Source organism: Vigna unguiculata, chromosome 9 (genome assembly GCF_037176805.1).
Source record: "Vigna unguiculata cultivar grain cowpea cultivar isolate G323 ecotype 2 chromosome 9, ASM3717680v1, whole genome shotgun sequence".
In the NCBI taxonomy this organism is placed as follows: Eukaryota; Viridiplantae; Streptophyta; class Magnoliopsida; order Fabales; family Fabaceae; genus Vigna; species Vigna unguiculata.
Window position 1 is genome coordinate 46,823,438 of NC_140800.1, and position 144,179 is coordinate 46,967,616.

The following is a 144,179-nucleotide window of genomic DNA, read 5'->3' on the forward strand; positions in this document are numbered from 1 at the left end:
TGACTTAACTAAGACCTTTTTAAAAAAATAAATACAATTGAAACTTTTTCAAAAACGAGAACTAAGATGATGAGCATCCCAGTAATTAAATATTTTTAAACTAATAAAAAAACTTTTAGAAAGTTATAAAATAATAATATTTATAAAATAAAACTTCAATAATATATTTTTTGTTTATAAACTTGACATTTTAGAAATAAAATATCTAAACATCACTTAAAACATAATTTTTACTCTTATTTATCTTTTAAATCTTACAAATGTAACAGTAATTAATTAATTTCAATTTGGGCACCCCACTTTAGAGGTCAAAATGAATTTCAATCCGTGAGTCAATTCTCGTTAAATCACATGTTTGAGGGATTAGGTTGAAAAATATTTAGTTTTTTCAAAAGTGGGTTGAATTGAACCCGACTCATTTAACACATAGGTTAAACGGGTTCAAGTTGGGTTGAAGGTGGATTAATCCACTTAATGCACCAAATCCACCAACATTTTTTTACAATTTTTAATTTTTTTTTGTTATAATTATTTATTACTTTTAATTATATAGGTTTACAATTTCATATTTTTAAATGCTAGAATATTGTTCAATAATATTTGAATAGTTTGAATGATTAATTAATTTGTTTGTCAAGCTATATATATTGATACTTTAATCTTTAATTATTATTTTTATATAATATTTCGAGGATTAGGTGAACACTTTGATTTCACTATTCTAAAAAATAAATTAAGTCAATTCACTCTTATTGTGATGTAATAAATATATAAAATAAATTGTAAAACAAAAAATTATAAGCAAGTCAATCCACTAACCTACCAACCTGTGGTGGATCGGATCAGGTTACAAAATTTATGACTTATCAAAAGGTGAGTTGGTTGAACTGAACCTTTTTAATTCAATTTGTGATGAGCCAACCCGTGTGAGTTAGACCGACTAACTTTATAATCTTACTGAAATGATTTCATCTGTTTCATTCCAATTTATGTCTCACGAGTACGTATTATTATTGATCACCAAATTTAGAATACGGTATTTGTTATATTTTAACGAGGAAAGTTATCGAGGCTCGAAATTTATTAATCGTATAATTAGTTAGTTTGGCTTGAAATTTATTGTAATATTTCATCGTATTTTATCCGTGAGTGGATTCGATACAACATTTTTACCGAAGTCCTATTATATTTTTTGAACTATATATCTTCTAAGTACTTTATTTATGTTGGTTGTTAAATGGGCATAAAAAATTATGTTCAACCGGTATAAAAGATTCATCTAAGTTAGTGAGATATTATTAGTTTATACTTTATCGTATTTAGTAATTTTTTTAACAATATTATTTTATCACAAAGTTAAGTTCATCACTCGATAAAATTTAGTCTAGTGGTACTTGAAATAGTAACTAGTTGGTTGTTATTAGTTGAAAATTTTAAGATATGATGTTTATGAATTTGCTGATAATCCGTATCTAATATATAGTGTATACTAGTGGAGATTTGAGAGGAAATATAATGTAAAAAAACGTAATTATAAAGATGATGGAAGAAAAAAAAAAAGTGTGAGAGAAAGTAGTTTTTGAGAGAAAAGTTGAGAAGTGGTAATGGCGAGTATCTTGGTGACACGTCCTTAAAATAAAATAATTGAAGGGTCACTTTCGTGATTGCGGTGAAGAATTAATGTCGCCTTTGAAGTTTAGTGTTGTGGATGTATGTGTGTTATGTATATGTAATGTGGCTTTCAGCAGTCCGGGAAGCCACCATTAGGAAAGCTTTGCCTACCAAATAAGTATTATATTATTCTAATTCCCTTCCTAATTATTTTTGTTAATTTCTTAGGGTAAAGTGCCCCACATTTGGAATCCTTGTGAATCACGAGTTGGTCACTTTAGATTCCACACCAAGTCTCATTTTTAAAACAACTTAATAAAGTGGGAATTTTTTTTAGTTTTTATTAATTATGAATTCATTAAGCTATTAGCAGTATGTATTTATGAAAAGATTCTCCAAATTGTAATAAATTTATAACTTTGAACCCAAACAAAAGCACGAAAAAGTTGATAATATATTATAAAAAACTACATTATAACTTTAAAGTTTAAATCTGAATATGATGTTTATAATCTCTTATTATTTTGTTTATGATTAATTGATATTCAATCTTCACTTTATATTTTACAACAAAGAGAAAATATAACCCTTTTTTATTTAAAATATGTTTTATTTAAAAGAACAAAAAAAAATAGTCATTCAAAAACGTTAAAAAAAGAATATGACTGCTTCTTTAGTGCAAATTCTCCCCACACCGGTCATCTTCTTCACTAAAATTCTCATTTCAATGTCATCTTCCTTGTGATCAGAAATAAGAGTTTAAATCTTCGTAAAATTCTCTTTGAACCTACTTAAACAATTTCTTTATCCGCATAAGTTGAATATCTAACCTTTGTCTCCTTTTTCAGTTTGGGGTTTTAATTTCTACTTTGATCATGATCAAAGACTCATTCTTCTATGTGATTTCTTCATTTTGGCGCCATTGTGACACTGGCCACTAACTTGGTGTCGTTAGGTGTCACTTTGGGATTGTCAAGCGCTAACAAGTCAGTGGTTCCAGGGGTTGTAGTATTGAGCACCACTTCTCCAGCTTTGTGCGTCACCTTGTTTTCTACTCTGCGTGATCTTGAGAAAAATGAGGGTCACACTTCGTTAACCGTTGGATAAAACTGAAATTTTGACCGCACGTCCTAGGCACATGGATCTTTGATTTGACCGTTGGGATATTTGTTTTGAGGTATGTGGTTAGGGAAATGGTGTCACTTTTTTTAGGTATGTAATGAAAATATTGTAATAGAATATGATTGATGAGTTATGTATGATTGATGTTGGTATATTGAGACTTGACTTGATATGTTTTTTTGTATAATAGACGATTGAATTTGAGATAACATGAGGAAGATAAGGAAATTTCATGGAGAAATTTCTTTTGGTTGTAATTTAGTGTATGTATTGATATATAGATTTAAGTAAGGTTATATCCTAACATTCTAATGATTATTTAGACTCATATAAAGTATAATGGTTCATGTGATGATAATAGCAGGAGGTCCTAATTTAAGGTAGGATAATGACCTTAGATGACTATGAATTAACCTTGTGTGGGTAGGGTAAAACTCATTAGCAATGGCTTTGCAGGCAGTCAAGGTCATCACAAGTGCAAGTTTCAAGTGAATCCATTTTCATTAGATGTTTCTGGATAATTGAGTTAGAGTGTCATTCACGTCTAGTTAATACATGTAACTTGTATTGAAATGATTTTATTATTATTGACTTATTTAAAATTCACTAACTTACCCTTCTCCTTGTATCTTTGTATATTCATTTGTCTTCTTCCTTTATTATGATCACCATAATTAGTGTGAGCAGATGTTTAACTTAGATGTTAAAGATAGTACTACTACATAACATCCTTTTGAAAAATTCTTGTTCTTACAATCTTTGAATTTTTTTGTGTCCTTAAATATTTTGTATATCTTAGTCTTTGGATGATTATAATAGTTAATCTAATATACTCTTTTTTATTTGCTTGTTCATATTAACTTATGTAATATTTTATCTAATAGTTATTTCTTTTAAATAAGATGTTACATAAAAAAACTCAATAGTAAATATAATATTTTGATTTCTTTATAATTTTCCCATCATTCTACTTAATGTTAAATTTATTGTATCCTCCTAGATTTTTTTTATAAACATTAATTAAAACAATAAATGATTTAATAATGATACTTATTTAAAAAACAAGTAAAGTTTTGTCTCATTAATATTAGAGATAATTGTGGATGACAAAAACTTGTGCTTAATGTGTTTCTCATTTTCTTTCACTTTTTAATTTTGATTCTTTATGTTAAGTTTTCTCTAAATTAATTGGTTATGATTAATTTTATAAAATAATATTATATCTTAAAAAATATTATTTATTAAATTATATAATTGTATTAAATTCTATATATCCAAATGTTTATATCTAAAATTAAAAAATAAAATTGTTAATTTAAATTTAATTTTTTAAAGCATATCAAAATTGTCCATTAACTTAATATTGAATCCTATCTATAATTTCATGTAAATTAGAATGCAGATTAGATTGATAAAAATTTATTAAATTTTTTAGCATACATATCAATTAGATTACAGTTTTAATTTTGTTTTTTTAAATAATTCAAAATAATATTTTGATATGGTATAGGGTGAGACTTTACTTGGAATATCAAAAGCTACTATATTTACCTAATATTTATTTATAAGCGATTAGAATTTTAAATAATTAATTTTCTCTTCTTAGGATTTACAAACATAATTAAAATTTTAAATCAAATACACTTAATACAAATTATTCATTCCCAGATAGACATCTCACATGTCTTCGTATGTGTTTATGCAAGAACACAACATAATCATTACAGTCAAATTACACTACTATGAAGCTACACTCATTACAAAATACAAAATAAAATAGAAGTTATTATTTAAAATTTTACATGCATATATACAAAAGTCGTGTACACATATTCTAATAATTCAAATATTTCATTAACTTCTCGTCCAATGAATTCACGTCGAAAAATATATATTAATTAGACTAGCGTACACACAGATGTTGTTGTGTCTGTGTGTACACATTTTTTAAATATACTTAATATTATATTAGTAGGTAATGATAATGTAATATTATTAAGTTAATAAAAAATAAAAAATTAATTTATTAAAAATAAAGTGAAATATACCAAAAAAGATGAGATAATAAAGAAAAAGAGAAGAGTAGAGATAGACGATTTCATAAAAAAAATTATAAAAGTAACGGACAATTTTCAAAAATTTAATAAATAATTATATTTTAAAGGGTAAAATTGATATTTTAAAATGTGGACACAAAAGAGTGAATCCTCTTTATATATTGTTATAGATATAACATTAAATTATATATAAACTATAGTATATAATTAAAAAGTAAAATTTATTTTATTAAAGTGATTTTGTAAGATTGAGTTATGACTACACATATTATTTTAATATGATATCAAAATTATAAATATAAAATCTATTTTAGTCAATATTTAAGTTTGAGTCTTGCTAACCATTGCCCTAAAGATACTCGTTAAGAATAATTAATATACATTGGATCCTATAAAAGTACATAAATAAGTGTGGTATTAAATAAAATCTGATCTAATAACAATTAATGCACCTTTATTTTATTTAAAAGATAAAAATACTCATAAATATTATACAAATGTGTTTAATATTTTTTTAATGTTCACAAATAAAATTTAAAAACCAATTAAATAATAAAATACCTATATTTTAATGTTGCTAAAAATTAAATATAATTAAACATAAGAAATTTTAAATTAACAGAAAAACCAACAAAAAGAATAATGTCAAATATCAGAAAATTAAAAAAAAAAAATAACATAAGAAAGTTTAAAGTAGTATAAAAACCAACAAAAAAAGTAGTGTTCAAACATCTAAAATTTTTACAAAAAGAAACAAATTAAAGTGTTAATTTGAGATTTCATTGAATTTTTTTTTTTGCTTTTCAGTAGAGATTTTAAAAATTCTAAATTTTTTATTTTGTATCATAAAGTTATTGTCTAAAAATCTAAAATGATATTTTTGTCTTTATAAAATTTGTTATGTACATTTATACTATTTTAATTATTGTACTTAATTATTTCAACTTTCTATGTAGAAATGATGATACTAATACACATTAATTAGCCCTTAACCAGTGTCCTTAGGGCACTGATTAGCATTCTCCTTTAAGTTTATTGTGTCAGCCACTATCATGATTCTCTCGATTTTCATGCTTGATGTCATCATCATGAGCACTGGCAGAACTAGGATGTGACAGGGGAGCCACGGCTCCCCAATTTTTTTTTATATTTTATATATATATATATTTATATATTTTTTAAAATTATATTATATATTATTTATATTAAAATTATATTATGGAAAATTATAATAAAAGATAAAATAAAAAATTTTAATAGAGACATTAATTTATAAAAGAGATTAGGGTTTTTTTTTACTATAAGATCTTTCCATCATGTAAATTATCATGAAAGTCTGTGAAGAGAGATAAATACAAAGGTTGGGAAATAGAGGTTGGAAACACATAGATTGAGATTCATGTATACATTCTTGCATGATCTATCACAAATCAAGGTTAGTATCTTATTATGATTTATGTATGTTAGTTTATGATTCTTTTTAGGATGTTTCTTCCAAATTAAGTTTATCCCAAATTAATATAACCCCTAATTATGATTTTAGGGATTCTTTTATGAAATTGGTATGAACCCTAATTATAATTTTTCCTAAATTATTATAATCCTTAATTATGAAATTTAGGGATTTTGTGTTTTTCGCTACCTATGGTATTTTTTTTTAAGTTTTGAATTTATACAGTATTGCTTATTTAATTAAAATAGTATGAGTTTTGTTATGTTTTGCATTGTGATAATTGTGATTTGTGAATATAAATTTTATTTTTTCTAAATAGGTAAGAGGTGATAAATTTATATTAGAAAGATTATGATAAAAAGTAAAAAAATTGATTACTTTTTTTCAAAGAGGAAGGTTTGTGATGAAGATGAAAAAGAAATGCATTTACGTTAACTAAGCTTGAGAAATTTAATAAGAACCAAGAATTTAAGACAATATAAAACAAATCTCTAAAGTTATCAGAGTTACATATAATGAATTTAACAATTCAACAAAACGTGATCTGGAAAAAACGACATCAAATTTGACAATACCACCAAATGAAATTGATGAGATACGAATGCCTTATCTAAAATGGTATTCATGAATTGGTATCATGATATAATAGCGAATGATAGTAATATTTTTTTGAATTCTACTATTATATGTCTTTGTTATAAGAAGAGGAAATGAAGAGAAAAAAATAAATAGTTTTTCTTCTAAAAAAAATTATATATAACAAATCTAAGTTGGTCCCCCTATAATTTTAGTCCAAGTTCCACCACTGATCATGAGTACATGATGTTCTAGGGTGAAAATGTATTAGAGATCTTCATGAATTAAAAATAAGATCAAAGTATAATATATAAGTAGATATAAACCTTATCTTATTAAGTAGTTTTTATAGTGTTGAATTATACCTAAATTCACTACTTTAATAATTCATTACATTTACACACGTATTAATATAAACCACTTATGAATTAAACAAATCATATAAAAGATTACAACCTTTGCCATTTAAATAATATTTATCTTTCATGCATTAAAAATAAGTTTAAGACATTCAAAATCTGAAATTGATAAACTCTTTTTTAACTTCTTACCACCTAAGTTATTAATTTAAATACATAATAAATAATATATAATATATATAAATATTAATTTATAGAATGACTCCCAAAATTTATTTTATATTTCACCCATCTTTGTACCTATCCTTGAAATCTTGTGATACATATCTTTTGCCATGTTTTCCATCTTCTATTAAAGCTCAACCAAGCTCAATTAATATTTAACGTAATATTTTACCTACCCAAAAAAAATCTGTAACGTAATAGAATATCTGGTAACAAGTTGTTTGATGTTGATCCTTATTTGTGTTTATATAGAGAGAGAGAGAGAAAGGATTAGCTTAAGTGAAAGTGATCTCTATGAGTTGTCTGAGGAATCTTATTTCAACAAATCTCAGCAATAAAAATTATTCCCTTTCATTTTCAAAGAAACCAAAAACCACCCTTCTGTCTAGCTTGCAGAACCATGCCCAAGGTTTAACAACAGTTCTTATTTTGTTTAAGTTTCCCGTCAATTCATCCACCAATCAGATGGGATCAATTTTCTTTTCACGGTATCAACTTGGAATTCGGATGACGCGGTGCAGTATCATTAAAGCCTTTTTTTTTCGGGTTTAAATCTCAAAATTCTAAATACTTACTATAATTTCTTTCACACATTTTGCACAAAATTTGTACGACTGCCAAGTGGAACATGGAGAGGAAGTCTGCAGCTTCAAGCAATACCTTCTTCCCAAGGATCTCACATCAGACTGTTATCAGTAACCATTCACGGTCTTTCACTTTTTGTATTTATTTTATACATCTTTTCATGGAGTCTATATTGTTTATTGATCTTTTTGGTATTGTCTTCTACTAATATACTGTATTGGTATTTTAAATATATTTTTAATATATTTAAAAAAGTCAAAATAAATGATAATCAGTGCATTATGAAGACACATAAAAGAACAACACAAAAAACCCAGTAGAAAATTCAAATTCCTTTTCATCTCTCTTATGTTTAGTAATTATTCATCACATTTATATCTTTACCCCTTTATTTTCTCTTTATTACTCTCAACGTATGTACATTTCACATTTCACATTTCATCACCACTTTATAATTTAACCCATACACACACATTGCATTTGTCTACCTTGGTTTCAAAATTTGGTGAGCGAGCCCCTCCTACGTTATTCTAAGTTGTGGGTCCCAGTGGCCTTCTAGAAAATTTGCAGTTCTCTCCGGGTCATTAAATACAAGACTTTGATGAGCAGGTGAGCACTGTATAAGCTTAGTTCTCCATTCCTTTCCTGCTACCCCTGTCTCTCTTCTTCTTCATCTCACTCACTTACTCACTTTTCTCATCATGATCCTACTTCATCCCCATACATAGGATAATATAGGGGAGTTGAGTTAGTGGAAGAAAGATGGAATATGGAGGGTTCTCAGATATTTTTGCCCCAGAAACGGAGTTTATGGATGAGCTATTTGTAGAAGGATGCTGGGTGGAAGCAAGGGTTGGATGTGGAACGGAGGGTTCAAAGTGGAACAGGAGCATGGAGTCAAATGAGGCGCACATAATATTTGAGGAAGAATCGGAGGCGGAAAGTTTGATGGTGGGGAAGAGATGGTGGATTGGACCAAGGGGGAATCCGGGGCCATCTTCGTCTGTGAAGGAGAGATTAGTGGTTGCGGTTGGGTACTTGAAAGAATACGCCAACAACTCCAATATGGTGATTCAGGTATGGGTCCCCGCCCGGAGAGGATGTGAAGCAGGGATTCATCACCATCAGGATTACCCATACACCCTCGACTATACTAACAGTAACAATGGGGATGCAACAACACCCTTTCCGTTTCAGGAGGAGTGGCTTTCTCATCACTGCCCTCCCAACATTCGCTTCCTCCGAACTCACGACTACTCCCGCCTTCACCACTACGACCTACGTCCTGGATCTCTAGCCCTACCCGTCTTTCAGAGAGGCACTGGGATTTGTCTCGGTGTTATCGACATTCTCATGCCCAACAACGTCAACCAGGACCTTCACGGCCTTCAGGTTCAGAACATGATTCCACCAGCCATGACCGTGAAGGTACGTATGTACGTACGTGAATATTATATATTTTGATTGCGATTAATTATTATATATAAATGTATATATCAGGGTTTTGACGACTTATACCAAGGTGCATTGAACGAGATAGTACAAGTGTTGAGATGTGTGTGCAAGGCGCATGAGTTGCCTTTGGCTCTGACATGGGCTCCCTGCATCCAACAAGGAAAGACTGGATGCGGGCATTCAAACGATGAGAATTATGTGTCGACGGTGGATCCAGCAAGCTTTGTGGGAGATGTAGATGTATTGGGATTTGTGGAAGCCTGCTCTGACTACCACCTTTTGGGTGGTCAAGGAGTGGTTGGAACAGCCTTCACAACCGCCAAGCCTTGCTTTGCAAATGACATCACTGCCTTCACCAAGGCTGAATATCCTCTCGCACACCATGCAAACATGTTCGGCTTGCATGCTGCTCTCGCCATTCCTCTCCGGAGTGTCTCCGCTGATTTTGTCCTCGAGTTTTTCCTCCCCAAGGATTGTCATGACACCCAACACCAGAAGCAGATGCTCCACTCCTTGTCTATGCTCCTGCAGCAAGCTTGCCGGACTTTGCACGTTGTACTGGACAAGGAGGAGGAATTGGTTTCACATCATCACCATCATGATACCAACGAAATGGAATCATCATCCTGGATTGCACATATGATGGAGGCCCAACAGAAGGGGAAAGGTGTTTCCGTCTCTCTGGAATACCTCCAAGAGCCAAAACAAGAGTTCAAGGTCACAACCAACTGCAATGAACAGGTATTCTCGGACTTGGAAGGAACAGCCGGTGCTGCTGTCGTTGGCCGCCGTGGTGGCAGGAAATCAGGCGACAAGAGGCGAACCAAGGCGGAGAAGACTATCAGCTTGCCGGTTCTAAGACAATACTTTGCAGGAAGCCTAAAAGACGCTGCCAAGAGCATTGGGGGTACGTGGGAGTCACATACACGCACATTTCATCATTTTACTACTATAGTGTTGCTATTCATAATTGTCTTCTTCTGATTGATTGCAGTATGTCCTACCACTTTAAAAAGAATATGCAGACAGCATGGGATTACAAGGTGGCCTTCAAGGAAAATCAAGAAGGTGGGGCACTCCTTAAGGAAACTTCAACTTGTAATCGACTCCGTCCAGGGTGCCGAAGGTGCCATTCAAATTGGCTCCTTCTACACCAGTTTTCCAGAGTTGAGCTCTGCCAATGGTGTTTCGGAATCACCCACGATCAACAGTGATAATTCCAAGTTTTATTCCGAAAATGGGTTGTTTAACCAAGGAGTCACTTCCACTTCTCCTTTCAAATCCCCAACTTCATCTTGCAGTCAGACTTGTAACCCCAGTTTGAAGCAATCAACCACTCTGATCAACAGCAACAATAATAACAATCCTGACATTATTCTGATGTCAGATAAGCAATCACTAGTTGGCGCATCAGTGCAAGTCCACCATCCTCCAATTCCCATTCCCATTTCCATTCCCATTCAAAGCCTGGATGCTCTACCTCCCCTGCCCCAAACCAGCAGTGTCAGGAACATGGGCGGTGGTACTTTCAGGGTGAAAGCTACTTTTGGAGATGAAAAAATCCGTTTTAGCTTGCAACCAAATTGGGGATTCAGAGATTTGCAGATGGAGATTGCAAGACGTTTCAATCTGAAGGAGACGAGCAAAATTCAGGTGAAGTATTTGGACGATGCTCAAGAGTGGGTTCTTTTGACATGCGATGCAGATCTTGAGGAGTGTAAAGACATAAATAGATCATCTCAGAGCCGCACAGTTAGACTCTTCCTCTTTCATGCTTCCCCACTAAATCATTCAACTAATGCATTTGGCAGCACCAGCCCCACTTAACACCTTTTTCTGCTTTAAACTTTTACAATTTTTCACAACTTTCTTCCCTTATTTCTTATAAAAAAAGTACTATTTTGATGTGCGTTATTTATAAATATCATATAAGAAAAACTTTTAATTTAAAAAAATCTACATTAGATTCGTGTCTTTGTTAATAAAAATTTCCAAACTGATGATGGAGTTGCCTTTGACTTCTATCCCTATAAACAAGTAAGATAGTAATTGATATCGCTGTCGTTAGGCGATCAAATTACCACTACTTTAGCAATTTCAGTATTGCCAGTTTGTAGTGAAGAAAATAGTTAGGGTTAAAATAACCCTGAGTCGTCTCACAACGAATACAGAATTGATCTCAAATATTTGATTCTCAAAAATGCAATTTAAAACTAGCAACTATAAAAATAGGGGGGTTTTGATATGCAAAGAAAATGACACGGAAGATTGTAAACACAGTAATAGTAAATAGGTTAATTCCACTGCTTTTTCTAAATAAGATTCTTCATTGGTTATCTAGAGATTATTGTTAAATTAATTATTGTTGTTGATTTACAAATAAATCAATGTAAAGACTCAATTCATTTGTTGGCATCCTCACTTTTAATCAAAGTACAGTCTCAATTAAAAGTGAGAATTGTTTAGATTGTCCATAGTAAATTTAATCAAAGTACAGTCTCAATTAATTTTACTATGCCTAATCATGTCTATTCCTTTGTTTCTTTACCAAATAGAAAACTTAATTAATCAAAGTAAAGTCTTGACTAATTTTAGTTAAAGTAATTACCTCTAATCAAATTAAAGTCTCAATTATTGGCAAAAACTTATTTAATCAAATGAAAGTTTCTAAACAAAATCAAAGTAAAGTCTCAATTTAATTTAAAAACCTTTTAACTCATATGATTAGCATGTATGTAGATTTAAAATCATTATTTTCTATTCGATTAAGAAGCAAAGGACATAGATAAACAAAAACCACAACAATAATCAAAATAACAAAATATATAAATTCATAATCCATTTAAGAAATTACAGTGGAATCAACCCTAAAAGCTTAGCCCTCCATTGCTTTGATGGAATACATGATAATATGATGAAGGAAAATAAAAGAAAGAATGAGAGATGTGATGGAGATGGTATCTGCCAAAACCAGAGAGTTCTAAGTGTCTAAGCTGTCAGCTGTAAAATTGTCAGTCCCCCATTTCTGCTCCCTTAAGTCTCTTTATATAGGCTTCCACTGGACTTTGGACTTTATCTGTTAGTTGCCAAAATCTTTTATTTTTATTTAATTAATTAGCAACTTAATTTCTGTCCAATTTTCAATTCTGCCCCTCTCATTTAACCATATTTGCAGTTTTGACCAGTGTTGACTGCTGACTTTGACCAGTTGACCAGAGTTGACTAGTTGACCAGTTGACCAGAGTTGACCAGTTTGACTGTCCTATCAGATGCTGACACGTGGCAGTGCAGATTCTCTCTCAAGAATTAGGGTTTCTGCAGATGCAATGGAGATGGAGATGGCAATGACGGCTGACGGCGCGGTGGTTCATGGTGGTCCGACGGTGCGGCGCGTTTCCGGCGAGTTGCTTGCGCAGAATAGTTCGTGATTCCTGTAGGTGCAGGCGCTGGTGGCTCGCGGGAAGAAGATGGTGGCGCGCGGACGTCTCCATGGTTGTGCGCGAGGAAGAAGAACTCGCGGTGGCCGTGGTGGTGGATCGTGTGCGCTGCGCAGGTTCGCGCGACGGAGCTGTGGTGGTGTTGCGCGTGAAGTGGCTGAACGACGTAGCTCTTCCGCTGCTGCAGCGGTACAGATGGCGCGAGAAGATGAAGAATTCGCGGTGGCCGTGAATGGAGGAAGATGGTGGTGGCGCGGCGAGGAGATGTGTGTGCTGCAGAATCGTGGTGGTCGCGGAGCTCGATGGAGATGGTGGTGGCGTGGTGGATGCTCACGTTCGCTGCTGCCATGGAGAAGATGGTGCGTGAAGGCTGCTGTTGGAGGTGGCGGAACTCGTGCATTGGTGGCCGGAAAAGGTTGGCGGCGGCGGCTGTGTGGAGGGTGGAAGGAGAGGAGAAAATTAGGGTTAGGGTTTTGGGAGATGAAGATGATGACGTGGCAGCCTTCCATTGGACAGCTTGTTAGTGCAAGGATTGTTGCCACGTGGCTTGCTCTGGTTGGGTAATTTTAAGAGGTGGGGATTGCCACATGGCATGATCTGGTTGAGTGGAGTTTAAGTGGTAGGAGGGGTGCAACTTAGTGAAAACTGGGGGTGCAGAACAAGTTTTTGTGGTCCACTTGAGGGAGGAGTGTGCAAGTAAAAACTGGGGGTGCATTTAGCTCCTGATTTATTCTTTTTCAGAATTTCTTGATTTTGGACTTTTTTTGTAACTTTGAATATTTCAAAATCACATTATTAATTGACCAAAATTAAATTCCAGCTGCATTAACAAACGTTAAAATATCCAATAATATTTTATGCAACTAAAATCAATTTTTACGCCACTTTTACCAAACTTACTCAATAAATCCAATAATCACAGATCCTAATTAAATCAATCTTTAAGCACAGAAAGTTCAATTAAATCTCCAAATTTAAATATTAAATGAGGGCAAAAATTTGAACTCATCAGTAATTAAATGCTATATTGATTGTAGTGTTCATTTACCACATCGTTAGATATGTTGAGGCTCAAAACCCTTCATTACAATTTAGAACTACTAATTAAAGGCTAATTTTGAGATTTTCAAAAATAAAATATCCACTTTCAAAATTCACACACACATTAAAACACACAAGTCATAGTCAACTTCAAAATATATATATATATATATATATATATATATATATATATATATATATATATATATATTTTGTACAAATTATTTTAAATCTATTCTCAAACAAGATCTATATTAAAGCTAGCTTAGTGGTTGGCGTCACTCACGGGACATAATTAAATAATTTTTGCTATTTAATAACTATGTTACATTAAAAAAATTAATTTACATACTTTGTAAAAAATCAAAATATTGAAATTAAAATAAAATGAAAAATGCTTACGTTATTACTAACATGTTATGAAATTAAACCATTCACAAGTTTATAAATATATATATATATATATGTAAAGTAATATATAAATAAAAATATCTTTTAATTTTAATATATTTTACATCATCAAAATTGTTGTACATCCTTTCGAATACTTTCAAAATCTATAACAATATATAAAAAGGATTCCCTATTTTGTGTCCACATCTCACAATATCAATTTTATCCTTTAGAATATAATTATTTATTAAATCTTTTAGAATTAATGGTTATTTTTACTTATTTTCTATAAAATTGTTTATCTTTTTTTCTTTTTTTATTCATCAACAATTAATTTATCTATTCATTTCACTTTATTTTTAATAAATACAAATTTATTTTATATATTAACTTAATAACATTACACTGTTATCACCTATTAACATACAATCATTTAGAGCTGTCAAAATGGGTTGGAACTCGCGAGTCAACCTAGTTCACCATGGGTTCGGGTTGAGTTGAAATTTTTTTACAAATTTCAATACGGGTTGATTTTTGACCCGGCTTATCTGGGTTGAACCCGTGGTGAGCCGATTTGGCTCACAAATGCGCAGATAAAAGAGTTACACGAGTGTTTTTATTAAGTTGGGCTTTACATTTGGGTCATGTTAGGTTTTTTTTAACCAACACATAAATAATTTGTATTTTTTTTATTTTGGTTTTTATTTGGATTGTATTAAAGTTTATTTAGATTTTAATTAGATTTTATTGCCTAACATAAGTCTACAATGGATTTTTGACCCGGCTCATTTAGAACCCGACTTATCTGGGTTGAACCCGTGGTGAGCCGGGTTGGCTCACCAACCCTCAGATAAAAGAGTTACACAAGTGTTTTTATTAAGTTGGGCTTTACATTTGGGTCATGTTAGGTATTTTTTAACCAACACAAATAATTTGTATTTTTTTTTTTGGTTTTTATTTGGATTGTATTAAAGTTTATTTAGATTTTAATTAGAATTATAATTTAATTTTGAATTAAAATAAAATAAAATAAATTGTATTTTTTTTAATTAAGTGAACCCGTGAGCCAACCCGTTTAACCCGCTAACCCGTGGTGGGTCGGGTCGGGTTCGATTTTTTTTGGAAATCGGACCAGACCGAACCAAACAGAACCACACTAAATCGAAACGAACTGGACCAGACTGAACCGAACCGAACCGCACTAAACCGAATCAAACCGAACCACAATGAACCAAACCAGATCGAACCGAACCGGGACCGAACCAAATCGAACCGAATCGAACTGAATTGAAACTAACCAAATCGAACTGAACTGAACTGAACTGAACTGAACTTAAATACTTTTTACTTTTGCTGAATTTTAAAATTCCTTCAAAAAAAGAAGAGAAAAATTAAGGAAAAAATTTACACTTTCATAATTAGGCAAAACGAGAGTCGCTTTGTAATGTGCGTAAAAAATGTCATACCCAAAAGATTTTTCAGCACCAACACCACAATCGTGATGTCCCTCTTAAACAATTGAAACATAATGTTTTCCCCCAAATTAAATATAGCAAGTGTATAAACAATAACATAAACAAATACATTCAAAGGACAATCTTAAATTTGTTTGTATTCACCTTTCATGGAAATAACTATTTTGTCAAAGTGGAGAACATAGAGTTCTGAAATTGGTAAAAGCCTAAATATTTAAGAAAAATATTATAAGACGATGAAAAAAAAAGTTGAAATGGGAGTAGTGAAGCATTGAATATAAAAAAATGAGAAAAATGCAAAAGACATATAAGAGAAGGATAAAATGTTAGTTAGAGTTAAGGTTCAAAAAAAGAGATACCAATTGGGTGGGGTGTGAGGTGTTAGAATTGCACTGATGGTGGTAAGGTGGGATGACAAGAGAAAGGCGGCATGACCTTATATAGTAGTGACGGGGATGAGAAGCTTACGATCATTGTCTAAGTGGTGGTGATTGAATTAAAAAATGGAGTGTGTGTGGTGTTTAGGAGAAGAGGTCATCGAAGAAAAAGAAAAATGAGAAAATAAAATACATAATTCAATTAGTGAGCAGTTAACCGATAGAAGTTCATTTTTTTTAAATAAGCGATAAAAGAATACTGTTTAATTATAATTGATTTTTTTTACTTTAATATTTAATTTTATTATAAATAGTTTATTTTTTTATTACTTTAATATAATACAGATAATCATAGTTAAGTTTAGGTAGACTAATTGTTTTCATCTATAACAATATATAAAAAAGATACCCTCTTTTGTGTCCATATTTCTTTATTCCAATTTTACTCTTAATTATTATTTTAAAAACTAATTATTTTATAAATAGTTTACTTTTAACCATTATAAATAGATACCCTCTTTTGTCTTCAACAGTTCTTTTAAAAACTTCTCTTATGTACATATTTTATTTTTCCAATCTTACATTTAACAACTATTTTAAAAATTCATTATATATTCTTTATTAAACTGAACGGAACAACACTGAATCAAATTGAACTGAATCGAACCAGACCAGACCAAACCAAACCGAACCGAACAACACTGAACCGAATTGAACCAGACCGGATCGGATTAAACCGAATCGGACCGAATCGAACCGCATTGAATTGAACCAAACTGAATCGAACCTAATTACACTGAACCGAACTGAATCGAACCGAACTAAATCGAACCGAATTGAACCGAACTGAACCTAAATGAGCCGAATTGAACTGAATTGAATGGAACTGAACTGAAATACTCTTTAGTTTTGCTTAATTTTAAAACACCTTCAAAAAAGGAGGAGGAAATTTAAGCGAAAATTTTACACTTTCATAATTAATTAATATAAAGCAAAGGAGAGTCGCTTTTGTAATGTGCGTAAAAAATGTCACACCCAAAAACTTTTTGAACACCAACACCACAATCGTGAGGTCCCCTCTTAAACAATTGAAAAATAATGATTTTTCTCAGATTAGATATAACAAGTGTATAAACAATAACATAAACAAATTGTATACTTTTAATAAAAAAACATTTAAAGGACAAGCTTAAATTGGTGTGTATTCACCTTTCACACAAATAACTATTTTGTCAAAGTGGAAAACTTAGAGTTTCGAAATCGGTAAAAGCCTAGATATTTAAGAAAAGTATTATAAGACGATGAAAAAAAATGGTAAAATGGGAGTAATGAAGCAACGAGTATAAAAAAAATGAGAAAAATGTAAAAGACATATAAGAGAATGATAAAATGTTAGTTAGAGTTAAGGTCAAACAAAAACATATTAGTTGAGTAGGGTGTGAGGTGTTTAAATTACACTGAAGGTGGTAAGGTGAGATGACGAGAGCAAGGCGGCATGACCTTACATAATAGTGACGGAAATGAGAAGCTCACGATCATTGTCTCAATGGTGGTGATTGAATTAAAAAATGGACTGTGCGTGGTATTTAGGATAAGAGGTCATCGAAGAAAAATGAGAAAATAAAATACATAATTAAATTAGTGAGCAGTTAATAGATAGAAGTAAATTTTTTTTAAATAAACGATAAAACAATACTGTTTAATTTTATTATTATTTTTACTTTAATATTTAATTTTTTTATAACTTATATATTTTTATTTCAAATATTTTCACGGTTCAAATTGATGTTGATTTAAAAGTATAAAAAAAAAATTCAAACATATGCATCAATTTTTTTTCTATCAAATTATGATTTTTTAAAATTAAAGTATGATTTGTGCCATATATATTTAAGTCTGCCAAGAAAATAATTTATATACATTGATAAAAAATCTAAATGTTACATTATTTTAAGGGAACATTGTGTATACATTAGTTTTGACCGACTTTTGTGTCCATTCAATATATAAAGAGGATTCTCTCTTTTATATCCACTTTTCATTTTTCAATTTTATCCTTAATTATTATTTTAAAAATTAATTATTTTATAATTAATTTATCTTTAACTATTTTTTTTAAATCTCTTTTATTTTGACCATTATTCAAAAAAAACTCTTTTTTAACAATTATTCTATTTAATAACTATTTTAAAATTTATTATATATATTTTGAAAGTAAATATTATTAATCTTAACTCAAATTCTTATAAAAATTAAAAAAATGCGAACATACGGTGCATGTGTTTTCGCTAGAATTTTATAAAGTTTATAAGAGTCATATTTATTAATATTTTATTTAATTGTACAAATTTTTAAAATTGATAAATCTCTTTATATATAAATATAAATTATATAAAGTGAAGCTTTTTCTATTGGTCAAATACTTATTATAATCGATAATAAGTATTTTGTGTGTGTGTTTTGTTATACTAAATCTTTCGTTTAAACCACCGTGCTATTGGGAATATTTATTTTATTACCTTAAAATTAACTTCAAAATATTTAATTTATTCTTTTATAGAAAACATTTTCAAACCTTTATATTAATTAACATAGTAAAAGGATCATTTTACTTGAAACTAACCTTCTTTTAGAATTCTTTTTAATTAAATTTTTTCCTTAAAAATTAAATTTTAGTTACTAAGTCGACTAATTTAATAATATTCGAAATTAAACTGATTACTGCAAATTTCTCGAATCGAATAGCAATTATCAAAATCACGAACTAAATTTGATTTTTTACAAGGTCATGGATTAAATTAATAAGGAAAGCCAATTTCGGGACGATTAAAATGTTTACCGAACCGCACTCGGGGTTTTTTTAAAAGAAACAACTATATTACGTTCTAGTTAGGTACCATTCCCAAGAAACAATCTGCAAGCGTAGGGCAAAAAAAATCACTATTCACCAAGGTTGCAAACTCGAAGGTATGGATTATCCAAGGTAACATATTTGGACCAGTAAGATTTATATTTGGAAACAGCAAGATTTAACCATGGCTTGTAATTTCCATTGTAGTGAATGACAGCGCCATTCTCTATCTCTGTCAGGTTCAGAGCTGGGTCATAGCCAAGTCCCAAAACATGCCATCCTCGATCTAACGGATAGGTCAGATTATAAAAGGTGATTAGTCCGGGAGGTAAGGTTCCAAGCTTCCAGAGGGTTCTATCCTCATTCTGCAAACGATTAATTCTACATCAGAAAACAAGAAACAACTATAAATCTACATTTACAAAACAATAAACTTTATGGCTTTCCGGTATTTGAAATTGAGACCTGAACAACAAAATAAACATTGGCATGATGCACACATGAATCTTCAGGCAACTAACTTCATAAAACAATTTTCTGATTAATATATATAATGAACCTTAAAACAAGGAACAATATTAGTGAAATTTACCATGTCTTGCCACCGATGATAGATACCAGTAATGTTTCGTTTCTTCCACTCCTTCAAGTCAAAAATATTCATGCCAAATGCCCAGCCACACGCCTCAGGACTGAAGTTATTGGAAATCAGTGGATTACTGAAGTTTAGGTATTTATCAAACCTATGGAAGCTCTCCTTGCACGTTTCCACAGCACCATTCACCATACCTTTCAAATCAACTGACCAAAGAGGTGTCAAATCCCTCTGCACTACAATGTCATCATCCAAGAATAGAATTCTGTCTAATTTTGGATAAACTTCAGGAAGGTAGAACCTTAAGTGATTTAACATTGACAAGTATTTAGGATTTCTATATTTTAGATTGTCAGAACCAACAGATAAGGAGGAAGGATGATTAGCTTTAAAGTAATATTCCTTTATTCTTGCCGATTCAAGTTGACGTAGAACAGAACAATACGAGGAATTCAACCACTTGAAATCATCAATATTCTGAACTTCAATGGTTGCTCTAGAAGGAGGGTTGGTGAGAAACCACATTCTCATTGCTGCAAAATTCAATTTATCCGTGACTATATGGAACACATGTTTCTCTGGTTCCTTCGCATTTTGCACAGTAGAATTAACAACCACAGATGTAGCCAGCACATTATCAGAAAATATAGCATAATGGTAGAGAGATGGATCTTCAATCTTTTCTTTGTCAAGATTTCCTTTCTTATGATAGCCCTGCAGGTAATAATCCGCTGCAAGTTGCAGGGGAAGACAATGTAATGGTCTAGGCACAGTTTTTGCAGCCAGCTGAATCAAGAATGCACTCCTTTTCTTCTGTACATTGACTCTATCTTCGGTTGATTGAAGCATCACCCTTAATTTCCTTTCCACCAAAAGGCAGTCGTAAAGTTGGTCCTTTGCTATGGATAGAACATGACCCATAGCTTTTGCTCGATCAAGTGCTCTAGCAAATGTAATAAATTGTAACCTTGCATGAAAATTGGAAAAACCTAATAAGCTAGAGAAACAAGACCAAGGAAATACATAAATACCCAAGGTGAAGCTCTGTATCAGAACTGGCTTCTCCTATAGCACGTTGACTATCACTGGAATGCTTGAGAAGAGCTTCGTATAGAACAGTATTGTTCTTAGACTTTGCAATATTAGCATAGGCTTTGGCCATTATTATTTGATCACGCATGAGTTTCAGAGTTGAATCAGAGTTTGGGTTTTCATATTCTCTCCTCCATATACTATACTTTCCCTTGACAGTGGTATCAAATTCTTCAGTGTGTTTAATTGCTGCTGATACAATGTGATTGTTAGTTTCTCGGTTTTCTTGTGTAAGTTCAGCGGTACGAGCTTTCTTTCTTTCTTGCCGCATTACCTAGGGAATAGAAAAATATTAAAAAAACAACATGGAAACAAAAACTGAACAAGCATTCTTCCACTTGTCTCTATTCAGGGCAAGATTAGCCATTATCTGAGGGGACCAATCACAAAAACAAAATATTTGAGGGCACAAAACAATTAAATTTTAAGAGACGACACATAAAATTATACTACTGGACCAAAAGTTATAAAAATTTATATATAACATTTGTATGAGAAGTGCCATGCCTGTCCCTATTAATTTTTGTTTGCTTGAGTAGTGAAAGAGAAAACTAGATAATTACTTGACGTTTGATCTTCATTGGTGTCATTGACGAGGAATGGGGAACTTCAACTTTGTTTTCTTCAGGTTTACGTTCATCTATGGAGTGCTTGGGATTGTCTTCAATACTTGAATCGGTTGGAAACGATTCCACCGATTCCTGGATAATGAAAATTGCCAGTGTGTTAAAGGTTGTAGTTTGTCGGGGAAAAACCATTTTCAACAAGGATGAAAAATGGGAACACCAAACCATAGAGAAAAATAATACACACAAAGTTAACATGGTTAAAACCTCTTACCTATGTCCATGGAAACACTTTGATGAGGATTTACTATCTTAAATAAATATTGCAAGTTGTCAAGACAAACTTGAAAATGCATTTACCATACAATCCTATGCCTAGCACTCAAGATTTACAAGGAATGACGATACTTTCACTCACAAGATACCCTCTCACATCTCTTCCATCGGGGATTTTTCTCCCTTTAACTAGGGGCGGCTTTCGCCTCACAATAGCCTCCTTTTACAATAGTGTGGTGAATGGCTTTCCCGTCTTCTAAAGTGAATTATTGTTTGGAAATTTCATAACTGACATTCGCCACATAGTTTATGCAATCTGGCTAGTCCTTCCAAATTACAGATCGGCTTGAACAGAAAAAAAGAGGATGAATCAAACTAAAGTACCTGGGAGCTCTTTTGATACTCGCTGTTCCCATTAGTAGGGTTTTCCCAGATCCAGGAATCAGATAAATCCCTCATTTTCAACCTAGCAAGTCGAACATGGCCAGAAGTATCGCTGTATGTTGCAATTATATCAATGTCCTGCATAAAATCATTACTGACAATATAAGTTTATTTATGGATCCAGTCCCGTGGGTTTAAATAATGGGTTCGGGTAAAAAACCTTTTCATCGGGATTGAGGCGATTTCTAGTCGTGGAAATCTCGCGTTCCTGCGTACACAGCAGTAGATATAGATATTGAGGAAGACATGAAAATGGAGTAAATATAGATAAAGTAGATATTGATAAGATGAAGATCTGATATGAAAAGACCTTAGCACGATGACATTGGTCGCAATCATAGAGGGACGTGGAAGCTCTGTAGAAAAGAAGAAATGAGGATTGGGAGAAGAAAGGCAAAGACAAAAAAAAAAAAAAGGACAGTGGAGTTGTTACTTGGTTGTTGAAACGTCTGAAGAGTGCAGAACATGAAAGAGAAGCTGCGGAGAAGATTAATTGAAAGAGTTAGGTAGGAGGGGTTAGAAATTAGAGAGAGGGATAAAGATCGATACCATAAAGACGAAGAAAAGTAGCAGCGGACGCGGAGACATTCCGGGATTCAATCTTGAATAAGAAGTCTGTGTGTTACTCACTTCATTGCATCTTTTTATTTATTCCTCTCCTCTGCTGCCAAATTGCAATCACATCCTCCTTCCATTCACATTCGATCCACACCTCCTCTGCGCTCCTCGCTTCACCACTTATTCATCTTCCTGGTCCCCAAACAAGCCATAATTACAAAACAAAAAAGGGTAAACAATCTTAACTTGTTTTAATTCTTTATTAATTTCATTAATAATTAATATAATCTTTTATTTTTTATTTTTTTAAATTAATTACACAATAACATTAATCTTTTTAATATATACACATAATAACATATTAAACAGATTTTGAATTATTTTAACTAAATTCAAGTAAAATTAAAATATTAGTATTTATTTTACTAAACAAAACATAAAGATAAAAAATAATTTATTATGAGACCATAGAAAGGTGGAGGTGTGCAACTTACCGATATACGTGATTTATTTATAAGGACAAATAATATATGTAAATAATAATGACAAAAATAATTTAATATTATTAATTATTTATAATATATGTAAATAATAATTATATATATATATATATATATAATATAATAAATAATAATAATAATATCATCATAATGAAAATAATAATAATATTTTTTAATTTTAAATAATATTTTCATTTTCATTTTAACATCATTTCAATTATTTATATATAAATTTACATCATATTTATTCCAAAAATAAAATAATTATCATTTATTTTTATCTATTAAAATATTTATTTTAATTTAATCTCACTTATCACATTATACACAAATTTTTATCTCAAATTCACTCAAATCATACTCTATTTTTCTTAATTCAAGTACCATAATTTCCTTTTCTTTCCCTAAATCCATCCAATTACATCATATCCTCTGTCCAATCCAAATATACCATGAATTTAAAATAATTTCATTTTACTTTTATTAGATTGAAATGATAAAAAGAAATGAATAAAACTTCTCATTACGGTGGTCTTCATTAGATTCTGATGTAAAGTTTTTCTTAGACGATAACCAAAATCAAGGTATGTAACTTGTTTAAAGAATAATTTTGAAGAGCTTCAAACAATAACGTAAATATAATTTTAATCGATGAAGAGAGCAAGATGTAAGCCTTTTCTTTTGTGTTATGAAGCTGTGGGCCTGGCCCCTTCGTAGGCCCAAGGCCAGCCCACTAAGGAACCCCAATACCCCCCTCTCAGTTCACAGTTGCCCCTTGTCTCCCTTTTCAGAAACAGAGCTTCCTCTTGTCTCCCTCTACGAAGCAAAGTTCTGCTAGGGCACGTACCATCTTCCATCTCCAAGCTAGCCTAACCCATCAGGTACTCTAGGTAAGTTAAAACTCGGGATCTTTAGTCCGTTTCTCTCCTTCCCATTGTCTTGTACGTTGGTCTGGGTAGGGTTTAACTTTGTACTTGTGTTTCTGCCCTGGTTCCACGATTCTAGCTCACTTCCTTGGTTCTGGAGCTGCTATTTTCGTAGATTACGGGTCTGTTGTCTTTTGGTACTTAAAACAAGGTAAGGGAAGCTAGTTTTCTTCGTTTTTCGTTGTGAGTGCTTGTTTTCCTTTCTGTTGTTGCATAAAATGAGTTGGTAAATGTTTGTGCGTGTGTGGAAATCAAAAGTATGATGTTTGGTTGCTCGTTTCTGGGTTGCATGCGTAGAACAGTGGTGAGATCTGTTATTCTCGTCCAAGCGAGCTCGTCTCGCCTAGGCGAGAGTATCAGAGTGCTCACTGCCACGAGAACTCGCCTAGGCGACCAGTCCACGTTCTGAGCGACGCCCTGTCTCGCTCAGGCGAGGAGGTCTCGCCTGAGCGAGAATTCGTGAAGACCCCCTATTGCTTATCTCGCCTGGGCGAGAATCCGCTGCGTCAGTAAGGCCAGCGTCTCGCCTGAACGAGTTTGCGAATGTGTGACGTGTTTTCCTGACTGTTTGGGTGATTCATTGTATTTATTGGTTAGACTTTTTCCTCCTAAAAATGATGTACGTGATTATACTTGGGTGTTTGGATTTTTATGAACGAAATTGGCATGCTTGGTATGAGATTGATCATGAGTTTGTGGCTTCGTGATGTTTTAACATGAAAATTGGATGAATGACCAAAAAGAGGTGGGAATTGTATGAGAAACATGATTATGATGGTGAGATAGGCGTAATCCCATGAGTCCCATGGGGAGACTCCATGGTGGCGTGTAGTGTATATATTAAGATAAGGATTCAAGTAAGGATCGCATCCCGAAACTCTAAAGGGTCAGTGAGTCTCAGGTAGAGAAATCTGACCCAAGTGGTGAGAGTGGCGGGAGGCCCTAGTCTTTGGCAGGATAATGGCCTTAGACGCTTAAAGGCTAACCTTGTGAGTGGTAGGGTGAAACCCATTGGCAATGGCTCTGCAGAGCAGTAGAGGCCACCACAAGTGCAAGCGTCCAGTGAATCCAATCTTAGTATATGTATCCGGATAATTGAGTCATAGTGTCTTGCTTGTTTGCCATAACATGACTTATGTGTCTCTGTGTTGTAGGCCTGGGAATGTTTATGCACTTATTCTTTTACACTATGACAAGTTTCATGTTACACTAGCTTACCCTTGCATTTCTGTTTGTGTTCTGTTATGTTTTCTCTCTTGCGATGATCACCTTCTGGTGGGAGCAGATGAGAGGGAGGTTCGAGATGGATCCGGGAGACGCAGCAGTGCAACTTAGATCTTCTTGACTGGATGTCTTAGGAGTAGTTTCATGGCCATGAGGCCTTTTGTATTAGTTACCTTGAGGGCAACCCTTTTGCAAGACCGTTGAACTTTTAAATTTCCTTTTGCTTAGGACTATGTGGTATGCCTAAGTTTCCTTTGGAGTATTTCCGGATGACTATAATAGTTATCTTCCCTACGTTTTATGTTCATCTGAATGCTTCCTGTTATTATAACTGTGTGATATTTTATTTAGTAGTTTAATCTTATTAAAATGGGATGTCACACAAGAGAAAATAAAATATAATTTTAATTTTTTTAATCTATTTGATGGTCCATATCTAATTTCATATCCTTTTAAATCACAATTATTTGATTAAGAAACTGTGTAAAATTAAATTGCAAGGTGTACACGATAACTCATTATTTAAAACATGACACCTGTTAAAAACTCGTCCCTCGATGGTTTAGAAACTATCACAACATAAATATATACACACCTTGATTTAAGTACAGTTGCAATAAAAAAGTTTGCTGTTGTTTAAATCTCCTTGATTTCGGTCTCCAATTCTATTCCATTAGTCAATTTTTGAATTTTTTAATATTTTAAGCATTAAAATGATAGACTAAAATTATATTTTTGTGTTTTAATTTTTATAAAAATTCAATTAGATTTTAATTTTTATTTGATTCAATTTAATTATTTAATTTTAAAAATAATTCAATTAAGTTATTTTTGTTAAATTGACGTTAAATATTTTTAAAATTTATATATTAAATTGCTTTACCTAAAAAATAATATTAATTTGACCTAGTTGGATATTTTAAAAAACTATAAAACTAAATTGAACTAAATAAATACTAAAAATTTAATTAATCTTTTTTATAATAATCAAAGAATCAAAATAAGATTTTAGTCAAAACTATATTAGTTAAGAATAGTGGCGTATAATTGAGATGCAACATAAATATTTATTGTTTAAATATTAAACTTGAAAATAGAAAAAATAATAACTGTCAAATTTCATTTTACAAAATTCATTATTTTCCCCAAAACACTTTATACATTTTTATTAAGAATTTACTTATCCTTTCGTATATCATAATTCACCTTATTCCTACTATGAAGAGAACAAACATATTCGATCATAATTTCTTTTAGAAAATCTTTTTGTTTACTCTTTTTCTTATTAAAATGGTTAAATATTTATTGTTAATATAACTTAAAAAAAAATTACATCATAAATGATAGAGCTAATTTCAATTGGATAAGAATAAATGAATAAAACACAGGAAATATAGAACTGAATCAAAATAGTAGATTTTTTAAGTATTAACACCAAAATTCTAGAAAATAAAAATAAATATGACAGAGTATTAAAAATTAAAGAGACTCAAATTATAATCAAAAGGTAAAGTAATATAAAATATCCATTTATTCCAAGAATAAAAAGTTATTCACATCACCTAATTTTAGTTTAGGTTTAAATATATTTTTTGTCCTTATTTTCGTAGTGTTCGATGTGGATGGTCCTCATTTTATCAAATCTTTAAAATGATCATTATTTTCGTAGTGTTTATTGCGGATGATCCTCATTTTTTACCAAATGTTTAAAATGATTCTCATTTTCGCAATTCGTGATTAATTTAGTCATTTTCTATAATGCCGTTTAAATAGTAACGGAGCATTGTACAAATGACACGGTTTGTATTGCATTCTAGAGTTTTGAAAATGAATTATTAGACAGTTAGTCAGATCTTTTTCCTCCATTCCCAATTTGTGTTGTTGCAATTTTCTTTTTCCTACAATCCTATGTCACGGTTCATTCTTCTTTCTTTACCTCTAGGTTGTAACTTTTAGAGACAACAATGTTGTAACAATTTGCACAATGTTGGTGGTTCAACGAGAAATGGAGGATTAATCCTAATTTATAACCGTGGAGAAAACGTTACAACATTCCAACCACAAACAAACCCTAAAACATAATTATGAAAACCTTAATCCCAAGTGACGAAAAAATCACCTGTACTCGTCAATTCCTAATTGCAGCGCGACCTAATTAGAAATTTTTTGCCCCAAATTGAAGAGTTAACATTCATAATCCACTTGTACACTTAATATACCTCAATACAATATAATACAAACCGTGACACTTGTACAAATGAACAACTTCCGCAACATAAAAGGAAAAAAAAGTATTTAAACCTTTATTTTAAAACCTAAAACTAAAACTACCCGAGTTCGAAAAGTTAGGCAATTAGGTAATCGTTTATCGTCTGGGGATTGAGTTGACTGAAGGAGTTACAGGTACCTGAGCGCTATCCATAGAAATTGTTCTTACGTAATGTATCTGAAAAACCTGCTATATTGTAGCGTAGTAATTCAGTGTTTGTGCTATAGCAAATGGCGAAAATTTTCTGTGATTTTCGGTTCCTCCTCTTGGTTGCAGCTGGGATCTTCATCTATATCCAGGTGCTGCCCGTGTCTCTAACCCTAACTATGTTTTTCCGACGGTTCTGTTAATTTAACATGTTGTTTATGCTTGTTCAGATGAGGCTTTTCGCAACACAATCAGGATATGCTGATCGCCTAGCTGCAGCTGTAACTGAACTCCTCCGTTTCTCATATAAATCTATATTCGATATTTCCACGTCTAATATTTGGTGAGTCATTATTATCGTGGCTAATCCTTGTTTAACAGATTGAAGCTGAAAACCATTGTACAAGTCAAATGCGATCACTGATTGACCAGATTAGCTTGCAACAGGGACGAATTGTGGCCTTAGAAGGTTTGCTTTTTGTTAATTGTGGAATATCGTCCTGAATGGTTGCATGATTATTACTAAAATTTTCTCCTTCGGTCTACTCGTTGATGCTGGAGGGAAATATTGCAGTGATTAGGATATAGAAACCCTGTTAATTGATCGGGGTTCATGAATTTTCTCTGATGGCGTTTGCAATCCAGAATATTCAAGCTCATGAGTTGATTTGTGGCCTATGGCTCATCTATGAACATTATCTGACCGTTCTTGAATGTACACCCAATATCTGGTGACATTTTCTAGCTAGTAGTTTGGTTGCAATTCCTGCACTCGTTGGTAGAGTAGTATTACCCAACAATTACTCTGCTTTACGGGGAATAGGGTGGGGGGAGGACGATGAGGATTGAAAATAGTCAACAACACAGTGGACCAAATCATAGGTTGATTTACGGGGCTTTGAGTTGATGTTAATCCATTTAAACCTCTGCTAGTCTTGTTCAAAGTCAGAGGGAGGAGGTTCAGGACGGAGTCCAAGGGCATCATGACTCAATCTAGTGTCTTCCTTGCAGAAAATATGGACACTAGCTCAAAAGGGTGACAAGATAGGCCACTGCCAAGAGATGGAGAAGTATCAAATTTTTTAGAGCAGGATGGAGATTTGGTGGAAGCTTTCACTTGATAGGAGCATTCCGTGCACGATGGTCCTTCTGTGGGGAGGTTGAACCAAAGAATGTACCGTCTACTTGCTTTCCAATGTTGATGATATTATTGTTATAGCGAGCTCTTGTGAGCTATTTCAGTCTCTTATTAATCAACTAAGTAACAAATTTTCGCTATAATTTCTTGGTTCATTAGACTAGTTTTGGGGCATAGATCAAGTTACCTAAGAAATATTATGGATTCAAATTCTTCTCAGTGAACTTGGGATCATTTTTCTCCCACGGTATTATGTGATAACTGTAGGTCTTGCTTATAATCCTGTTGTACATGCTAGAACCAAATATATGGAGATTGACCAGTAATTTGTCCGAGAAAAAGTATTAGCCAAGCAGCAACTATCTGTTCAACATATTCCAGCTTAGGATCAATGGCAGATGCTTTGACAAAGCCACTTTCCCCAACTGGCTTTCTGTTCTTGAGTGACAAACTCAAAAGTGCTTGAGTCTCTTCTCAAAGAACAACCTACCACCTTGAGTTTGTGGGAGGTGTGTGAATATTGTATATAGGAGCAGTTATTCAACTGCCTCGTCTTGAACTATTTTTCAGTTAGCATTTTGTTAAAGTTAGTTAGTTTTGCCAACTATTGCCAGATGGATGCTAACTGTCACCGTTATTATTGTGTATCTTTGAGTATAAATTGTTCGTTGTATCTTTCTCTTATTCTCAAGAATAATAAGAATTATAGAGAGCTCTTTTCTCTCCTTCTCAATGTTTTCTGTTTCTTCTCTAATATTCAACATAACTTGAAGAGTAGTAGAAACAAGAAAGTAACAGATATAGTATGGACTTTTACATGGTCACAACAAGCACTGACTTGGATGAACAGAGATTTTCTTATGATCATCTTGTCAGGCATGTAGACGCTAGGATTACTAATCTTATGAATCATCATGGAGAGATTGCTCCCTGAAACACATTAAATGGATCCAATCTATACAGAACTTAATTAGGTTAATATGTAGGGACCATCTTAAAATTCAGTAGGTAGTAGGTTGTAATGGATAGTTTGGGTTAATGGATCAATGATTTCGTTGAAATCCTTAAAATGTGGTTCATTAGGCTACTTTGGAGTTAGATTCTACCTGGAAAAAATCATAAGGGGTGGGTATTATAGACAGATTTTGAGAGGCATAAACAATATGACTACTAGAAATAGAAAATGTGGATCATCAATTATTTACATTAGGAAATTGTTGTACAGATTCATCTGCCTAGTCTTAGTATTTGGGAGTGAATCCTTGGAAACATTCAGGAGATGTTTTTGGGGGATGTTATGGGAGTTACCACTGTTTTGGTTTTTCATTAATATTTTTGTTTCTTATTTTAGGCCTTTGGACCCTTTCTGTGACAAAAGAATGGTTCTCCTTAAGTAACAAAGTTTAATCGTTAAATATATGAGCCTATACTTATTAGTAGTTGTTTTGGATTACATGTTTATTTGATCTTTTGTCTCCTTTGCATATAATATTTTTATCAAATTATGGTTTTTTGTATTGGATTCTTTCAGAAGAGAGGAAACGTCGAGACCAAGAATGTGGACAAATGAAGTCTCTTGTACAAGATCTGGAAAGTATGTTATAATAAGTAATAAGATCTTTCTCTTTTTGGATGGTGGTAGTGGTAGTGTATATCTTTCTCAATCTCTTGTACTTAACATGTGATTGATGGGGTGTTTGAGCTTATATGTGCTTATGATGATGTCTTATTATCCTTCTTTAAACTCTTCTAGCTTATTACAATAAGCTGTAGAGTAGGGATGAAAATACGTGTATGTTTGATTATACCTGTTCCTTGTCTCCAAAGTAAAATTTCATACTTTATTGGTAAGAGATTAAGAGGACAACTTCAGTTGAGAGAAGTGATTGTGAATCTGGAGAATATTGAATGAATAAAGTCCATCAAAACCAACAACTTCTTGAAGAACTTTATTCATCCCTTGGGATTTGATAAGACACTTATCAAAATGAAATCCAAAAAAACTGAATTATCTTTGGCAAATTGACTAATACTTGAACGGTGTTTAGTAATGGAAGGGACACGTAACAAATTGTTTAGTTGAAGAGTAATATGTGAATCATAACCAGCACCATAAATACTTAAACCTGCACCATTGTTGATGAAAACTTGATATGGACCATCAAAATGTTGAAGCTGTTACTAACATGAAAGCTTGCACAGAGTATGATACCAAAGATGTATTGACATTTCCTTTAGATTAGACTTGATTAGCATTGCACTATGTGAGTATTGTTGTTAGTTAGGCTTGTTATAGGATTTACCCAAGTATTTGATATTTTATATAAATACAAACATATCTAGTTGTTCACCATGTCTGAAATTTTATAACAATCTAATGAGGTTTTTTTCTATATTAGATATCCAAGATACTTACTGTTTATGAATAAATATTTCAGGAAAAGACCTACAGAGGCTGACTGATAAAATGCAGGTTGAGCTGAATGTTTGACAATTTGCTGCTTCTTCTATTCTTTCTAGAGTTTATTCTATGATTCTTTGTGCTGCATGTTTTAGGTTCCGGTGGCTGCTGTTGTGATCATTGCATGTAATCGTGCTGATTACCTGGAGAGGACTATTAAGTCTGTGTTAAAGTATGCATCATAGTATAACATATTTGATTTATTAATCTTTTATACTTGATAATACAATTGAGAAGTATTGTGCTGAAACCTTGTGTTTCTGTGACAACACGAGTGGTTTATTTATATTGAGAAGATGAAGTCAATACAGTAACAAGTGGATTTGATTTCCTCCAATAATAAATGTATGATGCTAGAATAAATGACAAACGTTGCTAATAATACAAATATGATCTTGACATAAATAGGTATAAAGATACGATCTTTATTTTATAATTATACATGACCCCTTAAGCTGGAACATATATGTGCTGAGCTTGCTATAAGTGATTGGATCTCTGGTCCTTTTAGAGACTTGGCAAATATGTCTGCCAGTTGTTCACTAGAGTTGATAAATCTAGTGGTGATATCTAAGGTTATCAGACTCATGGGAGATCTGTAGACTGGACTTGTGGATGTGACTTGTAAGAGTCTACGTCATATGAGAAAATAAATGTAATACCATATACCTATTCAACATTCCAACACTATAATTAATTAAAATAGGAAACAATACTTCCATAATTATAAAATAACTAAGTTTAGTAGTGCATGACTATTATATAAGTTCAAACTACACCAAATGTAAAAGTTCATACAATTACAAAACATGAGTTATTAAGCTGATCACAATCAGATAACTAAAAATGGCAAACTGTCTTCAACTTTTTGTCTTCAATCCTCTAATGACATCATCTCCAAGATCATCATTTTCTTCTTCATAACCATCAAGCTCTTCCTCAACTAAAAAGTGCTCATCATCATTTGCATCAAAAACTGTATTATCAAGATCAAGTGTATCTGAAGTTGGATCAGTTGAACTTGCTCCAACTAAGTCAATATTCACTGTTACCTTGGCTGTGAGCTTGCTCAACCTCATCATTATCTCCCTCTTTAGTTATTCATTCATCACAAAACTCAATATCATCAAGGAAGTACAACACTGATTAAGGTCTTTTGTTTGGAACTGTTGGGCAAAATATTGGTTTAGGTGGACAACATCCTCCTTGTCACTACCTATGATAACAATGTCATCCACATATACAATAAGGTCCTTGAGGATTTTGTGGTAAAATAATGAATGATTAGTTTCAATTTGTATCATTCCAAAGTGCTGGACAACAGTACAAAAACGTTTGAACCATGCACAAGGTGATTTGCTTAAGGCCATAAAGGGATTAGCAAAGAGGAAATACCTTATTAGACAATTTCCCTAAGCAACAAAAACTCAAGAAATTGCTCCATGTATATTTCTTCATGAAGATCTTCATGGAGAAGTGCATTCTTGATATCAAGGTGTAGGAGAGTTCATTGACTAATCGTTATCATGGAGAAGAGAAGACAAATAGATGTCATTTTAATGACAAGAGATGAAGTATTGGCGTAATCTTCTCTGTAAATTTGTATATATTCCTTGGCAGTCCAACAAGATTTATAATGATCAATGTTACCTTCGAGGCCAATTTAAGTGTACAACTACTAACACCCAACAATTGTTTTTCCACCTGGAAGAGGACTCAACTCCCAAGTACCACTACTTTGGAGGGAATGCATCTCATCAATCATATCTTGTTGCCTATCAATAGTATGTCCATTGTGGTGACAATGTTCACATTTAAAATGATTTTTAGAATTTCTTGTGGTTAACACCCATATCTAGTGAGGCAAATGTAGAAGTGTCCTCAGCAGAAGATATATGTCTTTATTTATTTTGGAGTAGTGCAAAAGAGTTAGAAGTCATAGTAGGGATTATTGAGGATCCCATAATCTTATCATGTGTATCAACATGCTTGTGAGGCAAACCATACAAGGCTAACATCATAAAAGATATAATGTGGTCTTCAAGTTCCTTCTTTACATTTGTAGAAGGTGGTGGAATAGTTCAAGTGGAATAGTTCGACTTGTCTGTCTTCTCAATAGTAAGAGGATGGTTAGACAAGATGACAAAACATGTTCCGGATGTAGGGTTGGTGCTGGAATCCATTTTCAAAAACTGAAAAAAATACAAAAATAAATTTTGTTAGAGAAAAAGAAGATTGAGCCACTGAATTAGCTTCATTGTAGCTGGAACTACAAGGGTATAAGAACAAGGATAAGGCAACTTGGGTAAGAGGTTGTTGATCCTCAGTCCTTGGTGCATGTGCCGGTAAGAGAGACACAACTACACGGAGAACATGCTTGAGTGATGGCACATAGGCATGTTTCTTGTGCAGCTATTTGTATTGTTGCATAGATAGGTACAACATGATCCCAACAATGTGGTCGCCAAAGAAAGAAAATGTCATTGGAGAAGTCGTCAAAGATATAAAAAACAACCATTAGGAATAGTGAGTGAACCTGGAGAGAAACAAAAGGATTCACTAAGAATTTCCACCCAAAGACAGGGTCCATGGGAAAACACGGTTTTCCAGAGACTCTATGTGTGGTTGAACTATAAGGAAAAGGGTAGTATTGAGTTGAAATTGTTTGTTTCTATGACAACATGAGTCATTTATAAAAAGTGTGAAAACAAAATCAATACAATAGATATAGGAGATTTGCTTTTCTGTGTTACTAAGTATATGATACTAGAATAAATAATAAACATTACTGATAATACAAATATGATCTTGATATCTGTAATTATAAATATATGATCTTTATTTTATTATAACAACATTTTTGTTTTGTCCGTCTGAGCCACAATCTACTTATTTTTACAGATACCAAAGGCCTATTTCTTCAAGATTTCCTTTATTTGTATCTCAGGTATTTTATTTGTTTAGTGATATGGTTTCCACTTTGAAGGAGTTTCTTTTATCTCCATGAAATTATTCAAAAGTTGTCATTGTTATGCAAATGCAAAAACAACATTAACTGCTGATTGTGAACCAAAAGAAAATTAATACAACATAAATTGCTGATTGTTGTCCTTTTTATCTATTCAGGATGGATCAAATCCAGATGTTAAAAGTACGACTTTGAGCTATGATCAGTTATCTTATATGCAGGTATATGCATTTATGTAAATTAGCTGAACTTTGAAAATCAGATCAGTATTCCAAAGCCCAATTACATGTTGTGTTGTGCATATTAATGTGTGTAAACTGACAGTTAGCTATAGTTATGTTTATTTCCGCAAATTTGTTAATGGTCAATGATTAACTTGATTTTTATAATCATACTAAATTAAATTGGTATGGTTATTAAAATCCAGGAGCTAATAATATATTTCTTCAGTATTACTAATAAGATATTTGTGTGCGAGCCAGATGCCCTATTTCCTAAGCACTCTGTTTCTTTAGCCTAAATTGGATAATAGAAATACAGATGGGTTTCAATTCTTAGCATAGTGACGTTATAGAGATATAGAACAATCACTAAAATTATTCTGATCTCAATAATTTTAGATTTGTGGTTATTGACAGAGCTAATAGTTTGATAATGAAAAAACAGGTTCTCTGTACTAATAATATTAGTTTGATGCAGCACTTGGATTTTGAACCAGTTCAAACTGAACGACCAGGAGAGTTAATTGCTTACTACAAAATTGCACGTAAGAGTATTTTTCTGTTTTCCTGTGATGTGTTCTCTATTTGGAAGGAATATTCAATTGATACATTTATCAGGTCATTACAAGTGGGCTTTAGATCAGCTGTTCTACAAGCATAACTTCAGCCGAGTAATCATCCTTGAAGGTGAAATGTGCTATTATCTTTTCTACATTATGTATTTTTTTAATTCTTTTTATCATTAGTAAAAACGTGGAAGCTAATGCAACAACTATACAATGTCAGATGACATGGATATAGCTGCTGATTTCTTTGATTATTTTGAAGCTGCAGCAATGCTCCTTGACAAGGATAAGTATGTGCTCAATAAGGACAGAATGCTTAATTTAATTTTTTCTGATTTGTTATGCTAGTTTTATAAGACTTTGGGATTTCTGTTCATAATTAATCTATTCTAGGTCCATTATGGCTGTTTCCTCGTGGAATGATAATGGACAAAAGCAGTTTGTACATGATCCGTGTAAGTTTATTCATCTGTAGGTTTCATTAATTTTCTATCAATTATTTTCTAATTCATGTCTTGATTTGATATTGTAATAAATGTGTTCAGAATCGGATTTGAATACATTCTGAATTATGATCACAGGCTATTTTTTTACTTTCTAATATTTCTCCTTGATTGCAGCAGATTTGCTTTCCTTTTTAAAACTGGTTCTGTCTATAAATCAGCGGCCATATTATTCAAAGGGAACAAGAGAAATAATTTTTTTTTTTGTTTTTATAAATGGTTTAGAGCTTTGGCTTTGAGCCTCGCTATCTCCCAAGGTGAAAATTTCAATGACAGGTGCCAATTCATTTTTTTTGACACCCGCACGTGAAACTGTAACTCCACCTCTAGTGAATGATCGAGTGGACCCTTTAACTAGAGGTTTTGACACAGTGATGGAAACCCAGGGGAAATCTAGTATAGAAGCAAATGATTAATGCTTTGTGTACGGAAATTTTTAATTTCGTTTTTCATACAATAAATAATGCTGAGGTATTTCTGGGATTAAGCTTTTGAATTGGCAATGGTATTTCTGGGACCTCCTTGTCCACGGTTTGCCTATGGCTTCCAAGCCTTTGCCTTCTACGGTCACAATTTTCTTCTAAATTCACTTGAACTCTAAAAAATACTGGAATTCAATTCATATTTATTTGGTTTTTTCAACACATTAATAATTTTGCATGCATAGAAACGAGTTTGTAAACACGAGATCATCTACATGCACTGTTAACTTTTATCAACTATACACATTTCCCTGATTAACAAGATAAATCATATTCTTACATAAGATATCTCAGAAGATTACTGCTACCATTCTGATGAAATTTGTTTGATCTAATTTGCAGATGAACTTTATCGATCAGATTTCTTTCCTGGGTTAGGATGGATGCTGGCCAGATCTATATGGGATGAGTTATCACCAAAATGGCCTAGGGCATATCCTTGACATTTCAGTAATTATTCTTGTTTGTGTGTGCCATATTTGTCTTTTTTGGAGGATTCCAATGAAGAAATCTTGGTAGAAGTATTTATCACATAGGAATTATAATTCTTAGAATTTGGATTTAAAGCCTAATTTAATCCCTCAAAATCAGCTTGTATTATGACAACTATTCAAGCCTTATAAGGATTACATGTATTGTATATCTAATCAATATGGGATTTTACACGCTCCCTCATACCTAGAAGTTGTCATTTGGAGCATAGACAAATGCAATGACTTAATAACAGCACCCTGTTTGGCCTAGGAATAAACTCTTAGATTGGAAATCTTTACCATAATAAAACTAGGATAATTTTATACACTTTCTTAAAATTTGGGCATACAACATTATTCTAGAAAATTGACTTGTAAAATGAGGACTACCTAAAACTTTGAGAGGATTACATTGGTCTTATTTTTAGTTGAAATGAGATCTCAATACACACCTTCCCTAGGACTGGACATTTAGAGCATGAGCAAATGAGGATGATCCAATAATAGCATCCTATTACACCTAGACAGACTTTTGGAGGGCAGATAATATGAGTGGTCTGATAACAAGTCTAAGATAGGCTTTGATTTTATCCTAGAATTTGGATTTAAAGCTTAATTCAATCTCATTAACACCGCTTTAATAGGTGAGACTTGCCAGGCTAGCACAGACTACATAGCCTATTTCCAATGATTAGGCAACCTTGTTATTTGTAAATAGCCTACTAAGTGATTAGGCAACTTGAAAAAATAAACATTAAAGGAGTTCTTATCTTCTAAAATTAACCTTCCGGTTTCCAATGATTGTTTGCTAACCATACCATAGGAGTAAATGGACTGAACAATATCTGATTGTGCACCACTTCAAGGTTAAGTCAAAGTCCAGCTAGGGCAAGGGCCATGAATATCTGGTTGTGTTACTTGTAACACGTGTCTTGTAAAGGGCATTCGATTACCATCATATCTCTCAATTATAAGTGAGCAAGAGGGTGGTGACACCAACATTGCAGTGCTTTCTTGGTGACACCATCATATCTCTCAATTGTAAGTGAGCAAAAGGGCTAGCGCACAACCATCCTCTGTGAGTGTTAGGTATACGAAGCATGATGGGATATTATGATCATGAAGTTTTATTGAAATGTGTGTCTAACTTGACACATCGTTCTTTATTTTTATTGAAGTTATGCTGTAAATAAGGATACAATGAATGAATAAACTCCCAGATCTCTAGCTGCACATCTTTCTATATTTCTGTATTTACGTTGAATTAAATTACATATCTACAGGATCTAATTACTTTTTTCCTGTTTAATTTACAAGGCTTTGGGCTTTCCAAACACAATAGCTAGCTTTTGTAGTTTAGCTCTCCCAAGCCTAAGCTTTGTATTAGATTTCCTTATTTCGAAATCACACTTATTTAATTTCAGTAAATCTGTAGTTGTACATAAACTTTTCTTGACAAAATTTCACTTACTGGGATGACTGGTTGAGACTAAAAGAAAATCACAAAGGACGACAGTTTATCCGACCTGAAGTGTGCAGAACATATAATTTTGGTGAGCATGTAAGTTTGCTAATTGTACATAGAAGATTGATCTTTTATACCGGTTATTTATTTTCTGTAGAACCTTTGCAGGTATGCATCCTATATGAACCTCAGTTTAAAAAATATTTATTGATCTGGTGAAAACTAAAATAAATTTGTTCCATGGGATACACTGTGATTTTACTTGAAAGGTGCCTATTCTTTGTTAATAGGAATCTTGTCTTAAAAATTTTTCTTTACAGATGGTATGCATCCAGTAGTAATCTAGAGTAGGATGAATTTTTTATCTGTTGCATATTCATTGACTAAAGTTCATGATGATTCTTGATTATAATTTTCTTATGTTGGATATTTGCTTCTATATGATGTATTTCTAGAATTTTTGATGACAAAATTTACAGACATCTCTCCGCTATAAAAGGAGAATTGCATTTTCCTTAGTGTAGCTTATCCTTCCATTCACTAAAATGATTTATTTCCCATTTACTCTGAAATCCTTGTGATTGCGTTTTGTTCGTGCAAATTTAGAAGTCCTGTAATTATTACAGGGTTCTAGTTTGGGACAGTATTTTAAGCAATATCTGGAGCCAATCAAGCTGAATGATGTCAAGGTACTCACGCTTTATGAACAGTCTGAAATATGTTTCTTACTATTAGAATGATGCTAGTTTCCTTTGGGTTATTCGAAGGTTAACTGGAGATCAATGGATTTGAGCTATTTACTGGAGGTGAGATGCAGCATTGTGTTTTTGTCTGAGCATATACGCAAAGGAATGCTGTAATGCTATGTGGAAATTGTTTTGCCATTTTCAGGATAAGTATTCTATGCATTTTGCCAATACTGTTAAGAAAGCTACACCTGTCTATGGAGCTGGCGTGGTTCTAAAGGCATATAATATAGATGGTGATGTGCGTATCAAATATAGAGATCAGTCAGACTTTGAAAACATTGCTCGCCAATTTGGTATATTTCAAGAGTGGAAGGTAATTCAACTATGTTTGTTTTTAAGTTCACAAGGGCAATGCATCATAATATGCAATTGGAGCCCTGAATTTTAATGTCTGATTTCAATCTGCCTTGGCAGATTATACACTGGACTAGTTATAAAACTAAATCTCTCTAGTCTGAGTCCTGAATGACATTTGAAACAAAAATCCAGGTTAAAATTGTGTCCATACGTTTTAGAAGTCTGAGTTCTACGTCAGAAGTCAGGAATATTTATGGTAGTTATTTTCCCAATTGGATTAAATAAGGTATAAGGATTCCCTAGAAATTTCCATTCGTTTGGTATGTTTGTTGGTTGGGTAGGAAGGTGAATAGTAAATGTAGTGATTTGAATCAAAGCTTAAACTCATTTGGGTATACTTCTGTAGTTGAATATATTATTGGTTTCATAAGATCATTCACGTAGATAATATGTAGTGTATCCGGGCGTAACACAAACATATATATGTTTCCGTGTTTTTTCATGCCTTATTGATCTAATTTTGTCCTACATTTTCTCGTCGCATTCGTCCTGCATTCGTCCATTGCCAGGATGGAGTACCGAGGACAGCCTATAAAGGAGTAGTCGTTTTCAGACATCAAACTTCGCGACGTATATTCCTCATTGGTCCAGAGTCTTTGAAGCTACTTCAGATTGAAGAGTCTTAATGCTGGATGAGGAAGGAAAATACTGACAATGTAAGAGAGTAGTTGTTTTCAGATATCAACGGAAGTGTTGCGGAGTTATTGGTATTGAGCTTAAAGTGGCATAGGAAGAAGCTACGTTCTGTTTGCCGATGCATTCTTGAACAAAATTAGCGGCCATAGCGGGTATCTTGTAGAGACAGATTTTGTCTTATGATGGCTTGAGGTCCTCATGTATCCCTACTCTCCATTCATGTGACAGAAAAACGGAATGGTGAATGTTTATGTCAAAGCGACGTTGAAGAAGATCAATTTATTTTTATTTTTCATATATGTAGTTTGCTTTATTTGTAGAAGTTAAAAGAATGTGAGAACACTTTTGTGAGACAAAAACGCCTTTCCTTACTTTGTCATTTTTCATTGTGTGAGAGTTTGAACTTACGGCAACTCAGCCGTGGCACGAGATCAACGCTCTGCAGAGCAAAACCACAAATGAACTACGCAAGTCACATAGAGCGCCTAGAGGCGACCAGGAGCTTGAATTTGGCAGAAATTAAAATTTTTATGAATTATAATTTTTTTTATACTCTATTTTCTTGCATTTATGATGTTTTTACTTTTTCTCTACTAAAAAAATATATCAGTTTATATTTATAATTATTTAATAATATTTTGTATTATTTATAATATCTCATTTAATAATTTAAAATTATTAAACAAAATATTTTATAATTGATAATCATAAAGCATAGCATAGAATACTGGAATATAACTAATGATATAATAGCCTAAAATTATTAAATAAAACATTTCATAGCCTAAAATTATTAAACAACATTTTATAATTGATAATCATAAAACATAGAATAATGACATATAACTAATGATTTAATAGCCTAAAACTAATAAATATAATAAAGCATAGAATACTGATGTAACTAGTGTACTACACTTATCCATACAAGAGATACTAAAATACATATTTACACATAACAAAGTTGATGAACTAGAGTTTTTCAAAAGATATATGTACACAAGAATTTCCAAACATTAACTATATAGTTGCATCTTCTTCCTCTTTGACGAGTCCAGCTATTACTTCCTCTTCTGCTCACACCAATTAGGTGATAATTACAAATCAGAATACACAACAAACAAAACATAAAGAAAAAAAGGTAAGCTAATATACAAAAAAGCTTTAACCATATAAAGAATACAATCGTTTAAATCATACATAGTCAATCATAGCAATCATGAATGAACCCCATCCTATTTCATACAAAGACTTATAAATAACTCAATTATTCGGATACATGTATTGATATTGGATTTTGGCAAGTTGTGCACTTGTAGTGGCCTCTGCTGTTGTGTACTTGTAGTGGCCTCTACTGTTGTGCATTGCCAATGGGTTACAACCTACCACACATAAAGTTAGTCCGTTAACGTATTTAGCCAAGGTAAAGCCCTTAGACTAGGATCTCCTGCTCCTCTCACCACATACCCCATCCTTCTTTACTTGAGAATTGAATGGTTATTATAGCATCAAGATAACATCCAAATGAATCCATATACCAATGCATACACTACTATAAACCACTAATAATGCTCCTTGAATTAGTATCAACAAATCTCACATTAACCTCATATAACCAATCTCAATTTAATCTATACACCAACCATTTCCTAAGTAATACTTCGCATTTGCCACAACACACCAAAATTGAGCATAATAATGACTACTAAACTCTAATGCATTCACTCAACGAAATCATCCATTCGCTCAACGGGTGATGCCTACAATCCCACTCGTCTAGCAACTAGATAGCTACCTTGCGAATGTCACTGAAACTCACATAGGTAAATTTCTCCAAAATTCGTCCAACGAGTGTATTCTCGACCAACGACTATCTCTTACTTTGAATTCACTTAGTCAGCATATACTCGACCTGGGACTACCAAGTCAGTATGTCCTTGACTTTGGATTCGCTTAGTGAGTATATTATTTCTTAGCGACTACCAAGTCAGAAACTCCCTAACTTTGGATTTGCTCAACAAGCACACACATTCAACTAATGAGTTTGCAAAATTCTATAAAACCTGATTCTGCATAATTATGTCATTCCAGTCTAGTCTAAGTAGTCTAATAGCTATTATAGATGCCAAAAACATACCAAATTTAGTTTAACCACAATCATCAAATACCAATTTATCTCATACTCAATACCAAAAACATCCAATATTTATAAGCAAGCAAATTAGACCCAAATCTCAGTTTCACACATCACATATCATTTCACAATTCAAATACACAAGCAAAGCACAACACAATGATAAAGGTTACTAATTCAATGTTTTTACAATTTAAAAATGGAATAATTAGCTTTCCTTACCTAACTTATATAGTTCAAGAAGTACTAATCCCCCTTCAAGCTAATAGAGTGAACAACTTAACCTAGGACCAATACAAACATGATTAGGGTATACCATTAGAACCATTGATCAACAGAGACCTATAAAGATGACTTAGATACCGCATGAAAGTTAGAATCACTTACATGCACACATAATAACATTTGATCAAAAGAAAAAGGACAGAAAACCAACTTACTCAATTGGAGAAGAGAAATTGATCGGACAAAAGTGAAGAGCTCACAACAAGGATCACCCTAGTGGTCTCCAATCTTCAAAGAAATGAACGTAAGGTAAGAAAACCTAAAGAAAAGTAAAATGGCTCTAGAAAATGATTTTTAGAGGCATGATGAATTTATAAATAAAGAATTTCGTTTATAAAGTTTTTATTTATATTTTACTTTTTAATATTTAAATAATTAAGTATTATTGTTTTAAACATTTAATCAATCCTAACACACGATATTATATTTTCAAATTAAGCAACATTTATTTCCATTAAAAAATGTGTTAAATTATAATTTTTAAATATATTTTATTTTTTTAAAGTACAAGTAAAGTTAACATATCCAAACTATGAAATAAACAACGAAAAACATTTAAATAAAATAAATATAGATAATAAAATAAACAACGAAAAATATTTTATAATTTTATAATTTTATAACTTTATAATCTTATAAAAATTTATATTAATGCTTTGTATTATAATTTTATTTGAATTATATTTTAAAGTTAATTTTATTTATTTATGTTAATATTTAAAAAAAAAATAAAGATTAAATATATTTTTAGTTATTGAAATTGAATACAAGATTGAAATTAATTTTGTTCCAAAATTTTATAGTTTGATTTTTAAACTTCGAAATCCAACATCGTGAGTTTTTTTGTTACGTTAAATGATATTTTAAATTTGCACAAAATCTCTAAACAACCTCAAATATCATTTACCACCTCAAAAAACAAATTTACATATTTATATCTATTAATTTTAAAAGGTTATGATTTAACTATATAAAAATTTGGAACATTCCAATTTTTGTTTCTAAATTTGAAGACTAAAAATATATTTAATTCAAAAATTAATTTAGAATATTTAAAAATTTCTACAAAATATCCCTGAATATCAACAAATATATAAAATATTTCACAAATATTTTCCATATAAAAACCTAATAGCTAATAGGATAAATTTTCCTACCCTTACCCATCCCATTGCCTTAAGGAAATTGTGACAACTATAATCATCCATAAAATGTGAAAACAATTTTCTTTATAATCTTTTGAAAATAATATAAATTTCTATGAAATACAAATAATTTCTAAACAAGTTTAAGTAACTTCAATAAAAGAACATTTACCAATTAATTTACTTTTATATTAATTTTAACTTACGAAGAACTTATTTATCTTTTTATATATTAAAACTTTTAATGTAGTTTGTGAAGCTACAATTGTTGAAACCATCCCAAAATATTCTGGTCATCATACACCAGCCATCTTTGTCATATATTAGAGAAATCAAGTGATCATTAAAAAATTTCGACTACGGATAGCAGGGCAACTATGAAGTATAAACTTCCATAACTGAACCAGAAAACGAACGCTTTTCTTTACAGAAACAGAGTTTCTTGTTTCTCAATCTCAACCCACGGAAAAGAGAAAATAATAGAAAAAGAAAACTTTTAAACAGGGAAAATTTTCAAACAAAGCCGTAGATTAAAATAATTAGCGGTACCGTCAAAACTTTCAATTTATCTTTATCCTTAGGTCAGTTGTACTTTGGCATCCTCAACTTGTTTTGCTCCGACAGAGAAGAACTCAATGATGACTTCCAGTGGCATGCCCTTGGTTTCTGGAACTTTCAAAAAGACAAACACCCATGCTATGAAGCACACGACAGCATAAATACCAAATACACCAGAGAGGCCTACGGAATTGAGCATAACTGGCAGTGTGTAGGTGACAATGATATCACAGATCCAAAAGGTAAGAGCACAAATGGCAATGCAGAGACCACGAACTCGAGTGGGGAAGATCTCTGCACAAAGTATATTAGGAATTGGCCCAAATCCCATGACAAAGAAACAGAAATATACAATAACACTAATGGTTGAGATTGATGCATTTGCAGTTGTGCCCAAATCCACAAAACTCCCCAGGACTAGTATGATAAGAGATGCTATTAGAACGGGAATTGTACTAAGCAGCAAAGTCCTGCAGAAAGGAAAAAGCAGAGAGTATCACTAAGATGCATTGCAACTGAAAGAATACAAACAAGTACTGGGAGAGATATAAGTAATCACATTGCCAGGGCACTAAATGCACAAAGAGCGGATATTTCAGCACACACTAACTACTCACAGCTTACAAAGCAGTTACCTAAGTTACCTATTTCTCTATCTTCGGACACCTCTCAAATTATGAAGAAAACAACCAACTTTTTTGTATCTCTGATGGTCAGTTAAAATCCCCAAATTATTCTTGGCAACTGCAGTAATTACTAAATTTAAAGTACCCAACACCAGCATAACTTCAGCAATGAAAGAAACATTTATTCGTAGAGATAGCAATAACAAAGATATTTCATCAAACAACTTCATGAGAAAAGTATAAGTAAAATAACTAAAAGATGTTTCGTATTGGAACATGGAAATAGAATAAGTGAAAATTGCACCTTATACAGGAGGATGAAAAACAAAAAAATAAAAGAGGTATTGGGACCAGCAAAAATCTCATGAACATATTCAAGCTAGATACAATACAACAAAGAGCGAAGAAGTCAAAGCCACCTGTTATAGACATCTACACTACACTGAATGATTTTAGAAAAGCGCATGAAGTGGGGGGGGGGCATGCAATAGAAATAATATTTTCATATGAAAAACACCCAACAGCGACATCCACCCCTTTAAGCCTATTTCATATTATTTGATGAAGAAGCCAACAGAAAATGGTAACGGGGAGATGAATACCTTCTGCCAGATATATCCATGAGCCTCATGGCAACGGCTATACATGGAAGCATCAGCAAGGTTGTCACTGCACTAATAAGAAAGGATGAAGAAGTAGAACCAAGGCCTAGGTTTGAAAGAAGATAACCAACTCCTGCCTGCTCAAGAATTTGAGGTGTATAGTAGAGAACCCCATTTATGCCAGAGAACTGCATTGAAAGAGGATTTAAACAAGTCAAGCATAAGTTTTCACCAGTAGCAGAGCAAAGCATTATTGGTTGTTGACATTAAGATGTTAAAGATAAGTTAATGAATACTAGTTTATGAAGTAAATTAGACAATAGAGAGTGAATTTTTTGTTCCCATACTGAAAATATGTTTATCAATAATTATAATTTTGCAATTTTCCTTTTTTTCAAAATAGAACACGACAAGCATATGTATGGTATCAGACAACTTCCAAACCAAAACACATATTTTAGGAAAAGTTTTAGCTTGATTTAACAGATTACCTTAGCTTTGAAGTCAACAGAATCTTTTCTGCACTTAGGTAAAATCAGTAACATTTCAACCCATAAAGTAAAAGTTATTCAAGGACATTGAAGCAAATGATTCTTGTAAAGTTTTTACAAAGTTCTACTGGATTACATAGAATAATAAGAAATTTTTTGTATAATGTAGAAAGAACTTCAATCACTTTGTAATTTTCTTTTCCAGGCCATTGAAGATAGGAGTTCAATCAAGAGTTGAATAATAATCCAGCATGGCCAAATAAGTTTGGACACAATTTCATCCAAGTTGGATATATTATCATTATACCATTAACCCATATATGATGTATTTTTTTTTTTACATTATTAAAACGTACTCTTTTTAGCCTCAAATTCCAAAAATGTATGTTATCAACTAAAGATAATACGAATAATCTAGTTGTAGTGAACAAAAAAAGTGTTCCAACCTTGGCATTCACAATTTCATTTATCAAATAAATTTGTTTATTTATTTTTTTATCAAAACAGAACTGAAAAAGTATTTTTCAGATCCAGAAAAATTTTGCTCAAATCACTTTGATACTATTTCCTAACTTTACATTTGAAAAAGACTGATTTCATATTTAACATCTACTAAAACAATTTCATCCACAGAAGTCAAATAACATCTCAAATTTAAACTTTTCTTTTAAAAAAAGGCACTCTTCTAGTTGCTAAAGTAATTATGCTTAAAAAAATTAAAGATCTCAGTCACGGCAAAGCCCAATCAAACTCTTTAGCAGAAGCGCAAATAAACTGTATGGACACTGTTGAAAATGGAAAAGATAATTGCATGAGTTAGATACAAACGACTAACAGCTATTTATACTAATAATCTAGGTAAAGTACAAAGTAGCACGACTAGGACAAGACTACTAACCTCAGAAAATTCCTAAATCCTTAATACTCCTTATATCCTAACAAACACAATCGAGAGAGCATCTTACAAAATATATTCTTAAGCTGTGTGAAAAATTGCACAGGTGGAACAGAGTTATAGGTTGGCAATTAACCTGTCCTTGCATGTTCAGCATTTTTTAAGAAGGTAAACAAGATGAAAAAAGGCAACAGTAACCCCACTTGGATAGAACACAATGAATGTTTCATCAAAAGGCAACGAAAACAAAGTACTAAAATGCAACATTACAATAGATGGTTACAGCAAAAATGCAGATATTGAAAATATGGCATTACCTGCTGAAGAATTTGAAGTCCCACCCCCACCATCAAGGCATGCTTCACTCCAGGTTCAGAAAGGTCACTCCAGTTTGGCCCTTTTGCAGTTGTTTCAGATGGATGAATCATAGCTGGTCCAACTGGTCGCTGACGCATAACGTCCTTGTTATAAAGGGCTGGCTGACTCACCAAAGCAGCAGCCTGTACAGTCTCACCATCATTCGGTAAATCACCACCAGGGAGAGAAACCACAGAACCACGTAATCCAGGACCACCTTCTTGGTGTAAATATATTCTCTTGAAGCCACCCTCCTTGTTTCCATTTGGGTCTTCTCTTTCAGTCCATTTCCATGCTAGCTGCCAACCACTACCAATCCTGGTACTACCAGTGGGTTCTCCTGCATTTCCATGCAAAAGACTACCTTGCCTCGTGCTTGAAAGGTTGCTGTGAGCAGTTGGAGGTATGTCCTTATCCAGACTCGTTGTTTGACGTGAGATCAATGGACTCTGCAAATTGTCATCAGAATCACCGACAGCAGCATCAGAGACATAATCATCACCCTCTCTAGCAAAACTTTCTTCATCCCAATCTTCATTCCTAGGTTGATTTCCCCCAACACTAAACATACTCCCAAAGTGCGGAAAAAGTGTGCTTCGCATGCTTCCTGTTTCCGTGTGCTTCTCATGAACACTACCAAAGAGGGTCACTAGAGGGTCCACTAGACCACTTTGATTTGCCACGCTTCCCTTCCGAGATACAAGGCCGATGGAACTTTGTCCAGGTGCAGCAGGTCTAGCAACCCAGGACTGACCTTGTTCCGGTCCATACAACTTAATCTGATCTTTTTCTCTGTATGGGTCCTCTTCATCACCAAGTTCATCGACTGGCGTAATTATATACTCTTCTATGGCTGTATCACCTCCAACTCCAAGCCCCTCAACCAGTAAAGCCATTTCACCTGTCCATGCCCGATGACAATAATTAACGTAAAAATTATTAGACATACATCCAAAAGAAATTCACTCTTTCAAACACCATCATATTCATTAACATGATATAGTGATGGGGTGAATTTGTATTGGATGTTTGTGCAGAAACGTTCTATACTAATAGAGCATAAATTGAACTCGTACACACATTTGAATGTCTATACAAACCCCCCGTTCCCCCCCAACTCGCCTAATTTAAGAATGCACTAAATATTTATGATCATATTTACATGAAAAATAATCACTGACATAACTAACCATCGTTCAATATCAATTCCTGTTACCCATCACAAATGAACAGTGAAAAGATTATGGCAACTGGAACAGATCAGGCTAATAGAATATACATATCTAACCCAAAAGTGAACAGCTGAATGTCCAGCACACAACCAGCTAAGATCTGATTTGAACATCAAAGTAGTAGAACATGAAAAATTAAGGAAAAGCAAGTTAGTCATGAAGACTAAACAAGAAACTAACCGGAAACATCTTCCCTTCCACGAAGGCGCTGCAAAACCTTCTTGGCCTCAAGCATTCGGCCTTTACTAACAAGCCATCTCGGAGACTCAGGCAAGAAGAATAGTGCGAGTGCGAAGTAAACAAGAGAAGGGATTGAAAGAACACCCAACATGAGTCTCCAGCTTGGCGCCTTGGTCAGTGACATCCCAAACACCATACAATAGGATAAAAACATTCCCGCTGAACCAGTAAACTGTGGAAGTGTATTGAGTAATCCCCTAATCTCAGGAGGAGCTGTCTCAGATATGTAAAGAGGTACCAGGGTAACTGCCAGACCAATTCCCAAACCATCTAAAAGCCTTGCAAAGAGAAGGATATAAACATTTGGAGACCATAGCATCACAAGAGAACTAACAAAATAAAGGAGAGAGGAAATAATCAACATAGGACGTCGGCCTAGCAAGTCTGAAAGGGCTCCAGAGCATGTAGTAACCACGGTGGCACCAATAAGTGACATGGCCACAATTAGACCTTCAACTGTGGGTTGACTTTCTAATAGAAACTCCCTTTTTATATACAAGATAGATCCTGCATACGAACACAAATAAACCCAGTTGAATGATCATATGATGGGTAGATCAGCCAATTTTAATTCATCACACAGGAAAAAGAACAAAATCAATAAACCAAAAATTTAAAGAAAAAAGTTGAAAGTAACAGAAACAGACCTGCAATAGTCGCATTATCCCATCCTTGCAGTAAGTTACCGATGGCAGCAGCAACAGCAACAAGAACGGCCCCACTCATCGTTTCAATTCGTTTCGTAATCAATCAGGCTGAAAAGGCAAATAAGGAAGCCGCATGAATGACAGATCCAGAACGCAAACCCAATTTTACATTTCATACCTATGTAAGCTTGGCTTGAAGGGTGGGCGTTTGGAGTATCTGAGATGCAGAAAAGGACATGGGTCACTCACTCACTGCAACATGAATCGGATTTCTAACCTTTATTTTTTGTTTTTTATTCTTAAAACATAGAAAACCAATACTAGAGTGCAGTACTTGGAAAAAGGAAAGGGGCGTGTAGAAAACAGCACAAGTAGCGATTCTATTCGTGAGTCCCCTGTTTTTTTTGCAACAGAGGCTCGGCAGCGGACACCTGGCCTTCGACCTCTCTCACTACTCTCCACGTCATCGCCCTCCCCGATCGGAATCAGTTATGCTTCAAACAATCATCATCATTTACAAAATACAAAATACAGTTTGCACTTCAACGTCCTTTTCATAAAAATAATAAACCAAATTATCATTTTTTTTCCCATCGGGAGTAGCAATTATTATAGCCCACTGGCCTCCACACATATACATATCAATGCCTCAATAATAATATCAAAGGGGAAACCAATCACAAATTTTTAGAATTCAATCATAAATTTTTACATCGATTAATTATGGTACAACATAACATCAATATCAATTTTAAGGAGAGGTAAGAAGATAGATGGAGAAATTGATACTCGTATGATATGGAGACGTAGATAATCTTATAACTGAAGAAGATGATATTTATTATTATAAAGTGTTTTGATCAGTAAACCTCTTAAATACTGTACTTGAAAAAAAAAATTGGAGGCAGTTTAAGAATTAAGGGTGAACGAATATAATTTTTCTTTTCTATTTATGATCTTTTAACTACTTTATTTCAGATTTTGTTACATGTGAAAAGAGTCTATACGCTTATATGTATGATGTAATTTTATCGAGGTTAGGTGTAGTTCTCCATATTTTTTTTTTCTCAATAAAATCTTCATGTGATAGTTTAGACTCTATTCAAGTTTCCTATTTACACGATTTATATATAGCATTTGTGTCTTTCGTGATCAACTTGTCATCCTTTTTTATGGTTGTTGAAATGATAATCGTTGAGAAATTTGAATTTACTTAGCTTTGATCAGCATCTTTTAATTGTTCTTTATAATGAATAATGAATGTTTTGATAATTTTTTCAATTTCATTCTCCAAGTCTTCGAATTGTTTTTGTTGAGTTGAGACTCATTCTTTAAGAGAACTTGATTATTAGTCCTTTGATTTTGTTATTCTTTTCAACATTTAGAATTTACCTATCAAAGGAAACTTGTGTAGTATATTTATTTTAAAATATCTTGTTAGTATTTTAATATATGTTAATATCAATGAAGATCAATTTAATTGTTAGTTACATCAAATATTTTCATATATGCATGTAAAGTGACTATTTGATAAAAATATTTTGATTATCAATAATCAAATGAATCATTTCAAGTAATTTAATATCGCTTTCAAATAATATTAAATTGAGTTAATATTAAAAAAGCAATAACAAGCTAAAGGCAACTTATCCATAATGTGAGATTATGAAAAATTAAAATAAATAAAAATAAATAAATATAATTAAATAAATATTTTAAGTAAAATATAAAAAGGTTTAGTAATTATTTAATTAAAAAAATATTAGATATTATTAGATATCGTGACATATTCTTAAATATTGGTACATACTAATAAGTGATAATAAATTATTTTAAAAGTTATTATATGAGATATAATAGTTTATTAATTTAAGAGATTTATTTTATTTAAAAAATCTAAGAAATAAAATATTTAGTGAATAATTATTGAAGAGATATTAAATATATTTTCTGACTGCTGTAAAGTGGTAATTATAATATTAGTGGGTTATATATGATGGTTATTTTTTAAATAGATTTATTAAAAAGATATAATATTTATTATGTATGTGATTTTGGTTATATACAAGAAATTTAAAAATATTTTATAAGAAATAAAAATAGAAAAGTAAGGGGAAGATATATTTTATATTTTTATGGTTATTAGAAATATCATGTAAAATTTCTTAATAATATGTTGGATTTTAAGGGTGAGAGTGAAGTATGTATACATACATAATGAGTGAGAGTGATTGTTAAGCTTGGATGAAAAAGAATGCAATTGAGTATATTTGAAGGAAAGTAAGACTAAAATTCAAACATAGGGAGAAACTTTGAAGGTTTAATTACTAGAATTGTGACATCCCATTTAATAGAAAAAAAAATCTAATAAATAAAACATCATATAATATAAAATAGTAGAGTAATTGGGCAGAAAGTATATTAGAATCAACTATTACAGTCATCTAAAATATATTAAAATAGAAGTATTTTGGACGCAAAACAATGTCAAACACATCTTACAATATAAAACAGTTTCGCAAAAGATAGCTCAATAGAGCAAAGAAACACATATGGCGTTTTCAAAAGATGCTCGAAAGAGCAATAACTAATATGTGTAATCTAAATAGTAACATCTCCACCATCTTGATGATCACCAGGGACAGTGGCGGAACTTGGACAAAAAATTTAGGGGCGCCAAATTAAATTTGTTACATATAATTTTTTTTAGTTAGATTTTTTTTTCATTTTTTCTCTTCATTTCTTCGGCTTAAAACAAGTATACATAATAGTAGAATTCAAAAAAATATGACTATCATTCGTTATTATATCATGATATAAACCATGAATATCGTTTTGATAAGCCCTTCGTACCTCATCAATTTGATTTGGTGGGTATTGTCAAATTTGAGGACGTTTTTCCCAGATTGTATTCTAATGAATTTTTAAATTCATTATATGTAACCCTAGGAAATTTAGAGATTTTTTTTTCATTGGCTTGAATACTTGGTTCTCATGAAATTTCTTAAGTTTAGTTAATGTAGATTTTTTTTTTCATCTTATCACAAGCCTTCCTCTTTCAAACAAAAAAAAATCAATTATTTTACTCTTTATCATAATCTTTCTAATATAAATTTATCACCTCTCACCTATTTAGAAAAAGAAAATTTGTATTCAGAAATCACAACTATCATAGTGCAAAACATAACAAAATTCATATAACTTTAATTAAATAAGCAACACTATATAAATTCAAAACTTTAAAAAATTTACCATAGGCAACAAAAAACATAAAATCCCTAAATTTCATAATTAAGGGTTATAATAATTTGGGAAAATTTATAATTAAGGTTCATATAAATTTCATAAAACAATCCCTAAAATCAAAATTAGGATTTATACTCATTTGGAATAAACTTAATTTGGGAGAAACATCCTAAAAGGAATCATAAATTTAACATATATAAATTATAATAAGATACTAACCTTGATATGTGAGAGATCATCCGAGAATATATATACTTCAATTTCAATCTATGTGTTCCACAATCTCTGTTTTCTAATCTATCTCTTTGTATTTATGTCTTCTCACACATTTTCATGATAATTTACATTATGGAAAGTTCTTATAGATAGAAAAAAAACTCTAATCTCTTTTATAAATCAATGTCTCCATTAAACTTTTTATTTTATCTTTTATTATAATTTTTTATAATATAAACTTAATATAAATAATATATAAATATAATTTTAGAAAATAAATTTAAAAAATTTTAGGGGAGTCGTGGCTCCCCCTGTCATTGAGTAGGTCCGCCATTGACCAGGGGCTCTCTCATCTACTCATACCCAAAATTGGTGATCATTACAAAAAAAAAAATGCCACTAGAAAACAAATCACAAAGAGGAAAAGGGTAGGCTAGTGTTAATAATTTTAACAGATAAATAAGCAAATTATTAAGTACAAGCAACATGTGATAGCAAACAATAGAAGAACTTGATTATTTGGATACATGTAATGAAATTCGATTCACTAAAAACTTGCACTTGTGTGGCCTTTACTGCTTAATAGAGTTATTGCCAATTGGTTTCATCCTACCACACAAAAGGTTAGTCCATGATTATCTAAGGCCATTATCCTTCCAAAGACTAGGACATCTTGCTCCTCTCACTACATGAATCAATCTACTCTATGTGAGTTTGACTGATTCATTACAGTGTTAGGATGTAACCTTACTTTAATCCATAAGTCATTACATACACTACTTTATCACCAAGGTAATTTCTTCATGAAATTCTCACATACATCACATGATATCTTATATTAATTACCATCTCAAGTTTCCATCATTCTCGCTTAGGCTAGAAGGTCTCGCTCAAGCGACATGGTCCTCTCACTCAAACTAGAATCCTCTCACTTGAGCGAGAACTCAAACAGAAAGCATAGTGCACGCCTGGGAGTTCTTGCTTAAGCTAGACTTTCTCGCTTAAGCGACAACTCGTGCAGAAGAAAAATGTGAGTTCCTTCTATTCTCGCTTAGGCTAAAGGTTCTTTGCCTGAGTGAGAATAGTAGTTTCTCACTTGCTTACACATACAACACAAAAAATCCAAGGGCAACACAAACCACTTCACAATCCAAATAATGCATTCATCAATCCAGCAAATAAAACACCATCAAGAACTAAGACAAGCGATACATTTAAAAATCTAAAGAAAAACCTAGTTTCCCTTATAAGACTCGGGAAAATTAAATAAATAAATAAATATTTATTTCTTAAATGCGAGGGAAGGAATCCTTAAATTAATTAATGAGGAGAGTCATGACAAGGAGAAATGGTAGCTCAAGTGGTCGAGCATGTTGAGTGGTCTTAGGAGGACTTGAGTTTGATTCAATATGCATGAACGTATGATGTGTACTTTGTATCTATTTATGTGCATGCAATAGCAAGAAACATGTAATGGCTTGTTGGTTTTTGCTTGTTCTTGGTAAATAGGTGGGTATGAGTTTGAACCTTGGTTAGCACAAAATAGTGCTTTTTTACGTAGAAGTTATGGGAATATTGGAGGAGAAACTCCTAATTAATGGACAATGAATGACACTTAAATTATAAAATTCGTTTTTCATTAATTTGGTAAAATTCTTAAGTTAAAAATTTAATTCAAAAATGGAGAGAAGAGTATTGGTCAGGGTATTTTCGTGTGCCCAGGTTAGGAGAGTGTTTTAGACCACAAAACTAAATAAAAGAGAGCTAGTGAGTGTTCTAGTATTAGAGGCAAGGGTTGAACACATTCCGGATCACGAAGGAAATTCTAGAAGGGCTTTTGGAGCAAGAAAATCTAGGTAAGGGGAGCTGCATTATGTGCTACGTTGATTATGTGGTTTTATCATATGATGCATGCATGTGGTGCATGTTCTCTTTCAATTCGAGCTGAAAATTGCGTCTTTGGGTTTCTGTCCAAGAATCGTCTAACGATGTTTATGGACCGCCAGACGACTCATATTGTGAATGTCTGGTTTCTAAGTTTTTCCAGAGATCGCTTGGCGTCAATCAAGGACCGCCAGACGACACGTCTGGTTATCTTCATCTCTGAATATGTCCTCTTACATTTTGGTTGAGTGATTGATGCCATAAATTGGTGAATAAATATTATGTGCTGATGTATGAGAGTAATCGTTGTATGAATAATCATGAAGGTCATAAGGGTTCGAGGAAAAAATGGAATTGTGATACTTGGCATTTAATTGACGTAAAATTGCAATTGTATGAAAAACAAGATAGGTATGATTACTAGAAACATGAATAAATGTGGTTTACGGGCAATTGGGTGACTTAACGAGTGGTTTCGGGGATTTAGAGTTCTCGCAGGTGCAAAACCTGGATTTTGTCCTGAATCTTGTCTTGAATCCTGATGCACCATCTAGCAGAGGGTAGGAACTGCTAGGCGACGCGCTGAGAACAATAGTATTTTGTGTGGCGTATTGGTTGTGATCACTACAGCATTTAGTAGCTACTGCAACATTTGCCTAACTACATTTATTAAAAATGTTACTATTGATATAATATAGTTACATTTTCTTAAAATTGTTACTATAAAGAATATTAATATTAATATTGTAACACTTTTTAAAAATGTTACTGTACATATTACACTTTTTTCTATTTTTATTAACATTTGCATAATCACATCTACTAAAAATGTTACTATATATATCCTAATATTGCAACATGTTTCAAAAATGTTACTGTAAATAAATAAATATACTAAATAAATAAATATATTGTATAATATCAGTATTATCAGAAATTAATTAAAAATAAAATAATAATATCGCATCGTTAAGAAGTAATTAAAAATTATTTTCTAGTCATTTTAAATTTATTTTAGAAACTAAATTTTAATCAATAAAAATAATCAAAATAGAAACTAACTTTTAGTTTTTAATTATTGTATTATTAAAAAAATGATTTTTTAATCTTTATTGTATAAATATTTTGTTGACATATCATTTGATGAATGATTTTTAAGATTTATATTTACAAGAAATAAATTTATTTAAAATGTATTATAATTATAATGTAATCGTTCGGTATACGACCATGTATAATTAACTAGTGTATTAAAGAGTATATAAAATAGAATATCATTTCATATTTTTATTATAAAGGTTCGCTGTGAGAAGAACAAAACAAGTAGAGCAAAATTTACTTCTATACATACCACAGGAACAAAAACCTTTGTTGAAATACGATATGAAGAGGTTAAACTAATTACATAACTAATGTATTAATGGTTGTACCTTTTTTACACTAATATTTTTTTCTTTTGTATGGTGTAGATGATGAAAAATATTGATGGAAGAGAGCCATCTCGTGCAGAAATGTTCATCATGACACATAAGCCTAAAAATGAGGAAACCAAAGAGATTATTGTATGATGATCTCATTCATTATATATATTTTTATAATTAATAGTTTTGTTTAATAACAAGTTTAACTTTGTTTTTTTCTTTCCTTTTTTAGTCAAAGCTTGAGGATGCAATTTCTTCGCATTCAATAGAACCAGAGAAAAACTCAACCCGAGATGATGTATTTTCCCAAGTCTTTGGAAAAGATCGACATGGTTATGTGCGCACATATGGAAAAGGGGTTTCACCTTTCGATCTATGGGGATCTAACTCCCGAGTTGGAATACAAAAATTAATTGATGAAGTTCAAAGGAATGCTCAGGTTGAACTACAAAGCATGAAAAACAGAATGCAAGAGGAAATGGAAATAAAGCTAAAAGAGCAAGTGAAGGAGCAAGTGGAAACCAAACTAAAAGAGCAACTAGAAGCAATGAAAGTTGAGCTTCTAAACAACTTCAAAATCGCTTTTACTCAAATCCCAAGTTATGCTCCAGAAGTAATGGTTTCAAATTTGAATAAAGAGGAGGTGGACATTGAAGATGATCCAACATTGAAGATGATGGATAATGATGACAACATCTCTCATAAAGGTTTATTTATTTCATAGTAATAAATATTGATTTAGTATTAAATGTTTTGATCTTTGCATTGTTCCTTTGGTAGTTATTGAAGATCCTACAAGTGAGCTCCTAGAGAAAAATGCACATGCCTTGATCTTTCCATTCACTCATACTAGCCCCAGGAGAAAAAATGAAAAAGTGCATAAAACTAACACCAAGTTAACTAAGAGGTTATTATCATATTTTTTCTTTATTTTTCTTTTATATTATCTATCAATTAATTTTGTTAATAATATTTTGGAACATATCTTACTATTTCTTTTATCCAGGAAATTAGAAGATCTTAATGTTGAAATTGTCACACTTGATAAATATCTTAGCATTCTCAAACATCCATCCAATGCCTTTGAGCTTTTCTTGTAAGATCTAGTTCTCTTACAATAAGCTTATAATTTTATTCTTTTTGGTTTACTGACTTATAAATGATCACTATTACAGGCAAGAATTTGCAAACAACTATAAAGAAACAAAAGTTGATTTAGACAATTTTGAAAGGGTATGTAAACTTCAATACATTGATAAAGCTTCATTATTTGAATCACTTATTATTTAACATTTCATTTAAAAAATAGGTTAAGAAAAAAGCTGTTAAGGCATGGAATTCTCTGACAAAAAAAGTAAGTCCAAGCCTTTTATTCATCCTTAAGAAATTTAATATTAATTGAGCTTCTTATTTATGATATTTGAATCAGGAATTAGAGTCTTATTTCAATGCAGCAACTAAACTCAAAAGAAAATTACATTTGAGTACATTAAAGGAAAGGTTCTTCTTCTTCTTCATAACTTTAGTGTTGTTAACATTCTTGAATATCATGCCATAAGATGTTCTTATTATCCTCTTGAACATCATGCCAAAAGTAATTGTTGCAATCCATACATAGCCACTGCCCATCATTCCTAGCTTCTGAGCAATGGAAAAATGCTCAAACCAGTTTCAGGATTAACATCCCTCCATCTGTATAAGTAGTTTTTGTTTCCATTTTTGTTGTTATATTGATTGTTTGTTAATGAACTTTATCTAAGTAGTGTTGTTGAAGGAAAAGAAATAGGAAAAAGAGAGCGGAAACCTAAAATTCATTTTGACGGGACTGACGTAAAAATATTGAAACAAGAGAAATCTCACAAGTGTAAGTTTCCTCTAAGTCTTTTAGTAAATGATAGTAATAGTTTGATTAAAAACATTTATGTATTTGTTATACTAATTTATCAATTTTAATTATCTTTATATACAGTTGCTAAATGATGCACATACATTATTACATGCAATGAGTTGAAGAAGTGGTTTGAATAAGGTGTGAATGTTTTCTATTGGATACAATAAATTGTCACAAGATTCTGTTTTTTACAAATAGCTACTAGATCTGAAATAGGAAGAAACAAATTACAGTGTTGGATAAAAATGAACCAACTCTTCCTCGCCAACCTTGTCTTTTTGTCATTACTTTTATTATCTCATTGAAATATATTCCCCACTTTTAGTAATTAAACTAGTGGATAAATAATAATATTAATTGCAATAACTGAAATTGCTTTACTTGTTTATTTTGTGTGTGAAGCTTTCAAATTAATATGATTTTTTCTTTCATATCCATCAAAGTTCTCTGGTGCATAATGTGTAAACAGAAGTATATTGTTACAAGGGTGCACATTAACCCTAGTAGGCCATTAGTACTTATCACAGTTTCTGTTGAGTAGGCAGAGCAGCCAAACCTTCGAAAGAAATTAAAATGATTATACCATCCACTTGCATGAACACTTTAGAAGGAATTATCACTTGAATATCTTAAACTGTTCCACTTATTATTATTTATTAAACCAATATCACCAATTCTCTTCAAAATATGATCATATATTCGTATATATGATGATACTGTGATACCAACCATAGCTTTCATTTTGGATGCATCATGCATGAATGAGACCATGTTCATAATAAAAGTTATTGAAAACTGATTTCAGTGCTCTCTGCAAAATTCTCTTGCTTTCAGTGCCTACTGATTTTAAGTCTTTAACAGGTAATGATCGTAGGAAGTTCAACATCAAAAGATTCTGAATTAGGAAGATGATGAAGAATAAGACTGAAATTAAAGCTAATTCAGTATCATATCTCCAAGAAATTCTGAACTGTCAAAATAAAAATCCATGCATTAGTAACAGAAGAAGAGAAGGACAGTTCAATTTATGTTGATGGTTATTAAGATCATATTTTAAACTTGAGATTTTCCATGTTTTAGTTGAGGTATATTCTTTGATGTATTTACTTTTATTTTTAATGCAGAACATGATGATGTTGAGAATCTTAAAACTCTGGACAAAATTTAAACACTTCTTTCACCTGCTCTTAATTCTTGTTTATCTATTATGTTGAAATATAGTAAAAGATTTTTTCCGTTATTGAAGATGATATTTGCCTCTTTATACATATAGGAATTAATTTAGAAAAAGGACAAATTTTAATTTTACAAATTAAAAACGTAATTAATCCTACTGATCTGTAAAAATTAAAATCAAACTTTTTTAAGACTACAAGAGATCAATTAGTCAAAAGAAATGTTGGTGTGACTATTTAGTGACATTTTTATAATGTTACCTTAAAAAAAAATTATCACTAAATTTTTTTAGAAAAAATTTTAAAATGTCTCTTAATTTAAAAAAATGTTACCAATAATTTTTAGTAACATTTTTATAATGTCACTCATTTATAAAAAAATTATAACTAAAAGAATTTAGTAATATTTTTTATAATGTTACATTTTTATTAAATAAATGCTATTAAAATAATCTAGTAACATTTTTATAAATGCCTCAATTAATATGTAAAAATGTCACTAATATTTATTAGTAACATAGGGTATACGTAACATGTGGTATAATGTTACTAAACTATATTTGTAACATTTTTTACAATACAGTAACATTTTTTAAATGTTACTAAAGAATAAATATGTAGTAGTGGATGATTGTCGTTTGGGTTCTAATTTAGTTTGTTGGGATTTATGCTTGGTGTTCTATTATAAAATTGATCATTGTTATTGTAGGCAGTCTAATGCTATAAGCAGATGATGAAGTATGTTTGGATGCATGATAGACAAGGGGAGAGTGGAATGAGTCTAGACTATCAATTTACAGTTTATAATTTTTTTTAGGCTTAATTATCATTTTGGTCTCCTAATTTGTTGGATTGGTTCATTTTGGTCCCCTTGTTATTTTTTTGTTCAATTTGGTCATCTAATTCTGTAAAAGGTTCAATTTGGTCCCCTTATTAATTACAATTTAATATATTCATGTTAAAATAATTTTTTACCATTTATACATCAAATCACTCCCTAAATACTCATGTTATTTCATTTCTTACATTTTTCACTAGTAATTTTTTACACTTGAAATTTTCTATACGTGTAAAAAATAATAATAATTTGAATAGTTAGATGGAGTAATTTAATCGATAAATATAATAAAAATTATTTTAATATGTATATATAAGTTGTAATTAAGCTTAATTACTAATTTGGTATCAAATTAGAGAGGATAAAATTGAATCATTTTAAAAAATTGGAGGACTAAATTTAATCAAAATAGTAAAGTGAGGGACTAAATCAAAAACAACCATTGTTAGCTTGACACGTGGCACAATCGTGATCTGCCACGTGGCAGTACATTTTTATAAATAAAAATATCTCAAATTGACACATGTCACAACCATAAGGTGACACGTGGCAGTTTAATTTTAAAAAAAAATAAAAAAATTTTAAAAAAAATTTAAAAATTCCACAAAATGACACGTGGCAGGTCAAGGAGATGGTGTTAAAGTTGACTTAACGGCAGAGACCAAATTGAACCTTTTAAAAAATTAGAGGACCAAATTGAACCAAAAAATAATAAGGGGACCAAAATGAACCAACCCAACAAATTAGGGGACCAAAATGATAATTAAGCCTTTTTTTATTATGTTACTCAAAATAATTATGTAAAGACAACTTATTTTTGTTTTTTCCCTTCCAATAAAGGTGTTAAGGTTATTTAGTTTAAGTATTTTTTTTAATAAGATTTTGAAAATGGTTATTGTATACTTTAGCATTAGACAACTCAATTTTTTTAAAATTTGTTTTCAAAATCATGTTTTTGATAGGTTTTATTAGAAATTGTTTGTTGTTTATAACTACATGGCTTTGGAAATGGTCTTTGAATTCTTAAAGTTTTTAAATTGAGTCCATGTTACAAGAAGAGATCTTTTTTAAATGTTTAATCTATTTAACAAAAATTATTTTAAAATTTAATTGAAATTATAAATTTTAAAATAAAAAATATAAATGTTAAAAATGTTAAATATATAACTATAAAATGATGAAATATAAAATTAAAAAATTAAAAAAATCAAAATTAAAAAATTAAAAAATTTACAATTTAATAATTTAATAATTTTGTATTTTTATAATTTCATAATTTTGTAACTTTATAGTTTTATAGTTTTATAATTATATGATTATATATATATATATATATATATATATATATATATATATTTATATTTATATTTATAAAGAGTGACATCACATCACAAACTTAAAAGTCACAATTTTAAAATTTTAAGAATAAAAATTTATTAGAAACTTAAATAAAAATTCTCAACTTTGACTCAAAAAATAATTAAACCTTTTGTAAATAACAAATTATTTTTATTTTTAGAGTATTACAACACAACTCATGAATTATTTTTCTCAAAAAATTGAATTAAAGATACTATTCTTATTATAAATTTATGAAGATCTTCAGTGAGATATAAAATTGATGATTCAAACATGTAAGTTTTAGTTTTACAAGTGTTTACTAGCCTTTTTAAAAGCGAGCAAGCGTTTATTCTGGGATGTCTTCCTCTACAAGAATCCGAGAAACTTATACTGAAAAATAAAGATCAATATAAGAAAAATAAATCAAGTTCAATAATAGCACATAATTACCTAATTACTATTCTGTTACAATATGTAATGTAACAGTAAAAAAACCAGTTGGATGTGATAAAATCAAATTAAATTTGCCCTTTACATTAGGAAAATAATGGGACTGCGTGTATACAATGACGACAATAATGAAACCAACCAGTAGCCACATCTCAATTAATTCGGAAATGCGACAGCATAAATGGAAAATTAATTTCAGTGTTCACCAATTAGTTAAAACCTATGTTCCTCAGCACCTCACGCCCGTCTATTTGGTCAAATCATTCACAGTATTCTGTTCAACTTTCACATTATCTTCATCAGCTTTCTGAGAAGAAATATCTAGAGCCTGCAAGAACCAAATTCAGTCAGACAGGATTGTAAATGACACTTAATAAAATGCACGCTTAGTGTTTATGCATTTGTGCTTAGTGTTGTGAAATTCACCTTCATGCAAGTTTCAGCAACTGCAGTATCAGAGACTCTCAAATGTTCCCGACTTCTTCTCTGGTCATCCTGAAACTAAACAGGTATCAAACATTGTACCAAGTTACATATGAATTTATGTACGAGTTTACAAAAGGGTTTTCAACAGAACAGTCCGAGGAATGTACAAGAAAAACCAGTTAGTTGGAGAGTTACGCAATGGACAATACATGACGATAAGTTGCATAATTTATAATTTATAATTATATAAAAAAATTCTCTTTTATGTCCATATTTCATAATTTCAATTTTATTTTTTATAATATAATTATTTCTTAAATTTTTAAAAATTAACAATTACTTTTACATATTTTCTTCTGTAAAATTGTCTACCTTACCTGCTTTTTTTCTTTATTCATCAACATTTATTTTCACAAATTTTCTCTAATCATTTCATTTTGTTTTAATAAATATAAATTTATTTTGTAAATTAATTTAATAACATTACAATATTATTGTCTATTAATATAATATTATTGTCTATTAATATAATATCGTGACTATGTTTATGCAAGTTAAAAAAGAAAGAATATAAAACTGTCTCCAGAATTTAATGTCAGCAGGTTGCCAATTATTAACAAATGAACTGTTCGTAACTTAGACTACAGGGGAATCTCAGTAGATAGTTTGAGTTGAGATACACGATCATTCCTTGATAGGCAGTCAGCGCAGAACGTGATTTCATTTCACACAATTTTATCAGTGTATTTCAACTTTTAAGGATGCTTGACAGTCAAAATTAGCGTTTTAAGTTCTATGAAGATTGGTCATTTACATTACTAAGTACAGACATAATCCCAATGGTTATAGTTTTCATTTTTTTCTTTATTTTTGAGGAATGAGACAAGGGTAAGGGGAATGTGGCATCGTTGGTAAGTCTTTGAACATATATCTTTGCTTATTCTTAAAATAGGCAGCCATTTAATCCTCTAAGAATATTTTCTTAACTTAGCTTGTTTAGACTCATTCTTTATAAGATAGAACCAATAGTGTTCAATGAACTATGTAGTCATACCATTCAGTGGAACAAAACTTGTTTTTTATTTTGAATACATGCACTCATACATTCAATCTTCCGGAACTGATGCCACAGCTCCACATGAATCTCTATAATTAATGAATAATCTACGGACAAGCCTCCTGTTAAAAATGACACAGCTCCATCATTTCCCACTACTTAATGCCGTCACCACCACCATTGACTCTCTAACTTCTCAATCCTATAATCAAGCATTGCCACCATTTTGCTAAAATGTATAAGGACAAGTGGACTGATGTAGCATGTCATGAAAACTAAGTATAAAAGCTAAAAGATAATTATTCTTTTCCATTATCACTCAAAATTTTGATAACTTTGCCAAACAGATTTTTGATTTCATTTAAGGAAAGACAACTGCAGATAACAACATTGCTGATCTCACATTGTTAAACACACCCTCAGGTTTGCTGGCCCTTCCCCAGTTTATTTAACGGGGTTCAAACCAGATCGGAGAACACTATTTTTTCATGGGCATTTTTGGTTCCTACCATTTGTTCCTTCCTCATTGCATTTTTTTTGCATCTTCTGATGGAAAAACTAGCAGAAGATTTTTCCTCTAACCATTCCTCCGTTGTTTTGAGGGATGTCAAATTGGACCCCTTGAGAATCTCCTTGATTCTCTAAGTAAGATTTCTCAATCTTATAATCAAGCAATCCCACATACCATTTTGCTAAAGTGTACAGGGGCAAGTGGACTGATGTAGCATGCAATGAGAACAAAAAGTGGAAAAGCTAAAAGAAAATTATTCATTTGCATTATCACTCCTCAAAACTTTGATAACTTTGCCAAACAGATTTCTGATTTCATTAAGGAAAGACATAACTATAGACAACAACATTGCTGATCTCACATTGTTAACCAAACCAACAGGTTAGGTGGTCCTTCCTCAGTCTTTTTAAGAGGGTTCACTTCTGGCAACCCAAAAAATAGGGTGGGTGCACTTCTGGCAACCAAATAAAAAAGAGAAAGAACCGCAACTAATGTTGCTAGGATTTAGACACAAAAGCAAAGTCCCCAAGATTGAGAACTCTGCTACCAACTTCAAATTACTTGAAGACTTAAGAGAAGAAAACTAATTCAATTCAAATTGATAGTAAATCAATACTACAGACTATATAGAGATATCTATCACCTTAGAATAATGATAGCAAAATCTCTTAGAGGATCCTATGGTATATTAATTGTCATAATTACACTTATAATGATTGGTAATGTCTCATTGTAAATCTACAATATCATTTTATAACTCAACGTGTAATGTGTTGGTTGAGTTGAGTAAAACAAAGCTTCATAAAGACAAAATGCAACCAAATTATCTCAAAGCAAGCAACATGACACATGGCTCATGGCACGATACTCTACTCAATGCCAAGAATATACACCAACAAATATTTTCTTGTGTCGCGCTGCGGGAGTGAATAACCAGTAGGGAAGAATAGGTCATAGTAGTTAGCACCAAGAAGATCTCAAATGAAGTGATGCATTGCTCAAAGGCAGAGTTGTGTCAAATATTGGTATATTTTGATCCTATTTTTAACTTGTATTTAGAAACTTATCATTATTTTATGATATATATTTAGTAGTTTTTAGTTCAATTAAAGTAGAACCTAAGATCCTCACTTAAATAGACTGAGCAAGTGGTACTTACTCAAGCTCGAGCAAGGAACTCTTGGTTAAGCGAGCCATGATAGACTGAGCATGTGGTACTTACTCAAGCTCGAGCAAGGAACTCTTGGTTAAGCAAGCCACGAGGGCACCTATGCACGAGACACAGGGCTTGCGCTCTCCCCTTCTTAACAATGAGGGCTACATTCACTCTGTTGTTACAGCTTTTGTTGCTTGACCTAAGGGGATACTTTCAGAGTAGGTTTGAAAAGAAAAAACCCAACACCAAATATTATAAACTTAGGGTTAGACAACCTTGTAAATTATCCTAGGTACTGAGACACATCATAATATTTGTGTGCTCTAAGCTCTTAATCTTAGTTAATTGTGTCAGCGTGATGCCATGAGCAACTAAGTACCCTATTGTTAGAGGTTGATGTTCCTACCCAACTCATGTCATTTATGGTGTCTGAAAAAATGGCTAATATAAGTAGATTTATATACAACTACCGACACTATATAGCATGTTTAACCATTAGAGTCTCAAAATAAATGAAAATATTATTAACTTATTTAAATTTTCAAAAACCAACAGAGGTACATACCAGACCATTGAGCTGTGGTTCAACAATTTCTTTCTTTACTTTGCTTGGTACAAGCTCACTGATAAATGAGGTAACAAATTGAGCACCTGATCATGTAATGTTTAATCATAAGAAATAAATTGAGTATAAAGTAAAATACCGTTCAACATCAACGTCCATGTCAGAATCTGGATCCCATGTCTCATCTCCATCATGATCTTCTTCTGCCTGTAAAATTGTAGCATGTGTATATGAGTATTAGAAAATGAGCACGAATGGTAGGAAAAATTTAAAATTTAGTTACCATATGAGTTTAGGGGGCCTAAGATTTATCTTATTGGTCACTAAGGGTGTTAGTGTATACAATCCATTCATATTATTTGGTTGTACAGTAGTTTCCTAGTCTTTGTAGTACCTAATTTCTTTCTCTCAAACTGTATCTTTGTTAGCGTAGTTAATTTTGAATCACATTACTGCCAAGTCAGTATTACTATTCACTTCCTCAAGACTCTTCTTGGAGTCTTCACTTTGTATAGGAATCTACTCAACATCTATTGCAGTTGAATAATGCTCTACACTTTTAGCTTATTTTCTTTGTAATCTCAAGAATATTTAAAATTGTTAGATCAAACTATCAAATTTGTACTAATTAGACGACACAACTCTGTCAAGGATAAGATGACCTGTATCATATAGTGTATTACGTGTAAAATCACCCAATGGTTTTGATGATAACAAATACTCGAAGTGAGTCTATATGCTTTGAATATTTAGGGTGTGTGCTTATGCAGTTAAAGTGTCTCCATCAAGTTTGCATATGTACTGATAAGATGATTCAACATGTACTGATCATATGATTCAACATTTGAACTGATCAGACGACTCATCAGTAGATCATACTAGACGACTCATCAGTAGATCATACTAGACGACTATGAGCATCGTCGGGCGTGTTTTGCAGTCAACATCTTAATTGTTTTATTGCTTTGATTATTTATGATTTGCTTAGCTTATGAGTTAAATGAAACTAACAAGTTGCAACAATCAAAATGTTCCTAGATAATTAAATCTAAATCAAAGGATTTCACAAACAAATCTTATATCTTGAAATTGAAAATGCTTTAATGGTCAACGATCACTTTATCTATGTATATAGGTCACCGACAGCAATGACAAAGAGTGACTGAAATAGCAGAGTGGGATGAGAACCTACTTTGATACCAACTTAAATCTGAAGTTTCAAGGGAGAAAATGTTGAATTTTTAACTAAGCTGAAAAACAAAACACACACATATAACAACAGTCAAAAAAGGTACATTGTGATTGCAGGACCGCAAAGTTTTGCACTTGGCCAAGCAGCTACAGCAGAAAAAGAAACAGATAGATGGACCCACAAGACACATAATAATATAAAATACATACATTTATTTAACACAATTAAAAGAAATCCTTCAAAAAAAGCCAATTAGGGAAATGCAGTAAAATAAGTGACAGAAGTTTACCTCTCCAAGATCAGAATCCGGAGGCCTTTCCTGAAATTGGACACTAGGAGCATGCTGCAGCCTGGAAAGATTCTCAAGTAGCTTAGATTGAATTTCTTCAAGTAAATGACGGGAATTCTTGTTTTCCATGTTACTTGGGGCAACATGAAGGGTATAATCTGGACCAAAATATTCATAATACTCGTGTTGTGGCATTTTGTCATCAACTTCTATTCCAAGAGCAACTCCTGTCTGCCTTAACATGTATAATGAATAATTTAATGTATTTGGATGAATTTCTATACAAAAGAATTAATCAAGTAGCATATAACTACTAAATAAACAAGTTGAGAAGTGAGAAACACAACTACAAGGTGTGTCTTATTGAATACTAAGACACTTTAGGATATCTTAATTTACATTTTATAGTTCAAGACAAGCAAAATGAAACAATACTAACTACTTTGACCCCTCTACCATCATTACTGTTACTGAACAAGTTACTTCATGTCCAGTATTTTTTATAATTAAATATGAAAGATGTAGAAAATATTGGAATTTCATGACAAAAATCCCACTTTTGGGTTATGGCACCCCGCTCGGATACAATAAATAAATGGCAGAAATTTTATTAATTTAAACAACATTCTACCTCATAGCACCAACAACGAGCAACATTCCGAATGGTGTAGCCACCACCACCTAGTAGCAAGAGGGGCACGTTGAATGACCTCATGTATCTAACACACTCTGCATGTCCCCTAATTGAAAGATTGAAACATCCCAAACGGTCTCCAGATAGAGAATCAGCACCACACTGAAGAACTACTGCACCAGGCCTGAACACTTCCATTACTTTGCCAATTATTGGTTTGAACAAGAAATGATAACTCTCATCATCAATGCCATCATCAAGTGGAACATTAAGAGAATAGTATTTTCCTTTTCCATATCCAATATCGCGTACATCCCCAGTACCAGGAAAATAGTCTCCGAATTTATGAAAAGAAACAGTCATGACTCTGTCAGTAGTATAGAATGCTTCCTCCACACCGTCTCCATGGTGGATATCAATGTCCACATATAGAACACGCTGCAACAAATGAAATATTTTAAATCAGAAAGAGACACAAGTTTGTGATGAGATATTTGAGTAACTTCAAAATAGTAATATTTTACCATGACAATGAAAAGTTAAACTCATTTTGTTATTAGATGTAACCATTTGAGCTCTCATGTAATTGGTATTGATTTTACATATATAAATATGTGTGTGTGTATATATATATGTGTGTGTGTGTGTGCGCGCGCATTTCCATTCAATATTAGTATTTTGTTTCTTAACTTAATGTTTGTTGTGGTCTAATCATCCATAGATTAATATTTGATTCATTAGGTATTGGGAAAATATCTTTTGTGATCCATAAATGGAACAAAATACCTAATGAAGCTTGTATTTAGGAATGGAGCTTGAGTCATTAATTAGCTATCTTAAACCTTGTTGTAAATGCAAGTTTGTTTGTTATGAGCTCTAGGAATTGAATCTTAATAAAGAAACCTAGGCTTATTCTACTAAGGAATTACGATTTGAGTAAACTTGTGAATTGACTTTAACATGAAAGTGGAGAGGAGTTGAGAGATTATATGCATGAAAGTGGGGATCAGTGAAGTCTAACCCTAACAAAAATCTACCATATCATTTCTAATATTTTCCACATCCTAAGTGTTTGACAAACTTCCAAAAGTGTTTTATTTTTGTTGGCATAGCTTTAATCATCTAGCATCAATACAAATCATGGAAATATTATTTGTCTAAACTAGTTATCGATTGCAAATTTTGTCATGTGTTGCACAAGTCCTTGGAGAGAATGATAAATATTTATCACTTGTTCATGTGCTATAGGTGCACTTGTCAATGAATGATTCGTGCCAACAAAAATCCCAAGATCCAAATGGCAGTTCCTAAAGTTATTTTGTTCTTTCCAAAGTGAACCTTCTAGATGGCTCGATTGCTTGGACTTGGATTCAGAATCTGATCCTTCTCCAACTAAACAAAGTCATGTTTCCCATCATCATCTGATGTTGGGTGTTTACAACCAACGCTTCTCAACATGAATAGTAGCTTTTTATTATAGAACGTTTAAAGGGATCATGTTCGACTAAATTTAGTGTTGGAAGAATTCTCTAAGGATCCAAAAGAAAAGAATCTTATGTAAAAGCTCCTATTGCCTACAAATTTGAGCTATGCCCTTCATTATTCAGTAGTAATAATTCCCTACAAAAATCCTAAAGAATATCTAAAGTATAAAAGATTCAGACATGTCCACAAAATCAATATACGTCTAAAGCGTGACAATAAAAGGAAACCAAAAGGAAATGCACGGCTACACAAACCTCATGCTGTTTAAGAAGTTCTAAGATTGCAAGGACTATATCATTAACATAGCAAAATCCAGAAGCCTCACACTTCTTGGCATGATGCAACCCACCAGCCCAATTGACAGCGATATCACATTGGTCATGATTTAATTTCACAGCACCCCCAACTGACCCCCCTGCATAAGTTTGACAGAAAGAGTAGAGGCCATCAAAAACAGGACAATCTTCACCAACATTAAAGCGTTTGAGTTGCCTAAGATGATCCTGCTGTGTTTCAGGGGTTATGCTTCGAAGGAATGCAACATAATCATCAGCATGAAAACGACAAAGGTCCCGGTCTCTAGCAGGAAATGGCTTATGGACCTGCATGTGCTGAAGCAATCCATAATGAGCAAGAAGTGCATGTGTCATCCGTATACGATGTGGCTTCATAGGGTGACCTTGCCCATAATAGTAATTCCCAACCTCTGGATCATAGAAATAGCAAACCTTTCTCTTAACTCCATCAGGTGCAGATGGTAAAGAATTGCTGCCGGAATCCATGTGTGTTGTTTCCCGTTATTATCTTCTTCTCAATAGTCAACCATCCTAACAAAATCTCTTGAAAGGGAAAAGGGGAGAAAGGACTATTAAAGAAAAAGAAGCAGTAGTAAAACAGCTCAATTCAAAAAGAAATATTGACGTAAACTGAGATAAACGTACATAGCAACGATGGGAAATCAAACAATTAAATTAAAATTAAAAATAAGAATTGGGTTGGGCTACTATAGCCTTTGGTTTATGGTTTTGGAACTCCTATAGCTGACAGACTGTCACCACCATGTGCACAAACTGAATACAAACCCTAATATACTGAGGAAAAAACCTATCGCTTAATGTATAGACATAGAAAATCAGAAGCACGACAGAAAAGATCAATCAAAATCATAGATTGTCATACTGCTGAATAAGCGAAAAAATGAATGGACAACGTAATTGTAATTGATTCCACAATTCCATTGCAAAAGTGGAGGTATCCTACGATTTCAGTCTTATCTCTTCTCCAGTGCTGTTTAGCAGAGTCTCCCGGGTCTACAAACGTATCGACCGACTACTGGCAACGATTCAAAGCAACTCTGGCTAAAGCGAAAGTGCCTCACAGCCCACGCTGCTTGTCCGATGATACCACAAATTATTCTCGTCTACCAATCGTAATAAACTAGTCCTTCCGGATTTGGGTGAAGCAGGTGTTATATTTTTTATTTTGTAAAATAAATTAAGTGAAAAAGAATTTAATAAAAGTATAACATGTCAAAGCGTAATATGTCCATTTTTATTTATTTATTTGTTAAATAAAAATAATTAAAAATAAATAAATTTTTTATATCTTATAATAATTTAAGTTTTAATTATTATTATAATAAAATAATTTAACATGTAAATATAATAATTATTTTAATTTATACAATTAAAAAATTAATATATCAATATAAAGTTTAAAAAAATTAATATATCAATATAAAGTTTAAAAAATATTTATATGATTAAATATATTCTAAATATTTTTTATAAATATATATATAAACATATTTTATAAATAAAACTAAAAATATTAAAAAAAAGGTAACGATCCAACCCATCGATCTGTTTTGTGACAAGACGAGTTGCAGTTTCTAGTCCATTTTTTAGTGACAGGATAGTTCACCCAACCCATTTTTGGTGGGCCAATAGTGAGGCGGGCCAAAATGGACTAGGTTAACCTGTTTTGTCACCCTAAGAAATGTTCAGGTTTTGACCATTATAAAATTTTAATAAACTTCCTCTATTAGAGTTTTGACTTAATTATTCCATTGATTCTTGTTTTGTAAAGAAATGTCAAATCAGTCATTGGACTTTTTTTATTTTTTATTCAATTTAATTCTAATTTTTGTAAAAGTAATTCAATTTAATCATTACCTTTAGCTTATTCACAAACATTGGTGTTAAAGTCATAGTGATGGTCAATTTATGTTTAATTATAAGTAATATTATTATTGTAATTTTTTTATAGGTATTAGTATTTCACATTTTTAATAATATTATTATTATAAATATTATTTATAATTATAATAGTAAAATGATAACCAATATTAGTATTAACAATAATAATAATAATTATTATTATTATTATTATTATTATTATTATTATTATTATTATATGTTACTATTATATATTATTACTATTAGTATTATTAACATTATCTATAACAATATATAAAGATGATTCCCTATTTTGTGTTCACATTTCATAATACCAATTTTATCCTTTACAATATAATTATTTATTAAATTTTTAAAAATTAATGGTTATTTTTACTTATTTTCTATAAAATTGTTTATCTTTTTTTCTTTTTTTTATTTATCAACAATTAATTTAGCTATTGATTTCACTTTATTAACTTAATAACATTACACTATTATCACCTATTAACATACAATCATTTAGAGCTGTCAAAATGGGTTGGAACCCACGAGTCAACCCGGCTCACCACGGGTTCGGATTGAATTGAAATTTTTTTACAAATTTCAATACAGTTGATTTTTTACCCAACTCATTTAGAACCCGGCTCATCTGGGTTGAACCCGTAGTGAGCCGGGTTGGCTCACCAACACGTAGATAAAAGAGTTACATAAGTGTTTTTTATTAAGTTGGACTTTACATTTGGGTCATATTAGGTTTTTTTTAACCAACACATAAATAATTTGATTTTTTTTATTTTAGTTTTTATTTGGATTGTATTAAAGTTTATTTAGATTTTAATTTTAATTAGAATTATAATTTAGTTTTGACTTAAAATAAAATAAAATAAATTGTATTTTTTTTAATTAAGTGAACCCGTTTAACCCGCCAACCCATGGTGGGTCGGGCCGGGTTCAAATTTTTTTGACTCGCTAAAAAGTGAGTCAAATTGGGTTGGCTCACTAAATCATCAACCCGTGGTGGGTCGAGCCGGGTCGGGTTACCCGTTTTGACAACTCTACAATCATTCATATCTAAAAAATATCTCTAAAAAATGCGTACACACAGGCGCGATAATCCCTATGTGAACGCTAGTTAGTAGTAAAGTTATTACTATTATTAGCGTTATTAGTAATATTAATATGTAATATATTAATTTTATTATTATATATTATTGATATGAGAAAATAAGTACTAGAAAAATTATTACTATTATTGTTATTATTTTTTTTATTATTACTACTAGCGAAAACATAAACGTTATTGCACATGTGTGTTCGCATTTTCTAATTTTCACAGGAATTTGAATTAAGATCAATAATATTTATTTTCAAGATATATAATTAATTTTTAAAATAGTTTTTAAATAAAATAACTGTTAAAAATAAAAGATCTTTTTAGAATAACGGTTAAGGTTAAACTATTTATAAAGTAGTTAACTTTTAAAATAATAATTAAGTGTAAAACTAAAAAAACTAAATGTGAACACAAAAAAGAGAAACTTCTCTATATATTGTTATAGATTATTATTAGTATTATTATTATTATCACTATTAATAATAATAATAATTATTATTATTATCATTAAAAAAATTATAATTAAGAACTATAATTATTATATTGTTATTATAACTACTATCATATCTAATTTAAAAAATTGGCATTCCAAAAATATAATTTATTAACCATAATAATAATAATTATTAATATTATGTCATTATTATCATTATTATAAATATAATTATTTTTATTATTATCATTATTATTATATACTATAATTATTTTTTATATATATTATTATTATTATGAATTTTAACTATAATTATTATTATTATTTTCAACTCTAACTATAATTATAATACTTATTATTAACTATAATTATTATTATCGTCAACTATAATTAATGATCATTATTAGTATCAACTATATGTATTATTATCATTACTAACTATAATTATTTATATTATTATATTTCTATTATTATTTTTATTTTTATTACTATTATTATTATTAATAAGAACCATAATTATTGTAATAGTTATTATTATTATTATTGTTGTTGTTTTAATTATTATTATTAGTTACATATTTACTTTTACTTATTATGTTGAATCATGTTTCAATTACTTGACATTTTTATTTATTTTGTTGTTCATTTATCTTTATATTTGAAAAATTATTTCAATTAAAAAAGTAGTTACTAAAATCAGTAAAATAATAAAACTGAAAAATAATTTTTATTTTATTTTTAATAAATATTTAAATTTAAAATATAATAATTAAGAGGATAAGATTCATGTAGGTTGAATTGAACCGAACCAGACCGAATTGAAACTAACCTAATCAAACTGAATCGAATTGAACTGAACTTAAATATTCTTTCCTTTTGTTGAGTTTTAAAAGACCTTCAAAAAAAAGAGGAGAAAATTTAAGGAAAAATTTTACACTTTCATAATTAATTGATATAGAGCAAAAAGAGAGTCGTTTTGTAAGGTGCGTAAAAAATGTCACATCCAAAAGTTTTTTCAGCACCAAACCACAATCATGAGGTCCCTCTTAAACAATAGAAACATAATGTTTTTTTCCCAAATTAAATATAACAAGTGTATAAACAATAACATAAACAAACTGTATACTTTCAATAAAAACAACATTCAAAGGACAAAGGACAAGCTTAAATTGGTTTGTATTCACCTTTCACGAAAATAACTATTTTATCAAAGTGGAGAACATGGAGTTCCGAAATTGGTAAAAACCTAAATATTTAAGAAAAATATTATAAAACAATAAAAAAAAGTTGAAATGGGAGTAGTGAAGCATTGAGTATAAAAAAATGAGAAAAATGGAAAAGACATATAAGAGAAGAATAAAATGTTAGTTAGGGTTAAGGTTTAAAAAAAAGAGATACCAGTTGGGTGGGGTGTGAGGTGTTAGAATTGTAGTGAATGTGGTAAGGTGGGATGACGAGAGAAAGGTGACATGACCTTATATAGTAGTGACGGGGATGAGAAGCTCATGATCATTGTCTCAATGGTGGTGATTGAATAAAAAATGGAGCGTGTGTGGTGTTTAGGATAAGAGGCCATTGAAGAAAAATCAGAAAATAAATACATAATTCAATTAGTGAGCAGTTAACCGATAGAAGTTCAGTTTTTTAAAAATAAACGATAAAACAATACTGATTAATTATTATTATTATTTTTACTTTAATATTTAATTTTTATTATAAATAGTTTAGTTTTTTCTTTGTTACTTTAATATAATACAAATAATCATAGTTAAGTTTAGCTAGATTAATTATTTTCATATATAACAATATATAAAGAGGATACCCTCTTTTGTGTCCATATTTTGATATTCCAATTTTATCCTTAATTATTATTTTAAACACTAACTATTTTATAAATAGTTTACTTTTAACTGTTAGTTTAAAAACCTCTTTTGTCTTCAACAGTTGTTCTAAAAATTTCTCTTATGTACATATTTTATTTTTCCAATCTTACATTTAACAACTATTTTAAAAATTCATTATATATTCTTTGTTGAACTGAATTGAACCAAACCAAATAAAATTGAATCGAACGAGACCCAACCAAATCACACTAAACCGAACTGAACTGAATCGGACCGAACCGCAACAGACCGAATCGAACCAAATAGAATTGAACCAAACCGAACTGAATCGAACTGGACCGAACCAAACAAGACCGGAACGAACCGAACCGCACTGAAACAAACTGAACCGCACTAAATCGAACCAAACTGAACCGAACCAAATCAAATTGAATTGAACCAAACCGGACCAGATCGAACCAAACAGAACCACACTAAACCGAAGCGAACCAGACTTAACCGAATCAGACCGAACTGTACTGAACCAAACCGAACCCCACTAAACCGAACTGAACCGCACTGAACCGAATCAAACTGAACCACAATAAACCAAACCGGATCGAACCGAACCGAACCGGACCGAACAAAATCGAGCCGAACTGAATTGAAACTAACCAAATCGAGTTGAACCGAATTGAACTGAACTGAACTTAAATACTTTTTACTTTTGCTGAATTTTAAAATTCCTTCAAAAAAAGAGGAGAAAATTTAAGGAAAAATTTTACACTTTCATAATTAGGCAAAACGAGTGTCGCTTTGTAATGTGCGTAAAAAATGTCACACCCAAAAGTTTTTTCAGCACCAACACCACAATCGTGAGGTCCCTCTTAAATAATTGAAACATAATGTTTTTTCCCAAATTAAATATAGCAAGTGTATAAACAATAACATAAACAAACTGTATACTTTCAATAAAACAACATTCAAAGGACAAGCTTAAATTGTTTGTATTCACCTTTCACGGAAATAACTATTTTGTCAAAGTGGAGAACATAGAGTTCCGAAATTGGTAGAAGCCTAAATATTTAAGAAAAATATTATAAGACAATGAAAAAAAAATGTTGAAATGGGAGTAGTGAAGCATTGAGTATAAAAAATGTGAAAAATGCAAAAGACATATAAGAGAAGAATAAAATGTTAGTTAGAGTTAAGGTTCAAAAAAAGAGATACCAGTTGGGTGGGATGTGAGGTGTTAGAATATCACTGATGGTGGTAAGGTGGGATGACTAGAGAAAGGCAGCATGACCTTATATAGTAATGACAAGGATGAGAAGCTCATGATCATTGTCTCAATTGTGGTGATTGAATTAAAAAATGGAGTGTGTGCGGTGTTTAGGAGAAGAGGCCATTGAAGAAAAATGATAAAATAAAATACATAATTCAATTAGTGAGCAATTAACCGATAGAAGTTCATTTTTCTTTTAAAATAAACGATAAAACAATATTGTTTAATTATAATTAATTTTTTTTACTTAAATATTTAATTTTTATTATAAATAGTTTAGTTTTTTCTTTGTTACTTTAATAAAATACAAATAATCATAGTTAAGTTTAGCTAGATTAATTATTTTCATCTATAACAATATATAAAAAAGATATCCTCTTTTGTGTCCATATTTCTTTATTCCAATTTTACTCTTACTTATTATTTTAAAAACTAATTATTTTATGAATAGTTTACTTTTAACCATTAGTCTAAAACCCTCTTTTGTCTTCAACAGTTGTTTTAAAAACTTCTCTTATGTACATATTTTATTTTTCCAATCTTACATTTAACAACTATTTTAAAAATTCATTATATATTCTTTGTTGAACTGAACTGAACAGAACTGAATGAAATTTAACTGAATTGAACCAGACCAGACCAAACCGAACCGAACAACACTGATTTGAACCAGACCGGACCGGATTAAACCAAACCAGATCGAACCGAACTGCATTGAACTGAACCAAACTGTACCGAAGCTAACCGCACTGAACCGAACTGAACCGAACCAAACTGAATCGAACCGAATTGAACTGAATTGAACCTAATCGAGCCGAACTGAACCAAATTGAATGGAACTGAACTGAAATATTCTTTAGTTTTGCTTAATTTTAAAACACCTTCAAAAAAGGAGGAGGAAATTTAAGGGAAAATTTTACACTTTCATAATTAATTAATATAGAGCAAAAGGAGAGTCGCTTTTGTAATATGCGTAAAAAATGTCATACCCAAAAGCTTTTTGAACACCAACACCACAATCGTGAGGTCCCTCTTAAACAATTGAAACATAAAGATTTTCCTCAAATTAGATATAGCAAGTGTATAAACAATAACATAAACAAATTGTATACTTTCAATAAAAAAACATTCAAAGGACAAACTTAAATTGGTTTGTATTCACCTTTCACACAAATAACAATTTTATCAAAGTGGAAAACATAGAGTTTCGAAATCGGTAAAAGCCTAGATATTTAAGAAAAATATTATAAGACGATGAAAAAAAAAAAGAAGGTAAAATGAGAGTAGTGAAACAACGAGTATAAAAAAATGAGAAAAATGTAAAAGACATATAAGAGAATGATAAAATGTTAGTTAGAGTTAAGGTTCAAACAAAAACATATTAGTTGAGTAGGGTGTGAGGTGTTTAAATTACACTGAAGGTGGTAAGGTGAGATGACAAGAGCAAGGCGACATGACCTTACATAATAGTGACAGGAATGAGAAGCTCACGATCATTGTCTCAATGGTAGTGATTGAATTAAAAAATGGAGTGTGCACGGTGTTTAGGATAAGAGGCCATCAAAGAAAAATGAGAAAATAAAATACATAATTTAATTGGTGAACAGTTAACCGATAGAAGTTCATTTTTTTAAAATAAACGATAAAACAATAATGTTTAATTTTATTATTATTTTTACTTTAATATTTAATTTTTACTATAAATAGTTTAGTTTTTTTTTACTTTAATATTTAATTTTTTTTGTAATTTATATTTTTTTATTTCACATATTTCCACGGTTCAAATTGATTTTGATTTAAAAGTATGGAAAAAAAATTCAAACATATGCATCAATTTTTTTTCTATTAAATTATGATTTTTGTAAATTAAAGTATGATTTGTGTCGTATATATTTAAGTCTGCCAAGAAAATAATTTATATACATTGAAAAAAAAAATCTAAATGTTACATTATTTTAAGGGAACATTATTTTGACTGACTTTTGTGTCCATTCAATATATAAAGAGGATTCCTTCTTTTATATCCACTTTTCGTTTTTCAATTTTATCCTTAATTATTATTTTAAAAATTAATTATTTTATAATTAGTTTATCTTTAACCATTTTTTAAATATCTTTTATTTTTACCGTTAATCAAAAAAATTCTTGTTTTAACAATTATTCTATTTAATAACTATTTTAAAATTTATAAAATATATTTCTAAAGTAAATATTATTGATTTTAATTCTAATTCTTATAAAAATTAAAAAATGTCAAGCTGTCGCGCCTATATTGTCGCTAGTAATAATAATAACTATTATTATTACTATTATTCTCTTATCAATTTATTTCCAGTCTATTTACACTTTTAAATAAATAACCTCTTCAAACAATATAATAGACTATTATTTATTATATAATTATTATTCTTAGGTTTATATGAAGGCTTTTTTTCACTAATATATAATAGAATATGTAGTATTTTTATTTTATCCTCTTATAAATGATAATATTATTAATGTTATCCTTCAACTACATCTAAAAACTATGACATTTGTAAAATATTCAATAATTTTTTTTAAATGCATGTTTATTTATAATTAAAATAAATGTGTCATTTATATATATAATTTTATTTGATAAATATGTATTTATTAAATTTTTTACGTATTGATATTATTATGTTGCTTGACATGTTATTATTTGTGTCTATAAATATATTATTTGCCACGATATCAATTTCAGTTCTCTTAAGACAAATACTGGGTTTAATATTTTGTAACAGTAATATATATATATATATATATATATAAATATTTTGTAACATGTAACCTTGTTATATGAAATTAAATTTTATCGCTTGTTTTTTTATACACATTAATACCAGCGAAAGTATATGTGTTATATTTATGTGTCACTTTTTTTTTTAGTATAGTGAAATTAATAATAATATTTTTAAATTTAAATATTTTTTTAATTTCATTATAAATATTTTCTTTGTTGTATGAGTAATTTTTTAATTAAAAATTTATTAAATTAAAAAAACGGATAAAATTAAAAAAACTTTGGATGAACTAATGCGAATGGGTGTAAGCCTCGCTGCTCGGAAACACCCAGTGCTGACCACACCGAGAGACACGAAAGCGCAGGTAACGCCAGTTGGCGAAGTGGCTTCCTATTCCTGCGTTGTGCCGGAAGTCTTTAAGACTTTCTTGATGCTAGGGAAGGGAGTAGCTATTGAATATAATAAAGTTCAGCAGTCCAGGCGGGAGGAGTTATTAAATTTTAAAAAATAACGGTTATTTGAATGATAAAATTGATAAAATAGTAATTTTGATGTAAAAGGTAAAACTAAAAAGAGAAAAATATAAAAAAATATATTCTTATATATATATATATATATATATATATATATGGATATAGATATAAATATGTGTACGATGTAGAAAAAAATATGAGATATAAATAACAAAAGGCTTAAATATACATTTGGTCCCTATTTTTGTTAAAATTATTCAATTTGGTCCCTATTTTCGTTGTTTGTTCAATTTGGTCCTCATTTTTGTAAAATCGCATTCAATCGAGTCCTTTTGGCAAACAATGTTAAAATTGTTAACGGAATAGTGACACGGTGGAACTGTTTGGGTTACGTGTCAAATTTTTGACAGTGACGTTGGCACAATGAAATTTTATGGCCATTGTAGGTTTAAAAGTCAGTGAAATTGATTTGGGGAAGAAATTAGGGTTTGAGAGGTTTCAAGCAAAATTGTGCCCAACAAGAAACTTGTGCACAATCCAGTTGGTGATTCAGAATTCGTGTTTGAGAGGTATGTCTCCACTTGCTTGACAATCTCCAAGCGCAATCTCGAAGCTTCAATCACAAATCACTCTTCAAGCACAAATTCCCCTCTTCGTGAACCCTAATTGATGAACAAAAAACTCCACCATCCAAGAACCCTAATTTTCCGCTTTCTCACCAATCTTAATTTTTCCCTATCTCTCGACCTCTCGAATGCCCAATTTCAATTTTTCACTCAACGAACTCTCGAACTCTCAAATGCCCCATTTTCTCTCGAACTCTCGCTACAATAAACCCTCAATTCAAATTTTTTAATTTTTTTAACTTTACCATGTTTTATCTTTTTACGTAATTCAAAATTTTTTCTCCAATTTCTTTTCAACGAAAACACTATGCCAACGTGTGCCATCATATATTCAAAGATTTGACACGTAACCCAAACAGTTCCACCGTGTCACTATTCCGTTAACAATTTTAACACTGTTTGCCAAAAGGACTCAATTGAATGCGATTTTACAAAAATGAGGACCAAATTGAACAAACAACGAAAATAAAGACCAAATTAAATAATTTTAACAAAAATAAGGACCAAATGTATATTTAAACCATAACAAAAATATTTAAAATAAGTTACACATTTCTAATTTATTTTTAAGGTAGATTATTCAATTGCTTTGACTTTTTTATTTTCTAAGTTACTATCTTCAATAAACAAATAGTGCCTTATTATTATCCAATAGATAAGATAATTAATGTTAAAGTTATTATCTAAATATATTAAACTTTTCTTTCTCTTACTTTTAACGTATATTTAAATATACAAAATTAAATATTTTAATTTACCTGAATATTAAACACGTTAACAAATTTGTTTTCATATCATTAAATAAATTTGATAACTACGTTGATTATCTGACTATTTGATAATAAAAAATGGCATTTTTTATCAGATTTTTTATTTGATGAATATCTTGAATGTGTTTTATCGATGAAAGACAATATAAATGAAATACAAGTTTAATTTACATATAAAAAATTGATATCATTTTAGATTAAAAATTCTAGAACAATAAAGTCTTTATATTTTTATATAATTTTTTTATGTTTATACTGTGTTGCCATAGAGATGAAAGAAAGTAATATTTTGATATTTTAATGACTCACTAAAATGTATATTGTCCTATTCTAAAAGCATTACAGTAGATCTTTCGTATTACACAATTAAAAAATATACTTTTATATTATATTTTAGATAGTATAATTTAAAATACAAATTTTACATTTTAAAATTTAATTTCAAAATGTAAATTTGATGAAAACATAGCAAAATTATCATGTAATATAAAAGATAGAATAATTAATTATAACCTAGTGAGACAATAGAATATTGATTCCTTAAACGGCTTTGTTTGATTATTTTATCTTTTATTATTACATATAAGTGTACATATTTTCTAAATATTTATATAATGACACAAGTTATTAATATTTATAAATTGATTAAATTGATATATACAATAAATTTATATTTATTAACAAAGTGAAATATATATTTATACACATCTATAGGTATGGACTCACCCATCCTTCGCTGAGGGGGAATTCTTGCCGCGTGCACCAATGCGTTCCATTTATCCTGTCATATCAAATTAGAATTACATCAAATTAGTATTAATAAGAATTGTAGTAAGAAAAAAACAAAACAAAGATTTATCATACCTTTTAGATCTCTAAGAGTCCTGTGGTATGCATCTGAGAAAGCTCGTTGCTTAACTTCGCGCCACCTCCTAGATGGTATAAATGTTATTAGAAAGTCAGTTGTCCACATACAAGTAAACTGATATTGATATTATTGATAACATCATACCTCTCCCAACTCCAAGTAATTCAACTGTGTGCACAAGAGCTTCTACCTCATCCACGGAGAGTAATCTCCTGGTTCGAGGTTGCCCAATTGTATGACTTGAAAGACCCTCTCGTTCATGGGTTGAAGGAATATGCACCGAGACATTATCAGTTTGATGCCCTTCATTGCAGAGTTTCTCAATTTTGTCAATGAGTTCTGCTACATGTCGTTTCATGGTGCCGCACGCTTAGAGTTGCCAATTATGGTGTATACTGTGCACATAAAATTACTAAGTAAAAATTGTAGTAGCTTTGCAATTAAGCATGACTTATTTATAACATGCAATCATGTCATTAACATGATAACATGAGAGATGCATGACATTAATTTAATAATAGAGTAATTTAACATGTAAATATAATAATTATTTCAATTTATCAAATTAAATATATTAATTGATAAATTAGAACTTAAAAAATACTTAGACAATTAAATATGCTCTAAATATTTATTTATTAGTATATATATATATATATATAATAAACATAATATATATAAAAGTTTGAAAGTAATCTAAAAAAAATAAAAATATTAAAAAATTTTACAAAAATGGCGTGTCACCCTGCTAGCCTGTCCTATGGCGCGGCAAGCTGCAGATTCTAAACCAATTTAACATGTAAATCTAATAATTATTTTAATTTATCCAATTAAAGATATTAATTGATAAATTAGAAACTTAAAAAATACTAGCTTGGTCCAATCAATTTTTGGCAAGTGAAGAATAGAATGTGTTAAATTGGGTTGGACAGTCAAAACAGGCTAGACAAACCCGTGTTGTCACCCATAATTTTTTCCTCTTTGCATTATTCATAATTCCACTAGTTCTTCCTAAGTCTTTAAAAGCCATGACTTATCTAATTTTGGTAACAATGAGACAAAAACAATTTCTTTTCATATGCATTATTCAAAATAAATATGTGTATGAAATAAAGTTTTATTGTCTTTCAATTTTGTTTTACACCTTTTAAGAAAATAAAAAATAAATTTTTGACAATTATTTTTTTACAAACTTGACAAAGTTTTTATATGTAAAATTAAATTAATTAATTTTTTTTTTATTTTTTAATCAAAATAAAATAATAAAATAGTACTTTTTTTTATCTTTTTAAAAATAAAGTAGTTTGTCAAAATTGTTAAAATTTTATTTGTCAAAATATCATACCTTAGGAAAATTTCAATCTTTTATGTATTATTATATCGTAAAATAAAATTCATGAGTAAAATTACAAAAAAATTACTTACGATCCCTTTATCGTCAATTAAATATTATGACTATTTCTCTCTCTCTCCCTATCTCTCTTTTAGAATTACATCTCATATATGATTTAAAATAATCTATCCCAATCATCTCTAACTGCCATTTTTTATTTCTATTTCTAAGATAATTTTAAAAATAAAATCATAATTAGTTAAAAAATTTAAATACTACAATTCATAATTACATAACCCTTGAGAGTTTTGCTATGCATACCAGGAGATATTGTGTTGATTCTCACAAATTCTATCTATGAAATATAAGATTGATACCTAGACGCACAATAGCCCTCATAACTAAAGATTCTATTAATAAAAAAAGTTTTGATTACATATCACAATATTCATAAGTTTAAAGCACTGAGTTAACTCATGAAATTCATATAACCCTGCTTGTCGTCAATGCTTATATCAAACATAATAACACCTCCATCTATATTCGTACAAAAACATATGCATAAAATACATATTCAGATAAAGATCAGAACAGAAATACCAAGACTGCTTGTGCTTGTTACCGTTAGTCCCTTAGCATCAATGAACAATTATAAAAGAATATGTATTATTAAGTCAATATATTCACAATGATAGAATAGGCTGACGGCCAATCAAGTATTCGTCCAAAGTTCTCCATAATTAATAAGAACTACATTTTACCATATTCAAGTAACTCTATATATAATGAATTTAATATTTCATTTAATCCTTGAGAAAGTAAAATATTATTTTAAGTCGTCATTATAATTACAGTTAGTATTCAATATTATTTTTGCATGGTTAATTATAAATTATTTTGCATAGTTAATTATAAATGCAAAGCAATTATTAAGACAAATACTTCACTATCATTATTCAAAAGTTAGAATAAGATAAATTGTTTTTATTTTAATAAATATACCTACATACCAGGCAGTCTTCTAGATTCTATCCATATAGACTCTATCAAAGAGTATGAGCAGTTACGACTGTATCAAAGAGCTCCTGAGGTATGGGCTCACCCCTCCTTCGCTCAGGGGGAATTTTTTCCACGTGCACTAATGTGTTCCATTTATCCCGTCATATCAAATTAGAATTACATCAAATCAGAATTAATAAGAATTGTAGTAAGAAAAAAACAAAACAAAGATCTATCATACCTCTAGATCTCTAAAAGTCCTGTTGTCTGCATCCGAAAAAGCTCGTAGCTTAACCTCGCGCCACCTTCTTGATGGTATAAATGTTATTAGAAAGTTAGTTATCCACATACAGGTAAACTGATACTGATATTATTGATAACATCATACCTCTCCCAACTACAAGTAATTCAACAGTGCGCACAAGAGCTTCTACCACATCCACGAAGAGTGGTCTCCTGGTTCGAGGTTGCCCAATTGTATGACTTGAAGGACCCTCTAGTTCTTGGGTTGAAGGAATATGCACAGAGACACTTTCAGTTTGATGCCCTTCATTGCAATGTTTCTCAAATTTTTTCAATAAGTTCTGCTACATGTCGTTTCGTGGTGCCGCCCACTTAGAGTTGTCAATTATGGTGTATGCTGTGCACATAAAATTGCTAAGTAAAAAATGTAGTAGCTTTGCAATTAAGTATGTCTTATTTATAACATGCAATCATGTCATTAACATGATAACATGCAAGATGCATGACATTAATTTAATAATAGAGTAATTTAACATGTAAATCTAATAATTATTTTAATTTATCCAATTAAATATATTAATTGATAAATTAGAAACTTAAAATATACTTAGACAATTAAATATTCTCTAAATATTTATTTATTAGTATATGTGTGTATATATATATATATATATATATATATATATATATAATAAACATAATATATATAAATATTTGAAAGTAATCTAAAAAAAATAAAAATATTAAAAAAGTTTACAAAAATGGCGGGTCACCCCGCTAGCCCGTCCTATGGCACGGCAAGCTGCAGGTTCTAACCCGTTTTTCACTGGCAAACTAGCTTGGTCCAATCAATTTTTGGCAAGCGAAGAATAGAGCGAATTAAATTGGGTTGGACAGTTAAAACATGATAGACAAACCCGTGTTGTCACACATAATTTTTTCCTCTTTGTTTTATTTATAATTCCACTAGTTCTTCCCAAGTCTCTATAAGCCATGACTTATCTGATTTTGGTAACAATGAGACAAAAACAATTTCTTTTCATATCCATTATTCAAAATAAATATGTGTATGAAATAAAGTTTTATTGTCTTTTGATTTGTTTTTTCACCTTTTAAGAAAATGAAAAATAAATTTTTGACAATTCTTTTTTACAAACTTGACAAAGTTTTTATATGTAAAATTAAATTAATTAATTTTTTTAATCAAAATAAAATAATAAAATAGTACTTTTTTTATATTTTAAAAATAAAGTAGTTTGTAAACATTGTTAAAATTTTATTTGTGAAAATATCATACCCTAAGAAAATTTCAATCTCTCATGTATTATTATATCGTAAAATACAATTCATGAGTAAAATTACAAAAAAATGACTTACTATACCTTTATTTTCAATTAAATATTATGACTATTTCTGTCTCCCCCTATCTTTCTTTTAGAATTACATCTCATATATGATTTAAAATAATCTATCCCAATCATGTCTAACTGCCATTTTTATATTTCTATTTCTAAGATAATTTTAAAAATAAAATCATAATTAGTTAAAAAATTTAAATACTACAATTCATAATTACATAATCCTTGAGAGTTTTGCTATGCATACCAGTAGATATTGTGTTGATTCTCACAAATTCTATCTATGAAATATAAGATTTGATACCTAGACCCACAATAGCCCTCATAACGAAAAGTTCTATTAATAAAAAAGGTTTTGATTACATATCACAATATTCATAAGTTTGAAGCACTCAGTTAGCTCATAAAATTCATATAACCTTCTTGTCGTTAATGCTTATATCAAACATAATAACACCTCCATCTAAATACCTGCAAAAACATATTCATAAAATACATTATATTCAGATAAAGGTCAGAACAGAAATACAAAGACTCCTTGTTAGCGTTAGTCCCTTAGCATTAATGAAAAGTTATAAAAGAATATGTATTATTAAGTCAATATATTCAGAATGATAGAATAGGCTGACGACCAATCAAGTAATCGTCCAAAGTTCTCCATAGTTGATAAGAACTACATTTTATCACATTCAAGTAACTCTATGTATAATGAATTTAATATTTCATTTAATCCTCGAGAAAGTAAAATATTATTTTAAGTCGTAATCATAATTACTGTTAGTATTCAATATTATTTTGCATGGTTAATTATAATTTTTTTTGCATAGTTAATTATAAATGCAAAGCAATTATTAAGACAAATACTTCACTATCATTATTCAAAAGTTAGAATAACATAAATTATTTTTATTTTAACAAATATACCTACATACCAGGGAGTCTTCTAGATTCTATCCATATAGACTCTATCCAAGAGTATGAGCAGTTAAGACTCTATCAAAGAGCTGCTGAAGTATGGGCTCACCCCTCCTTCGCTCAGGGAGAATTCTTGCCGCGTGCACTACTGTGTTCCATTTATCCTGTCATATCAAATTAGAATTACATCAAATTAGTATTAATAAGAATTATAGTAAGAAAAAAATAAAACAAAGATCTATCATACCTTTAGATCTCTAAGAGTCCTGTGGTCTGCATACGAGAAAGCTCGTAGCTTAACCTCGCGTCACCTCCTTGATGGTATAAATGTTATTAGAAAGTCAGTTATCCACATACAGGTAAACTGATACTGATATTATTGATAACATCATACCTTCCAACTCCAAGTAATTCAACCGTTCGCATAAGAGCTTCTTCCTCATCCACGGAGAGTAGTCTCCTTGTTCGACGTTGCCCATTTGTATGACTTGAAGGACCCTCTCGTTCACGGGTTGAAGGAATATGCACCGGGACGCTTTCAGTTTGATGCCCTTCATTGCAGAGTTTCTCAATTTTTTCAATGAGTTCTGCTACATGTCGTCTCATGGTGCTGCCCGCTTAGAGTTGCAAATTATGGTGTACGTTGTGCACATAAAATTGGTAAGTAAAAATTGTAGTAGCTTTGCCATTAAGCATGGCTTATTTATAACATGTAATCATGTCATTAACATGATAACATGCAAGATGGTTGACATTAATTTAATAATAGAGTAATTTAACATGTATATCTAATAATTATTTTAATTTATCCAATTAAAGATATTAATTGTTAAATTAGAAACTTAAAAAATACTTAGACAATTAAATATGCTCTAAATATTTATTTATTAGTATATATATATATATATATATATATATATATATATGTAATGAACATAATATATATAAAAATTTGAAAGTAATCTAAAAAAAATAAAAATATTAAAAAATTTTACAAAAATGGCGGGTCACCCCGCTAGCCCGTCCTATGGCGCGGCAAGCTGCAGATTCTAACCCGTTTTCCACTGGCAGACTAGCTTGGTCCAATAAATTTTTGGCAAGTGAAGAATAGAACGAATTAAATTGGGTTGGACAGTCAAAACAGGCTAGACAAACTCGTGTTGTCACCCATAATTTTTTCCTCTTTGTATTATTCATAATTCCACTAGTTCTTCCTAAGTCTCTAAAAGCCATGACTTATCTGATTTTTGTAACAATGAGACAAAAACAATTTCTTTTCATATCGATTATTCAAAATAAATATGTGTATGAAATAAAGTTTTATTGTGTTACAATTTTGTTTTACACCTTTTAAGAAAATGAAAAATAAATTTTTGACAATTTTTTTTTTTACAAACTCGACAAAGTTTTTATATGTAAAATTAAATTAATTATTATTTTTTTATTTTTTAATCAAAATAAAATAATAGAATAGTACTTTTTTTATCTTTTTAAAAATAAAGTAGTTTTTCAAAATTGTTAAAATTTTATTTGTGAAAATATGATAACCTAAGAAAATTTCAATATTTCATGTATTATTATGTCGTAAAATAAAATTCATGAGTAAAATTACAAAAAATTACTTTCTATCCCTTTATTTTCAATTAAATATTATGACTATTTCTCTCTGTCCCTATCTCTCTTTTAGAATTACATCTCATATTTGATTTAAAATAATCTATCCCAATCATCTCTAATTGCCATTTTGTTATTTCTATTCCTAAGATAATTTTAAAAGTAAAATCATAATTAGTTAAAAAATTTAAATACTACAATTCATAACTACATAACCCTTGAGAGTTTTGCTATACATACTAGTAGATATTGTGTTGATTCTCACAAATTCTATCTATGAAATATAAGATTGATACCTAGACCCATAATAGCCCTAATAACTAAAGGTTCTATTGATAAAAAAAGTTTTGATTACACATCACAAAATTCATAAGTTTAAGGGAAAATTTTACACTTTCATAATTAATTAATTTAGAGCAAAAGGAGAGTCGCTTTTGTAATGTGCGTAAAAAATATCACACCCAAAAGCTTTTTGAACACCAACACCACAATCGTGAGGTCCCTCTTAAACAATTAAAACATAATGATTTTCCTCAAATTATATATAGCAAGTGTATAAACAATAATATAAACAAGTTGTATACTTTCAATAAAAAAACATTCAAAGGACAAACTTAAATTGATTTGTATTCACCTTTCACACAAATAACTATTTCGTCAAAGTGGAAAACATAGAGTTTCGAAATCGGTAAAAACCTAGATATTTAAGAAAAATATTATAAGACAATGAAAAAAAAAAGAAGGTAAAATGGGAGTAGTGAAGCAACGAGTATAAGAAAATGAGAAAAATGTAAAAGACATATAAGAAAATGATAAAATGTTAGTTATAGTTAAGGTTCAAACAAAAACATATTAGTTGAGTAGGGTGTGAGGTGTTTAAATTACACTAAAGGTGGTAAGGTGAGATGACGAGAGCAAGGCGGCATGACCTTACACAGTAGTAACGGGAATGAGAAGCTCACGATCATTGTCTTAATGGTGGTGATTGAATTAAAAAATGGAGTGTGCGCAATGTTTAGGATAAGAGGCCATAGAAGAAAGATGAGAAAATAAAATACATAATTCAATTAGTGAACAGTTAACCGATAGAAGTTTATTTTTTTAAAATAAACGATAAAACAATACTGTTTAATTTTATTATTATTTTTACTTTAATATTTAATTTTTACTATAAATAGTTTAGTTTTTTTTTACTTTAATATTTAATTTTTTTTGTAACTTATATTTTTTTATTTCACATATTTCCACGGTTCAAATTGATGTTGATTAAAAAGTATGGAAAAAAAATTCAAACATATGCATCAACTTTTTTTCTATTAAATTATGATTTTTGTAAATTAAAGTATGATTTGTGTCATACATATTTAAGTCTGCCAAGAAAATAATTTATATACATTGAAAAAAAATCTAAATGTTACATTATTTTTAGGGAACATTATTTTGACAGACTTTTGTGTCCATTCAATATATAAAGAGGATTCCCTCTTTTGTATCCATTTTTCATTTTTCAATTTTATCCTTAATTATTATTTTAAAAATTAATTATTTTATAATTGGTTTATCTTTAACCATTTTTTAAATATCTTTTATTTTTACCATTATTCAAAAAAATTCTTTTTTTAACAATTCTTCTATTTAATAACTATTTTAAAATTTATTATATATATATATATATATATATATTTCTAAAGTAAATATTATTGATATTAACTCAAATTCTTATAAAAATTAAAAAATGCGAACATACAAGTTGTCGCGCCTGTATTTTCGCTAGTAATAATAATAATTATTGTTATTATTATTATTCTCTTATCAATTTATTTCCAGTCTATTTACACTTTTAAATAAATAACTTCTTCGAAGAGTATAATAGACTATTATTTATTATATAATAATTATTATTCTTAGGTTTATATGAAGACTCTTTTTCACTAATATATAATAGAATATGTAGTATTTTTATTTTATCCTCTTATAAATGATAATATTATTAATGTTATCCTTCAAGTACATCTAAAAACTATGCCATTTGTAAAATATTCAATAATTTTCTTTAAATGCATGTTTATTTATAATTAAAATAAATGTGTGGTTTATATATATATATATATATATATATAATTTTATCTGATAAATCTGTATTTATTAAATTTTTTACGTGCTGATATTATTATGTTGCTTGACATGTTATTATTTGTGTCTATAAATATATTATTTGTCACAATATAAATTTCAGTTCTCTTAAGACAAATACTGGGTTTAATATTTTGTAACAGTAATATATATATATATATATATATATATATATATATATATATATATATATATATATTTATTTTGTAACATGTAACCTTGTTATATGAAATTAAATTTTATTGCTTTTTTTTTCTATACATATTAACACCAGCGAAAGTATATGTGTTATATTATGTGTCACTTTTTTTAATATTTTTAAATTTAAATAAATTTTTTTAATCTTATTATAAATTTTTTTTTGTTATATGAGTAATTTTTTAATTTAAAAATTTATTAAATTAAAAAAACGGTTAGATTAAAAAAACTATTAAATTTTAAAAAATAACGGTTATTTGAATGATAAAATTGATAAAATAGTAATTTTGATGTAAAAGGTAAAACTAAAAAGAGAAAAATATAAAAAAATATATTCTTATATATATGGATATAGATATAAATATGTGTATGATGTACAAAAAATCTGAGATATAAATAACAAAAATATTTAAAATAAGTTACATATTTCTAATTTATTTTTAAGGTAGATTATTCAACTGCTTTGACTTATTATCTTCGATAAACAATAGTGCCTTATTATTATCCGATAGATAAGATAATTAATGTTAAAGTTATTATCTAAATATATTAAACTTTTCTTTCTCTTTCTTTTAACGTATATTTAAATATAAAAAATTAAATATATTAATTTACCTCAATATTAGTTAGGTTCAGTTGTCTAATTATTTTTAAACACGTTAACAAATTTATCTTCATATCGTTAAATAAATTTAATAATTACGTTGATTCATCTGACTATTTGATAATAAAAAATGACATTAAATAAATTTAATAATTAGGTTGATTCATCTGACTATTTGATAATAAAAAAATACATTTTTCTCTACACAAGGATTTTAGGATTGTCGGTGTATTTTTTATGATATTTTTTATTTGATGAATATCTTGAATGTGTTTTATTGACGAAAGACAATATAAATGAAATACAAGTTTAAATTACATATAAAAAATTAATATCATTTTAGATTAAAAGTTCTAGAACAATAAAGTCTTTATTTTTATATAATTTTTTTATGTTTATACTGCGTTGTCTTATAGAGATGAGAGAAAGTAATATTTTGATATTTCAATGACTCACTAAAATGTATATTGTCTTATTCTAAAAGCATTATAGTAGATCTTTCATATTACACAATTAAAAAAAATAATTTTATATTTTAGATAGTATAATTTAAAATACAAATTTTATATTTTAAAATTTAATTTCAAAATGTAAATTTGATAAAAACATAGCAAAATTATCATGTAATATAAAAGATAGAATAATTAATTATAACCTAGTGAGACAATAGAATATTGATTCCTTAAACGGCTTTGTTTGATTATTTTATATTTTATTATTACATATAAGTGTTCATATTTTCTAAATATTTATATAATGACACAAGTTATTAATATTTATAAATTGATTAAGTTGATATATACAATAAATTTATATTTATTAACAAAGTGAAATATATATTTATACACATCTATAGGTATGGACTCACCCGTCCTTCGCTTAGGGGGAATTCTTGCCGCGTGCACTAATGTGTTCCATTTATCTTGTCATATCAAATTAGAATTACATCAAATTAGTATTAATAAGAATTGTAGTAAGAAAAAAACAAAACAAAGATTTATCGTACCTTTTAGATCTCTAAGAGTCCTGTGGTCTGCATCCGAGAAAGCTCGTAGCTTAACCTCGTGCCACCTCCTAGATGGTATAAATGTTATTAGAAAGTCAGTTGTCCACATACAGGTAAACTGTTACTGATATTATTGATAACATCATACCTCTCCCAACTCCAAGTAATTCAACCGTGCGCACAAGAGCTTCTACCTCATCCACGGAGAGTAATATCCTGGTTCGACGTTGTCCAATTGTATGACTTGAAGGACCCTCTCATTCACGGGTTGAAGGAATATACACTGAGACACTTTCAGTTTGATGCCTTTCGTTGCAGAGTTTCTCAATTTTGTCAATGAGTTCTGCTATATGTCGTTTCATGGTGCCGCCCGCTTAGAGTTGCCAATTATGGTGTATGTTGTGCACATAAAACTGGTAAGTAAAAATTGTAGTAACTTTGCAATTAAGCATGACTTATTTATAACATGCAATCATGTCATTAACATGATCACATGCATGATGCATGATATTAATTTAATAATAGAGTAATTTAACATATAAATCTAATATTTATTTTAATTTATCCAATTAAAGATATTAATTGATAAATTAGAAACTTAAAAAATACTTAGACAATTAAATATGCTCTAAATATTTATTTATTAGTATATATATATATATATATATATAATAAACATAATATATATAAAAATTTGAAAGTAATCTAAAAAAAATAAAAATATTAAAAAATTTTACAAAAATGGCGGGTCACCTCGGTAGCCCGTCCTATGGCGCGGCAAGCTGCAGATTATAACCAGTTTTCCACTGGCAAACTAGCTTGATCCAATCAATTTTTGGCAAGTGAAGAATAGAACGAATTAAATTGGGTTTGATAGTCAAAACAGGCTAGACTAACCCGTGTTGTCACCCATAATTTTTTCCTCATTATATTATTCATAATTGCACTAGTTCTTCCGAAGTCTCTAAAAGCCATGACTGATCTAATTTTGGTAACAATGAGACAAAAACAATTTATTTTCATATCCATTATTCAAAATAAATATGTGTATGAAATAAAGTTTTATTGTCTTTCAATTTTGTTTTACATCTTTTAAGAAAATGAAAAATAAATTTTTGACAATTTTTTGTTTTACAAACTTGACAAAATTTTTATATGTAAAATTAAATTAATTAGTTTTTTTTAATATTTTAATCAAAATAAAATAATAAAAAAGTACTTTTTTTATCTTTTTAAAATTAAAGTAGTTTGTCAAAATTTTTAAAATTTTATTTGTGAAAATATCATACCTTACGAAAATTTCAATCTTTCATGTACTATTATATCGTAAAATAAAATTCATGAGTAAAATCACAAAAAAATTACTTACTATCCCTTTATTTTCAATTATTATGACTATTTCTTTTTCTCCCTATCTCTCTTCTAGAATTACATCTCATATATGATTTAAAATAATTTATCTCACTAATCTCTAATTGCCACTTTTTTATTTCTATTTCTAAGATAATTTGAAAAATAAAATCATAATTAGTTAAAAAATTTAAATACTACAGTTCATAATTACATAACCCTTGAGAGTTTTGCTATGCATACCAGTAGATATTGTGTTGATTCTAACAAATTCTAACCATGAAATATAAGATTGATACCTAGACCCACAATAGCCCTCATAACTAAAGGTTCTATTAATAAAAAAAGTTTTTAAAGCCCTCAGTTAGCTCATAAAATTCATATAACCTTCTTGTCGTTAATGCTTATATCAAACATAATAATACCTCCATCTAAATACCTGCAAAAACATATTCATAAAATACATCATATTCACATAAAGGTTGAAAGAGAAATACAAAGACTGCTTGTTACCGTTAGTCCCTTAGCATCAATGAACAGTTATAAAAGAATATGTATTATTAAATCAATATATTCACAATGATAGAACAGGCTGACGGCCAATCAAGTAATCGTCCAAAGTTCTCCATAATTGATAAGTACTACATTTTATCACATTTAAGTAACTCTATATATAATGAATTTAATATTTCATTTAATCCTCGAGAAAGTAAAATATTATTTTAAGGGTTGATCATAATTACAATTAGTATTCAATATTATTTTGCATGGTTAATTATAAATTATTTTGCATAGTTAATTATAAATGCAAAGGAATTTTTAAGACAAATACTTCACTATAATTATTCAAAAGTTAGAATAAGATAAATTGTTTTTATTTTAACAAATATACCTACATATCAGGCAATCTTCTAGATTCTATCCATATAGACTCTATCCAAGAGTATGAGCGGTTAAGACTCCATCAAAGAGCTCCTGAGGTATGGGCTCAGCCCTCCTTCGCTCACGGGGAATTCTTGCCGCGTGCACTAATGTGTTCCATTTATCCCGTCCTATCAAATTAGAATTACATAAAATTAGTATTAATAAGAATTGTAGTAAGAAAAAAACAAAACCAAGATCTATCATACCTTTATATCTCTAAGAGTCCTGTGGTCTGCATCCGAGAAAGCTCGTAACTTAACCTCGCGCCACCTTCTTGATGGTATAAATGTTATTAGAAAGTCAGTTATCCACATACAGGTAAACTGATACTGATACTATTGATAACATCATACCTCTCCCAACTCCAAGTAATTCAACTGTGCGCACAAGAGCTTCTACCTCATCCACGGAGAGTGGTCTCCTGGTTCGACGTGGCCTAATTGTATGACATGAAGGACCCTCTCGTTCTTCGGTTGAAGTAATATGCACCGAGACACTTTCAGTTGGAGTTGGGAGAGGTATGATGTTATCAATAATATCAATATCAGTTTACCTATATGTGGATGAATAACTTTCTAATAACATTTATACCATCAAGGAGGTGGCGCGAGGTTAAGTTACGAGCTTTTTCGGATGCAGACCACAGGACTCTTAGAGATCTAAAGCTATGATAGATCTTTGTTTTGTTTCTTTCTTACTACAATTCTTATTAATACTAATTTGATGTAATTCTAATTTGATATGACAGGATAAATGGAACACATTAGTGCACGCGGCAAGAATTCCCCCTGAGCGAAGGAGGGTTGAGCCCATACCTCAAGAGCTCTTTGATAGAGTCTTAACTGCTCATACTCTTGAATATAGTCTATATGGATAGAATCTAGAAGACTGCCTGGTATGTAGGTATATTTATTAAAATAAAAACAATTTATCTTATGCTAACTTGTGAATAATGATAGTGAAGTATCTGTCTTAAAAATTGCTTTGCATTTATAATTAACTATGCAAAATAATTTATAATTAACCATGCAAAATAATATTGCATACTAACTTTAATTATGATCAAGACTTAAAATAATATTTTACTTTCTGGAGGATTAAATGAAATATTAAATTCATTATATATAGAGTTACTTGAATGTGATAAAATGTAGTTCTTATCAATTATGGAGAACTTTGGACGATTACTTCATTGGCCGTCAGCTTGTTCTATCATTGTGAATATATTGACTTAATAATACATATTATTTTATAACTGTTCATTGATGCTAAGGGACTAATGGTAACAAGCAGTCTTTGTGTTTCTCTTTCAACCTTTATCTTAATATGATGTATTTTATGAACATATTTTTGCAGGTAGTTAGATGGAGGTGTTATTATGTTTGATATAAACATCAACGACAAGAAGGTTATATGAATTTTATGAGCTAACTGAGTGCTTTAAACTTATGAATATTATGATGTGTAATCAAAACTTTTTTTTATTAATAGAACCTTTAGTTATGAGGGCTATTGTGAGTCTAGGTATCAATCTTATATTTCATAGATAGAATTTGTGAGAATCAACACAATATCTACTGGTATGCATAGCAAAACTCTCAAGGGTTATGTAATTATGAACTGTAGTATTTAAATTTTTTAACTAATTATGATTTTATTTTTAAAATTATCTTAGAAATAGAAATAAAAAAATCGCAGTTAGAGATGATTGGGATAAATTATTTTAAATCATATATGAGATATAATTCTAAAAGAGAGATAGGGAGAGAGAGAAATAGTCATAATATTTAATTGAAAATAAAGGGATAGTAAGTAATTTTTTTGTAATTTTACTCATGAATTTTATTTTACAATATAATAATACATGAAAGATTGAAATTTTCTTAGGGTATGATATTTTCACAAATAAAATTTTAACAATTTTGACAAACTAATTTATTTTTAAAAAGATAAAAAAGTACTATTTTATTATTTTATTTTGATTAAAAAATAAAAGAAAATTAATTAATTTAATTTTACATATAAAAACTTTGTCAAATTTGTAAAAACAATTGTCAAAAATTTATTTTTCATTTTCTTTAAAGGTGTAAAAACAAATTGAAAGATAATAAAACTTTATTTCATACACATATTGATTTTGAATTATGGATATGAAAAGAAATTGTTTTTGTCTCATTGTTACCAAAATCAGATAAGTCATGGCTTTTAGAGACTTAGGAACAACTAGTGGAATTATGAATAATACAAAGAGGAAAAAATTATGGGTGACAACACAATTTTGTCTAACTTGTTTTGACTTTCCAACCCAATTTAACTCGTTCTATTCTTCACGTGCCAAAAATTGATTGGACCAAGCTAGTTTGCAAGTGGAAAACGGGTTAGAATCTGCAGCTTGCCGCATCATAGGACGGGCTAGCGGGGTGACCCGGCATTTTCGTAAAATTTTTTAATATTTTTGTTTTTTTTAGATTACTTTCAAATTTTTATATATATTATGCTTATTATATATATATATATATATATATATATATATACTAATAAATAAATATTTAGAGCATATTTAATTGTCTAAGTATTTTTTAGGTTTCTAATATATCAATTAATATCTTTAATTGGATAAATTAAAATAATTATTAGATTTACATGTTAAATTACGTTATTATTAAATGTCATGCATCTTGCATGTTATCATGTTAATGACATGATTGCATGTTATAAATAAGCCATGCTTAATTGCAAATTTTATGTGCACAACATACACCATAATTGGCAACTCTAAGCGGACGACACCATGAAACAACATGTATCAGAACTCATTGACAAAATTGAGAAACTCTGCAATGAAGGTCATCAAACTGAAAGTGTCTTGATGCATATTCCTTCAACCCAAGGACGAGAGGGTCCTTCATGTCATACAATTGGGCAACGTTGAACTAGGAGACCACCCTCCGTGGATGAGTTAGAAGCTCTTGTGTGCACGGTTGAATTACTTGGAGTTAGGAGAGGTATGATGTTCTCAATAATATCAGTATCAGTTTACCAGTATGTGGATAACTGACTTTCTAATAACATTTATACAATTAAGGAGGTGGCGCGAGGTTAAGCTACGAGCTTTCTCGGATGCAGACCACAGGGCTCTTAGAGATCTAAAGGTTTGATAGATCTTTGTTTTGTTTTTTTCTTACTACAATTCTTATTAATACTAATTTGATGTAATTCTAATTTGATATGATAGGATAAATGGAACACATTAGTGCACGCGACAAGAATTTCCCCTCAGCGAAGGACGGGTGAGCCCATACCTGAAGAGCTCTTTGATAGAGTCTTAACTGCTCATACTCTTGGATAGAGTCTATATGGATATAATCTAGAAGACTACCTGGTATGTAGCTATATTTGTTAAAATAAAAACAATTTATCTTATTCTAACTTTTGAATAATGATAGTGAAGTATCTGTCTTAAAAATTTCTTTGCATTTATAATTAACTATCCAAAATAATTTCTAATTAAGCATGCAAAATAATATTGAATACTAACTGTAATTATGATCACGACTTAAAATAATATTTTACTTTCTCGAGGATTAAATGAAATATTAAATTCATTATATATAGAATTACTTGAATGTGATAAAATGTAGTTCTTATCAATTATGGAGAACTTTGGTCGATTACTTTATTGGTCGTCAGCCTGTTCTATCATTGTGAATATATTGACTTAATAATACATATTTTTTTATAACTGTTCATTCATGCTAAGGGATTAACGGTAACAAACAGTCTTTGTATTTCTGTTCTCACCTTTATCTGAATATGATGTATTTTATGAATATGTTTTTGCAGGTATTTAGATGGAGATGCTATTATGTTTGATATAAGAATTAACGACAAGAAGGTTATATGAATTTTATGAGCTAAGTGACTGCTTTAAACTTATGAATTTTGTGATGTGTAATCAAAACTTTTTTTATTAATAGAACCTTTAGTTATGAGGGCTATTGTGGGTCTATGTATCAATCTTATATTTTATAGATAGAATTTGTGTGAATCAACACAATATCTACTCGTATGCATAGCAAAACTCTCGAGGGTTATGTAATTATGAATTGTAGTATTTAAATTTTTTAACTAATTATGATTTTATTTTTAAAATTATCTTAGAAATAGAAATAAAAAATGGCAGTTAGAGATGATTGGAATAAATTATTTTAAATCATATATGAGATGTAATTCTAAAAGAGAGATAGGGAGAGAGAAATAGTCATAATATTTAATTGACGATGAAGCGATATTAAGTAATTTTTTTTGTAATTTTACTCATGAATTTTATTTTACGATATAATAATAGATAAAAGATTGAAATTTTCCTAAGGTATGATATTTTTAAAAATAAAATTTTAACAATTTTGACAAACTACGTTATTTTTAAAAAGATAAAAAAAGTACAATTTTATTATTTTATTTTGATTAAAAAATTAAAAAAAATTAATTAATTTAATTTTACATATAAAAACTTTGTCAAGTTTGTAAAAAAAAATTGTCAAAAATTTATTTTTCATTCTCTTAAAAGGTGTAAAACAAAATTGAAAGACAATAAAACTTTATTTCATACACATTTATTTTGGATAATGGATATGAAAAGAAATTGTTTTTGTCTCATTGTTACCAAAATCAGATAAGTCATGGCTTTTAGAGACTTAGGAAGAACTAGTGGAATTATGAATAATACAAAAAGGAAAAAATTATGGGTGACAACACGGGTTTGTGTAGCCTTTTTTGATTATCCAACCCAATTTAATTTGTTCTATTCTTCACTTGCCAAAAATTGATTGGACCAAGCTAGTTTGCCATGGAAAACAGGTTAGAATCTGCAGCTTGCCGCGCCATAGGACGGGCTAGCGGCGTGACTCCCCATTTTTGTAAAGTTTTTTAATACTTTTTTTTAGATTACTTTCAAATTTTTATATATATTATATTTATTATTATATATATATATATGTATATATATATATATATATATATATGTATATATATATATATACTAATAAATAAATATTTAGAACATATTTAATTGTCTAAGTATTTTTTAAGTTTCTAATTTATCAATTAATATCTTTAATTGGATAAATTAAAATAATTATTAGATTGACATGTTAAATTACTCTATTATTAAATTAATGTCATGCATCTTGCATGTTATCATGTTAATGACATGATTGCATGTTATAAATAAGCCATGCTTAATTGCAAAGCAGCTACAATTTTTACTTACCAATTTTATGTGCACAACATACACCATAATTGACAACTCTAAGCGGGCGGCACCATGAAACGACATGTAGCAGAACTCATTGACGAAATTGAGAAATTCTGCAATGAAGGCCATCAAACTGAAAGTGTCTCGATGCATATTCCTTCAACCCATGAACGAGAGGGTCCTTTAAGTCATACAATTGGGCAACGCTGAACCAGGAGACTACTCTCCGTGGATGAGGTAGAAGCTCTTGTGCGCACGATTGAATTACTTGGAGTTGGGAGAGGTATGATGTCATCAATAATATCAATATCAGTTTACCTATATGTGGATGATTGACTTTCTAATAACATTTATACCATCAAGGAGGTGGCGCGTGGTTAAGTTACGAGCTTTCTCGAATGCAGACCACATGACTTTTAGAGATCTAAAGGTATGATAGATCTTTGTTTTGTTTTTTTCTTACTACAATTCTTATTAATTCTAATTTGATGTAATTCTAATTTAATATGACGGGATAAATGGAACACATTAGTGCACCCCGCTAGCCCGTCCTATGGCGCGGCAAGCTGTAGATTCTAACCAGTTTTCCACTGGGAAACTAGCATAGTCCAATCAATTTTTGGCAAGTGAAGAATAGAACGAATTAAATTGGGTTGGACAGTCAAAACAGGCTAGACAAACCCGAGTTTATGAATATGTTTTTACGAAAATGGCGGGTCACCCCGCTAGCCCGTCCTATGGCGCGGCAAGCTGCAGATTCTAACCAGTTTTCCACTGGGAAACTAGCTTAGTCCAATCAATTTTTGGCAAGTGAAGAATAGAACGAATTAAATTGGGTTGGACAGTCAAAACAGGCTAGACAAACCCGAGTTGTCACCCATAATTTTTTCCTTTTTGTATTATTCATAATTCCACTAGTTCTTTCTAAGTCTCTAAAAGCCATGACTTATCTGATTTTGGTAACAATGAGACAAAAACAATTTATTTTCATATCCATTATTCAAAATAAATATGTGTATGAAATAAAGTTTTATTGTCTTTCAATTTGTTTTTACACCTTTTAAGAAAATGAAAAATAAATTTTTGACAATTTTTTTTTACAAACTTGACAAAGTTTTTATATGTAAAATTAAATTAATTAATTTTTTTTATTTTTTAATCAAAATAAAATAATAAAACAGTACTTTTTATCTTTTTAAAAATAAAGTAGTTTGTCAAAATTTTAAAACTTTTATTTGTGAAAACATCATACCCTAAGAAAATTTCAATCTTTCATGTATTATGATATTGTAAAATAAAATTCATGAGTAAAATTACAAAAAAAATATTTACTATCCCTTTATTTTCAATTAAATATTATGACTATTTCTCTCTCTCCCTATCTCTCTTTTAGAATTATATCTCATATATGATTTAAAATAATTTATCCCAATCATCTCTAACTGCGATTTTTTTATTTCTATTTCTAAGATAATTTTAAAAATAAAATCATAATTAGTTAAAAAATTTAAATACTACAGTTCATAATTACATAACCCTTGAGAGTTTTGCTATGCATACCAGTAGATATTGTGTTGATTCTCACAAATTCTATCTATGAAATATAAGATTGATACCTAGACTCACAATAGCCCTCATAACTAAAGGTTCTATTAATAAAAAAAAGTTTTGATTACACATCATAATATTCATAAGTTTAAAGCACTCAGTTAGCTCATAAAATTCATATAACCTTCTTGTCGTTAATGCTTATATCAAACATAATAACACCTCCATCTAACTACCTGCAAAAATATGTTCATAAAATACATCATATTAAGATAAAGGTTGAAAGAGAAACACAAAGACTGCTTGTTACCGTTAGTCCCTTAGCATCAATGAACAATTATAAAATAATATGTATTATTAAATCAATATATTCACAATGATAGAACAAGCTGACGGCCAATGAAGTAATCGTCCAAAGTTCTCCATAATTGATAAGAACTACATTTTATCACATTCAAGTAACTCTATATATAATGAATTTAATATTTCATTTAATCCTCGAGAAAGTAAAATATTATTTTAAGTCGTGATCATAATTACTGTTAGTATTCAATATAATTTTGCATGGTTAATTATAAATTATTTTGCATAGTTAATTATAAATGCAAAGCAATTTTTAAGACAGATACTTCACTATCATTATTCAAAAGTTCGAATAAGATAAATTGTTTTTATTTTAACAAATATACCTACAAACCAGACAGTCTTCTAGATTCTATCCATATAGACTCTATCCAAGCGTATGAGCAGTTAAGACTCTATCAAAGAGCTCCTGAGGTATGGGCTCTCCCCTCCATCGCTCATGGGGAATTCTTGCCGCGTGCACTAATGTGTTCCATTTATCCTGTCATATCAAATTAGAATTACATCAAATTAGTATTAATAAGAATTGTAGTAAGAAAAAAAACAAAAAAAGATCTATCATAGCTTTAGATCTCTATGAGTCCTGTGGTCTGCATCCGAGAAACCTCGTAGCTTAACCTCGCGCCACCTTCTTGAGGGTATAAATGTTATTAGAAAGTCAGTTATCCACATATAGGTAAACTGATACTGATATTATCGATAACATCATACCTCTTCCAACTCCAAGTAATTCAACCGTGCGCACAAGAGCTTCTATCTTAGCCACAGAGACTAGTCTCCTGGTTCGACGTATCCCAATTGTATGACATGAAAGACCCTCTCGTTCTTGGGTTGAAGGGATATGCACCAAGACACTTTGAGTTTGATGCCCTTCATCACAAAGTTTCACAATTTTGTCAATGAGTTCTGCTACATGTCCTTTCATGGTGCCGCCCGCTTAGAGTTGCCAATTATGGTGTATGTTGTGCACATAAAATTTGCAATTAAGCATGGCTTATTTATAACATGCAATCATGTCATTAACATGATAACATACAAGATGCATGACATTAATTTAATAATAGAGTAATTTAACATGTAAATCTAATAATTATTTAATTTATCCAATTAAAGATATTAATTGATAAATTAGAAACTTAAAAAATACTTAGACAATTAAATATGCTCTATATATTTATTTATTAGTATATCTATATATATATATATAATTAACATAATATATATAAAAAATTGAAAGTAATATAAAAAAAATAAAAATATTAAAAAATTTTAAAAAATGGGGGGTCACCCCGCTAGCCCGTACTATGGCCCGACAAGCTGCAGATTCTAACCCTTTTTCCACTGGCAAACTAGCTTGGTCCAATCAATTTTTGGCAAGTGAAGAATAGAACAAATTAAATTGGGTTGGATAATCAAAACAGGCTAGACAAACCCGTGTTGTCACCCATAATATTTTCTTCTTTGTATTATTCATAATTTCACTAGTTCTTCCTATGTCTCTAAAAGCCATGGCTTATCTGATTTTGGTAACAATGAGACAAAAACAATTTCTTTTCATATCCATTATTCAAAATAAATATGTGTATGAAATAAAGTTTTATTGTCTTTCAATTTTTTTTACACCTTTTAAGAAAATGAAAAATAAATTTTTGACAATTTTTTTTTACAAACTTGACAAAGTTTTTATATGTAAAATTAAATTAATTAATTTTTTATTTTTAATCAAAATACAATAATAAAATAGTACTTTTTTTTATCTTTTTAAGAATAAAGTAGTTTGTCAAAATTGTTAAAATTTTATTTGTTAAAATATCGTACCTTACGAAAATTTCAATCTTTCATGTATTATTATATCGTAAAATAAAATTCATGAGTAAAATTACAAAAAAATTACTTACTATCCCTTTATTTTCAATTATTATGACTATTTCTCTCTCCCTATCTCTCTTCTAGAATTACATCTCATGTATGATTTAAAATAATTTATCTCAATAATCTCTAACTACCATTTTTTTAATTCTATTTCTAAGATAATTTTAAAAATAAAATCATAATTAGTTAAGAAATTTAAATACTACAGTTCATAACTACATAACCCTTGAGAGTTTGTTTTGCTATACATACCAGTAGATATTTTTGAGATTTGGGGTTTCGGGTTTGGGTTTAGGGTTTCGGGTTTAGGGTTTCAGGTATCGGGTTTTGGGTTTTGGGTTTTGTGTTTAGGGTTTCGTGTTTGTGGTTTCGGGTGTAGGGTGTAACATGTAGGGTTTCAGGATTTGGGATTTGGGGTCTGGGTTTAATGTTTAGGGTTTCAGGTTTAGGGTTTCATGTGTAGGGTTTTGGGTTTTGGGTGTAGGGTTTTGGGTTTCGTGTGTAGGGTTTGGGGTTTCATGTTTAGGGTTTCAGATTTAGGGTTTCGGGTGTAGGGTGTAAGGTGTAGGGTTTCAGATTTTGGGATTTGAGGTTTCGGGTTTATGGTTTAGGGTTTCAAGTATCGGGTTTAGGGTTTCGGGTTTCGTGTGTGGGGTTTCGGGTGTAGGGTTTCGGGTGTAGGGTGTAAAGTGTAGGGTTTCGGGTTTTGGGATTTAGGGTTTGGGGTTTGGGTTTAATGTTTAGGGTTTCAGGTTTTGGGTTTTGGGTTTCGTGTGTATGGTTTGGTGTTTCAGGTTTTGGGATTTGGGGTTTGGGGTTTGGGTTTAGGGTTTCGGGTTTCAGGTTTATGGTTTCATGTATCAGGTTTAGGGTTTCGGGTTTTGGGTTTCGTGTTTGGGGTTTCGGGTGTAGGGTTTCAGGTTTTGGGATTATGGTGTTTGGGGTTTGGGTTTAAGGTTTCGGGTTTTGGGTTTTAAGTGTTGAGTTTAGGGTTTTGTGTGTAGGGTTTGTGGTTTCAGGTTTTGAGATTTGGGGTTTCGGGTTTGGGTTTAGGGTTTCGGGTTTAGGGTTTCAGGTATCGGGTTTTGGGTTTTGGGTTTTGTGTTTAGGGTTTCGTGTTTGTGGTTTCGGGTGTAGGGTGTAACATGTAGGGTTTCAGGATTTGGGATTTGGGGTCTGGGTTTAATGTTTAGGGTTTCAGGTTTAGGGTTTCATGTGTAGGGTTTTGGGTTTCGGGTGTAGGGTTTTGGGTTTCGTGTGTAGGGTTTGGGGTTTCATGTTTAGGGTTTCAGATTTAGGGTTTCGGGTGTAGGGTGTAAGGTGTAGGGTTTCAGATTTTGGGATTTGAGGTTTGGGGTTTGGGATTAAGGTTTGGGGGTTGGGGTTTCAGGTTTAGGGTTTCGGGTTTAGGGTTTCGGGTGTACGGTTTTGGGTTTCGTGTGTAGGGTTTGGGGTTGGGGTTGGGGTGTAGGGTTTAGGGTTTAGGGTTTCGGGTTTCGGGTTTAGGGTTTCAGGTATTAGGTTATGGTTTTAGGTTTAGGGTTTTATGTTTGGGGTTTTGGGTGTAGGGTTTCAGGTTTCGGGTTTAGGGTTTCGGGTGTAGGGTTTCGGGTTTCGGGTGTGGCATTTTCGGTTTCGTGTGTTAGGTTTGGGGTTTCAGGTTTTGGGATTTCGGGTTCGGGGTTCGGGTGTAGGGTTTCGGGTGTAGGGTGTAGGGTTTCGGGTTTTGGGATTTGGGGTTTGGGGTTTGGGTTTAAGGTTTAGGGTTTCGGGTGTATGGTTTCAGGTTTCGGGTTTAGGTTTCTTGTTTGGGGTTTCGGGTGTAGGGTTTCTGGTGTAGGGTGTAGGGTTTCGGGTTTCGGGTTTCGGGTTTTGGGATTTGGGGTTTGGGGTTTGGGTTTAAGGTTTAGGGTTTCGGGTATCGGGTTTAGGGTTTCGGGTTTCGGGTGTGGGGTTTTGGGTTTCGTGTGTAGGGTTTGGGGTTTCAGGTTTAGGGTTTAGGGTTTAGGGTTTAGGGTTTAGGGTTTAGGGTTTAGGGTTTAGGGTTTCGGGTTTAGGGTTTAGGGTTTAGGGTTTAGGGTTTAGGGTTTAGGGTTTCGAGTTGAGGGTTTCGTGTTTGGGGTTTCGGGTGTAGGCTTTCGGGTGTATGGTGTAAGGTTTCGGGTTTTGGGATTTAGGGTTTGGGGTTTGGGTTTAATGTTCAGGGTTTCAGGTTTTGGGTTTTTGGTTTTGGGTGTAGGGTTTTGGGTTTCGTGTGTAGGGTTTGGGGTTTCAGGTTTAGGGTTTCAGGTGAAGGGTGTTAGGTGTAGGGTTTCAGATTTTGGGATTTGAGGTTTGGGTTTTGGGTTTAAGGTTTGGGGTTTCGGGTTTCGGGTGTACGGTTTTGGGTTTCGTGTTTAGGGTTTGGGGTTTCATGTTTTGTGATTTGGGGTTGGGGTTGGGGTTTAGGGTTTCGGGTGTAGGGTATAGGGTTTCGGGTGTCGGGTTATGGTTTCGGGTTTAGGGTTTAGGGTTTCCGGTATCGGATTTTGGGTTTCGGGTTTAGGGTTTCGAGTTGAGGGTTTCGTGTTTGGGGTTTCGGGTGTAGGCTTTCGGGTGTATGGTGTAAGGTTTCGGGTTTTGGGATTTAGGGTTTGGGGTTTGGGTTTAATGTTCAGGGTTTCAGGTTTTGGGTTTTTGGTTTTGGGTGTAGGGTTTTGGGTTTCGTGTGTAGGGTTTGGGGTTTCAGGTTTAGGGTTTCAGGTGAAGGGTGTTAGGTGTAGGGTTTCAGATTTTGGGATTTGAGGTTTGGGTTTTGGGTTTAAGGTTTGGGGTTTCGGGTTTCGGGTGTACGGTTTTGGGTTTCGTGTTTAGGGTTTGGGGTTTCATGTTTTGTGATTTGGGGTTGGGGTTGGGGTTTAGGGTTTCGGGTGTAGGGTATAGGGTTTCGGGTGTCGGGTTATGGTTTCAGGTTTAGGGTTTCATATTTGGGGTTTTGGGTGTAGGGTTTCAGGTTTTGGGATTTGGGGTTTGGGGTTTAGGTTTAAGGTTTGGTGTTTAGTCTTTAGGGTTTAGGGTTTAGGGTGTAGGGTTTAGGGTTTCGTGTGTAGGGTTTGTGGTTTCAGGTTTTGGGATTTGGGGTTTGGGTTTAGGGTTTCGGGTGTAGGGTTTAGGGTTTCGGGTTTAGGGTTTCAGGTATCGGGATTAGGGTTTCGGGTTTAAGGTTTAGGGTTTCCGGTATCGGATTTTGGATTTTGGGTTTAGGGTTTCGAGTTTAGGGTTTCGTGTTTAGGGTTTCGGGTGTAGGGTTTCGGGTTTTTGGATTTGGGGTTTGGGGTTTAGGTTTAAGGTTTAGGGTTTCTGGTTTCGGGTGTAGGGTTTAGGGTTTCAGGTTTAGGGTTTCAGGTATCGGGTTTAGGGTTTCGGGTTTCGGGTTTAGGGTTTCCGGTATCGGATTTTGGATTTTGGGTTTAGGGTTTCGAGTTTAGGGTTTCGTGTTTGGGGTTTCGGGTGTAGGGTTTCGGGTTTTTGGATTTGGGGTTTTGGGTTTAGGTTTAAGGTTTAGGGTTTCTGGTTTCGGGTTTAGGGTGTCAGGTTTCGGGTGTAGTGTTTCGGGTTTCGGGTGTAGGGTTTTGGGTTTCATGTTTGGGGTTTCGGGTTTCAGGTTTTGGGATTTGGGGTTTGTGGTTTGGGTTTAGGGTTTCGGGTTTCGGGTTTAGGGTTTCACGTATCAGGTTTAAGGTTTCGGGTTTAGGGTTTCATGTTTGGGGTTTCGGGTGTAGGGTGTAGGGTTTTGGGATTTGGGGTTTCGGGTTTGGGTTTAAGGTTTAGGGTTTCGGGTTTCGGGTTTAGGGTTCCGGGTTTCGAGTGTAGGGTTTCGGGTTTCTGGTGTAGGGTTTTGGGTTTCGTGTGTAGGGTTTCGTGTTTCAGGTTTTGGGATTTGGGGTTTGGGGTTTGGGTTTAGGATTTCGGGTGTAAGGTGTAGGGTTTCAGGTTTCAGGTTTAGGGTTTCAGATGTTGGGTTTCGTGTTTGGGGTTTCGGGTGTAGGATTTCGGGTGTAGGGTTTCGGGTGTAGGGTTTCAGGTTTTGGGATTTGGGTTTATGGTTTCGGGTTTCGGGTTTAGGGTGTCTGGTTTAGGGTTTAGGGTTTCGTGTGTAGGGTTTGTGGTTTCAGGTTTTTGGATTTGGGGTTTTGGGTTTAAGGTTTCGGGTTTCGGGTTTTGAGTGTTTGGGTTTAGGGTTTTGGGTTTTGGGTTTCGTGTTTGGGGTTTCGGGTGTAGGGTTTCGGGTGTAGGGTTTCAGCTTTTGGGATTATGGTGTTTGGGGTTTGGGTTTAAGGTTTCGGGTTTTGGGTTTTGAGTGTAGAGTTTAGGGTTTTGTGTGTAGGGTTTGTGGTTTCAAGTTATGGGATTTGGGGTTTCGGGTTTGGGTCTAGGGTTTGGGGTTTAGTGTTTCAGGTTTTGGGATTTGGGGTTTGGGGTTTGGGTTTAAGGTTTGGGGTTTGGGGTTTTGGGTTTTGAGTGTTGAGTTTAGGGTTTTGTGTGTAGGGTTTGTGGTTTCAGGTTTTGGGATTTGGGGTTTCGGGTTTGGGTTTAGGGTTTCGGGTTTAGGGTTTCAGGTATCGGGTTTTGCATTTTGGGTTTTGTGTCTAGGGTTTCGTGTTTGGGGTTTCGGGTGTAGGGTGTAAAGTGTAGGGTTTCAGGATTTGGGGTTTGGGTTTAAGGTTTAGGGTTTCAGGTTTAGGGTTTCTGGATTTGGGTTTAGGGTTTCTTGTTTGGGGTTTCGGGTGTAGGGTTTCAGGTGTAGGGTGTAAGGTTTCGGGTGTAGGGTTTCGGGTTTTGGGTGTAGGGTTTTGGGTTTTGGGTTTTGGGATTTGGGGTTTGGGATATGGATTTAAGGTTTAGGGTTTCATGTGTGGGGTTTTCGGTTTCGTGTGTAGGGTTTGGGGTTTCAGGTTTTGGGATTTGGGGTTTGTTGTTTGGGTTTAATGTTTAGGGTTTCGGGTTTAGGTTTCTGGGTTTCGAGTGTAGGGTTTCGGGTTTTGGGTTTTGGGTTTCGTGCGTATGGTTTGGTGTTTCAGGTTTTGGGATTTTGGGTTTCAGGTTTCGGTTGCACGGTTTTGGGTTTCGTGTGTAGGGTTTTGGGTTTCATATTTTGAGATTCGGGTGTAGGGTTTCAGGTTTTGGGATTTAGTGTTTGGGGTTTGGGTTTAAGGTTTCGGCTTTTGGGTTTCAAGTGTAGAGTTTAGGGTTTTGTGTGTAGGGCTTGTGTTTTCAGGTTTTGGGATTTGAGGTTCTGGGTTTGGGTTTAGGGTTTCGGGTTTAGGGTTTCAGGTATCGGGTTTAGGGTTTCGGGTTTCGTGTTTGGGGTTTCAGGTGTAGGGTTTAGGGTTTAGGGTGTAAAGTGTAGTGTTTCGGGTTTTGGGATTTAGGGTTTGGGGTTTGGGTTTAATGTTTAGGGTTTCAGGTTTTGGGTTTTGGGTTTCGGGTGTACGATTTAGGGTTTCGTGTGTATGGTTTGGTGTTTCAGGTTTTGGGATTTGGGGTTTGGGGTTTGGGTTTTGGGTTTCAGGTTTCAGGTTTATGGTTTCATGTATCAGGGGTAGGGTTTCGGGTTTTGGGTTTAGGGTTTAGGGTTTAGGGTTTCAGGTATCGGGTTTTGCATTTTGGGTTTTGTGTCTAGGGTTTTGTGTTTGGGGTTTCGGGTGTAGGGTGTAAAGTGTAGGGTTTCAGGATTTGGGGTTTGGGTTTAAGGTTTAGGGTTTCAGGTTTAAGGTTTCTGGATTCGGGTTTAGGGTTTCTTGTTTGGGGTTTCGGGTGTAGGGTTTCGGGTGTAGGGTCTAAGGTTTCGGGTGTAGGGTTTCGGGTTTTGGGTGTAGGGTTTTGGGTTTTGGGTTTTGGGATTTGGGGTTTGGGATATGGATTTAAGGTTTAGGGTTTCATGTGTGGGGTTTTCGGTTTCGTGTGTAGGGTTTGGGGTTTCAGGTTTTGGGATTTGGGGTTTGTTGTTTGGGTTTAATGTTTAGGGTTTCGGGTTTCGGGTTTAGGTTTTTGGGTTTCGAGTGTAGGGTTTCGGGTTTCGGGTTTTGGGTTTTGGGTTTCGTGCGTATGGTTTGGTGTTTCAGGTTTTGGGATTTTGGGTTTCAGGTTTCGGTTGCACGGTTTTGGGTTTCGTGTGTAGGGTTTTGGGTTTCATATTTTGAGATTCGGGTGTAGGGTTTCAGGTTTTGGGATTTAGTGTTTGGGGTTTGGGTTTAAGGTTTCGGCTTTTGGGTTTCAAGTGTAGAGTTTAGGGTTTTGTGTGTAGGGCTTGTGGTTTCAGGTTTTGGGATTTGAGGTTCTGGGTTTGGGTTTAGGGTTTCGGGTTTAGGGTTTCAGGTATCGGGTTTAGGGTTTCGGGTTTCGTGTTTGGGGTTTCAGGTGTAGGGTTTAGGGTTTAGGGTGTAAAGTGTAGTGTTTCGGGTTTTGGGATTTAGGGTTTGGGGTTTGGGTTTAATGTTTAGGGTTTCAGGTTTTGGGTTTTGGGTTTCGGGTGTACGATTTAGGGTTTCGTGTGTATGGTTTGGTGTTTCAGGTTTTGGGATTTGGGGTTTGGGGTTTGGGTTTTGGGTTTCAGGTTTCAGGTTTATGGTTTCATGTATCAGGGGTAGGGTTTCGGGTTTTGGGTTTCGTGTTTGGGGTTCGGGTGTAGGGTTTCAGGTTTTGGGATTATGGTGTTTGGGGTTGGGTTTAAGGTTTCGGCTTTTGGGTTTCGAGTGTAGAGTTTAGGGTTTTGTGTGTAGGGTTTGTGGTTTCAGGTTTTGGGATTTGGGGTTCCGGGTTTGGGTTTAGAGTTTTGGGTTTAGGGTTTCAGGTTTTGGGTTTAGGGTTTCAGGTTTCGTGTTTGGAGTTTTGGGTGTAGGGTTTTGGGTGTATGGTTTAAAGTGTAGGGTTTCGGGATTTGGGATGTGGGGTTTGGGGTTTGTGTTTAATGTTTAGGGTTTATGGTTTAGGGTTTCATGTTTAGGGTTTTGGGGTTCGGGTGTACGGTTTTGGGTTTCGTGTGTATGGTTTGGTGTTTCAGGTTTTGGGATTTGGTGTTTGGGGTTTGGGTGTAGGGTTTCAGGTTTCGGGTTTTGGGTTTTGGGTTTCGGGTGTAGGGTTTCAGATGTAGGGTTTCAGGTTTTGGGATTATGGTGTTTGGGGTTTGGGTTTAAGGTTTCGGGTTTTGGGTTTTGAGTGTAGAGTTTAGGTTTTTGTGTGTAGGGTTTGTGGTTTCAAGTTTTGGGATTTGGGGTTTCGGGTTTGGATTTAGGGTTTTGGGTTTAGTGTTTCAGGTTTGGGGATTTGGGGTTTGGGGTTTGGGTTTAAGGTTTTGGGTTTCGGGTTTTGGGTTTTGAGTGTAGAGTTTAGGGTTTTGTGTGTAGGGTTTGTGGTTTCAGGTTTTGGAATTTGGGGTTTCGGGTTTGGGTTTCGGGTTTCGGGTTTAGGGTTTCAGGTATCGGGTTTAGGGTTTTGGGTTTTGTGTTTAGGGTTTCGTGTTTGGTGTTTCGGGTGTAGGGTGTAAAGTGTAGGGTTTCAGGATTTGGGGTTTGGGTTTAAGGTTTAGGGTTTAAGGTTTAGGGTTTCTTGTTTGGGGTTTCGGGTGTAGGGTGTAGGGTTTTGGGTTTTGGGATTTGGGGTTTGGGATTTGGGTTTAAGGTTTAGGGTTTCAGGTGTGGGGTTTTCGGTTTCGTGTGTAGGGTTTGGGGTTTCAGGTTTTGGGATTTGGGGTTTGGGGTTTGGGTTTAATGTTTAGGGTTTCGGGTTTAGGGTTCTGGGTTTCGAGTGTAGGGTTTCGGGTTTCGGGTTTCGGGTTTTGGGTTTCATGTGTATGGTTTGGTGTTTCAGGTTTTGGGATTTTGGGTTTCAGGTTTCGGTTGCACGGTTTTGGGTTTCGTGTGTAGGGTTTTGGGTTTCATGTTTTGAGATTCGGGTGTAGGGTTTCAGGTTTTGGGATTTAGTGTTTGGGGTTTGGGTTTAAGGTTTCGGCTTTTGGGTTTCGAGTGTAGAGTTTAGGGTTTTGTGTGTAGGGTTTGTGGTTTCAGGTTTTGGGATTTGAGGTTCCGGGTTTGGGTTTAGGGTTTCGGGTTTAGGGTTTCAGGTATCGGGTTTAGGGTTTCGTGTGTGGGGTTTCGAGTGTAGGGTTTCGGGTGTATGGTGTAAAGTGTAGGGTTTCGGGTTTTGGGATTTAGGGTTTGGGGTTTGGGTTTAATGTTTAGGGTTTCAGGTTTTGGGTTTTGGGTTTCGTGTGTATGGTTTGGTGTTTCAGGTTTTTGGATTTGGGGTTTGGGGTTTGGGTTTAGGGTTTCGGGTTTCAGGTTTATGGTTTCATCTATCAGGTTTAGGGTTTCGGGTTTCATGTTTTGAGATTCGGGTGTAGGGTTTCAGGTTTTGGGATTTAGTGTTTGGGGTTTGGGTTTAAGGTTTCGGCTTTTGGGTTTCGAGTGTAGAGTTTAGGGTTTTGTGTGTAGGGTTTGTGGTTTCAGGTTTTGGGATTTGAGGTTCTGGGTTTGGGTTTAGGGTTTCAGGTTTAGGGTTTCAAGTATCGGGTTTAGGGTTTCGGGTGTAGGGTTTCGGGTGTAGGTGTAAAGTGTAGGGTTTCGGGTTTTGGGATTTAGGGTTTGGGGTTTGGGTTTAATGTTTAGGGTTTCAGGTTTTGGGTTTTGGGTTTCGTGTGTATGGTTTGGTGTTTCAGGTTTTGGGATTTGGGGTTTGGGGTTTGGGTTTAGGGTTTCGGGTTTCAGGTTTATGGTTTCATGTATCAGGTTTAGGGTTTCGGGTTTTGGGTTTCGTGTTTGGGGTTTCGGGTGTAGGGTTTGTGGTTTCGGGTTTAGGGTTTCGGGTTTAGGGTTTCGGGTGTACGGTTTTGGGTTTCGTGTGTAGGGTTTGGGGTTTCATGTTTTGAGATTTGGGGTTGGGGTTGGGGTGTAGGGTTTAGGGTTTATGGTTTCAGGTTTCGGGTTTAGGGTTTCAGGTATTAGGTTATGGTTTCATGTTTAGGGTTTTATGTTTGGGGTTTTGGGTGTAGGGTTTCGGGTTTCGGGTTTAGGGTTTCGGGTGTAGGGTTTCGGGTTTCGGGTTTCGGGTGTGGGGTTTTCGGTTTCGTGTGTTAGGTTTGGGGTTTCAGGTTTTGGGATTTCGGGTTCGGGGTTCGGGTGTAGGGTGTAGGGTTTCGGGTTTTGGGATTTGGGGTTTGGGGTTTGGGTTTAAGGTTTAGGGTTTCAGGTTTAGGGTTTCGGGTGTATGGTTTCAGGTTTCGGGTTTAGGGTTTCTTGTTTGGGGTTTCGGGTGTAGGGTTTCGGGTGTAGGGTTTCGGGTTTCGGGTTTCGGGTTTTGGGATTTGGGGTTTGGGGTTTGGGTTTAAGGTTTAGGGTTTCGGGTATCGGGTTTAGGGTTTCGGGTTTCGGGTGTTTGGTTTTGGGTTTCGTGTGTAGGGTTTGGGGTTTCAGGTTTTGGGATTTGGGGTTTGGGTGTAGGGTTTCGGGTCTAGGGTCTAGGGTTTCCGGTATCGGATTTTGGGTTTCGGGTTTAGGGTTTCGAGTTGAGGGTTTCGTGTTTGGGGTTTCGGGTGTAGGCTTTCGGGTGTATGGTGTAAGGTTTCGGGTTTTGGGATTTGGGGTTTGGGGTTTGGGTTTAATGTTCAGGGTTTCAGGTTTTGGGTTTTTGGTTTTGGGTGTAGGGTTTTGGGTTTCGTGTGTATGGTTTGGGGTTTCAGGTTTAGGGTTTCAGGTGAAGGGTGTAAGGTGTAGGGTTTCAGATTTTGGGATTTGAGGTTTGGGTTTTGGGTTTAAGGTTTGGGGTTTCGGGTTTCGGGTGTACGGTTTTGGGTTTCGTGTTTAGGGTTTGGGGTTTCATGTTTTGTGATTTGGGGTTGGGGTTGGGGTTTAGGGTTTCGGGTGTAGGGTATAGGGTTTCGGGTGTCGGGTTATGGTTTCGGGTTTAGGGTTTCATATTTGGGGTTTTGAGTGTAGGGTTTCAGGTTTTGGGATTTGGGGTTTGGGGTTTGGGGTTTAGGTTTAAGGTTTGGTGTTTAGTCTTTAGGGTTTAGGGTTTCGGGTGTAGGGTTTAGGGTTTCGTGTGTAGGGTTTGTGGTTTCAGGTTTTGGGATTTGGGGTTTGGGTTTAGGGTTTCGGGTGTAGGGTTTAGGGTTTCGGGTTTAGGGTTTCAGGTATCGGGATTAGGGTTTCGGGTTTAAGGTTTAGGGTTTCCAGTATCGGATTTTGGATTTTGGGTTTAGGGTTTCGAGTTTAGGGTTTTGGGTGTAGGGTTTCGGGTTTTTGGATTTGGGGTTTGGGGTTTAGGTTTAAGGTTTAGGGTTTCTGGTTTCGGGTGTAGGGTTTAGGGTTTCGGGTTTAGGGTTTCAAGTATCGGGTTTAGGGTTTCGGGTTTCGGGTTTAGGGTTTCCGGTATCAGATTTTGGATTTTGGGTTTAGGGTTTCGAGTTTAGGGTTTCGTGTTTGGGGTTTCGGGTGTAGGGTTTCAGGTTTTTGGATTTGGGGTTTTGGGTTTAGGTTTAAGGTTTAGGGTTTCTGGTTTCGGGTTTAGGGTGTCAGGTTTCGGGTGTAGTGTTTCGGGTTTCGGGTGTAGGGTTTTGGGTTTCATGTTTGGGGTTTCGGGTTTCAGGTTTTGGGATTTGGGGTTTGTGGTTTGGGTTTAGGGTTTCGGGTTTCGGGTTTAGGGTTTCACGTATCAGGTTTAAGGTTTCGGGTTTAGGGTTTCATGTTTGGGGTTTCGGGTGTAGGGTGTAGGGTTTTGGGATTTGGGGTTTCGGGTTTGGGTTTAAGGTTTAGGGTTTCGGGTTTCGGGTTTAGGGTTCCGGGTTTCGAGTGTAGGGTTTCGGGTTTCGGGTGTAGGGTTTTGGGTTTCGTGTGTAGGGTTTTGTGTTTCAGGTTTTGGGATTTGGGGTTTGGGGTTTGGGTTTAGGATTTCGGGTGTAAGGTGTAGGGTTTCAAGTTTCAGGTTTAGGGTTTCAGGTTTCAGGTTTAGGGTTTCAGATGTTGGGTTTCGTGTTTGGGGTTTCGGGTGTAGGATTTCGGGTGTAGGGTTTCGGGTGTAGGGTTTCGGGTGTAGGGTTTCAGGTTTTGGGATTTGGGTTTATGGTTTCGGGTTTCGGGTTTCGGGTTTAGGGTTTCTGGTTGAGGGTTTAGGGTTTCGTGTGTAGGGTTTGTGGTTTCAGGTTTTTGGATTTGGGGTTTGGGGTTTGGGTTTAGGATTTCGGGTTTAGGGTTTAGGGTTTAGAACGCACACATGAACAAACGCACACAGGCGCACATGCACACACGCACGCACGCACACATGCACACACGCACACACGCACTCACGCACGCACGCACACAAGTACACACGCACACACACACAAACACACACACTCACACACACACACACACACACACACACACACACACACACACACACCCACCGCACGCACGCACGCACACACGCACGCATCCACGCATACTCGCACGAACACACGCACACTCGCACGCATCCACGCATAAACGCCCACTCGCACGCACACTTGCAAGCACACACGCACACACACACTCATGCTCGCACGCACCCACACACACACGCACGCATGCACACACGCACACACGCACACACATACACACACGCATGCACACACGCACACACGCACGCAAACACGCACACACGCAAGCACGCAAACACGCACATACGCACACACGCACCCACGCACGCACGCACACAGACACACAAACACACTCACACACACACACACACCCAACACGCACATACCCACGCACGCACGCACACATGCACGGACGCACCCACGCACGCACACATGCACGGACGCACCCACGCACGCACACACGCACACACAAACACACGCACATTCGCACGCACAGACGCACACACGCACGAACACACGCACTCACACACACACACACACACGCACACTCGCACCCACGCACGCACACACACAAACATACACACACACAAACACATCCCCCCACACATAAACACATACACGCACACACACTCACACACATAGACACATACACACACACACACGCACGCGCACACAAACACACACACATATTCAGGCACGCACACACACACACACGCACTCAAACAGTCACCCACCCACACGCACGCACGCACATACCCACACGCACGCACGAACACACCCACACACGCACACACGCACACACGCACACACGAACGCACGCACACAGACACACACACACACACACACACATACACACCCACGCACGCACACAGGCACACACACCACACACACACAGGCACGCACGCTCGCACATATGCACGCACGCACGCATCCACGCCTGCACGCACACACGCACCTACGCATGCTCGCACGGATGCACACATACACACACGCATGCACACACGCACACAGGCACAAACGCACATACGTGCACACTCACGCACATACACACACACACACGCACACACGCACGCATGCACCCACGCACACACGCACCTACGCACATATGAACGCAAGCACGCACACCCGCCTGCACACACGCACACACCTACGCACATATGCACGCACGCACGCACGCATGCTCGCACGCAAGCATCCACGCCTGCACGCAAACACGCACCTACGCATGCTCGCACGCATGCACACACACACACATGCACACACGCACACAGGCACAGGCGCACACACACACACACACGCGCATGCACAAACGCACGCATGCTCGGACGCACGGACACACGCCTGCACACACGCACACACCTACGCACATATGCGCGCACGCACGCACGCACGCATGCTCGCACACACGCACACACGCACGCACGCACGCACCTAAGCACATATGCACGCCCGCACGCACACACGCACACAAGCATAAACACACGCACGCTGATACGCACACACGCTCGTATGCACAAACGCATGCACGCACACACGCACACACACACACACACGCACAAACGCATGCACACATGTACACTCGCACGCACACACACACACACACGTTGACACGCACGCACGCACGCACACACACACACGCACGCACACACGCACACACGCACCTATGCACATACGCGTGCACGAACACACGCACGCACACACCAACTCACACACGCACACACGCACCTACGCACACACGCACACACGCACCCACGCACCCACGCACGAGTGCACGCATACACGCACCTACGCACACATGCACGCATGCACACACGCACACACACACACACACACAAGCGCACACGCACGGACACACACACACACACGCACACACACACACACGCACACACGCACGCATGCATACACGCACCTACGCACATATGCACGCATGCACACACACACACACAAGCGCACATGCACGGACACACACACACACACGCACACACGCACGCACACACACACACACATACACACACGCACACACGCACGCATGCACCCATGCACCTACGCACATATGAACGCACACACGCACACACGCCTGCACACACGCACACACCTACGCACATATGCACGCACGCACGCACGCGTGCTCGCACGCATGCATGCTCGCACGCACGCATCCACGCCTGCACGCACACACGCACTTACGCATGCTCGCACGCATGCACACTCGCAAACAGGCACAGACGGACACAGGCACAGACGCACACACACACATGCATGCACACACGCACGCATGCTCGGACGCACGCACACACGCCTGCACACACGCACACACATACGCACATATGCGCGCACGCACGCACGCACGCATGCTCGCACGCACGCACCTAAGCACATATGCACGCACGCACACACGCACACACGCACGCATACACGCACACAAGCAGAAACACACGCTCGTACGCACAAATGCACGCACGCACACACACACACACGCACACACGCATGCACACATGTACACTCGCACGCACACACACACACACGCTGACACGCACGCAAGCACACACACACGCACGCACACACGGACATATGCACGCACGCACGCACCCACACACTCACTCTCACACGCTCGCACGCACACACGCACGCATGCACAAACGCACACACACATGCACGCACATATTCACGCACGCATGCACGTACGCACGCTCGCACAGCACACATGCAAACATAAACACATGCAGAAACACACGGACGCTCGCACGCACACATGCACGCACGCACGCACACACGCACACATACAGGCACGCACACACGCAGAAACACACGCACCCTCGATCGGACGCACACACGCACACGCACGCACGCACACACGCACACACGCACATACGCACCCTCGCACACACGCACGCACGCACGCACGTACGCACACACTTACACACACACACACACACGTCCACCCACCCATACATACACAACCACACACACAGAACCACACACACACAGATGCACAGATTCACACACTCACACACACAAATGCACATATTCACACACTCACACACACACACACGCACACACGCACGCACACACCCACGCACACACGCACCTACGCACGCACAGACGCACACACACACACACACGCACTTATGCACATATGCGTGCACGCACACACGCACGCACGCACAGAACCACACACTAAACCCTAAACACACACAGAACCACACACACACACAGATGCACGCACTCACACACTCACACACACACACGCACACACACACGCAGACACCCACGCACACACACACCTACACACGCACACACGCACCTACACACATACGCACCCACGCACACACGCACGCACGCACACTCGCAAGCACCCACGCTCGCACACACGCACACACAAACACACGCACGTACGCACGCACGCACGCACACACGCACACACAAATACACGCAGAAACACACGCACGCTCGCACACACACACGCACTCACGCACGCTCGCACGCATACACGCACACACACACCCACACACCAACACACATATGCACGCACGCACACACGCAAAAACACACGCACTCTCGCACGCACACACGCATGCACGCACGCTCGCACGCACGCACGCATACATGCACACACGCACACACACATGCACTCCCACACGCACACACACACGCATACACGCAGAAACACACGGACACATGCACGCACGCACACAGATGCACGCACTCACACACTCACACACACACACGAACCCACGCACGCAGACACCCACGCACACACAAACCTACGCACGCACACACAAACACACGTAGAAACACACGCACACACGCACATACGCACCCTCGCACACACGCACGCACGCACGCACGTACGCACACACTTACACACACACACACACACGTCCACCCACCCATACATACACAACCACACACACAGAACCACACACACACAGATGCACAGATTCACACACTCACACACACAAATGCACATATTCACACACTCACACACACACACACGCACACACGCACGCACACACCCACGCACACACGCACCTACGCACGCACAGACGCACACACACACACACACGCACTTATGCACATATGCGTGCACGCACACACGCACGCACGCACAGAACCACACACTAAACCCTAAACACACACAGAACCACACACACACACAGATGCACGCACTCACACACTCACACACACACACGCACACACACACGCAGACACCCACGCACACACACACCTACACACGCACACACGCACCTACACACATACGCACCCACGCACACACGCACGCACGCACACTCGCAAGCACCCACGCTCGCACACACGCACACACAAACACACGCACGTACGCACGCACGCACGCACACACGCACACACAAATACACGCAGAAACACACGCACGCTCGCACACACACACGCACTCACGCACGCTCGCACGCATACACGCACACACACACCCACACACCAACACACATATGCACGCACGCACACACGCAAAAACACACGCACTCTCGCACGCACACACGCATGCACGCACGCTCGCACGCACGCACGCATACATGCACACACGCACACACACATGCACTCCCACACGCACACACACACGCATACACGCAGAAACACACGGACACATGCACGCACGCACACAGATGCACGCACTCACACACTCACACACACACACGAACCCACGCACGCAGACACCCACGCACACACAAACCTACGCACGCACACACAAACACACGTAGAAACACACGCACGTACGCACGCACGCATGCACACACGCACACACAAACACACGCAGAAACACACGCACGCTCGCACACACACGCACTCACGCACGCTCGCACGCATACACGCACACACACACCCACACACCAACGCACATATGCACGCACGCACACACGCACTCTAGCACGCACACACGCACGCACACACGCACACACGGACACACTCACACCCACATGCTGACATGCACGCACGCACGCACGCACACACCCACGCACACACGCACTCACACACGCACACACGCACGCACGCACGCACACACTCACACACACGCACACACACGCACGTACGCACTCACGCACCCACGCACGCACGCACACACGAACGCACGCACACACGCACCACACACGCATGCACACACGCACACACAACCACACACACACGCACTCACGCATACACGCATACACGCACGCATACACCCACACACGCCTGCACACAAGCACACACGCACACACACCCACGCACACACGCACACACGCATGCACACACGCACACACGCACACACACCCACACACCCACGCACGCACGCACGCATGCTCGCACGCACGCATCCACGCCTGCACGCACACACGCACCTACACATGCTCGCACGCATGCACACACACACTCACACGCATGCACACACGCACACAGTCACAGACGCACACACGAGGACACGCATGCACGCACACACACACACACGCATACACGCACGCATGCACACACGCACACACACATGCACACACACACTCACACACGCACGCACACACGCAAGCACGCACACACGCACGCACACATGCATGCACACACGCACACACGCATGCACACACGCACATACACCCACAGACCTACGCACTCAGGCACGCACGCACGCACGCACGCATGCTCGCTCGCACGCATCCACGCCAGCACGCACACACGCACCTACGCATGCACACACACACGCATGCACACACGCACACAGGCACAGATGCACACATGCGCACACGCATGCACACACACACGCACGCACGCACGCATGCTCGCACGCACGCACACACGTACCTACGCACATACGCACGCACGCACCGACGAACACACTCACTCACGCACGCTCGCACGCTCACACGCGCACACGCATACACACACGCATGCACAAACACACACATACATGCACGCACATATTCACGCACGCACGCACGCACGCTTGCACGCACACACGCAAACATAAACATATGCAGAAACACATGGACATTCGCACGCACACATGCACGCACGCACGCAAACACGCACACACACACGCACGCACACACGCACTCTTGATCGGACGCACGCACGCACACACGCACGGACGCACACACGCACACACGCACACACGCACCCACACACAAAAGCACGCACGCACGCACGCACAAACGCACACACTCACACACACACACACGTCCACCCACCCACACCTACACAACCACACACACAGATGCACAGATTCACACACTCACACACACAGATGCACATATTCACACACACACACACACACACGCACACACGCACGCACACACCCACGCACACACGCACCTACGTAAGCACAGACGCACACACACACACGCACCTATGCACATACGCGTGCACGCACACACGCACGCACACACCAACTCACACACGCACCTACGCACACACGCACACACGCACCCACGCACGCACGCACGAATGCACGCATACACGCACCTACGCACACATGCACGCATGCACACACGCACACACACACACACAAGCGCACACGCACGGACACACACACACGCACACACGCACACACGCACACACACACACACACGCACACACGCCTGCACACACGCACACACATACGCACATATGCGCGCACGCACGCACGCACGCATGCTCGCACGCACGCACCTAAGCACATATGCACGCACGCACGCACACACGCACACACGCACGCATACACGCACACAAGCAGAAACACACGCTCGTACGCACAAATGCACGCACGTACACACACACATGCACACACGCATGCACACATGTACACTCGCACGCACACACACACACGCTGACACGCATGCACGCACACACACACACGCACATATGCACGCACGAACGCACCCACACACTCACTCTCACACGCTCGCACGCACACACGCATACACGCACGCATGCACAAACGCACACACACATGCACGCACATATTCACGCACGCACGCACGCACGCTCGCACAGCACACATGCAAACATAAACACATGCAGAAACACACGGACGCTCGCACGCACACATGCACGCACGCACGCACACACGCACACACAAAGGCACGCACACACGCAGAAACACACGCACTCTCGATCGGACGCACACACGCACACGCACGCACGCACACACGCACACACGCACATACGCACCCTCGCACACACGCACGCACGCACGCACGCACACACTTACACACACACACACACACACGTCCACCCACCCATACATACACAACCACACACACAGAACCACTCACACACAGATGCATAGATTCACACACTCACACACACAAATGCACATATTCACACACTCACACACACACACACACACGCACTTATGCACATATGCGTGCACGCACACACGCATGCACGCACTGAACCACACACTAAACCCTAAACACACACAGAACCACACACACACACAGATGCACGCACTCACACACTCACACACACACACACGCACACACGCACGCAGACACCCACGCACACACACACCTACGCACGCACACACGCACACACGCACCTACACACATACGCATGTACGCACCCACGCACACACGCACGCACGCACACTCGCAAGCACCCACGCTCGCACACACGCACACACAAACACACGCACGTACGCACGCACGCACGCACACACGCACACACAAATACACGCAGAAACACACGCACGCTCGCACACACACACGCACTCACGCACGCTCGCACGCATACACGCACACACACACCCATACACCAACGCACATATGCACGCACGCACACACGCAAAAGCACACGCACTCTCGCACGCACACACGCACGCACGCACGCTCGCTCGCACGCACGCACATACCCACGCACCCACACACACACACACACGCACACACGCAAACACGTACACACGAAGAAACGAACACACGCACGTATGCATGCACACACCCACACACAAACGCACTCACGCACGCACGCACACACGCATACACCCACACACGCACGCACGCTAGCACACACACACTTACGCACGCACGCACGCACACACACACGCACGCACACACGCACGTATGCACGCACACACGCACGTATGCACGCACACACGCAGGCACGCATGCACACACTCACACACGCACACACACACGCATACACGCACATACGCACGCACACACGCACACACACACAGAACCACACACACACACAGATGCACAGATTCACACACTCACACACACAAATGCACATATTCACACACTCACACACACACGCACACACGCACGCACACACCCACGCACACACGCACCTACGCACGCACAGACGCACACACACACACACGCACTTATGCACATACGCGTGCATGCACACAATCACACACGCACGCACATACCCACGCACCCACACACACACACACACGCACACACGTACACACGAAGAAACGAACACACGCACATATGCACGCACACACCCACACACACACGCACTCACGCACGCACGCACACACGCATACACGCACACACGCACGCACGCTAGCACACACACACATACGCACGCACGCACGCACGCACACACGCACACATGTACGTACGCACACACGCACGTATGCACGCACACACGCACGCACGCTAGCACACACACACATACGCACGCACGCACGCACGCACACACGCACACATGTACGTACGCACACACGCACGTATGCACGCACACACGCACGCACGCATGCACACACTCACACACGCACACACACACGCATACACGCACACACGCATACACACACACACACAGAACCACACACACACACAGATGCACAGATTCACACACTCACACACACACACGCACACACGCACGCACACACCCACGCACACACGCACCTACGCACGCACACACCCACGCACACACGCACCTACGCACGCACAGAAGCACACACACACACACGCACTTATGCACATACGCGTGCACGCACACACGCACGCACGCACAGAACCACACACTAAATCCTAAACACACACAGAATGACACACACACACACAGATGCACGCACTCACACACTCACACACACACACGCACCCACGCACACAGACACCCACGCACACACGCACGTACGCACGCACGCACGCACACACGCACACACAAACACACGCAGAAACACACGCACGCTCGCACACACACGCACTCACGCACGCTCACACGCATACACGCGCACGCACACACACACACCAACGCACATATGCACGCACGCACACACGCACTCTAGCACGCACACACGCACGCACACACGCACACACGGACACACTCACACCCACATGCTGACATGCACGCACGCACGCACGCACACACCCACCACACACGCACTCACACACGCACACACGCACGCACGCACGCACACACTCACACACACGCACACACACACACACGCACACACGCACGTACGCACTCACGCACCCACGCACGCACGCACACACGAACGCACGCACACACGCACCACACACGCATGCACACACGCACACACAACCACACACACACGCATACACGCATACACGCACGCATACACCCACACACGCATGCACACAAGCACACACGCACACACACCCACGCACACACGCACACACGCATGCACACACGCACACACGCACTCACACCCACACACCCACGCACTCAGGCATGCACGCACGCACGCACGCATGCTCGCACACACGCATCCACGCCTGCACGCACACACGCACCTACACATGCTCGCACGCATGCACACACACACACTCACACGCATGCACACACGCACACAGTCACAGACGCACACACGAGGACACGCATGCACGCACACACACACACACACACACGCATACACGCACGCATGCACATACGCACACACACATGCACACACACACTCACACACGCACGCACACACGCAAGCACGCACACACGCACGCACACATGCATGCACACACGCACACACGCATGCACACACGCACACACACCCACAGACCTATGCACTCAGGCACGCACGCACGCCAGCACGCACACACGCACCTACGCATGCTCGCACGCATGCACACACACACACATGCACACACGCACACAGGCACAGATGCACACATGCGCACACGCATGCACACACACACGCACGCACGCACGCATGCTCGCACGCACGCACACACGCACACACGTACCTACGCACATACGCACGCACGCACCGACGAACACACTCACTCACGCACGCTCGCACGCTCGCATGCACACACGCATACACACACGCATACACAAACACACACATACATGCACGCACATATTCACGCACGCACGCACGCACGCTTGCACGCACACACGCAAACATAAACATATGCAGAAACACATGGACATTCGCACGCACACATGCACGCACGCACGCAAACACGCACGCACACACGCACGCACACACGCACTCTTGATCGGACGCACGGACGCACACACGCACACACGCACAAAAGCACGCACGCACGCACGCACACACGCACACACTCACACACACACACACACACGTCCACCCACCCACACCTACACAACCACACACACAGATGCACAGATTCACACACTCACACACACAGATGCACATATTCACACAAACACACACACGCACGCACACACGCACGCACACACCCACGCACACACGCACCTACGTAAGCACAGACGCACACACACACACGCACCTATGCACATACGCGTGCACGCACACACGCACGCACACACCAACTCACACACGCACCTACGCACACACGCACACACGCACCCACGCACGCATGCACGAATGCACGCATACACGCACCTACGCACACATGCACGCATGCACACACACACACACACACAAGCGCACACGCACGGACACACACACACACACGCACACACGCACACACACACACACACACACACGCACACACGCCTGCACACACGCACACACATACGCACATATGCGCGCACGCACGCACGCACCTAAGCACATATGCACGCACGCACGCACACACGCACACACGCACGCATACACGCACACAAGCAGAAACACACGCTCGTACGCACAAATGCACGCACGTACACACACACACACGCACACACGCATGCACACATGTACACTCGCACGCACACACACACACACGCTGACACGCACGCACGCACACACACACGCACGCACACACGCACATATGCACGCACGAACGCACCCACACACTCACTCTCACACGCTCGCACGCACACACGCATACACGCACGCATGCACAAACGCACACACACATGCACGCACATATTCACGCACGCACGCACGCACGCTCGCACAGCACACATGCAAACATAAACACATGCAGAAACACACGGACGCTCGCACGCACACATGCACGCACGCACGCACACACGCACACACAAAGGCACGCACACACGCAGAAACACACGCACTCTCGATCGGACGCACACACGCACACGCACGCACGCACACACGCACACACGCACATACGCACCCTCGCACACACGCACGCACGCACGCACACACTTACACACACACACACACACACACACACGTCCACCCACCCATACATACACAACCACACACACAGAACCACTCACACACAGATGCATAGATTCACACACTCACACACACAAATGCACATATTCACACACTCACACACACACACACACGCACTTATGCACATATGCGTGCACGCACACACGCATGCACGCACTGAACCACACACTAAACCCTAAACACACACAGAACCACACACACACACAGATGCACGCACTCACACACTCACACACACACACACACGCACACACGCACGCAGACACCCACGCACACACACACCTACGCACGCACACACGCACACACGCACCTACACACATACGCATGTACGCACCCACGCACACACGCACGCACGCACACTCGCAAGCACCCACGCTCGCACACACGCACACACAAACACACGCACGTACGCATGCACGCACGCACACACGCACACACAAATACACGCAGAAACACACGCACGCTCGCACACACACACGCACTCACGCACGCTCGCACGCATACACGCACACACACACCCATACACCAACGCACATATGGACGCACGCACACACGCAAAAGCACACGCACTCTCGCACGCACACACGCACGCACGCACGCTCGCTCGCACGCACGCACATACCCACGCACCCACACACACACACACACGCACACACGCAAACACGTACACACGAAGAAACGAACACACGCACGTATGCATGCACACACCCACACACAAACGCACTCACGCACGCACGCACACACGCATACACCCACACACGCACGCACGCTAGCACACACACACATACGCACGCACGCACGCACACACACACGCACGCACACACGCACGTATGCACGCACACACGCAGGCACGCATGCACACACTCACACACGCACACACACACGCATACACGCACACACGCACGCACACACGCACACACACACAGAACCACACACACACACAGATGCACAGATTCACACACTCACACACACAAATGCACATATTCACACACTCACACACACACGCACACACGCACGCACACACCCACGCACACACGCACCTACGCACGCACAGACGCACACACACACACACACGCACTTATGCACATACGCGTGCACGCACACAATCACACACGCACGCACATACCCACGCACCCACACACACACACACACGCACACACGTACACACGAAGAAACGAACACACGCACATATGCACGCACACACCCACACACACACGCACTCACGCACGCACGCACACACGCATACACGCACACACGCACGCACGCTAGCACACACACACATACGCACGCACGCACGCACGCACACACGCACACATGTACGTATGCACACACGCACGTATGCACGCACACACGCACGCACGCATGCACACACTCACACACGCACACACACACGCATACACGCACACACGCATACACACACACACAGAACCACACACACACACAGATGCACAGATTCACACACTCACACACACACACGCACACACGCACGCACACACCCACGCACACACGCACCTACGCACGCACAGAAGCACACACACACACACGCACTTATGCACATACGCGTGCACGCACACACGCACGCACGCACAGAACCACACACTAAATCCTAAACACACACAGAATGACACACACACACAGATGCACGCACTCACACACTCACACACACACACGCACCCACGCACGCAGACACCCACGCACACACGCACGTACGCACGCACGCACGCACACACGCACACACAAACACACGCAGAAACACACGCACGCTCGCACTCACGCACGCTCACACGCATACACGCGCACGCACACACACACACCAACGCACATATGCACGCACGCACACACGCACTCTAGTACGTACACACGCACGCACACACGCACACACGGACACACTCACACCCACATGCTGACATGCACGCACGCACGCACGCACACACCCACCACACACGCACTCACACACGCACACACGCACGCACGCACGCACACACTCACACACACGCACACACACACACACGCACACACGCACGTACGCACTCACGCACCCACACACGCACGCACACACGAACGCACGCACACACGCACCACACACGCATGCACACACGCACACACAACCACACACACACGCATACACGCATACACGCACGCATACACCCACACACGCATGCACACAAGCACACACGCACACACACCCACGCACACACGCACACACGCATGCACACACGCACACACGCACTCACACCCACACACCCACGCACTCAGGCATGCACGCACGCACGCACGCATGCTCGCACACACGCATCCACGCCTGCACGCACACACGCACCTACACATGCTCGCACGCATGCACACACACACACACTCACACGCATGCACACACGCACACAGTCACAGACGCACACACGAGGACACGCATGCACGCACACACACACACACACACACGCATACACGCACGCATGCACATACGCACACACACATGCACACAAACACTCACACACGCACGCACACACGCAAGCACGCACACACGCACGCACACATGCATGCACACACGCACACACGCATGCACACACGCACACACACCCACAGACCTATGCACTCAGGCACGCACGCACGCCAGCACGCACACACGCACCTACGCATGCTCGCACGCATGCACACACACACGCATGCACACACGCACACAGGCACAGATGCACACATGCGCACACGCATGCACACACACACGCACGCACGCACGCATGCTCGCACGCACGCACACACGCACACACGTACCTACGCACATACGCACGCACGCACCGACGAACACACTCACTCACGCACGCTCGCACGCTCGCATGCACACACGCATACACACACGCATACACAAACACACACATACATGCACGCACATATTCACGCACGCACGCACGCACGCTTGCACGCACACACGCAAACATAAACATATGCAGAAACACATGGACATTCGCACGCACACATGCACGCACGCACGCAAACACGCACGCACACACGCACGCACACACGCACTCTTGATCGGACGCACGGACGCACACACGCACACACGCACAAAAGCACGCACGCACGCACGCACACACGCACACACTCACACACACACACACACGTCCACCCACCCACACCTACACAACCACACACACAGATGCACAGATTCACACACTCACACACACAGATGCACATATTCACACAAACACACACACGCACGCACACACGCACGCACACACCCACGCACACACGCACCTACGTAAGCACAGACGCACACACACACACGCACCTATGCACATACGCGTGCACGCACACACGCACGCACACACCAACTCACACACGCACCTACGCACACACGCACACACGCACCCACGCACACACGCACGAATGCACGCATACACGCACCTACGCACACATGCACGCATGCACACACGCACACACACACACACAAGCGCACACGCACGGACACACACACACACACGCACACACGCACACACGCACACACACACACACGCACACACGCCTGCACACACGCACACACATACGCACATATGCGCGCACGCACGCACGCACGCATGCTCGCACGCACGCACCTAAGCACATATGCACGCACGCACGCACACACGCACACACGCACGCATACACGCACACAAGCAGAAACACACGCTCGTACGCACAAATGCACGCACGTACACACACACACACGCACACACGCATGCACACATGTACACTCGCACGCACACACACACACACACGCTGACACGCACGCACGCACACACACACGCACGCACATATGCACGCACGAACGCACCCACACACTCACTCTCACACGCTCGCACGCACACACGCATACACGCACGCATGCACAAACGCACACACACATGCACGCACATATTCACGCACGCACGCACGCACGCTCGCACAGCACACATGCAAACATAAACACATGCAGAAACACACGGACGCTCGTACGCACACATGCACGCACGCACGCACACACGCACACACAAAGGCACGCACACACGCAGAAACACACGCACTCTCGATCGGACGCACACACGCACACGCACGCACGCACACACGCACACACGCACATACGCACCCTCGCACACACGCACGCACGCACGCACGCACACACTTACACACACACACACACGTCCACCCACCCATACATACACAACCACACACACAGAACCACACACACACAGATGCATAGATTCACACACTCACACACACAAATGCACATATTCACACACTCACACACACACACACGCACACACGCACGCACACACCCACGCACACACGCATCTACGCACGCACAGACGCACACACACACACACGCACTTATGCACATATGCGTGCACGCACACACGCATGCACGCACTGAACCACACACTAAACCCTAAACACACACAGAACCACACACACACACAGATGCACGCACTCACACACTCACACACACACACACGCACACACGCACGCAGACACCCACGCACACACACACCTACGCACGCACACACGCACACACGCACCTACACACATACGCATGTACGCACCCACGCACACACGCACACTCGCAAGCACCCACGCTCGCACACACGCACACACAAACACACGCACGTACGCACGCACGCACGCACACACGCACACACAAATACACGCAGAAACACACGCACGCTCGCACACACACACGCACTCACGCACGCTCGCACGCATACACGCACACACACACCCATACACCAACGCACATATGCACGCACGCACACACGCAAAAGCACACGCACTCTCGCACGCACACACGCACGCACGCACGCTCGCTCGCACGCACGCACATACCCACGCACCCACACACACACACACGCACACACGCAAACACGTACACACGAAGAAACGAACACACGCACGTATGCATGCACACACCCACACACAAACGCACTCACGCACGCACGCACACACGCATACACCCACACACGCACGCACGCTAGCACACACACACATACGCACGCACGCACGCACACACACACGCACGCACACACGCACGTATGCACGCACACACGCAGGCACGCATGCACACACTCACACACGCACACACACACGCATACACGCACACACGCACGCACACACGCACACACACACAGAACCACACACACACAGATGCACAGATTCACACACTCACACACACAAATGCACATATTCACACACTCACACACACACGCACACACGCACGCACACACCCACGCACACACGCACCTACGCACGCACAGACGCACACACACACACACACGCACTTATGCACAAACGCGTGCACGCACACAATCACACACGCACGCACATACCCACGCACCCACACACACACGCACACACGTACACACGAAGAAACGAACACACGCACATATGCACGCACACACCCACACACACACGCACTCACGCACGCACGCACACACGCATACACGCACACACGCACGCACGCTAGCACACACACACATACGCACGCACGCACGCACGCACACACGCACACATGTACGTACGCACACACGCACGCACGCATGCACACACTCACACACGCACACACACACGCATACACGCACACACGCACGCACACACGCATACACACACACACAGAACCACACACACACACAGATGCACAGATTCACACACTCACACACACACACGCACACACGCACGCACACACCCACCCACTCACGCACGCACGCACACACGCATACACCCACACACGCACGCACGCTAGCACACACACACATACGCACGCACGCACGCACACACACACGCACGCACACACGCACGTATGCACGCACACACGCAGGCACGCATGCACACACTCACACACGCACACACACACGCATACACGCACACACGCACGCACACACGCACACACACACAGAACCACACACACACACAGATGCACAGATTCACACACTCACACACACAAATGCACATATTCACACACTCACACACACACGCACACACGCACGCACACACCCACGCACACACGCACCTACGCACGCACAGACGCACACACACACACACACGCACTTATGCACATACGCGTGCACGCACACAATCACACACGCACGCACATACCCACGCACCCACACACACACACACACGCACACACGTACACACGAAGAAACGAACACACGCACATATGCACGCACACACCCACACACACACGCACTCACGCACGCACGCACACACGCATACACGCACACACGCACGCACGCTAGCACACACCCACATACGCACGCACGCACGCACGCACACACGCACACATGTACGTACGCACACACGCACGTATGCACGCACACACGCACGCACGCATGCACACACTCACACACGCACACACACACGCATACACGCACACACGCACGCACACACGCATACACACACACACAGAACCACACACACACACAGATGCACAGATTCACACACTCACACACACACACGCACACACGCACGCACACACCCACGCACACACGCACCTACGCACGCACAGAAGCACACACACACACACGCACTTATGCACATACGCGTGCACGCACACACGCACGCACGCACAGAACCACACACTAAATCCTAAACACACACAGAATGACACACACACACAGATGCACGCACTCACACACTCACACACACACACGCACCCACGCACGCAGACACCCACGCACACACGCACGTACGCACGCACGCACGCACACACGCACACACAAACACACGCAGAAACACACGCACGCTCGCACTCACGCACGCTCACACGCATACACGCGCACGCACACACACACACCAACGCACATATGCACGCACGCACACACGCACTCTAGCACGCACACACGCACGCACACACGCACACACGGACACACTCACACCCACATGCTGACATGCACGCACGCACGCACGCACACACCCACCACACACGCACTCACACACGCACACACGCACGCACGCACGCACACACTCACACACACGCACACACACACACACGCACACACGCACGTACGCACTCACGCACCCACGCACGCACGCACACACGAACGCACGCACACACGCACCACACACGCATGCACACACGCACACACAACCACACACACACGCATACACGCATACACGCACGCATACACCCACACACGCATGCACACAAGCACACACGCACACACACCCACGCACACACGCACACACGCATGCACACACGCACACACGCACTCACACCCACACACCCACGCACTCAGGCATGCACGCACGCACGCACGCATGCTCGCACACACGCATCCACGCCTGCACGCACACACGCACCTACACATGCTCGCACGCATGCACACACACACACTCACACGCATGCACACACGCACACAGTCACAGACGCACACACGAGGACACGCATGCACGCACACACACACACACACACACGCATACACGCACGCATGCACATACGCACACACACATGCACACACACACTCACACACGCACGCACACACGCAAGCACGCACACACGCACGCACACATGCATGCACACACGCACACACGCATGCACACACGCACACACACCCACAGACCTATGCACTCAGGCACGCACGCACGCCAGCACGCACACACGCACCTACGCATGCTCGCACGCATGCACACACACACGCATGCACACACGCACACAGGCACAGATGCACACATGCGCACACGCATGCACACACACACGCACGCACGCACGCATGCTCGCACGCACGCACACACGCACACACGTACCTACGCACATACGCACGCACGCACCGACGAACACAGTCACTCACGCACGCTCGCACGCTCGCATGCACACACGCATACACACACGCATACACAAACACACACATACATGCACGCACATATTCACGCACGCACGCACGCACGCTTGCACGCACACACGCAAACATAAACATATGCAGAAACACATGGACATTCGCACGCACACATGCACGCACGCACGCAAACACGCACGCACACACGCACGCACACACGCACTCTTGATCGGACGCACGGACGCACACACGCACACACGCACAAAAGCACGCACGCACGCACGCACACACGCACACACTCACACACACACACACACGTCCACCCACCCACACCTACACAACCACACACACAGATGCACAGATTCACACACTCACACACACAGATGCACATATTCACACAAACACACACACGCACGCACACACGCACGCACACACCCACGCACACACGCACCTACGTAAGCACAGACGCACACACACACACGCACCTATGCACATACGCGTGCACGCACACACGCACGCACACACCAACTCACACACGCACCTACGCACACACGCACACACGCACCCACGCACACACGCACGAATGCACGCATACACGCACCTACGCACACATGCACGCATGCACACACGCACACACACACACACAAGCGCACACGCACGGACACACACACACACACGCACACACGCACACACGCACACACACACACACGCACACACGCCTGCACACACGCACACACATACGCACATATGCGCGCACGCACGCACGCACGCATGCTCGCACGCACGCACCTAAGCACATATGCACGCACGCACGCACACACGCACACACGCACGCATACACGCACACAAGCAGAAACACACGCTCGTACGCACAAATGCACGCACGTACACACACACACACGCACACACGCATGCACACATGTACACTCGCACGCACACACACACACACACGCTGACACGCACGCACGCACACACACACGCACGCACATATGCACGCACGAACGCACCCACACACTCACTCTCACACGCTCGCACGCACACACGCATACACGCACGCATGCACAAACGCACACACACATGCACGCACATATTCACGCACGCACGCACGCACGCTCGCACAGCACACATGCAAACATAAACACATGCAGAAACACACGGACGCTCGTACGCACACATGCACGCACGCACGCACACACGCACACACAAAGGCACGCACACACGCAGAAACACACGCACTCTCGATCGGACGCACACACGCACACGCACGCACGCACACACGCACACACGCACATACGCACCCTCGCACACACGCACGCACGCACGCACGCACACACTTACACACACACACACACACACGTCCACCCACCCATACATACACAACCACACACACAGAACCACACACACACAGATGCATAGATTCACACACTCACACACACAAATGCACATATTCACACACTCACACACACACACACGCACACACGCACGCACACACCCACGCACACACGCATCTACGCACGCACAGACGCACACACACACACACGCACTTATGCACATATGCGTGCACGCACACACGCATGCACGCACTGAACCACACACTAAACCCTAAACACACACAGAACCACACACACACACAGATGCACGCACTCACACACTCACACACACACACACGCACACACGCACGCAGACACCCACGCACACACACACCTACGCACGCACACACGCACACACGCACCTACACACATACGCATGTACGCACCCACGCACACACGCACGCACGCACACTCGCAAGCACCCACGCTCGCACACACGCACACACAAACACACGCACGTACGCACGCACGCACGCACACACGCACACACAAATACACGCAGAAACACACGCACGCTCGCACACACACACGCACTCACGCACGCTCGCACGCATACACGCACACACACACCCATACACCAACGCACATATGCACGCACGCACACACGCAAAAGCACACGCACTCTCGCACGCACACACGCACGCACGCACGCTCGCTCGCACGCACGCACATACCCACGCACCCACACACACACACACACGCACACACGCAAACACGTACACACGAAGAAACGAACACACGCACGTATGCATGCACACACCCACACACAAACGCACTCACGCACGCACGCACACACGCATACACCCACACACGCACGCACGCTAGCACACACACACATACGCACGCACGCACGCACACACACACGCACGCACACACGCACGTATGCACGCACACACGCAGGCACGCATGCACACACTCACACACGCACACACACACGCATACACGCACACACGCACGCACACACGCACACACACACAGAACCACACACACACAGATGCACAGATTCACACACTCACACACACAAATGCACATATTCACACACTCACACACACACGCACACACGCACGCACACACCCACGCACACACGCACCTACGCACGCACAGACGCACACACACACACACACGCACTTATGCACAAACGCGTGCACGCACACAATCACACACGCACGCACATACCCACGCACCCACACACACACGCACACACGTACACACGAAGAAACGAACACACGCACATATGCACGCACACACCCACACACACACGCACTCACGCACGCACGCACACACGCATACACGCACACACGCACGCACGCTAGCACACACACACATACGCACGCACGCACGCACACACGCACACATGTACGTACGCACACACGCACGCACGCATGCACACACTCACACACGCACACACACACGCATACACGCACACACGCACGCACACACGCATACACACACACACAGAACCACACACACACACAGATGCACAGATTCACACACTCACACACACACACGCACACACGCACGCACACACCCACCCACACACGCACCTACGCACGCACAGAAACACACACACACACACGCACTTATGCACATACGCGTGCACGCACACACGCACGCACGCACAGAACCACACACTAAATCCTAAACACACACAGAATGACACACACACACAGATGCACGCACTCACACACTCACACACACACACGCACCCACGCACGCAGACACCCACGCACACACGCACGTACGCACGCACGCACGCACACACGCACACACAAAAACACGCAGAAACACACGCACGCTCGCACACACACGCACTCACGCACGCTCACACGCATACACGCGCACGCACACACACACACACCAACGCACATATGCACGCACGCACACACGCACTCTAGCACGCACACACGCACGCACACACGCACACACGCACACACTCACACCCACATGCTGACATGCACGCACGCACGCACGCACACACCCACCACACACGCACTCACACACGCACACACGCACGCACGCACGCACACACTCACACACACGCACACACACACACACGCACACACGCACGTACGCACTCACGCACCCACGCACGCACGCACACACGCACCACACACGCATGCACACACGCACACACAACCACACACACACGCACTCACGCATACACCCATACACGCACGCATACACCCACACACGCATGCACACAAGCACACACGCACCCATACCCACGCACACACGCACACACGCATGCACACACGCACACACGCACACACACCCACACACCCACGCACTCAGGCATGCACGCACGCACGCACGCATGCTCGCACACACGCATCCGCGCCTGCACGCACACACGCACCTACACATGCTCGCACGCATGCACACACACACTCACACACATGCACACACGCACACAGTCACAGACGCACACACGAGGACACGCATGCACGCACACACACACACACACACACGCATACACGCACGCATGCACATACGCACACACACATGCACACACACACACTCACACACGCACACACACACGCAAGCACGCACACACGCACGCACACATGCATGCACACACGCACACACGCATGCACACACGCACACACACCCACAGACCTATGCACTCAGGCACGCACGCACGCCTCCACGCCAGCACGCACACACGCACCTACGCATGCTCGCACGCATGCACACACACACGCATGCACACACGCACACAGGCACAGATGCACACATGCGCACACGCATGCACACACACAAGCACGCACGCACGCATGCTCGCACGCACGCACACACGCACACACGTACCTACGCACATACGCACGCACGCACCGATGAACACACTCACTCACGCACGCTCGCACGCTCGCATGCACACACGCATACACACACGCATACACAAACACACACATACATGCACGCACATATTCACGCACGCACGCACGCTTGCACGCACACACGCAAACATAAACATATGCAGAAACACATGGACATTCGCACGCACACATGCACGCACGCACGCAAACACGCACGCACACACGCACTCTTGATCGGACGCACGGACGCACACACGCACACACGCACACACGCACCCACGCACAAAAGCACGCACGCACGCACGCACACACGCACCTACGCAAGCACAGACGCACACACACACACGCACCTATGCACATACGCGTGCACACACACACGCACGCACACACCAACTCACACACGCACCTACGCACACACGCACACACGCACGCACGCACGCACGCACGAATGCACGCATACACGCACCTACGCACACATGCACGCATGCACACACGCACACACACACACACACACACACACAAGCGCACACGCACGGACACACACACACACACGCACACACGCACACACACACACACACACACACACACGCACACACGAACGCATGCATACACGCACCTACGCACATATGCACGCATGCACACACGCACACACACACACACAAGCGCACATGCACGGACACACACACACACACGCACACACGCACGCACACACACACATACACACACGAACACACGCACGCATGCACCCACGCACCTACGCACATATGAACGCACGCACGCACACACGCCTGCACACACGCACACACCTACGCACATATGCACGCACGCACGCACGCGTGCTCGCACGCATGCATGCTCGCACGCACGCATCCACGCCTGCACGCACCTACGCATGCTCGCACGCATGCACACTCGCACACATGCATAGACGGACACAGGCACAGACGCACACACACACATGCATGCACACACGCACGCATGCTCGGACGCACGCACACACGCCTGCACACACGCACACACATACGCATATATGCGCGCACGCATGCACGCACGCATGCTCGCACGCACGCACCTAAGCACATATGCACGCACGCACACACGCACACACGCACACACGCACGCATACACGCACACAAGCAGAAACACACGCTCGTACGCACAAATGCACGCACGCAAACACGCACACACACACGCACACACGCATGCACACATGTACACTCGCACGCACACACACACACACACGCTGACACGCACGCACGCACACACACACACGCACACACACACGCACATATGCACGCATGCACGCACCCACACACTCACTCTCACACGCTCGCACGCACACACGCATACACGCACGCATGCACAAACGCACACACACATGCACGCACATATTCACGCACGCACGCACGCTCGCACAGCACACATGCAAACATAAACACATGCAGAAACACACGGACGCTCGCACGCACACAACCACACACACACGCACTCACGCATACACGCACGCATACACCCACACACGCATGCACACAAGCACACACGCACACACACCCACGCACACACGCATGCACACACGCACACACACCCACACACCCACGCACTCAGGCATGCACGCACGCACGCACGCACGCATCCACGCCTGCACGCACCTACACATGCTCGCACGCATGCACACACACACACGCATGCACACACGCACACAGTCACAGACGCACACACGAGCACACGCATGCACGCACACACACACACACGCATACACGTACACATGCACACACGTACACACACATGCACACACACACTCACACACGCACGCACACACGTAAGCACGCACACATGCATGCACACACGCACACACACACACACGCACACACGCATGCACACACGCACACACACCCACAGACCTACGCACTCAGGCACGCACGTACACAATCACACACGCACGCACGCACGCACATACCCACGCACCCACACACACACACACACACGCACACACGCACACACGTACACACGAAGACACGAACACACGCACGCATGCACGCACACAAGCACCCACACACACACACACACCACACACGCACGCACGTACACACGAAGACACGAACACACGCACGCATGCACCCACGCACACACGCACACACGAAGAAACGAACACACGCACGTATGCACGCACACACCCACACACACACGCACTCACGCACACACGCATACATGCACACACGCACGCACGCTAGCACAAACACACATACGCACGCACGCACGCACATACACACGCACACATGTACGTACACACGCACGCACACACGCACGTATGCACGCACACACGCAGACACGCATGCACACACTCACACACGCACACACACACGCACACATGCACACATGTACGTACACACGCACGCACGCACGCACGCACACACGAATGCATGCACGTACACACGCACCCACGCACACACGCGCGCACGCACACACACACGCATACACACAGAAACACACAGACACATGCACACACGCACACAGACACTAACACTCACACACACCCACAAACGCACGAACGCACACACGCACGTACACAATCACACACGCACGCACGCACGCACATACCCACGCACCCACACACACACACACACGCACACACGCACACACGTACACACGAAGACACGAACACACGCACGCATGCACGCACACACGCACCCACACACACACACCACACACGCACGCACGTACACACGAAGACACGAACACACGCACGCATGCACACACGCACACACGCACACACGTACACACGAAGAAACGAACACATGCACGTATGCACGCACACACCCACACACACACGCACTCACGCACGCACGCACACACGCATACACCCACACACGCACGCACGCTAGCACAAACACACATACGCACGCACGCACGCACACATGCACACATGTACCTACACACGCACGCACACACGCACGTATGCACGCACACACGCAGGCACGCATGCACACACTCCCACATGCACACACACATGCATACACGCACACACGCACACATGTACGTACACACGCACCCGCGCACGCATGCACACACGCATGCACGCACGTACACACGCACCCACGCACACATGCACGCACGCACACACACACGCATACACGCAGAAACAAATAGACACATGCACGCACGCACACAGACACTAACACTCACACACACCCACAAACGCACGAACGCACACACGCACGTACACAATCACACACGCATGCACGCACGCACATACCCACGCACCCACACACACACACACGCACACACGCAAACACGTACACACGAAGACACGCACGCATGCACGCACACACGCACCCACACACACACACGCACACACGCACGCACGTACACACGTACACACGAACACACGCACGCACGTACACACACACTCACATACGCACGCACGCACACACGCAAAAACGCACGCTCGCACAGACACATGCACGCACGCACACACGCATGCACGCACGCACTCACACACACGCACACACACACACACAAACACACACACGCACGCTTGCACGCACACATGCACGCCCGCACGCACACACGCACACACACGCACGCATACACGCAGAAACACACGCACTCTCGCACGCACGCACACACGCACGCACGCACGCACACACTCACTCACACACACACAGACACGTCCACCCACCCACACATACACAACCACACACAAAGAACCACACACACACAGATGCACAGATTCACACACTCACACACACACATGACACACGCAAGCACACACCCACGCACACCCGCGCACCTACGCACGCACCTATGCACATACGCATGGATGCACCCACGCACACACACACGCACGTACGCTCGCGCACACCCACGAACGCACACACTCACATACAAACACACGCAGAAACACACGCACGTACGCCTGCACGCACGCACACATGCACACACGCACACACAAACACACGCAGAAACACACGCACGCTCGCACGCACACACGCACGCTCTCACGTACACAAGCATACACGCACGCATGCACACACGCACCCACACATGCACACGCACACTCACACACGCACGCACACACGCACGCACGCGCACACGCACACACACACGCGCACACGCACACACGCACACACACCACACACCCACGCACATATGCACGCACGCATACATGCATACACACACATACGCACGCACGCACGCACTCAAACACACACATACGCACACACGCACACACACACGCACACACTTACCTACGCATATACGTATGCACCCACCATCGTACACACGCACGCACGCACTCATACACACGCACATACACACACACACGCACACACGCACGCACTCATGCACCCACGCACATACGCACACACTCAAACACACACATACGCACACACGTACGCACGCACACATACACGCACACACACACGCACACACGCACCTACGCACATACGCACATACACACACACGTACACACGAAGACACGAACACAAGCACGCATGCACGCACACACGCACCCACACAGACACACATGCACACACGCACGCACGTACACACGAAGACACGAACACACGCACGCATGCACACACGCACGCATGCACATACCCACACACGCACGCATGCACACACACACACACACGCACGCACGCTCGCACGCACACACGCACACACACTCGCACCCATGGACGCACACACGCAGAAACATACGCACTCTCGCACGCAAACACGCACGCACACACGCACACACGCACACGCACGCACACACTCACACACACACACACGTCCACCCACCCACACATACACAAACACACACAGATGCACATATTCACACACTCACACACACACACACACACAGACGCACAGACGCACGCACACACCCACGCACACACGCACCTGAGCACGCACACGCGCACACACACACACACGCACATACGCATGCACGCACCCACGCTCGCACGCACCCACGTACGCAGACACACACACAAATACACGCAGAAACACACGCACGTACGCACGCACGCACGCACACACACACACACACACAAACCCACGCACGTACACACGCACGCTCGCACGCACACACGCACGCACACACGCACGCATGCACACAAGCAGAAACACACGCATTCTTGCACGCACACACGCACGCACACACGAACACACGCGCCCACTCACACATGCACTTACGCACGCACACACACGTCCACCCACCCACACATACACAACCACACACAGAGAACCACACAAACACACCCATGCAGACATTCACACACTCACACACACACATGCACGCACACACCCACGCACACACGCACCTACACACACACCTACGCACATACGCATTCACGCACCTACGCACGCACACACGCACAAACGCACCTACGCACACACGCACGCATGCACAGAAGCAGAAACACACGCACTCTCGCACGCACACACGCACGCACGCACACACGCAAACACGCGTCCACTCATACAAGCACGCACGCACACACACACACACGTCCACCCACCCACACATACACAACCACACACAGAGAACCACACACACACACCCATGCAGACATTCACACACTCACACACACACACACACGCACGCACACACGCACACAGCCACGCACACACGCACCTACGCACGCACACACACACAAACGCACCTACGCACACACGCACGCATACACACAAGCAGAAACACACGCACTCTCGCACGCACACACGCACGCACGCACACACGCGCCCACTCACACAAGCACGCAAACACACACACTCACGTCCACCCACCCACACATACACAACCACACACACACCCATGCAGACATTCACACACTCACACACACACGCACACACGCACACACACACCCACGCACACACGCACCTACGCACGCACACACGCACAAACGCACCTACGCACATACGCATTCACGAACCCACGCACACGCACGCTCGCACGCACCCACGCACGTACACACGCAGACACAAACACACGCAGACACAAACACACGCAGAAACACACGCATACACGCACGCATGCACAAACGCACACACACATGCACGCACATACCCACGCACGCACGCACACATGCACGGACGCACCCACGCACGCACACACAAACACACGCAGAAAAACACGCACGCTCGCACGCACACACGCACGAACACACGCACGCACACACACTCACACTCGCACCCACGCACGCACACACTCACACACACAAACATACACACGCACAAACACACCCCCCACACATAAACACATACACGCACACACACGCACACACACTCACACACATAGACACACATACACGCACACACACATATTGAAGCACACTCACCCACCCACACACACACACGCACTCAAACAGTCACCCACCCACACCCACGCACGCACATACCCACACGCACGCACGAACACACCAACACACGCACACACCCACACAAGCACGCAGACAGACACACACACACACACTCACACACATACACACCCACGCACGCACACAGGCACACACACCACACACACTCAGGCACGCACGCACACAACACACAAACACAGTCACACACGCACACACAGACGCACAGACGCACACACACACGCACGCACGCATACACACACACACGCACGCACACACAGACACATACACACACACACACACACTCACACACACACACGTCCACCCATC

The 144,179-nt window shown here is 37.3% G+C and overlaps 6 protein-coding genes and 2 long non-coding RNA genes across 15 annotated transcripts; 4 read left to right on the top strand and 4 right to left on the bottom strand.

Annotated features, from left to right (window-relative positions):
- Positions 1–8,359: 8,359 nt before the first annotated feature.
- On the top strand, positions 8,360–11,365 carry LOC114162505 (protein NLP2-like). The gene is made up of 3 exons (XM_028046423.2): positions 8,360–9,416; positions 9,489–10,350; positions 10,438–11,365. Exons 1-3 carry the CDS (start codon positions 8,751–8,753, stop codon positions 11,268–11,270), a joined length of 2,361 nt encoding a protein of 786 aa, XP_027902224.1. The 5' UTR covers positions 8,360–8,750; the 3' UTR covers positions 11,271–11,365.
- Positions 11,366–19,089: 7,724 nt separating this feature from the next.
- GAUT3 (galacturonosyltransferase 3) lies at positions 19,090–22,772 on the bottom strand. Of its 2 annotated transcripts, XM_028048516.2 has the most exons (9): positions 22,540–22,772; positions 22,424–22,467; positions 22,301–22,346; positions 22,151–22,198; positions 21,931–22,068; positions 21,268–21,405; positions 20,644–20,978; positions 19,610–20,555; positions 19,090–19,382 (listed from the first exon to the last, which is right to left on the bottom strand). In XM_028048516.2, the coding sequence occupies exons 1-9, from the start codon at positions 22,576–22,578 to the stop codon at positions 19,107–19,109; spliced, it is 2,010 nt and encodes a 669-aa protein (XP_027904317.1). In that variant the 5' UTR covers positions 22,579–22,772; the 3' UTR covers positions 19,090–19,106. The 2 variants fall into 2 exon arrangements, with proteins under 2 accessions (XP_027904317.1, XP_085523176.1); XM_085667050.1 differs by lacking the exon at positions 21,268–21,405.
- A 1,047-nt stretch (positions 22,773–23,819) lies between these two features.
- On the top strand, positions 23,820–25,506 carry LOC114196215 (uncharacterized). Its single transcript, XR_003606638.2, has 3 exons — positions 23,820–23,938; positions 24,054–24,125; positions 25,260–25,506. It is a non-coding gene; the product is annotated as an uncharacterized LOC114196215 (long non-coding RNA).
- Positions 25,507–27,454: 1,948 nt separating this feature from the next.
- On the top strand, positions 27,455–40,190 carry CGL1 (alpha-1,3-mannosyl-glycoprotein beta-1,2-N-acetylglucosaminyltransferase). 3 transcript variants are annotated; one of them, XM_085666384.1, is made up of 19 exons: positions 27,455–27,601; positions 27,695–27,766; positions 27,845–27,895; positions 27,996–28,083; positions 30,284–30,346; positions 31,191–31,225; positions 31,309–31,385; positions 34,115–34,160; positions 34,340–34,402; positions 34,881–34,947; positions 35,021–35,089; positions 35,189–35,258; positions 35,362–35,423; positions 36,296–36,385; positions 37,893–37,987; positions 38,518–38,580; positions 38,659–38,697; positions 38,783–38,953; positions 39,507–40,190. In XM_085666384.1, exons 2-19 carry the CDS (start codon positions 27,698–27,700, stop codon positions 39,621–39,623), a joined length of 1,335 nt encoding a protein of 444 aa, XP_085522510.1. In that variant the 5' UTR covers positions 27,455–27,601; positions 27,695–27,697; the 3' UTR covers positions 39,624–40,190. The 3 variants fall into 3 exon arrangements, with proteins under 3 accessions (XP_085522510.1, XP_085522511.1, XP_085522512.1); XM_085666385.1 differs by having other exon boundaries at positions 27,535–27,601; positions 27,681–27,766; XM_085666386.1 differs by lacking the exon at positions 27,455–27,601 and adding an exon at positions 28,626–29,261 and having other exon boundaries at positions 27,693–27,766.
- Positions 40,191–40,480: 290 nt separating this feature from the next.
- On the bottom strand, positions 40,481–42,376 carry LOC114163137 (uncharacterized). Its single transcript, XR_003599370.2, has 3 exons — positions 42,208–42,376; positions 41,990–42,051; positions 40,481–40,706 (listed from the first exon to the last, which is right to left on the bottom strand). It is a non-coding gene; the product is annotated as an uncharacterized LOC114163137 (long non-coding RNA).
- Positions 42,377–43,596: 1,220 nt separating this feature from the next.
- TMT2 (tonoplast monosaccharide transporter2) lies at positions 43,597–49,247 on the bottom strand. The gene is made up of 7 exons (XM_028047256.2): positions 49,180–49,247; positions 49,024–49,097; positions 48,846–48,953; positions 48,139–48,705; positions 46,687–47,627; positions 44,984–45,171; positions 43,597–44,225 (listed from the first exon to the last, which is right to left on the bottom strand). The coding sequence occupies exons 3-7, from the start codon at positions 48,922–48,924 to the stop codon at positions 43,775–43,777; spliced, it is 2,226 nt and encodes a 741-aa protein (XP_027903057.1). The 5' UTR covers positions 48,925–48,953; positions 49,024–49,097; positions 49,180–49,247; the 3' UTR covers positions 43,597–43,774.
- Positions 49,248–55,471: 6,224 nt separating this feature from the next.
- On the top strand, positions 55,472–58,654 carry LOC114163747 (uncharacterized). Of its 3 annotated transcripts, none has more exons than XM_085666308.1 (8): positions 55,472–55,582; positions 55,661–55,753; positions 55,845–56,319; positions 56,393–56,519; positions 56,619–56,708; positions 56,788–56,845; positions 56,922–57,476; positions 57,582–58,654. In XM_085666308.1, the coding sequence occupies exons 2-7, from the start codon at positions 55,661–55,663 to the stop codon at positions 57,012–57,014; spliced, it is 936 nt and encodes a 311-aa protein (XP_085522434.1). In that variant the 5' UTR covers positions 55,472–55,582; the 3' UTR covers positions 57,015–57,476; positions 57,582–58,654. The 3 variants fall into 3 exon arrangements, with proteins under 3 accessions (XP_085522434.1, XP_085522433.1, XP_085522435.1); XM_085666307.1 differs by having other exon boundaries at positions 57,042–57,476; XM_085666309.1 differs by lacking the exons at positions 56,788–56,845; positions 57,582–58,654 and having other exon boundaries at positions 57,042–57,163.
- A 2,708-nt stretch (positions 58,655–61,362) lies between these two features.
- On the bottom strand, positions 61,363–70,083 carry LOC114163285 (histone deacetylase 19). Of its 3 annotated transcripts, none has more exons than XM_028047505.2 (8): positions 69,883–70,083; positions 68,877–69,461; positions 67,135–67,575; positions 66,504–66,734; positions 65,162–65,229; positions 65,023–65,080; positions 61,734–61,802; positions 61,363–61,635 (listed from the first exon to the last, which is right to left on the bottom strand). In XM_028047505.2, exons 2-8 carry the CDS (start codon positions 69,402–69,404, stop codon positions 61,555–61,557), a joined length of 1,476 nt encoding a protein of 491 aa, XP_027903306.1. In that variant the 5' UTR covers positions 69,405–69,461; positions 69,883–70,083; the 3' UTR covers positions 61,363–61,554. The 3 variants fall into 3 exon arrangements, with proteins under 3 accessions (XP_027903306.1, XP_085522684.1, XP_085522685.1); XM_085666558.1 differs by having other exon boundaries at positions 61,734–61,808; XM_085666559.1 differs by lacking the exons at positions 61,363–61,635; positions 61,734–61,802 and adding an exon at positions 62,795–62,992.
- Positions 70,084–144,179: the final 74,096 nt, after the last annotated feature.

Coding starts and splice junctions, on each gene's coding strand:
- LOC114162505 (XM_028046423.2), top strand. CDS start 8,751: ATGGAATATGGAGGGTTCTCAGATATTTTTGCCCCAGAAACGGAGTTT. Junction 9,417..9,488: donor CACCAGCCATGACCGTGAAG/GTACGTATGTAC, acceptor TGTATATATCAG/GGTTTTGACGACTTATACCA. Junction 10,351..10,437: donor CGCTGCCAAGAGCATTGGGG/GTACGTGGGAGT, acceptor GATTGATTGCAG/TATGTCCTACCACTTTAAAA.
- GAUT3 (XM_028048516.2), bottom strand. CDS start 22,578: ATGTCTCCGCGTCCGCTGCTACTTTTCTTCGTCTTTATG. Junction 22,347..22,423: donor TCAGACGTTTCAACAACCAA/GTAACAACTCCA, acceptor TCTTTTCTACAG/AGCTTCCACGTCCCTCTATG. Junction 22,199..22,300: donor ACCAATGTCATCGTGCTAAG/GTCTTTTCATAT, acceptor CTGTGTACGCAG/GAACGCGAGATTTCCACGAC.
- CGL1 (XM_085666384.1), top strand. CDS start 27,698: ATGGCGAAAATTTTCTGTGATTTTCGGTTCCTCCTCTTGGTTGCAGCT. Junction 30,347..31,190: donor TCTTGTACAAGATCTGGAAA/GTATGTTATAAT, acceptor TAAATATTTCAG/GAAAAGACCTACAGAGGCTG. Junction 31,226..31,308: donor GGCTGACTGATAAAATGCAG/GTTGAGCTGAAT, acceptor TGCATGTTTTAG/GTTCCGGTGGCTGCTGTTGT.
- TMT2 (XM_028047256.2), bottom strand. CDS start 48,924: ATGAGTGGGGCCGTTCTTGTTGCTGTTGCTGCTGCCATCGGTAACTTA. Junction 47,628..48,138: donor TGGAAGGGAAGATGTTTCCG/GTTAGTTTCTTG, acceptor GGGCATGGACAG/GTGAAATGGCTTTACTGGTT. Junction 44,226..44,983: donor ATGGATATATCTGGCAGAAG/GTATTCATCTCC, acceptor TCCTTTCTGCAG/GACTTTGCTGCTTAGTACAA.
- LOC114163747 (XM_085666307.1), top strand. CDS start 55,661: ATGATGAAAAATATTGATGGAAGAGAGCCATCTCGTGCAGAAATGTTC. Junction 55,754..55,844: donor AGGAAACCAAAGAGATTATT/GTATGATGATCT, acceptor TTCCTTTTTTAG/TCAAAGCTTGAGGATGCAAT. Junction 56,709..56,787: donor AATGCCTTTGAGCTTTTCTT/GTAAGATCTAGT, acceptor TCACTATTACAG/GCAAGAATTTGCAAACAACT.
- LOC114163285 (XM_085666558.1), bottom strand. CDS start 69,404: ATGGATTCCGGCAGCAATTCTTTACCATCTGCACCTGATGGAGTTAAG. Junction 67,576..68,876: donor AACTTCTTAAACAGCATGAG/GTTTGTGTAGCC, acceptor CATTTGTTGCAG/CGTGTTCTATATGTGGACAT. Junction 66,735..67,134: donor CTCGTTGTTGGTGCTATGAG/GTAGAATGTTGT, acceptor ATGTTAAGGCAG/ACAGGAGTTGCTCTTGGAAT.